Source organism: Balaenoptera musculus, chromosome 2, assembly GCF_009873245.2.
Source record: "Balaenoptera musculus isolate JJ_BM4_2016_0621 chromosome 2, mBalMus1.pri.v3, whole genome shotgun sequence".
Taxonomy (NCBI): domain Eukaryota; kingdom Metazoa; phylum Chordata; class Mammalia; order Artiodactyla; family Balaenopteridae; genus Balaenoptera; species Balaenoptera musculus.
This window is the reverse complement of record NC_045786.1, coordinates 65,393,909-65,537,893: the sequence shown is the minus strand read 5'-3', so window position 1 is coordinate 65,537,893 and position 143,985 is coordinate 65,393,909. Positions and strand designations below refer to the sequence as shown.

At 40.9% G+C, this 143,985-nt stretch overlaps 3 protein-coding genes across 3 annotated transcripts; 2 read left to right on the top strand and 1 right to left on the bottom strand.

Moving 5' to 3' along the window:
* The first annotated feature begins 51,090 nt into the window (after positions 1-51,090).
* Positions 51,091-75,278, top strand: SPESP1 (sperm equatorial segment protein 1). Its single transcript, XM_036844276.1, has 2 exons — positions 51,091-51,265; positions 74,100-75,278. Exons 1-2 carry the CDS (start codon positions 51,193-51,195, stop codon positions 75,110-75,112), a joined length of 1,086 nt encoding a protein of 361 aa, XP_036700171.1. The 5' UTR covers positions 51,091-51,192; the 3' UTR covers positions 75,113-75,278.
* NOX5 (NADPH oxidase 5) lies at positions 51,207-140,700 on the top strand. The gene is given in 12 exon segments (XM_036844275.1): positions 51,207-51,283; positions 118,436-118,559; positions 119,948-120,098; positions 124,748-124,958; positions 129,287-129,454; positions 131,124-131,212; positions 134,521-134,663; positions 136,488-136,682; positions 138,354-138,398; positions 138,793-138,917; positions 139,195-139,279; positions 139,916-140,700. Coding segments are annotated over 11 exon segments (1,572 nt in total). The 5' UTR covers positions 51,207-51,283; positions 118,436-118,439; the 3' UTR covers positions 140,156-140,700.
* Positions 88,324-92,469, bottom strand: LOC118889834 (60S acidic ribosomal protein P1-like). Its single transcript, XM_036841997.1, is given in 2 exon segments — positions 88,324-88,685; positions 92,415-92,469. Coding segments are annotated over 2 exon segments (414 nt in total). The 3' UTR covers positions 88,324-88,326.
* Positions 140,701-143,985: the final 3,285 nt, after the last annotated feature.

Sequence of the window (143,985 nt, the reverse complement as noted above, 5' to 3'; positions counted from 1 at the left end):
CATTCCTGCCCTGGCGGGCTGAATAGGAGGAGTAGGTGATATTTGGTCATATTAAACTGTGAGCTGATCGGCTCAGTGAACAACAAAATACTTTTTTGAGGCCAAATATGAAAGGTGTTAAGATATTTAATGACCTGAGATTTAAGCTGTTCCTAAGCACGTAATTCACCTATCAGATAAATTTGCTTTCTGGGTTTGGAGCCTAAAAAATGCAACAGAATGAATTTCTGTTTCAACTTTGTGAAGGAGGAATTTAAAAATAATTTCTGACTTCTCTTCAAAACAACAATATAATTCTCACCATTGTCATTTTCTGCTCATGGCCTGGCATTGAACAGTGATAAACAACTATACACTTAATTATAAATTATGTGCTAAATGGATGTTCTAAGTAGATTGTTGGACATATAATATCCTCACCAAATTCTGAGAGTTGAGAACAGCCTTTCTTTTGTCTCTTATTGATGAATCAGATGCAAGATACTCAGAACACCCTAGCATTAATTGTCATTCACTATTTCTAAAGTTTTTTTTGTTTTTTGTTTTAAATAGGAAGTCTTCTTAGAAATAAAGTCAGGAAATATTCAGCAACTTGGAGAAACAATCTGTATACAATATCTCATGCACTCTTAAGTCAAACATGATCAAGATTGAATAATTTATAGTTTGCTATTGACATAAAAGATTATTCTGAACTTTTTCTTACAAAAAAAGGAATTTCTCTGATGCCTTTTTATTCTAAATGAACACACACACACACACACATACACACAGAGCTATTGAAATGCCTTGCCTTATAGTGTCATAGCTAATATTTTAAGGCTTAGTGTATACTTGAGGTGATGTTGATAGTTAACAATAGTGTGTACAAGCAATATATCTCTAATAGTTTTCTTGAAAATTCAAGGCTTTTTGGCTGACTGTTTGTCAGACCTGATTATTTGATGGTTGCTGTTTTCAACCTTGTAAACTGGCAGGAGATATATCAGGTTTGCCTCTTTTTTGTTGTTCAATTGTGCTTGCTCTGTTAGTGTTATCTTTGATCCAAGGCCCCTTTGAGGCCCAATTTTACGATATTTCGGGAGGGTTACTTAAGTTAAAAGGAGATAATATAGTCTGTAAATCCATGTAACCCAATACCGGTAAATGTCAGTGCCTTGCCATTGGCTGGAAGAGAGGAAGCTCTCAAGGGCACCGTTGTCAGCTTCTCCAGGTCATGGACCCACCTCTCATCCCTCACCTCCTGGGGTTCCCCTGGAGAACATGTGGATGTCATGGTATCGGTGCGATATGAACTAAGTATTATCACTAATCTAATTCTGTGTATCCGAAATTCGACAGTAAAAGAATTTAGGGCCCAGTGAGGTAGGTGAAATCTGAGGGCGTGGATCTGTCCGCGGCATCTACAGATGGATTCCACTACTTTCTAATGGAGGCGGCAGAGCTTGTGATCTTGGGGACCACGCTCTTCAGCAGCTCTCCTGGACGGGTGCTTTAGGCCAGGGCTATCCCGGAAAGCGCTCAGATTTCGCTGTGTGTCCTGTGTGGGGTAAACTAAGGCAGCTCGGCATCTATCCTGAAAGAGAGAGCCCTTGAGACTGGGTGATGTATAGTCTGCTGCCTGATTGTGTGGGCCAAGCGTCAGCCCCTTGGAGACCGCTGCAGGGGATGCAGTTGGAAGGGGCCTAAAAGACTAGATCTTAAAAGTTCTCACCACACAGAAGAAGAGGGTCTTGCTCGTGGGGCGGCCTCAGCAGGGAAGGAGGTAGAGAGTTGGGTCCGCAGAGGCTGGTAAGGTCCAAGAGCGTGGTCCTCGCATGCAGTCCTCCTCAGAGGGGGTTGTTCTACAGAAGCCCAGAGCCGCTGGAGGGGAGGGGCTCACTTCAGGTGTCAGGAGCCCCACCTGAGAGCCTGTCACTCCTGCACCTGGCAGGTGCTGTGTAGGAGGGATGACCAGGCCCACAGCTGCCTGTTCTGTGGGCAGCAGAGACAGTGATGGTGGCTTCTCCAGCCCGGGGGTCTGGTGGCAGATCAGGAACATTCAATCACTCACTAGGAGAGCTCCCCGCCAACTCGAGCCTGGCAGGGGACCCTCTCTGACTTGCCACCAAACCTAACTGTCATCACCCCCTGAGGCGGCCCTGGCCTAGTGTAGGGGCTGCTGGTTGGATTTGTTAGGTTCAGTTCTGTCCACTGACCTCCTGTGTTCTCTTTGATTTCTGTTTAATTTTATATATTTAAATGTTTATGAATAGGTAATACGATGACATAGTCCAGAATTCGAGAGCAATAAACGGTTATATACAGTGAAAACTCTCTTCTATCCCCCAGTCCGTCCTTCTCTCCAGAGGTAACTGTTGTCAGATCCTTGTGACCATTTGAGGTTTTATATACATATGTGTATGTGTTTCTCAACAAGCATCTATTCTTTTCTATCCCTGGCACACTCATGGTAGAAGACCATGTCCGTGGTCTTATACTTTTTTCATTTAATTTATCTCAGAGGTGTTTTCATATTAGTTCATTAAGAGCTTTGTTATTATTTTTAACAATCACATGACTTTCCTCTGTATGTATGTATGGTACCTTATTTAACCAGTCACCTATTGATGGATATTTAGATGGTTTCCAATCTTTTCATATTACAGTGTTACACAGAATGACCCGGTACAGTGCAATTCCCATGTGTGAAAATATCTGTAAAGATTAATTCTGAGAAGAGGAAAATCCCAAGGCAAAAGGTATGTATACTCATGATTTTGATAGATACTGCCAAATTATCCACCATAAGTGCTGTACTAATTTTCAGTCCCACAAGGACTATGTGAGAGAACTTGTTTATCTGAATCTTTACCATCCTAATGTGTTATCAATGTTTTTGATTTTTGCCAGTCTGCTAGATTAAAAATGATATCTTGGTGGGTTTCTAATTTGTTTTTCCTTAATAAGAGTGAAGTTGAGCATATTTTTATATGTCTAAGATGAATGCATGAATGCATTTTTATTTATCTGTGAACTGGTTGTTCAAATCTTCTATCCATTTTTCTATTGAGTTATTTGTCTACCAGTGATTTGTATGTCCCTTTGGGATGTAGTTTGAGTGTTTCTGGCACTCGCATTTTGATTTTTCTCATGGTATTTTGAGTGTGTGGGTAGCCAGATTTATCATATATGTATATATGTATGTATGTGTATGTATATATTCCCCTCCTGCCCCTTTTTGCATGGCTTCTGGACTTTTGTCTTAGAAAAGGATTCCTCACTTCTTATATTGACATTTTTTCACCTTTATTTATTCTAGTACTTTGATGGTTTCTTCCATTTTTTATACATACATTTTGATCCATTTGTCATTTGTCCTTATGTAAGTTGTAAGACATGGGTGTTCACTTGATTTCTCAGATGGTTACCCAGATGTTGCAATACCATTTATTAAATAATTCATCTTTTCCCCACTGATTAGAACTATCACCTTTATTACCACATTTTTTGTTTGTATTTAGATCTATTTCTGAATCTTCTATTATTTTCCATTGATTTCAGTACCACCTTTTAAATTACTATAGTTTTATGTTTTAATATGTGAAAGGAATGTTGGCCCTTCATTATTTTCATTAGAATTCTTCTAAATATTATTGTTTATTTATTGTCTTATTGTTAAAAAAAATTAGAACCAGCATGTCTAGACATACATATACAGATGAAAAAACCCATGTTAACTTAAGGAAAATTGACATCTTTGACATACTGATTGATCCTTCCCATGCATGTGGTAAATTTATATCTGTTCAAGTAATTTCTTGTGCCCCATAGGAGTAATTTAAAGTTATATCATAGATCTTGCCCTGGAGTTCAAGTCTGCTGTCGTGTGGTCACTGTTAGACCAGTGAGAAGGGTTAACCACCCAAGGCACCAGTGGTATGCATCATTTTTTTTAGAAAATCAACTTTATTGATTTATAGTTTACATACAATAAATTGCATACTATTCATGAATTTTTACTCAAAAAATAAAATGTCAAAAAATTGTTCACTGCAATGAAATACCACTTCACACTTTTCAGAAAGGCTTTCATCAGAAAGACAACAAGTGAAGGAGAGGATGTGGAGAAAAGGGAACCTTCACGCACTGTTCGTAGGAATGTAAATTGGTGCAGCCACTATGGAAAACAGTATGGAGTTTCCTCAAAAAATTAGAAATAGAACTACCGTACAATCTAGCAAATCTATATACTTCTGGGTATTTTTCAAAAAAACCCCAAAACACTAATTTGGAAAGATATATGCACCCCTATGTTCACTGCAGCGTTATTCACAATAGCCAAGATATGGAAGCAAACTATGTGTACATCAATAGATGATGGATAAAGAAGATGTGGTGTATATACATATATACACACACACACACACACACACACACACACACACACACACACAATGGAATACTACTCAGCCATAAAAAAGAATGAAATCTTGCCATTTGTGACCACATGGATGGACCTAGAGTGTATTATGCTAAGTGAAATAAGTCAGATAAAGACAAATACCACATGGTCTCACTTATATGTGGAATCTAAAAAACAAAACAAACCAACAAACAAAACAAAACAAAAACAGACTCATAGATATAGAGGACAAATGGGTGATTGCCAGAGGGGACGAAGTAGGGGGAGCAAAATAGGTGAAGGGGATTAAGAGGTAGAAACCTCCAGTTATAAAATAAATGTCATGGGTGTGTAATATACAGTGTAAGCAATATGGTCAATAATATTGTAATAACTTTGTATGGGGATAGATGGTTACAAGACTTGAGGTAATCATTTCATAATATATGCAAATGTCAATATCACTGTGTAATACACCTGAAACTAACATAATATTGTACATCAACTATATTTCAATTTAAAAAAGGAAAAAATATAGCTAAATTTTTTAGCTATAAAATGACACTAAAAAAGAAGGTGCCAGGAGCTTTTCCCAAACCATGAGTGCATAGTTTAATCAAGGACTGCTTGGTACACTCCCTGCTGCATTTGCCTCCCTCTGGTCCCAGATAGGTCATATTCAACTCCTTTTTGGAGTCTGTGACCCCAAAGCATCATGGGTTCTTGGAGCTGGAAGATGCCCTTTGGAGGCTAATGAGTCCAGCTGACCAGATCAGTGTCATGTAGGAGAAAGAATGATGCATCAAGGCAAAGGAGACCTGGGCATCCTCATGTAGGCCCATCTGGTATCCACCTGACTGGCCAACGCTTTCAGCTTTTCTGAGACTCAATTTCCACAACTGTGACAGAGGGATAAGTAATACCTGCTTGGTCTACTTTTAGGATTGTTATGAGGGTGAAATGAGATAGAGCGTGTGCAAGGTATTAGTAAGTCAAAAGGTAATGAAAATACAAGCGGCTATTATTAAACAGATGGGAAAATAAGATGTGGACATATTAAAATCCCCTGTACCCAAGGTCATCTTTTTTGGCTTGGTGGCACCAATCAAAAGAGCTCTGTATCATTCAACAAACTCTATAGAGCTTACCCTCTGTCCAAGCATTGTGTAAAGGATACAAAACAAGAAAAGAAAGACATGGTTATCCCTGCTCTAAAGAAACTCATCATCTAACGGGGTAATATATTTCTTTTTGAGTGCTGGTAACAAGAGTATGTTTACTTTGTGAAAATCCATTGAGCTGTACAATAACTTGTATACCTTTCTGTATACATGTTAGGTTCAATAGAGTTTACTGAAAAGTAAACTGGATTCATTTTAACTATATGTTTGTAAGATGCATTCATAGATTTGAATGTGGCATCGCTTTTTATTATATGTTCCACTAGAATTTATTTGCCTGTTCTACTGGTGATGGACATTTGGATTGTTTCTGGTATGGGGCGTTTGTGAAAAATGCTTATATGTGTCTCCTGGTGTGCATGAACACAAGCTGCTCGGGGAGGGGGACAGCTGAATCATTGTTTGTGGCCATCTTCAAGTTTACTAGATCGTGCTAAACTGGTGTTTGAAGTGGTTGCTCCAATCCTCCTTCCCACCAGCAGTGTGTGAGATTACTCTAATTGGTTTGACAGTCATTACAATTTTTGCCAGTCTGACCAGTGTCCTGTGGTATCTTATCATGGTGTCACTTTGCATTTTCCTGATGTCGAACCTATGTTTACTGGACTTTTGGATTTCTTTCTTTGAGAACTCCTTCCTCAAGACTTTGCCCATTTCTCTACTGGGTTTTTCTTTTCTTATTGATTTGGATTGAGGATTACTCAAGAATTCTGGGACTCTGAGTGGACAGGTACTTAGAGTCATCCTAATATATCCCACGGGAAGAAGTTATAGCTTCCACATTTCTCAGGTCACCAGCTGTGCTTCTTTTCTCAATGTGTCACTGGGGAGGATGGATTTTCCATTATGTTTTTATTATTGATTCCTATCTTAATTGCATTATAGCTAATGCTTTGAAATTGTTGAGATTTGACTTATGGCCTTACTGTACAGGCAATTTTTGTAAATATTCCAGGTGTGATGTGAAGGATGTATATTTTGCAGATGGTTGTTGCAGACACACCATGTGCGTTACATCGAGTGTGTTACATGTGCTCTTCAAATCTGTACCCCTCGTTGATTTTTTGGTCGCTTGTCCTATTAATTACCGAGATGAGTATAGTAAAATATTCCATTGAAATTACAGATTTGTCTATTTATCCTTGTAATTCTTTCCACTTTTGCTTTACATATTGTAAGACCATTTCTGTCTACTTTTGCTTTACGTGGTACAAGTCCATGTCCTTAGCCCAGCTTGCTGTCATAGGAAAACAAGCCCCTATGTCTGCCTGGTAGTGTGTCTACAACCTCTGTATCATGAAGCTTTTCCTTTCGTCTCCCTTTATAATCCTGCCTCTCTTACTTTACAGAAGGAACGTACCTTACCCATTTCCCTTCTTACTATGCTTCTTTGCCTCCGGAGCACCAAAGGGTACTCTGAAATATTAGTTATTAATATTAATCAAGACACCATAAATTGAAGGCAAGGCTTTGTGTTTTTCATTAGTTAGACATTTATGTGTTAGGGACACAGCATAGCATTAGATGATGATAGGATTTGGGGCATATAACTTAAGAATATTTTAAAAGTTGAATGACATTACATAACAAAATTTCTCCCATTTCCACCCATTGATATATATAAACATATTTTCTAATGATTTACATATATAGAAATGGAAAGAGGAATAGAATTTATGCTGACCCTTGTTTCATTCTAATAATCAGTCATATTTATCACAGCTGTAGAACTAATTGAAAAGCAAAAGCCCCAGTCATTTCATTAAGAAATACATACATACTTTAATATAATTTAAATATGATATATTTAATGTAACTTGAAATTTTATGTTTAAGAAACATAAAAATTTATAATTATGATGTTTTAGCTAAATTTAAATCAATTTTCCCATGTTTTAGTTGCAGATAAGGGTGATAAGGTAATCACTTTTCAAAACTTTGAAATATAAATGTGTATTTTTATGTAAAATTCTGAGTTCAAGGAGAAAAAAGAATTATGTAAAATTTTTGACTGTTAAAGATGAGTTCATTCATAATATGTTTTAAATGGAACAACAATGGGAATCAAATCGCATAGTGTTTATTTTCCATTGAGTGTATTTAAAAGAATGATGTGAAAGTTTTCTTTTAAAATGTCAATTTCTGTAATGTGCAAGAAATAACAAAGGTTTTTGAGATCAACTTTTAAAAAGTGTACAGTTCTTTTACGGGTATGTGAGCAGAACACGGTGAAGACCCTGACCTCATGCTGCCCTAGTCCATCTCCTGTCTCTGGGCATTCAAATCCCGCTGGACACTTGAAGAACTATGAATTTCCTGGGAAGAAGTTTCCTCCCTCGGTAAAAGTGTTTCAGTATCTCAGCACATTTACCATCTGGGAATACTGATGCTTACCTTTCTATCTAATGGAAGGTACATGTGAGAAAGGGCTTTATTGTCCAATCAGGAAAGGAGTGTCACCGTGTAGCAGTGAGTGCCCAGAGCTGGAAGTACTCCAAAGGAGCTGGAATGGTGGACCTCGCTCCGTTTTAGAGCTCACATCTGATTGCCCACCTTACTCCTGCTGGAAAGAATAGGGAGGAAGGGAAAATGAACAGACAGGCTAGTTATGAAGTGCCTACCATGTTTGGGTATCTTACTTGTACTTTCCTGTACGTTGTTTGATTTCTATAACAATTCATCCCTACAGATGAAGAAATGGAACCTCAGGAAGATGACAGGTGTGCCAAGTTTGCACAGCCTGTCAATGGCGAGGCTGGGGTTTGATCCCAGGTCTGTCTGATGTGGCTACATCCATGGCCTCACAATCAGAAGATGCATGTGCCCACAGGCAAATTACTTAGCTTCTCTGAGCTCAAGCTCCCTCATCTGTAAAATGGCATAGTAATAGCTATTTTGCAGGGTGGTATTCACAATCTAGGGAGTTAATGTGTGGACATACTCAAATCTTTAGCATAGGGCCTGGCCCATGGAAGGCCCTGAAGATATGAGAATGAACTATTCAGGCACAAAGCTGGGTATTCTGGTACAATACTTCTGCCAGCAAAGTGATGGCTAGTATTGGGGACACAAACCTTTGGGCATATAGCTGTGTCTTGAAGGCGACAAACTGAGTGGTGACTTGCCTTAAACTTTGAGACCAAGCAGCTAAGACGGAAGGCTGGACTTGGACCTGGGGGTAGCCAAAAGGAAAGATGGCTGTTGCCTCCCAGACCTGTCCATTGCAACCCCTCCTAACCAAGAATTTCCCACCACCCACTATGTTAAGACAAAACAATGTGGTCCACAGAGCCCATTCTTCTGTCTGCAGGAAAATAATAAAACCTCATGTTGCCTCATCCAGGCAAGGCAGCAGCCACAAGGAGACACCCTGCCTCCAAGGTTCCCTTCCAACCTTCTTTTTTTCTTTTGACCTCACCGCACAGCTCCTTGGATCTTAGTTCCACTGCTCCGCCCTCCAACCAGGGATTGAACCTGCGCTTGGCAGTGAAAGCGTGGAGTCCTAACCACTGGACCGCCAGGGAATTCCCTCCCTTCCAGTTTTTTATATGACAAAGCAGTTTCAAGCCCAAGACCCATCCTCAGCCTAGCTGCAGATGATAAGCTTTATCAGAAAATGGCAAGCAGAAAAGCTCTCTTTAGGTATCCTGGACTGAGGCAAATCTCAGAGAGTGAGGGCTATTCTTTATTATTTTTTATTTTTGAATCACTATTCATATAACCAACATGATCTTTGATGCATTTGCTATTCAAAGCGCTAATGTGTGTGTCTAAACTTTCCACTGAAAAGATGAATTTACTGGGACTTCCCTGGTGGCGCAGCAGTTAAGAATCCACCCACCAATGCAGGGGACACGGGTTTGAGCCCTGGTCCAGGAAGATCCCACATGCTGCGGAGCAACTAAGCCCGTGCGCCACAACTACTGAGCCTGTGCTCTAGAGCCCACGAGCCACAACTACTGAGCCCATGTGCCACAACTACTGAAGCCCACGCACCTAGAGCCCATGGTCTGCAACAAGAGAAGCCACCGCAATTAGAAGCCCACGCACTGCAACGAAGAGTAGCCCCTGCTCGCCGCAGCTAGAGAAAGCCCATGCATAGCAACGAAGACCCAATGCAGCCAAAAATAAATAAATTTTAAAAAGATGAGTTTATCAATCTGGGAGAATCCAGCCGTCAAGTTCTAGGAGCCATTGGTGTTGTTTGGGTGCCACCTGGTGGCCAATGACCTTCCCTGTTGGAGAGGTTATTGGCACTGGTCATTAGTTTCTTCACCCTGGCTACCTGTTAAGAATCACCCTGAGATTCCTATGGGACTTCCACTTGCTAGTTCTGCATGTAAGCATCACTCTGCCCTGACAATAAGTAAAAAGCTGAACAGATTGAGAAACCAACAACTGTTTTAGGATCCCTAAGAGAGATAGGACACAGGGTAAACCACTGCCCCCAAGATTAGAGAGACCAACAGGCAGGTACAGAGAATAACAACTTAATGGAGCAGAGATGCACCAGGCAAAATGGCTACAGGAGCCAGTGCTGGGTAGGAAAACCTGAACTGTAGCTGAGGAATTGAGGACCCCGTCACGGGGGGACTGCCACAATATTATGAGATTTACCTCCAGGAGTTTGATCAGGTTCCACAGTAAACAGCAGAGAAAAATCCCCTCAGGCTTCCAGGAGGGGGAGGGGGAAAGCAACCATTTTGAAATATGCCAGAGCACTTTGTTCTTCTTAACACCTACCCTCAGAAGAAACTAGTTAAGTAGAGCATAACTGACCTGGGGGAAGGGAAAACCCAACTCCAGCCCACTCTAGCCAGCCTGTTCCACCTAAAGGGGTGGGAGTGGGGATGAGAAACACTTGTGAAGCTCACAGTCCAGAGGCAGAGGCTTACTAAGAGACCGAGACCTAATCACAGGACACAGGACAACGGAAAGCTTCCCCTCCTCCCCATACTGCCCCCTCCCCCCAACATTACTAAAGGCCCATTTACAGCCGTTCCTTCTACCTGGTACATCACGTCCAGCTATCAAGAAAAAATTACAAGCCACACCGAAAGGCAAAAATTTGAAGAGATGGAGCGAGCATCAGAACCAGACATGGCAGGAATGTTGGCATTATCAGACTGGGAAGTTAAAATAACATGATTAATATGCTAGGGCTCTAACGAGTAAAGTAATCAGCATGCAAGAACAGATGGGCAATGTAAGCAGAGAGATGGAAATCCTAAGAAAGAACCAAAAAGAAATGCTAGAGATAGAAAACACTCTTACAGAAATGAAGAATGTCTCTGATGGGCTCATTAGTAGACTGGACACAGTTGAGGAAAGACTCTCTGAGTTTGAGGATATCTCAATAGAATCCTAAAAAGAAAAAGCAAAGAAAAAGACTGAAAAAAAACCCCAAAACAGAACAGAATATTCAAGGGCTATGGGGCAACTGCAAAGGGTGTAACACACACAATGGAAATACCAGAAGGAGAAGAAAGAAAGGAACAGAAGAAATATTTGAAACCATGATTGGGAATTTCCCCAAATTAATGTCAGACACCAAACCAAAGATTCAGGAAGCTCAGAGAACACCAAGGAAGATAAATGCCAAAAAACACCCTACACCTGGGCACATAATTTTCAAATTACAGAAAATCAAAGATAAAGAAAAAATCCTGAAAGAAACTATAGGGGAAAAAAATATCTTATCTATAGAGAATCAAAGATAAGAATTACACCCAATGTCTCCTCAGAACCCATGCAAGCAAGACAAGAATGGAGTGAAATACTTAAAGTGTTGAGTGAAAAGAAACCACCAACCTAGAATTCTGTACTGTGTGAAATTATCCTTCAAAAATGAAGGAGAAATAAAGGCTTTCTTGGACCAACAGAACTGAGTGAATTTGCTGCCAGTAGATCTGCTTTGCAAGAAATATTAAAAAAGTTCTTTAGAGAGAATGAAAATAATATAGGTCAGAAATATGATCTACATTAAGAAAGGAAGAACATCAAAGAAGGATTAAGTGAAAGTAAAACAAAAACTTTTATTTTTCTTATTCTTTTAAATTTATTATTTATTGTTAAATACTATTATTACATTTTTCTTATTCTTAATTGATTTAATAGTTTGTTCAAAATAATAATGGCAATAATGTATTTGATTATGATGCATGTATATATACATCTACATTTACATATGCTTATAGATAAGTGAAATGGTATATGGGAAATCTCTGTACCTTCCTCTTAATTTTTCTGTGAACCTAAAACTGTTCCAAAAAAATAGAGTCCTTTAAAAAGAAAAAGTCTGTGGTTGGGATGGACATTAGTATTGTTAAAAAAAAAAAAAACCAACTTCATAGGTGATTCTAACGTGCAGCCAGGGCTGAGAACCACTATACAAGGAGAATTTCATTTAAAATTACTGATGGATGTTCTTTCTTTGATTGATTCCCTTCACAAAATATTATTGAGCTCTTACTAGGTGCTTAAGCACTGTGATAAGAGATGATGAACCAAAAAGACCAGTCTCCTGTTCTCATGTAGATTACAGTCTAAATAAAATAAGTATGCAATTCTTTAATAGTTATTACAGCTAAGAACAGGGCAACCTGAACTCATCTAGGAGTTAGCAAAGGTGTACCTAAGGAATTGACTTTTCTTTTTTTTTTAATTAATTAATTTATTTATTTATGGCTGTGTTGGGTCTTCGTTTCTGTGCCTGGGCTTTCTCTAGTTGCGGCGAGCGGGGGCCACTCTTCATCGCGGTGCACGGGCCTCTCATTATCGCGGCCTCTCTTGTTGCAGAGCACAGGCTCCAGATGCGCAGGCTCAGTAATTGTGGCTCACGGGCCCAGATGCTCCGCGGCATGTGGGATCTTCCCAGACCAGGGCTGGAACCTGTGTCCCCTGCATTGACAGGCAGATTCTCAACCACTGCGCCACCAGGGAAGCCCAGGAATTGACTTTTGAAGTGAGTTCTGAAGAGTGAGTTGGAGTTATCTAGGTCAGGGTGATATACTGAACTACCCAAGTAATTGCCCCAGCTGTCCTTGCCCTTTTGGGCAAATGGCCTATGAGGCTGGAGGTAGGTCTTCCTTGATCTGACTCTGATCTCTCCCTAAGTGGACAAGCATGCCCCTGGGTGACTGAAGACGATTACATATTTATTTCACTGGGTTAACGTGAGAAAACATGAAAGGTAGGAAAGTGTTGTCTCTAGGGACAGCTACAGGTGCGTGGCTGAGGAAGGTAGGGGAGGGAGGCAAGATGGAGCACTGAAAAGAAAGAAATGCAACTTAAAACAAAAAGGTGTCATATTTGGTGAAGCCAATTGGCAAAGGTGGATAATACACAGTGCTGGTGAAAATGGAAAATCTCTCTGACCCAGCAAATTCACTGTTAGGAAATTACCCTAGAGAATTATGGGCATGGATATGTGGAGAGTCTAGCAGAGAAAGGGAGCGTGGTTGGGCTTAAATAATAGGATCATAGCCCCGTTGGCGGAGAGGTTTCTTTCTGAGAGAGGAAGAGTATGTACCGTGTAGGAGGTTGTCTCAGAGGCTGAATGACCATTGATCTCTCCATGTGGGATTATGTAAAAGCAGATTCATGTGTAGAAAAATTTCTACATAACAACCTCTCCCATCCTTTTAGTTTCAGTTCAGTTCAACACACTTATTGAGGACCTGCTGAACAAGTCTTTGGCAGGGATAAAGAGCTGCATTACAATGAGAATGGTTAACACCCTGGCTTCCTGTACTTCAGCAACATGGTCTAGAAAGGAAGGCTGACATGTGACAAATCCAAATACAGTAATTATACTGAAATAATTGTTATATTCTGGGTATGAGAATGTGGGTTTAAATGTGTTGTACGAAAGGAAAAGCACAATAAATTGTAATTGAAGAAATGTGAGTGAGGAAGATTCCCAGAAGACATGATATTTGAACAAATTTTGAAGAATTAATTTGACTTCCATAGATTTGGCATAGGAGTAGGGGAGGGGGCAAGGTGCTTCTGCTTTAAAGAAAGAATTGCACGAAGCTTTATTTCTTTGATAAGTCTTTGTTGAGCTCCTGCTGAACATGTTATAGATGCTGTGTGGATACAGAAGGATGAGGACCTTCCATCATGAAAAGAGACAAAAACATCACAAGGAGAAAAAATTATGATGTTAAGTTATGCTGTGTAATTAGGTGTCAATATTGTCAGCAGGACCCAGGGATGGGGCAGAGCCATTGCCCCAAATATTTGCACCATAGTGGAAAAGAGCCTGCTGACGGCAAAGGGAAAGACGAGAGGTACATTGTTACCATCACCTTTCCTCAGGCTTCTGGATTAATATGTATTATATTTCCTAATGTTTTATGAATTATATCTGAAAATATTTTGGCAAAAAATTCAAGCATAAAAGGTAAAAAAAGAAAATCAAAGCCTCCCTTTACCACTCCCAACTCCCTCCAAGCCCACATATCTCTGCAGATATAACTACTATTGCCAGTTTGGTGTGGATCCTCCCAGAACTTTGTCTATGCATTTACATACAAATCTGTGTATACGGAAATATATATAGTTTTTTGGTCTCTGTGTTTTATAGAAATGGTAACATTCTGAACATTTTCAACTTTTTTTTACTCCAGTATATTTAGGGAAATTTACATGTCAGTCCATCTATATATAACTCATTTTTAAAAACTATGGTATGGTGCATCTTATTTAGTTACTTAACTATTCTATCTGATCAACCATAAAATGGGCAACACATTCAGGTTCTTCTTTTTTTAACGTTTTATTTTATATTGGAGTATAGTTAATTAACAGCGTTGGGCTTCCCTGATGGCGCAGTGGTTAAGAATCTGCCTGCCAGTGCAGGGGACACGTTTTCGAGCCCTGGTCCGGGAAGATCCCACATGCCGCGGAGCAACTAAGCCCGTGCGCCACAACTACTGAGCCTGCGCTCTAGAGCCCGTGAGTCACAACTACTGAGACCACACGCCTGGAGCCCGTGCTCTGCAACAAGAGAAGCCACTGCAATGAGAAGCCCGTGCACCGCAACGAAGATTAACCTTCACTCGCCGCAACTAGCGAAGACCTGTGCTCAGCAACGAAGACCCAACGCAGCCAAAAAATAAATTAATTAATTTTTAAAAATCACTGCTTAGTTTGTATTAAAAAAAATAATAAACAATGTTGTGATAGTTTCAGGTGTACAGCAAAGTGATTCAGTTATACATATATATGTATTTATTCTTTTTCAAATTCTTTTCCCATTTAGGTTGTTACATAATATTAAGCAGAGTTCCCTGTGCTATACAGTAGGTCCTTGTTGGTTATCTGTTTTAAATATAGCAGTGTGTAATGTCAATCCCAAACTCCCTAACTATCCTTTCCCCCACGCTTCTCCCCGGTAACCATAAGTTCATTCCCTACGTCTGTGAGTCCTTCAGGTTCTTCTTGATATATACAACAACAACAACAAAACCCAGTCTAGGTTTAGTAACTGGAGGCTTGTCTTAAGCCACCATTCTAGAGAGTCATGGTGCCATTGCTGATTCCTAGATCTGAGTCAATTCACAGATCCAGGAAGGAGGGGAAGCTGGGGAGCCCTGAAGAAGAACCCAGTGATGGCACTAAGAGGGTGAACTGAGAATCTTTCTCCAAGCCTTCCCCAAAGAGACTAGTGGCCATTGCCTAAGTAACTGGGTGCTGAGTAAAGGGCAATACCGAGAGCTTGTCAGCCATCGTTGTCCATCAGTGAGGATGGAGGCTCCTAGTGGGCAAGGGAATAAATGGTGCTTTGATTTGAACCCATCTCACAGTAGGCTGATTGGGGCATGGACCTTAAAGACATTCAAAAGCGTTTGGGGTGGGGTAGGGAGGCCTTGATAGAGCTCTTTTCCTCACTAAAAATTAAGGAAATGAAGATTAAAACACGATCCCCATTTTGCCAAGCTGATTGTTAAGTCAATACATTGTTTATGGGATGGAAATTAGGATTTTCCCTTTGACCCAGTGATCCCACTTTTAGGAATTATCCCTTAGAATTACCTTCACTGATAGGTAGAGAGAAGAGAATGAGAGAATCTGGTAAACTTCTATTTTACTTAAATTATGAAATTAAAAAACCTCTGAGGTAAGGTATTTTGAACCTATTTGGTAATTATTTCCCAAATTCCTGAATGTATAGTTGAAATTGATATACTTAGAAATTAGCAGAATCTTCACACTGGGTCCCTGATCCATGGAGAGAGAGCTATTATAGTAGGAAAACCCAGACCTCCCCCTTTTTACCAAATCAAAGAGTAATACTGCATCCCTGGGAAAATTGCAGCAATTAGTGCCACCATCAAAAACTTGAAAGATGCAGAAGTGATAATTTCTCTCCCATCTGCAATTTACCTGACAGTGTGGCTAATGCACAGCTTAGAAAAACTTGGAGAATGGAATGACAATGACTTTAATAGCATCTGCTTTCACAGATGTTGTCTCTTACATGGCCCCTGATATGTATTATCAATTTGGCAGGTGCTTTTCTCCATCTCAAGAAACAATGACACCAGAAGCAGCTTGCTTTCACATGGCAGGGACTGCAGAATACTTTCAATATCTTGCCTCAGACTTACAGCAGCTCCATGGTTTTGTGCTTCAATTTTGTACTTAGAAACCTTGATCATCTCACCAACCCACAGGACACAGTCCTGGTCCTCTACACTGATGTCATCATGCTAAGTGGGCTTGATGAGTGGGAAGGACTAGGTCCCCTGGCTGCCTTGGAAGACACAGGCATGCTGAAGTTGGTAGATAAATCCCAAGAAAAATCAGGGAACTACCATATCAGTAAAGTTTCTGGGAGTCCAGTAGTCTGAGTTATGATAGATACTTGCTCCAGAATGAAAGACAAGTCTCTTCATCTTGTGCTCCCCCTACAATCTTGACAGATATACTATACTTTATAGGATATTTTTGGAGAAGCAAAAGCTTGCCAGCTTTGAGTGAGGCCTAGAGAAACGGAACACTTCTCAAGGTAACTAGGCTGCAATGAAAGTAATCTGACCCCTAGCCTTTCTGGCCCAGTATATCCAATGATGTTCAAAGTGTCTGTGGAAGATTGGGCTGTGTGGAGCTTGGGGCAAGCAGTATGAAGGCTACTGTATATATGGCCTAATATTTCCATTATTGTAATTTTCCTGTGATGGTACTACATGATTTTTGTTGTTATTGTTAATATTTTAAGAAAATTTTAATTGTGTAAAATATAGATAACATAAAATTGACCATGTTAACCAATTTTAATTGTACAGTTTAGTGCTGTTAATTACATTCACATTATTATGCAACCATCCATCTCCAAAACTTTTTTTCACCTTGCAAAACTGAAACTCTGTATCCATTAAACAATCACTTTCCATTCCCTACTCCCCCAGCCCCTGGCAACCACCATTCTACTTGCTGTGTCTATGAATTTAACTGCTCTAAAGTACCCCAGGATTTTAATTTTGATCTCTGTATAGTATCTTTTGCTCTCTAGAAAGTCAAATTTTTCCTCATTACTCTTTAAAAAATTTTCCTGAACACTCTTGTACATTTGATTTTCCAGTTGAGTTTTTGAGTGAGCTTATCACGTTTCATAAACAATTCAGATGGGATTTTTGATATTACATTGAATTACCATTTCTAACATGTGACAATTCAAACTTCAGAAGCAATTTGTAATTTATTAAAGCAAGTTAAGTCTATTATATAAAGCCATAAGACTCTAATGACTCCAAATGGAGAATTTCTTTTATTTTCAAATAAGTAGTCCTATACTCAGGTTAATTTTATTCAGGTAAGAAAATATTTTGTTTAAATTTAACTAAGTATATTCTCAGGATGTTTTCATTATATCCCTACAGAAGGATAAGACCCTTCCCATGGAATATTAATAACCAGGCTCATGAGACTTTCTGCTCCTCCAACACATGGTGTTAGAAGGGGAAGGACAGGGGCATGGAGGGTGTTGGGGGGAGGAATCTAAAGACTGAGGTTACAACCTCAAATTTTCAAAATAGTTTTGTATCAGATAACCTAACATTCCTAACTAGGTTTTAGCCATCTTGTATCATAAAATGATTTGATTCTCCCCAAATTCCTTCCACCATATGCCAACCAGCCATAGGGTGAGTTTTGTTGACCCTCGCAAATGCTATAATTCAATATGGTGTGTGGAATCTGTGTAGCATGGTAGTCCTAAAGGTATTGTCTCATAATTTTACTTTCTTTGATGATAAATATACATCTTTTTAAAAATAGATTTTTATTGGAGTTTAATTGCTTCACAATACTGTGTTAGTTTCTGTTGTACAACAAAGTAAATCAGCTATATGCATACCTATATCCCCATATCCCCTCCCTCTTGAGCCTCCCTCCCACCCTCCCTATCCCACGTCTCTAAGTCATTGCAAAGCCCTGAGCTGATCTCCCTGTGCTATGCTGCTGCTGCCCACTAGCTATTTTACATTTGGTAGTGTATATATGTCAATGCTACTCTCACTTTGCCCCAGCTTCCCCCTCCCACCCCATGTCCTCAAGTCCATTCTCTATGTCTATGTCTTTATTCCTGCCCTGCCACTAGGTTGATCAGTACCATTTTTTTTCTTTTTAGATTCCATATATGTGTGTTAGCATACGGTATTTGTTTTTCTCTTTCTGACTTACTTCACTCTGTATGACAGACTCTAGGTCCATCCACCTCACTACAAATAACTCTATTTTGTTTCTTTTTATGGCTAATATTCCATTGTATATATGTGCCACACCTTCTTTATCCATTCATCTGTCGATGGAAATTTAGGTTGGTTCCATGTCCTGGCTATTGTAAATTGTGCTGCAATGAACATTGTGGTACATGTCTCTTTTTGAATTATGGTTTTCTCAGGGTATATGCCTAGTAGTGGTATTGCTGGGTCATATGGTAGTTCTATTTTTAGTTTCTTAAGGATCCCCCATACTGTTCTCCATAGTGGTTGTATCAATTTACATTCCCACCAACATTGCAGGGGGGTTCCTTTTTCACCACACCCTTTCCAGCATTTATTGTTTCTAGATTTTTTGATAATGGCCATTCTGACGATAAATATACATCTTTAAGAACACTTTTAAAATCATGCCTAGGACCATGGAGCTTATAATGTGATGTGGGATAGTGCCCCTTTCCCAGAAGAGGAATCCATTAAAACCCTACCAATTCATGTATGGATGTGTCCCATTCAGCTCTTCTAAGCAGAGGCAAACAGCTTATTTCATGTAGTACAAAGATTGGAGAGGGTTACCTAGGAGCCAGAACTCCCATTACAGAGAGTAAATGAGGATAAACGGAATATATGGACAGAGCCCTTCCTTAGTCTGAGTGGTAGAATTTGATATTGGAAAATTCCTGGACTGATAATCAAATCAAAATCCAATGCATTATAGTTAAGTTTTTAGAAACGTCCTGGCTTCACCCATCTTGATGATTATCCTTTCATGTGGTCTAGAACGTTGAAAGAAGACTTCTCTGGATGGCATTCTAATTATACCAAATTTGAATCAATCACTTTGTAAGTTGAAGTATTCAAAAAGTATATATGACTAACCACATGCTTGACATTAAAGAAATTTTTTTTTACAGAATGAAATAATGCTGTTTGCAGCAACATGGACGGACCTAGAGATGATCATACTAAGCAAAGTAAGTCACAAAGAGAAAGAGAAATACCATATGATATCACTTACATGTGGAATCTAAAATACAACACAAATGAACCTATCTATGAAACAGAAATGGACTCACAGACATAGAGAACAGACTTGTGGTTGCCAAAGTGGGGGGAGTGGAGGAGGGAAGTATTGGGAGTTTGGGGTTAGCAGATGCAAACTATTATATATAGGATGGATAAACAACAAGGTCCTACTGTACAGCACAGGGAACTATATTCAATATCCTGTGATAAACCATAATGGAAAAGAATATATATGTATAACTGGATCACTTTGCTGTACAGCAGAAATTAACACAACATTGTAAATCAACTATACTTCAGTAAAATTAAAAAAAAATTTTACACCACACTTTAGAAAAAACACTCCCCTCCATATTTTACAAATAGAAATTATGTTTGTAGTTTCTGAGATAATTTTTATATGACTGATTATTTTACATATGTCAAAAAGAAATAGAGTTACATCCCACATATAAAGGCTGAGTGGTTTACCCGTGCTACATGGCAGTACTGAGAATGGGACAACCAGATGTGCCGTGCGTCCTGAGATGACGAAACATGCAGTGCACAGCAGCACAGAGACAGTGCCCTTGCCTAAGAAAGAAAAATTCCTGAACCCAAGTCTAATCAACCAGTGGATCCAACAACATGTTAAACAACATCACAAGGATACAGTCAGTTTAAAGATACCTTTTCATTAAAGAATATCACCACTTTCCAGATTATTGGTATACACTATTGAACTAGTTCCACAGAATTAAAAATTTACACACCCACCATAATGAACAAGAATTCATCTTACTGAACCTTGACTAGAATTGCTTATTGTATAATTAATTTTAAATACTGTACACTATTTGTATTAGGCAAAATGGCATTTGTTATTACATTAATTTGCATACAGGTGAGGCTAAATGTATTTTTGCCTGTTAGTTTAGTTATTTTTTCTTTTTTTTTTTTTTTAGAATCGTCTATTTATATTTTTTGCCTATTGATCTGTTTGATCCTTGATGGTTTTCTTACTTCTACTGGAGGCCTTTATTTGGTAAAGATATTTACCACTTATCATATTTGTTGCAATCTTTTTCCAGCTTCTAGTTGGTCTTTTAATTTTGTTTATAGTCTCATATAGATTTCAAACATTTTAATGCTGTTAAATATGCTGCTACTTTCCTTTGAGTTTCTGACATTGCTCTTAAAATTAGGAAGTTATTTCTCATTTAGGGAGATATGCTGCTTGATGAATAGAACCTGATAGATATGCAACTTTATTTTTTTCTATTTATGGCTTGATGCTTACATATTTAACTCCTTGATCTACCTACACATTTTTTTGGCATAAGGTAGGAAAATAGGATCTAACTTATTTTTTTCCCCAAATAAAAAAACCTGTGGCTTGAGTACTATATTGAATAATTCCTATTTTCATATAATTATTAGTAAGTGAAGTTACAATGTCATCAAGACCCCATGTTCCTTCTTTATTGCTGATCTAGAAAGACCAATTTTGCCAAGACCTGAATTGCTTTGGTCTGGATATATTTTGCTCTATTTTATTGTTTCTGTGAGGTAAAAATGGAGGCTAGCTTTTTCCTCCCTTATATTACTGAATAACAAACAGGAGATCAACTCATTTGCATTTTATATTAGTGAATATTTTGCCTGTTTCACATTTTGTAATTTAATATCATTTAATTTTCACTGGTAGCAATACATTTTGATTTCTGTTTGCATGCACTAGCTAAAACTAGGAAAGTCAATGTCTTAAATTACTAAAGGTGAAATCCTGACTGATTCTGGCTTTAAAATATACTCCTAAAGGGAAGTTCAAAATTTAAAAAAATCAATTCACAAACAGAGAAAATAAATAACAGCCAGCATGTCTATTGAATTAAAGGACCACAGGAAGTAAAGAGAAGATGAATTTTGTCATGGGAGGAGGGGACAAGAGGGCTGCCTGCCCGAGGACAGAGCCAGAGTGGGGGATGGCCCAGACATTCCAGAGTCGCTGTGAGATCCAGGGAGAACCCAGCAGGGCTGCATTCTGGTATGCTGCTGGAAGATATCTTTTAATATATTGAAAACCCCATGGTGAAAACATTGTCTGCCTCGGGATACAACACTGTGTTTAAATATACTAAATGATGCCAAAGAAGGAGCATATGCCAAGTGTATACGAGCCTTCCACGGCCATTCCTGCATGTCAGAATTGAGCACAGGTGCTGGGATTGAGTAGAAAAATCATCCAGTGAAGAAAAAGTTGTGTTATCCATTGAATTATTAATACACTGTTAAAATATTTCACTCTTCACACAGCTGACATTTTGAGTTCATTCTTTTACAAATTAGTAAAGAAGCAAGCCAAATTGCTCAAGCTAAGTTATACAAGCTTTGCAAAGGTAAGAGCAGAAAATGTTCAGAAACTGTTCAGTGAGGGCCCACACTAGCTAGACCAGAATGTCTCAATAAATTAAAGCTAAAGGTAAACATGCAGCTTAGTTTACTATGCTTTTGTAATAAATATAAAGTGTTCGTATTGACGTATTTTATGTTCCCTCCCCACAGGGGAGGAAAAAACCCATAAATGTCTGTCCTTAGAAGCAAAGAGTATCATGGTATCGATATGACCCATCACTAAAGGGTAGAGCTAGCCTGGGAAGAAAATGGAAAAGTTTGGAACAACCTATGCCTTCATTGGACATGTAAAACATCTCCACCTGATGGTGTCATTACCAGCATAATGGAACACTCTTTGCCTAGGGTCTATTTAAATATTGGACCAAGGTGGAGCTGGCCATGCAGATGTGCAATACAGTACATCTTCAAGTGTCTGCTATGGGTCTGTCACCAACCACTGCAATTAACTGTTGGGACCCTGTGTGGGTCTCACCTCGTCCATGAGCCTGCAGGGATGGGGCACTAACCCCTGAATATTACTGCTTCTGGTCTAGCTCCCAACAAGCTCTCCTGTGTACTCACTGAAGAGCATTCCAGAGGGGCCCACAGTTTATAGAGACGCTGTCTGGAAGGTCTCACAGACATTAATTTATATTTGAAAAAAAGAAAAAATACATTTGGGAGAACCATGGCTGCTTTTGTGTACAAAATAAAATTTTTTTTTATTGTTTTGCACTTTAAACAATAGATTCTTTTGCAGCTGAACTTCTAGACCCAAATCTTTTCGACCTTGAATTACACTTGAAAAATGAGCACAAACAGATTGTGAAAGATGATTGCGAGGTTGTGGAAAGTACTGACGTCAGAATCAAAAGAACAGAGTTTAAGTTTCTGCTCGTTTAGTTTCTGAATGTGTGATCTTGAGCAAGCCACTTGACCCATATACAAAAGACGTAAACAAAATAGAGGAAAAAGTTAATGTTAAAGAAGATACATGCAAACTTTGGGCTGGCCAAAAAGTTCATTCGGCTTTTTTCCATTGGATGGCTCTAGTAGCACTTAGTTGTCTTTAACTTCATTTGAAACAATTTTGTTAGATTGTATGTGACAGCTGTCATATCAGCGTGCATTTAAAAAAACATCAAAATTGGTGAATTTTTGTGTAGCCATTTTAATATTGAAGATTGAAGAAAAAAGCAACATTTTTGGCATATTATGCTTTAATATTTCAAGAAAAGTAAAAACACAACTGAAATGCAAAAGATTTGTGCAGTGTATGGAGAAGGTGCTGTGACTGACTGAACATGTCAAAAGTGGTTTGAGAAGTTTCATGCTGGAGATTTCTCACTGGAGGATGTTCCACAGAGTTGGGTAGACCAGTTGAAGTTGATAGCGATCAAATCGAGACATTAATTGAGAACAATCAATGTTATACCACATGGGAGATAGCTGACATACTCAGAATATGCAGATCAAGCTTTGAAAATCATTTGCACCAGCTTGATTATGTCAGTTGCCTTGATGTTTGCGTTCCACATAAGTTAAGTGAAAACAACCTTCTTGACCGTATTTCCTCATGCGATTCTCTACTTAAACATAACGAAAACGTTCTGTTTTTAAAACCAATTGTGATGGGCAATGAGAAGTGGATACTGTACAATAATGTGGAATGGAAGAGATCGTGGGGCAAGCGAGATGAACCACCACCAACCACACCAAAGGCCGGTCTTCATCCAAAGAAGGTGATGTTGTGTATATGGTGGGATTGGAAGGGAGTCTTCTATTATGAACTCCTTTCAGAAAACCAAACAATTAATTCCAACAAGTACTGCTCCCAATTAGATCAACTGAAAGCAGCCCTCGACAAAAAGCGTCCAGAATTAGTCAACAGAAAATGCATAATCTTCCATCAGGATAATGCAAGACTGCATGTTTCTTTGACAACGAGGCAAAAACTGTTACAGCTTGGCTGGAAATTTCTGATTCATCTGCTGTACTCACCAGACATGGCACCTTCAGATTTCTATTTATTTCGGTCTTTACAAAATTCTCTTAATGGAAAAAATGGCAATTCCCTGAAAGACTGTAAAAGGCACCTGGAACAGTTCTTTGCTCAAAAAGGTGAAAAGTTTTGGGAAGATGGAATTATGAAGTTGCCTGAAAAAATGGCAAAAGGTAGTGGAACAAAAAGGGTAAATACGTTGTTCAATAAAGTTCCTGGTGGAAATGAAAAATGTGTCTTTTATCTTTACTTATGGGCTTCCCTGGTGGCGCAGTGGTTGAGAATCTGCCTGCTAATGCAGGGGACACGGGTTCGAGCCCTGGTCTGGGAAGATCCCACATGCCGCGGAGCAACTGGGCCCGTGAGCCACAGCTGCTGAGCCTGCACGTCTGGAGCCTGTGCCATGCAACGGGAGGGGCCGCGACAGTGAAAGGCCCACGCACCGCGATGAAGAGTGGCCCCCACTTGCCCCAACTAGAGAAAGCCCTCGCACGAAACGAAGACCCAACACAACCAAAATAAATAAAGTGAAAAGAAAAAAAAAAAAAAAAACCGAGGGATAGGGACTTCCCTGGAGGTCCAGTGGTTAAGACTTCGCCTTCCAGGCTCAATCCCTGGTCGGGAGCTAAGATCCTACATGCCTTGCAGCCAAAAAACCAAAACATAAAACAGAAGCAATACTGTAACAAATTCAATAAAGACTTGAAAAATGGTCCACATTAAAAAAAAAAAAAAAAAAAAAAAAACCCCCCAAAAATGAAGGAGCTTTTTGGCCAACCCAATACTAATGTATTTAACATCCCATATCCTCTAAATAATCTTTACAAGATTATTTTCTGTAATAATCAGTAATAATAATTTTCTTGATTTGTTCTTTAGTTTTTTATAACAACTAACTATTTAAAAATAATTGATATAGGGCTTCCCTGGTGGTGCAGTGGTTAAGAATCGCCCTGCCAATGCAGGGCACACGGGTTCGAGCCCTGGTCCGGGAAGATCCCACATGCCGTGGAGCAACTAAGCCCGTGCGCCACAACTACTGAGCCTGCACTCTAGAGCCCGCGAGCACAGCTACTGAAGCCACGCGCCTAGAGCCCGTGCTCCGCCAAAAAGAGAAGCCACTGTGATGAGAAGCCCGCGCACTGCAACAAAGAGTAGCCCCCGCTCACCACAACTAGAGAAAGTCCACGCACAGCAACGAAGACCCAACGCAGCCAAAACAAAAAAGAATTGATATAAATTTTAAAGATATTTCACATGTGAAGTAAAATTTGCACTTACCAATAAAAAATGTATTTCACAATTGGCACGCTATTTCAGTTTTCAGTAAAAACTCCAAGAGGTCGCAAAGAGTGATGGAATTGAAGTAACTCAGGCTCTGCTTCTTCCCTCATGCTTAATGTCAAGTTTACCATCTAAAGGCATCTAAATGCACCTAAAGTCGTATCACAAGCTCTGGAGGCACACACGCTAAACCAAAGAAAGCTTGATCGATCCTGAATGGTTTGAACTTAATCTCAAAACAAAAGTGCATAGCTGAGTGTGTTGGGGTCAACGGTATAACTGGGAGTTTTCCAAATTAGTCTCCACATAAAGCATAATGCTTACCAAAGTATAAGTGATAAACAAATGTGCTAATTCAAAGCTTACATATGTTCTTAAAACTCAACAATAACTACTATTGTTTAGAACATAGACCAATAACCTTTTTTTTCAGGGAAGAGTATTTTAAAAAAAATGTTATTGAAGTATAGTTGATTTACAATGTTGTGTTAATTTCTGCTGTACAGCAAAGTGACTCAGTTACACATGTGTATATATATATATATATATATATATATTCTTTTTCATATTCTTTTCCATTATGGTTTATCACAGGATATTAACTATAGCTCCCTGTGCTATAAAGTAGGACCTTGTCGTTTATCTGTCCTATATGTAATAGTTTGCATCTGCTAATCCCAAACTCCTAGTACTTTCCTCCCCCCAGGGAAGAGATGTTTTTTTTGGGGGGGAGGGAAGAGTATTTTATCATTGACATGTTTTAGAATTGTCAGAAGTAGTGATAACAAAAAGCAGATCAGCTTTCAGTCAGTTTTATTATTATTTCTAAATTCTCTTCAGTGTTCCCCTGTTGCCTGCTTACCTTGCCCTTGGTAATCCACCCTCCCAAGTCTCTGCATTTTGCCCACTTAATGGTGAGATAACCACTGACTCACACCCGCCAGCCCACCTCCCCCAGCAGCCTATCATGGTCCAGGGCTCATATTCACAGAGGGTTTTACATTTAGATGTGTCATCTATATGAATCTATTTTTTTAAATATATGAAACGGTATTTATTCTATGGCCCCTGGTAGTTTTGGGACCAAACCCATAACTTGCTATTCACTGAGTGCACAATCCTGTTTTGCGCCAGCATTGTATTCTGCATGTATTACTCTAATATGTTGTTTCAGATGAAAGATATTATGCTATCCTAATTCCCATACAACATACCACATTTCTAATTCAAATCTTTGGTCAAGGATCATATTTTTTATGAAGACCATAACATTCTTACTTGCTGTCTTTTTTGAGGCCCTGTAAACCTTCCTACCTAATTATTAATTATACTACTCAGTAGTCATGGTAATTACTTCTGGCTGCCTGTATTCTACATTTAGAATGTGAACTCTTCAGGAAAATGACCTATTTCTTCTTCACCTTTCTATCTGCAGTGCTTAATTCTGTGTCTTATGTATTCTAGGTTCTCAAAATTTTATGCTTAGTGAATGAATATTAAATTAATGAACTGAAATTCTGGATATATGATTTTAGTTTCCATGTAAACTCTAATTGTGGTGGATTGAGAAAAAATACACAATTATCTTTGTCTGTATATGTTGAAGGTTTGTATACATCCTCCACAAGTGGATATGGATTTAAGAGGTGAGATTGTGAATGTGGATTTGAGGAATCTTGTTAATATTTAACAATGAGAATTTCCTTTTCTGTTCAAACTTATTTGACTGTGCCCTTATTTTCTTCAGTAAAAAGTATAAACTCTTAAGCATCGTAGTCAAGGTCCTTCCTGATGTGCTGTTTCCTTATTGTTAGTTCACGGTTCAGCTTTTCCCTATGACGCTTCTTTCACTTAGAATATTATTATGTAGTTGATTTCTTTCAACCTTATTGAAGCTGTTTCTTGTGGTCACAGAGACAGACCAACAAGAATGAAGGAAGATGTTCACCTTACAATTTTTAACTTGTGTCACTACTGGACTGCTACACGTACATTAATATTGTTTAAAATTCTGAGATTATCTTGTGACTAGCACAAGCCATAATGTATTGTACATTTGGGGTGTTTTTTAAAGTAGGTTATTTTGTTGTTATATGTAAATGTTAAAATGTGCCACAATTTTTAATGACCATTTTGTCACTTCTACAAAATGACAAAGTAATAGATGTAGCTGAGCCTGTTTGGCACCACTAGGGTGACCAATCCTATGAGTTTTCCAGGAACTAAAGGGGGTTCTCTGGGTTACAGGACTTTCAGTGCTAAAACTGGGGACAGTTCAGGCAAACCAGAGATGGTTAGCCATCCTACCTGAGCCCCTCAGAGAACAGCAACACTCTGATCTTATAGGATGGCTGGTTTCTCGCGTGCTGAGTCTGGCAGTCTTTTCTGAAGAGAAGCAGAAGCCAGCCGTTTCCGCTTCAGGCTGAAACAGGCGCTCAGACTAGGAGCCTTCAGCCTAGAAGCACGACTGCCTCCATACACCGCTTGTCCTCTCCTCCCTGAACTGATGACCTCTCTCTACCTCAAACAGAGCATTTCTTTGATGACAAACGACAACAAATGCTATTTAGGTAATGTCCTTTATATAAGTCACAGTAGAGTGTTTTACAACGAATGCGAGAAGAATGTAGAAATTTTGCAAATTTTAAAGAGCGTAGAGGTTTAGCTTTCTGGAGATCATGCGAGGCTGCTGCCGCACCTGTGTGATGTAATCAGAAAGCCCGGATTTGGGGTTTCAGAGCGATGAATTTGAAGTGTCCAAGATAGTTGAGGGATCCAGACTTTGAATATGTAATGAAATAAGAGGCTTGGACAGTATATGGTTCTGCTAAAGCTGTACCCCATGTGAGGGTAAATAACTAAAAAATCAATTACCCAGTGTTACTGACAACCAACCAGTCTTGTGGCGATTTTGTGCTGAAAACAGTTAGCAGTAAAAGAGACTGGTGGAGTTTTTCACGCATCATATGTTTGCCCTCCAACCAAAGGCATGATCTGGGGCAATCCATAAATGATGATTTATGGCAGGACTCAATTGTTGAAATAAGTCATTTGTGATCAAGTTTGATGAAATCTTTGCCTGTTTTTACTTTAAAACAATATAAAATAAAGGCATCTAGGTCTGAAAGATAATCATCAACATATAAGGAGAATAGCTTACAGAAACTTCATTAACTGAACACTTAAAACTTGGTCTTTTGCAGCACCCGTAAGATTTAAGCTGCAAGGTCAGTCAAAACAAAGGCAATTGTCGTTGATGAATGATTGAACATGCATTAGCTTTATGAAAGTGGAGAGCCAAATAGAAGGTCCCAGAGCAAGGGTATGATTTGAACACTCACATCTGTGTTGTTGGAAGGTATATTGGTACAAATTTTTTGGGAGGTCATTGGCCTTATATACAAAAATTTTAAATACAATGTCCTCTGATTGAGCAAGGCCATGTCTAAGAATTTGGTTGCATTGACATATTGGCATGGATTCTGCAAAAATATATGAACAAGGAAAGCTTATTGCTGAATATTTATAATATCTGTGATAGTGAAAAGTGGACAACCTGTATGTCTCATAGTAGAGTTAAAAACTTTATTGTAGATCCATACTGAAGAATGCTATGCAACCATCAGAACGAAGGAGGTTAGCTTTATGTGCTTTGGCTTGGAAATAAGACTGGGATATATTGGTGGGGAAGATGGCAAGTTGCAGGGCAGCATGCATAGTATGATTTTATTTTGTAAAATAAATTAAGAAAACAATCTGAATACACATTTAATGTGCGCTTCTAAATAATTCAGGAAATACTATATTTGCAGCAAACTGTTAAGAGTGGTTAATGCTTGGGAGTGGAAGTGGGGTGCTTCATTTGAATTTTTAGGATGTACTTCCCTTACTTTTTGTTGTTTTAAGACAAAATTCTTTTTTCTTTCTTTTGAGAACGCTGGTGAGCATGTTGTCAGTTAGGTCCTGACCGAAAATCATTGTACTTTTCCCTTGCACTGACCACATCCGAGACAAAAGACAGTGGTGATTGGATATAAAAAGACACCATTGACACTGTAAGTTAAAATCAGACCTCGCCCCATCAAAAGAGAGAGCTGCTCTATCCTATGGTATTTTGGCAAAAGAGTTCAGCGGGTAATGTACTAAAGTCACTTATCAAATAGAGATCATATATTTATTAAGGAATTAAAGTTATATATTTGTTGCCTATTTATATTGCTCTATTTTAAGTTTGGAGGTTGGAGAATGCTTTTTCGTCTTCCCCTAAGTTATTTCTCATTTCCTGGGTCTTCCCAGCCTACATCTGTCTCTCTCTAGACACCATTCAATAAAGTAAAATTTTTAAGATATTTTTAAAACAGGAAGCAGAAAGCTTGTCTTGTGAGTGGCTCTAAAGAAGTGTATTTCTGGAAGTTTCCAAATGGGCTAAGGGAATGGAGGTGGGTCAGGACATACTTGTGGGATCCAACAAGTAATACAACAATTATTAAGAGACTGAAGAGCAACTACCCAAAGACCAAGAGTTCTCACCACTATGGCAATTCTGTCTCCACCTGTGAATAATGCCTATCAATCAACTTAGTACCTGTGAAAGCAACCAAAGAACTAACAGAGAGTATGAACAATATATTATTCAATTGCTTTGAATAATAGCAGTTTAATCTTGCAAAACATCATTTGAACTCTATAAAGGGATTAAAAAAACTTTAATTGAAGTATAGTCTACAAACACAAAAGTACACGTATAGTAAATGTACAGCTTGTTAAATTCTCATAAACTCAACACTTCCATGTAAGTAGCATCCAGATTAAGAAATAGTACATTATCAATACCCCAGGAACGCCTTATTGTTCTTAATGTCAGATGACAGTATATGTGTGGGCCTCTTTCTGGGCTCTCCTGGGAAGGATCAACGTTTGTCACAATATTGAGTTCTCCAGTTTATCAACATGGTTTATCTCTTACAAAGGGAAGCTTTATGATTCAACAGCCCTTCCTGGGAAATGCAGGAAGAAAATCAGGAAAAAGTGACTAAGTTCATCAGTTTCTCTGGGGCTTCTGAGGGTCCTGCAGGGAGATGTCCTGCTTCACCACTTCCTCCAGGAAGAAGGTGGATACGCCCCCTTGGTTCATGGAGTGGGTAGACTTGCCAGGTGGAGCCTCCAGTTTTCTAGCCATCACCCCCATTTCACCTTCCCAGTCACTGCAGGTATTCAGTGGCTTCCTCCCTCTGTAGGACGTACTCCATCATCTTATGCCACTTTTTTTCTCCAGTTCCTCTGCTGAGAATTTTTAGGATGGCCAGAGCAAAGCACTTTGGTGGCCTTCCATCTAGCGCAGGGATCTTGGTCCAGCCTCCTTCCTTTCTGGTCACTTCTAGTGGTGCTGCTAGTTGTTCCTTGTGGATTTTTGACCTCCTATCCTGGAACTTTCCTAAATTTATTCTTCACGCTTGTGTGTCTTAAGGGCAAACAGGGATACTTTCTTATTTTTTATTGAAGTATACTTGATGTACAATATAAGTTACAGGTATACAACATAGAATGCACCATTTTTAAAGGTTATACTCCATTTATAGTCTTATAAAATATTGGTTATATTCCCTGTGTTGTATAATATATCCTTGTAGCCTACTTTATACCTACCCCTGTATTTCCCCTCCGTATTCTCTCTCCCTACTGGTAACCACTAGTAGAACCTCTATAGAACCACTTGTTCTCTATATCTGTCAGTCTGCTTTTTTTGTCATTGTATCACCAGTTTGTTGTATTTTTTTTTAGATTTCACATATAAGTGATATCATACAGTATTTGTCTTTCTCTGTCTGACTTATTTTCACTTAGCATAATGCCCTCCAAGTCCATCCATGTTGCTGCAAATGGCAAAATTTTATTCTTTTTTATGGCTGAGTAGTATTCCATTCCATATATATATATATATCTATATATATATATACATACACACACACACACATATATATATATGTATATATATACACACCACATATTCTTTATCCATTTAGCTGTTGATGGGCACTTAGGTTGCTTTCCATATCTTGGAATATATACATTCTTTTTCTATATTCTTTTCCATTATGATTTATCCAGGAGATTGGATATAGTTCCCTGTGCTATACAGGTAGAGCCTTGTTGTTTATCTATTCTAAATGTAATAGTTTGCATCTTCCAACCCCAAATCCCAGGCAATCCCTCTCCCTCCCCCTCCCCGTGGCAAACACAAGTCTGTTCTCTATGTCTGTGAGTCTGTTTCTGGTTTTGTAGATAGGTTCATTTGTGCCATATTTTAGATTCCACATATAAGTGATATCATATGGTATTTGTCTTTCTCTTCTGACTTACTTTACTTAGTATGATAATTTCTAGTTGTATCCATGTTGCTGCAAGTGGGCAATTATTTTGTTCTTTTTTTATGGCTGAGTAGTATTCCATTGTATATATGTACCACATCTTCATCCATTTCATCCGTCGATGAACATTTAGGTTGTTTCCATGGTTTGGCTATTGTGAATAGTGCTGCTATAAACATAGGGGTGCATGTATCTTTTTGAATTACAGTTTTGTCCAGGTATGTGTCCAATTGTGGGATTGCTGGATCGTATGGTAATTCTATTTTTAGTTTTCTGAGCAACCTTCATACTGTTTTCCATAGTGGCTGCACCAACTTAACATTCCCACCAACAGTGTAGAAGGGTTCCAAAAGGGATCCATTTTAACCTGAAATGCTTCACCCTAATTTCCGTGATAAAATTTTTAACATAAAGAAAGAAAGAACAAATTGAAGAGTTCATACAAATCAACTAGAGTTAACAATTGTTAACATTTGCCATATTTGCCACACTGATCTTGTTAAAGTGTTGTGAAGTAAATACAGATGTTATCATATTTCACCCTAAACATCAGAAAGAATCTCTAAAAATTAGTACCTTTTCCTACATGACTAGAATAACAATATCATCTCTAACAATATTAACGATAATTCCATTATATAATCGAATATCTAGAAGTTATTCAAGGTTTTCCAACTGTTCCCCAAATATCTTTACAGCTGCATTATTCATGTGTTGTTTTGTTGTATGTTTCTTCATCTCGGACTACCCTACCATTCACTTGTTGAAGCCCCACCATCTGGATTTGTCTGCTTGCTTCCTCAGAGCAGTGTGAGTTGTTTCTTCATCTCATCCAATTCCTTTCACCTAGGAGTTAAATATTTTTTGGCAAAAAAATACTTTATAGGTGGTGATGTATATTTCATATTTCATCATATTGGAAGGCACATGAATCTAATTCTCTCAATATTGCAATGCTAAGATTGATCCTTGGGTGAAGACGATACCAGCCTGATCCTAGGATTATAAAATTACATTTTCCTGCTTGTGCTTAGCAAGTAATCTGTGAAGTGAAATTTTGCAAACATGCAAAACACTGGTTCCCCATCGATCTTTCATAAAATGCATTTAACATCTTTTGTTGATCCTTACCTGAATCAACTCTCTCACTAAGGGGCTGTAAATTCATTTCCTAATTCTATTATTTCTTTTACATTTATTATCTGGCATTCTTGTATAACTAAGACTCTCCCTCTCAGCAAGGTTTATTTGATTATCCTGATAATAATTCCTAATGAAAAACCAGAATAAATGCCTAATTACTTTCCTTTAAAAAACTGTTTTCAAAGTAAGAAAGTAATTACCAATTTTCAAAGTTAATGTTTAGCCACCACCACTGATAACAAATGAGTTTGTTGTTTTATTCTTATTTGAATATCATTATGGATTTTTAATATGACTATCATTATGAATTCTAAATATGTTCAAATATTTTTATGTTTACATTGTTATACATTTGGCCAGTAGAACCCCTTCAAGCTGGCTTATTCCTCTGACAAACTTTTATAAGCCTTTGAAAGTTTCACAAGTTTCTTAACTCTCTAAGCTCCAGCGTCTTCACTTACAAGATACAAATAGTGGTACCTACTTCATAGGATAATAATAAGAATAAATGGGATAGTGTTAATTGGCATGGTAACTGACATTCAGTAGGCAGGTAATGAGGCATAGTTTTATTATTATTGGTCCAAGCTTTGCATTTAACAACCCTAGTAACCTTGGATAAGACATTTGTCTTCTCTGGGCCTCAGCTTCTCTATCTGTACAATGGGAGATTTAAACTTTGAGGTCCTTTCCACTTTCAACATTCAGTAATTTTTTTTGGTAACCAGACCAGTGGTTTTGTATGGGCTTAACAAGAAAACAAAAACAAAACAAGAGAAAAACCCCAAGAAGGGCATTTATGAAAGTCCCATAGCTAACATCATATTCAGTGGTGAAAGACTGAAAGTTTTCTCCTTAAGATCAGAAACAAGATAAGAATGTCTTCTTTCATCACTGCTATTCAACATTACACTGGAAGTTCTAGCCAGAACAATTAGGAGATGAAACATGTTGAAGGAGCACTGAAGTAGTGCCGTAGGACTGAGCCACTGTGCAAGGGCTGGGAGAGGTTTTTTCTCTCCGTGTCTGTCTCTCTCTCTCTCTCTGCATTCAATTCCTGGTATCCAAGGAAATCTGTCAAAATGCCAGCTGAATATAAGCTAAAGGAAAAGAGACGTCAGAGACCACATATAACAAAGATTGCAGACTTTACAAAATAATTTAGAAAAGTAATTCAGCAAACAAACAGCCAAAGCTTACAGCAAGCAACAAAACAAACACTGAAGGAAGGAACAAGCTGATCTCCAGAGCTGCTACATTATAATATTCAAAATGCTCAGTTTTCAAAATAAAATTATGAACCATGAAAAGCAACAAGAAAGTATGGCACATTCACAGAAGGTATTACAGAAAACTGTCCCTAAGGAAGTTATTGAACTTACTGGAAAAAGACTTTAGTGCCACCCCCAGCCCTGCCCACAGCCGCACCACTGCCTCGCTCAGGAGGGACCCAACAGCCGAAAGCCCTATTTGCCCTCGGGGCCAACCGCGAGGTTCAGTGCCTGGAACCCAGAAGTGAAACTGAGAAAAGCAGACTAACAAGAGAACAAAAAAGTTTAAATGACGTATGTACAGAGAAACCAAGATGGCAGAGGAGTAGGAGGATGTGGAGTTTCATCTCTCTCCACAGATGCATCAAGAATACATCTGCAGATGGAACAACTCTCACAGAACACCAGCTGAACACTAGCAGAAGACCTTGGGCACTGGAAAGGACAAGAAAGATCCCGGCATAACATGTAGGATGAAAGAAAGAAGGGAAAAGAAGAGAAGAGGAAGCAGGGTGGGATCTGTGCCCCTGGGGAGGAGCTAAAACAGTGGAGAGGTTCCCACATCTGGGGGAGCCCCCTCACCAACGGGGAAATCAGTTGGGACAGAAGGGGAGCATCTGAGGCTGTCGGAGGAGGGTGAAACGGCCAGTCTGTGGCAGACGGGACAGAGTGAGACCTACACAGACAGTCCATGCCACAGCCCTGCATGCCCCAGACTGGGACATGTGTCCGCTAATGCACGTGGGGGCTGATAGCTGGAATGTGGGGACTGCAGAGCAAACCCAGGAGGAAGAGTGCTGTTGGCTTCAAGCAGACAGCATGAGGGGATGGGAGGGAGGAAATCCACAACCAGGAATGCTTGCGGAGGAAACCCAGACTGCCATTGAAGCAAGGTGCCACTGATGAGTGATGCACAGGGGGTGGAGCCATCATTGCAGCCTCTCTTTCCCCATGCGCTGGCCCCCTGCCCCACCAGGCACTGGGAAAAGCCCCCACCGGGGCTGACCTTTTCACATTGGCCAGCAGGCACTAGGAAAGGCTCCCACTAGGGCCGGATCTCTCACGCCCATGGCCACCAGCTTTCCCGTGTACCTGTTGCCACCAGAGCCCCCGCGACCCAGGCATTCATGCTACCTCCATGCCTTGTCCTCACTGGGGCAGACCCGAGTGCTCCAGGGCAGCCTTGGGAGCAGACCCCTGTGGGTGGCCCACATGCAGAGGTGGGGCTAAAACCACAGCCGAGCCCCAGGGGCGGGGTAACCAAGGAAGAGGAACAAAAATCTTTCATGCAGCTGCACAAACTGCAGATTAAATCCCCGTGACTGGCTTGGTAACCCTGTATCTATGGAATATCTGAATGGACAATGAGTGTTCCCACAACTGAAAACCGGCTTAGCTCTAGCAGCTGTGGACTTTGGGGACTAGAACACGTGGGAGCTGGGCCAAGTCAAAGTCTGAGCTGCCCTCACAGTGCCCACAGAGGAACCAGACACCTACCTAGAGGTTGTGGAGGGCCTCCTGGGGAGGCAGAGGGTTGGCTGTGACTCACAGTGGGGGCAAGGACACTGACGGCTGAGACCCCAGGAAAATATAATTATTACTATTTTTTAATGTTTTGTTCTGTTGTTTTTTATTATTATTTGTTTTTATTTTTTTTAGTTAAAAATTTTAAAATATATTTTTTATTTTTAAAGTATTTCTATTTCTACATTACTTTTTTGTTGTTCTGTGTTTTTTTCCTTTTTTTTCTTTCCTTTATTCTATTTTGTTTTTATCTTTTTTCCCTTTATTCTATTCATTCTTATCTTTTTCTTAACTTAAAAAAAATCATTTTGTGTGTTTGTTTTGTTTTCTTGCTTTTTCCTTCAGTTTGCCTTCTGCATTCATTTTGTTTTTTATTTTTTGTTTTTGTTGTTTTTAATTGATTTCATTTTGGGATTCTTTTGTTTGTCTGGTTGTTCTCTCTGTTTTCTGTTTTCTCTGTTTTTGTTTTTGTTTCTTATTTTGTAGGTGTGTGTTTTTCTTTGGTTTTTTGTTTTGTTTTTGTTTGGTTTTGCTTTTACCATTAGTCTGGGGTTTTGTTGTCATTTGTTTGTTTGTTTTAAATTATTGTTGCTGCTGTTTGCTTGTTTTTGTCTTTGCTATTTGTCTTGGGCTTTGTTTGTCTGTTTGTTTTCATTTGTTTTCATCCCACCCTTCTTTTTTTCTTTTTTTTCATTTCTTTTTTTTCCGCCTTTTTCCTAAGCCTGTGGCTTGTAGGGTCTTGTTTCCCAGGCTGGGTGTCAGGCCTGAGCCTCTGGGGTGGGAGTGCTGAGTCCAGGATGCTGGAATGCCAGAGAATTCCTGGCCCCAGGGAATATTAATCGCAAGAGCTCTTTGGAGCTCCCCATCTCAACTCCACAGACCTGGCTCCACCCAACTGCCTGCAGGTTCCAATGCTGAATGCCCCATGCCAAACACAGCAAGACGGGAACACAAACCCACCTATCAGCAGACAGGCTGCCTAAATTCACACTAAGCCCACGACACCCCAAAACACACCACCTGAAGTGGCTCTGCCATCAGAAGGAAAAGATCCAGCTCCACCCACCAGAATGCAGGCAACCAGTCCCTCCCACCAGGAAGCCTACATAAGCCACTAGACCACCCTCACCTACTGGGGGCAGACATCAGAAGCAAGAGGAACTATGACCCTGCAGCCCTGCAGAAAGACCTTCAAATACAGAGAGTTAGACAAAATGAGAAGACAGAGAAATATGTTGCAGACAAAGGAGCAAGGTAAAAACCCACCAAGACCAAATCAAAGAAGAATTCAGTGTAATGATAGTAAAGATGATCCAAGATGTCAGAAAAATAATGGATGTATGGATCAAGAAGGTACAAGAAATGTTTATCAAAGACCAAGAAGAAATAAAGAACAAAAAAATAGTGATGAACAATAAAATAACTGAAATGAAAAATACACTAGAAAGAATCAATAGCAGAATAACTAAGGCAGAAGAAAGGATGAGTAAGCTGGAAGATAGAATGGTGGAAATAATTGATGTGAAACAGAATAAAGAAAAAAGACTGAAAACAAATGAGGACAGCCTCAGAGACCACTGGGACTACATAAAACACAGGAACATTTGAATTATAGGGGTCACAGAAGAAGAAGAGAAAAATAAAATGTCTGTGAAAATATTTGAAGAGATTATAGTTGAAAACTTCCCTAACACGGGAGAGGAAGTAGTCAAGTCCAGGAAATGCAGACATTCCCATACACCATGATCAACTGGGATTTATCCCAGGGATGCAAGAATTCTTCAATATACACATATCAATCAATGTGATACACCACATTAACAAATTGAAGAAGAAAAACCATATGATTATCTCAATAGATGCAGAAAAATCTTTTGACAAAATTCAACACCCATTTATGATAAAAACTCTCCAGAAAGTGGGCATAGAAGGAACCTATCTCAACATAATAAAGCCATATATGACAAACCTACATCAACATTATTCTCAATGGTGAAAAACTGAAAGCATTTCCTCTAAAATCAGGAACAAGACAAGGGTGCCCACTCTCGCCACTCATTCACTACTAGTTTTGGAAGTCCTAGCCATGACAATCAGAGAAGAAAAAGAAATAAAAGGAATACAAATTGGAAAAGAAGAAGTAAAACTGTCACTGTTTGCAGATGACATGATACTATGCATAGAAAATCCTAAAGATGCCACCAGAAAACTACTATAGCTAATCAATGAATTTGTAAAGTTGTTGGATACAAAATTAATACACAGAAATCTCTTGCATTTCTATACACTAACAACAAAAGAGAAATTAAGGAAACAATCCCATGCACCCACTGCAACAAAAAGAATAAAATACTTAGGAAGAAACCTACCTAAGTAGGCAAAAGACCTGTACGCAGAAAACGTAAGATACTGATGAAAAAATCAAAGACAACACAAACAGATGGAGAGGTATACAATGTTCTTGGATTGGAAGAATCAACATTGTGAAAATGACTATATTAACCAAAGCAATCTACAGATTCAACAAAATCCCTATCAAATTACCAATAGCATTTTTTACAGAACTAGAACAAAAAATCTTAAAATTTTGTATGGAGACACAAAAGACCTCAAATAACAAAAGCAATCTTGAGAAAAAACAAAAACAAAAAAATGGAGCTGGAGGAATCAGGCTCCCTGACTTCAAACTATACTACAAAGCTACAGTAATCAAGACAGTATGACACTGGCACAAAAACAGAAATATAGATCATTAAAACAGGATAGAAAGCCCAGAGATAAACTGACGCACCTATGGCCACCTAATCTATGACAAAGGAGGCCAGAATATACAATGGAGCAAAAACAGCCTCTTCAAAAAGTGGTGCTGGGAAAACTGGATAGCTACATGTAAAAGAATGAAATTAGAACACTCCCTAACACCATACACAAAAATAAACTCAAAATGGATTAAAGATCTAAATGTAAGGCCAGGCACTATAAAAACTCTTAGAGGAAAACATAGGCAGAACACTCTTTGACATAAATCACAGCAAGATCTTTTTGACCCAGCTCCTAGAGTAATGGAAATAAAAACAAAAATAAATAAATTGGACCTAATGAAACTTAAAAGCTTTTGCACAGCAAAGGAAACCATAAACAAGACAAAAAGACAACCTTCAGAATGGGAGAAAATATTTGCAAATAAAGGAACTGAGAAAGGATTAATCTCCAAAATATACAAGCAGCTCATACAGCTCAATATCACAAAAACAAACAACCCAATCAAGAAATGGGGGGAAGACCTAAATAGACATTTCTCCAAAGAAGACATACAGATGGCCAACAACACATGAAAAGATGCTCAACATCATTAATCATTAGAGAAATGCAAATCAAAACTACAATGAGGTATCACCTCACACTGGTTAGAATGGGCATCATCAGAAAATCTACAAACAATAAATGCTGGAGAGGGTGTGGAGAAAAGGGAAACCCTCTGCACTATTGGCGAGAATGTAAATTGATATAGCCACTATGGAGAACAGTATGGAGGGTCCTTAACAAACTAAAAATAGAACTACCATGTGACCCAGCAATCCACTATTGGGCATATAACCAGAGAAAACCATAATTCAAAAGACACATGCACCCCTATGTCCATTGCAGCATCTAGTTACAATAGCCAGGACATGGAAACAACCTAAATGTCCATCACAGAGGAATGGATAAAGAAGATGTGGTACATATATACAATGGAATATTACTCAGCCATAAAAGGAACGAAATTGGGTCATTTGTAGAGAAGTGAATGGACCTAGAGACTATCATACAGAGTGAAGTAAGTCAGAAAGAGAAAAATAAATATCGTATATTAACGCATATATGTGGAATCGGAAAAATTGGTATAGACAATCTTATTTACAAAGAAGAAATAGAGACACAGACGTAGAGAACAAACGTATGGATACCAAGGGGGAAAGGGGGTGTGGGATGAATTGGCAGATTGGGATTGACATATATACACTATTGATACTATGTATAAAATAGATAACTAATGAGAACCTACTGTATAGCACAAGGAACTCTACTCAATGCTATGTGGTCACCTAAATGGGAAGGAAATCCAAAAAAGAGGGGACATATGTATACATATAGCTGATTCACTTTGCTGTACAGTAGAAACTAACACAACATTGCAAAGCAACGATATTCTAATAAAAATTTTTAAAAAGAGAAAGAGAAAAAGACTTTAAATCAATTGTCTTTAATATTCTCAACGAGCTAAAGGGAAACCATGAACAAATAGATAAGGAGATCTGGAGAACAATATGAAAAATTATGAAATAGTAACACAGAAATATAAATGATAAAAAGAGCCAAAAAGAAGTTCTGGCGCTGAAAATTACCATAATTGAAATGAAAACTCACTAGAAGCTTTCAAGAGCAGATTTGAGCAAGAAGAAGAAAAAATTGGTGACCTTGAAAACAGACCAATTGAAAATGCCCAGTTTAGGGACAGAAAGAAAAAAGAATGAATAAAATTTAACAGAGCCTAAGAGACCTGTAGGACACCATCTGTCATACCAACATATGTATAATGAGGATCCCAGAAGGTGAGAAGAGAGAGAAAGGTACACAGAGAATATCTGAAGAAATAATGATCCAAAACTCCCCAAATTTTATATACAACATGAATCTATACATTCAAGAAACTCAACAAATTCCAAGAAGGATAAACACAAAGAAATCCACACTGAGACACATAAATAAAAGGCCAACAGCCAAGGACAAAAAGAAAGCACCAAGAGTTAAGTGAGTCTGTATGTAAAAGTATCCTTGATAAGATCAACAGCAGATTTCTCACCAGACACATGGAGGCCAGAAGGGAGTGGGATGGCATTTTTGAACGTTCTGAAAGAAGAAACCTAGCAGCTGAGAATTGTGTAGGAGTGAAGGAAAAATTAGGACATCCCTAGATGATACAAGCTAAGAGAATTTATTGATAATAGAACTGCCGTACAAGAAACACTAAAGGTGTTCTTTAGGTTGAAATAAAAGGGCACTAACAGTATCCCAAAGCCATATGAAAAAAATATAGATCTCCTATAAAAGTGACTACATAGGTAAATATAAAAGCTGGTATTATTGTATTTTGGCTTCTAACTCCACTTTTTATTGATACATCCTACATGATTAAAGGACAAATGCATAAAACAATTATAAATTTGTCTCAGTGGGTGCAAACATATAAAGATATATTTTGTGAAAAGAACAACCTAAAGGGGGAAATGGAACTGTCTAGGAGCAGAGTTTTGTATGCTATTGAAATTAAGTTGGAATAAATTCAAACTAGATTGCTATAAATTTAGAATGTTAATTGTAATCCCCACGGTAACTACTAAGAAAAATATCTAAAAATTATACACAAAAGGAAATGAGAAGGCAATCAAAATGGCACACAAAAAAAGTTAAATAAGCACAAAAGAAGGCAGTAATGGAGAAAATGAGGAACAAAAAGGTATAAGACATACAGAAAATAAGTAGCAAAGGGCAGAAATAAGTCCTTCCTATCAGTAGTTACCTTAAATGTAAATGGATGAAACGACTCTAACAAAAAGCAGAGATTGGCAGAGCAGATGTTTTTAAAAGAATGATCCAGCTATATGTTGTCTACAACAGAGGCACATTAGATCTGAGGACATGCATGGGTTGAAAGTGAAAGGATGGAAAAATATATTCCAGGCAAATACTAACCAAAGAGAACTGGAGTGACCATACTGAAATCAGAGGAAATAGACTTTAAGTCAAACACTATTATAGGAGACAAAGAAGAACAGTATATATTAGTAAAAGGGTTGATTCATAAAAGAAGTTATAACAGTTATAAACATATGACAGAGCCCCAAAATATATGAACAGCGACAGAATAGAGAAATAGACAGTTCTACAATAGTAGTTGGAGACTTCAATATCCCACATTCAGTAATGAATAGAATATCTAAAAAGATCATAGGAAAATAGACTGATAATATAATAATAGGACAACACTATACACCGACTAGATTTAACAGACATATATTGGACATTCTACCCAATAGCAGCAGATACACATCCCACTCAAGTGCACATGGAACAGTCTTCAGGTTAGGCCATATATTAGGCCACAGAAAAACCTCAATACATTTAAAAAGATTGAAATCCTACAAAGCATCTTCTCCAAACATAATGGAATTTGAATAACATAAGGAAAGCTGGAAAGTTTTAAAATATGTGTAAATTAAACAACATACTCTTAAACAATCAATGGGTCAAAGAAGAAATCACAAGTGAAATTGCAAAACATTTAGAGATGAATGAAAATGAAAACACAACATATCAAAACTTACGGGATGCAATGAAAGCAGTGCTAGGAGGAAAAATCTATCGATGTAAATGCCTACATTAAAAAGAACAAAGATCTCAAATCAACAACCTAAATTTACAACTAAGGAACTAGAAAAAAATATAGAAAGTTAAACCTACAGCAAGCAGAATAAAGTAAGTAATAAAGATTAGAAAAGGAGACAAGCAAAATAGAAAATAGAATTATCTATTCTTTTCATAGGGATTATCAATGAAATCAAAAGTTGGTTCTTAGAAAAGATCAAAATTTACAAACTTTTAGCTAGAATTACTAAGAAAAAAAAGAGAGAAGACTTAAACAACTAAAATCAGAAATGGAAGTGGGGACATAAAGACTGACCTTACGTGAATAAAAAAGATTGTAAGAGAATACTGTGAACAACTGCATGCCAACAAATGGGATAACCTAGATGAAATGGAAAACTCCTAGAAATATACAAATGACCAAAACTGGCTTAAGAGGAAATAGAAGATCTCAGCAGACCATCAACAAGTAAAAGGATTGTGTGAGTAATTAAAAAAAATTCCCAATAAAGAAAAAGCCCCAAACAAGATGTTTTCAATAGTGAATTCTATGAAACTCTAAAGAAGAATTAGTACCAATTCTCAAACTCTTCCAAGAAATAAAAGAGGAGGGAACACTTCCTCACTCATTCTACAGAGCCAGTATTACCTTGATGCCAAATCCAGACAAAGACATCACAGGAAAGAAACTACAGACCAGTATATAAATATAGATATAAAAACTCTCAACAAAATAGTAGCAAACTGAATTCAACAGCATATTAATAAGGACTACACACCATGGCCAAGTGGGGATTGGCTTTTCTCACTCAGCATAATTCCTTGGAGATTAATCCCAGTTGTCAAATCGGTAACTCTTTCCTTTTTATTGCTGAGTAGTATTCTGTGGCATCGATGTACCACAGTTTGTTTAACCATTTATCCATTGAATGACAGTTGTTTCTAATTTTTTGAGTTATTATGAACAAAGTTGTTATGAATATTCATGTTCAGTTTTTGTACATTTTTCAATTCTCTTGGATAAGTGCCGAAAATTGGCAATTCCTGAGTCATATAGGTGTTCATGTTTATTATTATTATTATTTTTTTGGCCGCACCGCACAGCATGTGAGATCTTATTCCCCTGACCAGGGATTGAACCTGCACCCCCTGCACTGGAAGTGCAGAGTCTTAACTACTGGACCACCAGGGAAGTCCCTTCATGTTTAGTTTTATAAGAAAATGACAAACTGTCTTCTAGAATGGCTACATCATTTTACATCCCACCAGCAATTTATGAGTGATCCTGTTTTCTCTGAATCCTCAGCAACATTTGATGTTGTCACTCTTTTTATTTTAGCTATTCTGATATGTGTGTATCTTGTAGTGATTTTAATTTGCAGTTCTCTAAAGACCAATAATGGTGAACATCTTTTCATGTGTATTATTTGCCACCTCTGTATCCTCTTCAGTGACGTGTCTTTGGTGTCTTTTTGCTCATTTTCTAATTGAATTTTTTCTTTTACTCTTGAGTTTTGAGAACTCTTTATATATTCTAGATACTAGTTCTTTGTCAGATTTGTGGCTTGAAGATATTTTCTCTAAATTGGTAGCTTGTGTTTTCATCATTTCTTGGAGCAAATGTTATTAATTTTGATGAGGTCTAACTTATCAAATTTTTTTCTTATAGAGATCACGTTTTTAGTGTCAAGTCTAAGAATTTTTCACTTAGTCCTAGATCCTGAAGATTTTCTCCTGTTTTTTTTTTTTTTCTTAAAGTTTTATACTTACATCTGTGATTCATCTGAAGTTAATTTTTGTATAAGGTGTGATGTTTGGGTCGAGTTTCATTTTTAATACTGTGACCGTCCAATTGATCCAGCACCGTTGCTCGAAAAGGTTATCCTTTCTCCATTGTTTTGTGTTTGCATTTTGGAAGAAATCAGTTGGGCAGATATGTCTGGGTCTATTTCTGGATTTTCTGTTCTGTTCCAGTGATCTATGTGTCTATCCCTCTGCCAATACCACATAGTCTTGATTACTGGTTAATATTTTTTAAAGCTCTGCACTAATTATAAAGTACAGTAAGGACTGAGACCCACTGCTGGAGCTAGAAAAAAAGCTTCCAAGAGGTCTAATAGTCAGTGAAAAGTTTGCTGTACTTAGAGTCAAAAGACCTGGGTTTTGTAGTCTTATTGCATCAGGATATGACTGGGTGACCTGGCCAGATCTTTTAGCTTGAGCCTCATTTTTCTTCTCATCCACAGAACTGGGATGCTAATACCTGTGTAGCTCACCCTCCCAGTAGGCTTGTGGGTATAAAAGGAATACAGAGGCTATAAGCTTTAGACTAAAGCCAGTATTCAAATATAAAAGGTTATTATTTGAGGGATAAGGAAAATGAGATCCATAGAGATCAAGGTCCGTCTTACCAAAGGTCACCTTCTACTTGATTTGGTAGCATCTGCCAGAAAGTTTCACATGTTATTCAACAAATACTTACACATTCTTCCAGGTACTGTGAAAATTCCCTGGGACATAGATACAAAAAGACATGGTCCTGTCCTTATGAATCTTCCTTTTTAGTGGGAATGTATTCCATTTTTCAAAAATTAAGTGAATTCAAATTGAATGTATATCGAGCACTCCGTTTTAAAAAAATTGTATAGTTATCTTAACTACTCTCCATTTTATTGAAACACTTTATTTTTATTTTTTTATTTTTTTGGCTACACCATGTGGCATGTGGGATCTTAGTTCCCTGACCAGGGATCAAACCGGTGCCCCTGCAGTGGAAGCGCAGAGTCCTAACCACTAGACTGCCAGGGAATTCCCTGAGCACTCCTTTAGAATTCCAGGACCCTTCTAGATGGATGGATCCATGGAGCAATAAATCATTGTTCTGACTTCTCTGTAAGACACCAGCTATATCCTCAGACTTTCACGGGGCTGCACACTGACTTCAGCAGAGCCAAAAGGAAAGGGGGAGGGTTTTCCTGGACAAAAGTAAAAACACTCTGAGGCTCACATTCTTGTCAACCCTTCCCAGCTAGCCCCATCTCCAGTCCAGGATTTCTTTGCCATGTATTTATTAAAACAAAACAAAGACAATCCCATGGAGCCAATTCAAGAGTCCTGTAACTGTGAATAAAAAACACATTTTTGCCTGCTTCAAATAGGGCAGAACCTGTTGAAAGGGTCAGCCTGCGTCATCTGTATTTTCCCAGGTCTCATTTTACAAAGTGATTTCAGTCCAGGTTTGTCTGGACTGAAATCAATTTGTAAGATGAAGTAGTTTTAACAGTCAGAGAAAGACTGGATATTCATCATTCCTCTTGAGAGCCTGCAATGAAGAAAATCTCACTTGGAAGATAAAGGCTATTATTATTTAATCATTTAAAGTATTTTTACATCTATCTGTACATTTACAAAGCAAAGCATTAGAGTAAAACAAAACCACAGTAGCAAAACATGCTCCAGCGCAACAAAATCAGAATCCTGTTCCTAGGCTCACAGCTGGAGGAATATTTGGAAGTAATTCCAAGTACCATCCCAGCCATTGGTGGGGCTCTGCTGCCCCCAGGTGGCTGAAGCCCTTCTCTGACAATGCTGGTGCTCTAGTGCTGATATTAGGGTGATTTTCAGAAGGGCAGAGTGGATGAATGGATAGGGAGGGAGATGGGTAGATTCATTCGTTTACTCATTCATTTAATAAATATAGAATTTCAACTATTTTTGCCAGGCACTGTGCCAAGTGCTGTTAGGAAGTGGCATTTGAGATCTGAGATCTGAAAACCGCCTCGGCATTAAGAAGGCAAGGGCCATGGTCAGAGCTGCCCTGTGCGTTGGTCCCAGGAGAATAGTAGGAGCAGTGCAAGGACTGGAGAAGTAACCTATGATAATGGAGGCAGGATTTCCCAATATGCTTCTTTCCCCCAGGGGCACAGACATATCTCATAGCCTATTAGTTGAAATCCACTGGGTTAACAAGAGAAAGAATAGAGAGTAGGTAAACGTGAGCTTTGGATACACACTAGAAAGTATACAGGGAAAGTTTGAGGTGGGGACAGGAAGAGAGAGTAAGCAAATCCCTTTGCTTCACTGAAAAAAATAAGTGAAACAGATTAAAACAACAGGATACCATATTTAACATGGCTTAGCCTCAAAGATTATGACACCCAGTATTAGTAAGTCACTATAGTATTGATGGGTATGGAAACTGGTGCATTCCGTTTGACATAGCAATTCCACCATTAGGAATTCATTGCCCAGAACTACTTGCAGAGGTGTGTAGAGAAAAGAGCATGTGCCATTAGTTTCACCTGGGCTTAAATGATGGCATCACAGATGCTTAGAGCTGAGGGGTTCCTTCTTGAGATTGAAAATTGTGCTGGCAGTTGCCTCTGTGGCTGGTTACTATTCTTATCTCCTTTTAAGATTCTGTAAAAGCCTTTATAAAATTCCCAACCTTTTAATTTCAATTGAACTCAAACATTCATTTATTGAGCACCTGGTGAATGCAAGACTTTGGCTCCGTGGGAAGAGTACAATAAAGGAACGACTAGATTTGGTTTCCTGCGCTCAAGGACCTTGGTCTAGAGAAGATTGACTTGTAAAAACATGAAATACAGTATTCAATAAAATAATGCCTATAACATAGCATTATGGAAATATGGTATAGGGAAGATACAGTACATTCTATTTAGAGGGATAAGGGAGGGGTGGATTCCTAGCAAATGTGATATTTGAGCCTTGGAACACAACAGGATTTTCATATGTCCGGGAGGTTGGGCATGGGGGAAAGGACACCGTATCTTTAGGTTGGAAGAGCATGAGCTGTTATTTGTTTAGTCAGTCTTCACTAAGCACTGAAAGGTGCTATGTGAAATAGAGGAGCATGAGTGAGAACCACTATAAAGGGGAGATAAAAATACATCCCTGAAAAAAAAAGTCATGTAATACTAAATGATCCGGAGGTGAAGCAGAAATGCAGGCTAAATACTTTTTTTCTGGTAGTGAATTAGCCACTTTAAAAATATTTCAGTGAAGTCAGCAGGAGAAAGCATAAAGCGTAAGATACATATTTATAACCACTTCCCCCCTTCTCCAAGCTTCCAGATTTTGTAAAAATTTATTGTTTTTATTTTCTATTACATGAGCAATGCATGTTTGGAAAAAATGCAAGGGATAAGAAAAATATTTAGAGTAAAATTTCTTCCTTTAAATCTCCTGTTCTCTGCCCAATCTCATTTCTTTTCCTAAAAGCAAGCAATGCTCTCAGCTTGGTGTGTTTTTCTTCCAGAATGATTTCTAGTGTAGGTATGTTAATATATAACTCTGCCGTGATTTCACATAATGGATATATGTGTTTTTCTGCATTCTTTCTTTAAAACTCAATACCATATTTTGGAGATTTTTCTATGTTAGTACATAGAGTTAAAACTCATTCTTCTTAACTAGAATTCCACAGTAAGACTATACCTCAGCTATTTCACCATGTCCATTTTGATGGTCCATAATGTGAGAGCCACTAAGGTCTTATCTGATTTATATAACAAGCAGCAAAAAACAATCCCAACTCTGGACCTAACAAACAGACATCTTTTTTTTCTTATTTATTTATTTATTATTGAAGTATAGTTGATTTACAGTGTTGTCTTAGTTTCTGGTGTACAGCACAGTGATTCAGTTATATATATACACTTTTTCATATTCTTTTTCATTATAGTTTATTATAAGATATTGAACATAGCTCCCTGTGCTATACAGTAGGACCTTGTGGTTTATCTACTTTATATATAGTAGTTTGTATCTGCTAATCCCAAACTCCTAATTTATCCCTCCCCCCGAACTTTCCCCTTTGGTAACCATAAGTTTGTTTTCTATGTCTGTGAGTCCATTTCTGTTTTGTAAATAAGTTTCATTTGGATCATATTTTAGATTCCACATACAAATGATATCATATGATATTTGTCTTTCTCTGCCTGATTTACTTCACTTAGTGTGATAATCTCTAGGCCCATCCATGTTGCTGGCAAATGGCATTATTTCATTATTTTTTTATGGCTGAGTAGTATTCCATTGTATTTATATATAATATACCACATCTTTTTATCCATTTATCTCAAACGGATATCTTATTTGAAACTCTCACTTAAAGCTCCTCACCCAATTCCCTTGAACTCTACCCTGGAAAGGGAGACCAAACAATCTTTGCAACCCCCAAACCTGTCCAGGCTTCTGTCTGCAAACTACAAACTCCCTTCTCTGCTCCCAGAAATTTTACCCTGCATGGGGGAAGCAGACCTTCCATCTCCTGAATCCACATCCAATCTATGGTTTTTGCTCTCCCGCTGTCCAGTTTCCTTGACCTTTGATATCCAAAGCCAAGCATGTCCACTAAAAACACCAACAAAACAAATTAACAAAACTTTTTACCCAAGCAGCAGCTCCTACAGAAGTGCTTTGACTTTCAAACCCCACCATGAACTGAAAAAAAAATCAGCCCCTCTTTTAATTCTCTTGAGATTCTAGCTTGTTTCCCTGAGGCAAGTGGACTAATATCTCAATGGTGGAATGAAAGGTAACAGGACAAGGAAGCCCAGGGAGGGTGAGACCCTGCGTTAATACCTCAAATATGATCTACTACAACTTGAACATTTTCCCAAATTAGGTATACTTTATAAGCATCATTTTAATGGTTGCCCAGTAGTCTAACCATCAATATAATTTACAATTCTCCTTACTTTTAAAATTATATTATAAATGATCCATTATGGTTATCTTAGGACATACTCCCCCACCCCACCCCACCCCACCCCAAATCTGTATTATACAATTTACATAATAGTATTTATATTATGTTAAGGCTTTTGTTGCTTATTCCAAATTGCTTTCCAAATATTTTGTAACTGTTTGAGTCTAGAAGGCTGTCGTACTTGCATTAAGCACTGGTAGAGAGCGCATAAAGACTCTTGCCCCAATCTTGAAAAAGCTGTCTGTATTAGCTGTCACCGCATCCTCACCTCTTACTCATTCCTCAACTCACTGTGGGTCTGGCTTCTGCCCAAATCACTCCACTGAATCTGCTTCTGCCAAAGATCTTGTTGCTAAATCTAAGTCCGTCTCTTGTTTGACTTCCAAAAGCATTTGAGAAGTTTCTATGCTCTCCTAGGTTTCTTCTCCCCATAGTCAGTCTCCTTTGCAGGTCTGTCCTCCTTTCTCTAGCCTGCCCATATTTCCCAGGGATCTGTCTTAGGCCTAATCACCTCTCACCTAAAAACTCTCTGATACCTGAAAACTGGGTTCACCTCATGGTGGGTGTTGAGCCAAAAGACACAACCAGCCAAAGATCAGGAGAAAGGAAGGATTTATTATTACTTGCAGCAAGTAAAAGGAACACCGGAGATCTCTCCCCGCTAAGAGGTGTCTCCCCCAAACACCAAAACTGGGGAAGTTTTAAGCTAAGGGTATATGCATATTCATGAAGGAGCTTGAACAGAGGAAAATTCAGTATAGAATTGGGGCAAAGGTCGACAGAGTCCAAGCTTTAGTTGAATGAAATTAGGAGGGTCAACATCATCATTCTGTCCTCCACCTGGATAGGGGCCTTAGTTCCTGCAGAAACTCAAAGACTATCTCACATTGTCATGTACATCCCTTGAGGAGGACCTAGGACTCTATTTTATTCCTGAATAAAATTTATTTATTTCTTGACTGCTTTTCCTTTGTTCCTGCATTTCCTTACTTTTCTTAAGATCATTATTACTGAGACCTGCTTAAGGGCAAGCATTGTGGCCAGGCTTAGATCACAAAGTGGTTTTAGGCCAAAATGACTTCTTTTATGTCGAAGCCATTCCTGGTTCTCCTTCTCCTGGGACCCCCTAACCTACCTGCTTACATCTCCTCAGGCAATCTCATACATGCCTGCTTCTAAATGTTGATGCCTCCTAAACCTCCAGCTCCATTCTCAGCTCCCTCCAGAGCCCTATGTCCATCTGCTCACTGGACAGGCCACTCCAGTAGGAAGTCCCAAGCCCATCTCAATAGAACAATGTTGAAACTAAACTTACCTTCTTCCTCCACCCTTGCCACCCCTGTATCCCCCATTTCACACCACATGTGAGGTGACCAAGCTAGAGACATGAGCATTCATGTCTCTCATTCCTCACTTTCAATTAATTTCCCAGTCTTGTTGATTCTAGCTCTAAACGTCTCTCAAATCAGTCCACATGTCCCATGTCCTCTGTCACTATGAGTTCAGGTCTGTATCAATGAATGGTGCCTGGATTACTGGATCAGGCTCCTAACTTGGTTACCTGCCTCTAGTTTTGCTTCCCTCGAACCCACTTTTGTTTTTGTTTTTCGCCATGCTTCATGGCTTGCAGGATCTTAGTTCCCTGACCAGGGATCGAACCCAGGCAACAGCAGTGAAAGCCCTGAGTCCTAACTATGGGACCAACAGGGAATTCCCCCTCCAACCCACTCTTGACACTGCAAGGATAGTAAGCTTTCTGAAGTGCAAATCGAATTACACCTTTCCCAGCTCATAACCTTGCAGTCTTTCCCCACTGCCTCAGAATAAACTCCAAGCCCCTTGCTTCCTGAGGCAGAGGTATGGGTGTCTGTAAATTTAAAAAATTACCATACAGTAAAATTGATTCTACAGTTCTGTGACTTTTAACACACGTATAGATTCTGAGGCCACCACAACAATCCATCACCCTCCCCCCCAAACCCCTCATGTTATCCCTTTATAGTCAAGCCCTTCCCCATCCCTAACCCCTGAAGACCACTGATCTATTCTCTACAGCTATAGTTTTGTCTTTTCCAAAAAATGTAATGCAATCTTTTGAAAAAAAGCACCTTAAGGCGGCTTTAATGCTTCTACCTAGCTCTCCTCCCTCACCTCCAACAACTGCCCCTCCCCCGCCCTTGCAATTAGACTGAACTATTTTCAGTTCTTGGGGAGCTCCAAGCTTTCCTCCATCTAGGCAACCTCCCCGATCCCTGCCCTTTGGAATAGGGGGCCCCTCCTCTGTTCTGCACAGTGCCTAGGGTTTCCCCATTACGGCACTTCCACGCTGTTGTAATGGCCAGGTTATTTATCGTCTCTTCCATCAGACACTTCCTTCTTCGCAGAGGCCTTGTTTTAGGCACAGCTACAAGTCCAGTTTCCCGCATGGGCCGACACCACCACACACCCACCCTTAAAGCCCCAGTATTCCCCGGGGTGTCAAGACTTTCGGAGGCCCGCGAAGCCTCAGCAAGCATGTGCACGGGGGAGGGGCGAGGCGCCGCGACCCCGCCCCCTCTGCGCGGCGCTAAGAGCGGGCGGGGCCACGGCCGTTCGCGCTCCCCTCATCCACCGTTTCTGCGCTTGCGCGCTGGAGGCAACCGTTGCCTGGCGCCCGCGGCCCTGAGGTAGGAGCGCCGGCCACCGACGCCCTCCGCTTTCGGCCTGAGGTAACCGGCCTGGCGGCCCCAGGACGTTCCCGACGCATGGCGGAGTGCTGCGGATGATGCCCATGAAGTTCGTAGTCCTTCTAGTTGCGCTGTTGCTATGGCCTTCGTCCGTGCCGTCGTATCGGAGTGAGTGACCGGCCCGAGGTAGCAGCCACCCCAGGGGACATTGCTGGGGGAACTTCCCGGGTTTCAGGGCCCGTCCGAGACCCGGCTCTTCTTTTTCTTGGTCTTGCGTGCCTCCCCAGCCCCACTGTCCAGGGGCCCTACCTCTGGTACTGAGGTGTGTCCCTGTCCTACTCCGACCCCACCTGCGCGCGACCAGGCAGTGATCCAGGCAGTGGATCCCAAACGTGACCGGGCTGCGCCGGGCTGGGTCCCTGGGGCTGCGGGGGTGACCTCTTCACCCCGGCGGAGACGGTCCTTGCTCCCCTGGCCCCGTTTACCGGAGAGTCGCTGCAGCTGTGATAAAGCGGGGTGGGCCACCTGCGGCCAGAGGGCCCGGGCGGCCGGCTTTGGTTCGGCTGGCTGGCTGGCTGGGCATGGTTTTCACATTTTTAGCCGTGAATGTGAAATGTGATCTTTCGTGACTTGCGCAAAAGTACGAAATTCCAGTTTCATTGTTCGTTAAGTTTTCCTGGAACACAGCCAGCTCATTCTTTTGTGTATTGTCCAGGCTGCTTTCCCGCCTTTTAACAGCAGAGTCCAGTAGTTGCCACGGAGACAGGATGGGCTGCAAAGCCTGAACTATTTGCTCTCTGGCCCTTTACAGAAAGAGCTTGAGCCTGTGGTTAAACGGGGGGAGCGTGTGGATTGCGGGCAGCTGTCTGGGACGCTCGCTGACCTCCTATGCACTTCCACAGAGCATCGTCGGGTGCACAGGATGCAAAACCCTAGCTGAGCAGAATTACAGCTTCCCACTGCCCCTCCCCGATGGCTGAAAACTAATAAGGTCATATTCAGGGGTGCTGAGACTATTAACATCACACGGACACCTCGAGGTGTTTGTGTCTGATAGCTGATATTCCAGATGGGACCATGAGGCCTGTTCATCTAGTCTAACGGTAGTTTATTGTAGCATCTAGTAATGTTGGGGTTTCATTAACTATCTAACTAAATAAAATTTAACTGGTAGGTGTGAAAAAAGTACTAAGGGTACACGCTAGCTATGCAGAGCTGTATTTCAGACTTGTTAGAAAGTCTTAGTTAAAAATTGGATTTCAAAAATGAAAACACAGCACAACCTAAGTCATAAATAGTAGTGGATAAAGTTTCTGAATAAGTGCCCTAGATAACTAAGTTAACCCTTTCAATACTAGCCCTTATGATAGTTGATTTAAACAAAAGTCTTCATAAAATTTTTCTTTTTTGTGGTAAAGGAACAGAACATACTGAGAGGGATAATTGTCTTTTCTTGCTGTCTAGTGGTCATATTACTAACACCAGCTATTGCCTTTTGGTAGTTTGTAGAGCAGTAGGTCACAACTGACTACATATATGCAGACTTTTAGTTGAAGTGACATTAATACTGTCACACAGTACGCTCTGAGATGCTGGTTAGGCAATACCGGGATTCTCAACTCAGCACAATCTCCGGCCTAACTCCATAATTTCATGGCCTGTGCTTTTTCTTTGTTACCCTCTTAACCTAAACGTTCTATAAGGCTTGTAGGAAATGAAAGATACTTCTCAGAAAAGGAATGATTTTGTGTTGAAGATATAGATGATACAAGACATAAGGAAAATAATATACAGATCACAGATCATAGAAGATACCTTAGAAAATGTACTTTACCCATCTTTTCCATGGAAGGGCTTAAGGGTATGTAGGGCCATGCTAACATGGCTACTTTCTCTGTGAAACTAGGCTTATCATTGTGTTGATTTAAGTCAGTTATGTACTCTTTATTTTGTATGTCCAGTATTCCAACAGTGTTGGCAAAGAGTCATATAAAAGAAATGCTCTCATGCCAGAATAAAGGCATATATAGGTTTTCATAATGAAAAGTGCATCTTTAACAATTTTTTTTTTTAGAATACAAGACAGTTTTGAGGTTATCTTATACAAACATCACAGGTATTGTATAAGTAATTACAGTTGTTGAAAACATCAGTACTTCTTGTAATTACTCATACCTTTTTAGTTACAAGTACTTCTTTTTTTTAATTTTTTTTTTATTTTTGAATGTGTTGGTCTTCGTTTCTGTGCTAGGGCTTTCTCTAGTGCGGCAAGTGGGGGCCACTCTTCATCGCGGTGCGCGGGCCTCTCACTATCGCAGCCTCTCTTGTTGCGGAGCACAGGCTCCAGACGCGCAGGCTCAGTAGTTGTGGCTCACGGGCCTAGTTGCTCCGCGGCATGTGGGATCTTCCCTAGACCAGGGCTTGAACCCGTGTCCCCTGCATTGGCAGGCAGATTCTCAACCACTGCGCCACCAGGAAGCCCACAAGTACTTCTTGTACTACTCATACCTTTTAAGTATACCTTATACTCTTTTTGAGAGTTGGGTGTACAGCAGTCTACACTCGGCTACATACACATAGATCCTTGATGATGCAGGATAAACATCTTTTTCTATGTACGTAAATTTATATATTTAATTAATTTCCTTAGTATTTGATTTTTCCTTAGTTTTAGTTGTATTTTTTCAGCTTTAAAAATCATGCCTCGTTAATGCATTGCATTGTACAACTTGCTTTTTTTCTTTTAAAGAGAATACTTTTTGCTTTTTTAAAAAAGTGTAACTTCTAAAGTAATATTAACATAATAGTATATATTTAAGTACTATGAACTACTATTAAAATAAATTATATAATTTGCCTTTTATAATTTTAAGTCACTAGATATTCATGGGCCTGAAGCTATAAACGCAAGAATGTGAAATATTAGTTTTAGGGCCTTTTTTTTGGTACTCTCTGAATAACTTGTTTTTCCTAGTCATCTCTTTGGATAAATCAGCAAGAGTAGAGGTAATGATAGAGTATTGTTTTAATAGGGTAACAAAAACTCTTAACTTGGTTCTCTAGGTTTGTGTTAAGAAGGCTCAATATGTGAGTCTTTTTTGTCTTTAGGACGGCTTTTGTCCTAATGGACCAAGAAGGCAAGGGAAGTAGTAGTAAGGCAATAATTATTCAATCTATTGGCAATTGATGGAGTTGAAAAGGAAAAATTGGAAGGAAAAGCAGATTCCTTTTATTTCAAGAACATTAAAAAGGTAAGTTCGCTTGGTTCTGGTGCTGCAAGTTCACTTTCACTGTTTCAAGGACCAAGGCCATGGCACTTGGGAGAGTCTTTCAAACCTGGAACGGAAATGTCATGACACACTTCATTAATGTTTTAGATAATGAGGAGCATGTCTTCTAATGCGAAGGTCCAGAGGGTGGCCTTTGGAGGTATAGTAGTTCAGTTAGCCTGTCTATTAATATTTTATGGGGAAAAAGTTCTGTTTTCTGTTCTTTTGAGCTGTCTTCTGTTGTTCTTTTGATAGGATCGCATGTATTTTTTTTTAAAATAAATTTATTTTATTTATTATTTATTTTTGACCGTGTTGGGTCTTCGTTTCTGTGCGAGGGCTTTCTCTAGTTGCGGCAAGCGGGGCCACTCTTCATCGCGGTGCGCGGGCCTCTCACTATCGCGGCCTCTCTTGTTGCGGAGCACAGGCTCCAGACGCGCAGGGCTAAGTAGTTGTTGCTCACGGGCCTAGTTTGCTCCGCGGCATGTGGGATCTTCCCAGACCAGGGCTTGAACCCGTGTCTCCTGCATTGGCAAGCAGATTCTCAACCACTGCACCACCAGGGAAGCCCAGGATCTCATGTATTTTTAAGACTTCTTGTTTCCTGACATTAACCCAGTTGTGTCAAGACCACTTCGTATATTCTGTGTTCTGAATGGGATTAGCCATCCTTTTGAGGAGACAAAGTAGAACATGGTATTAGAGACCAAAGTACCTGGGATGCATATCAGTGCTGGGTGATATTATTATTTAGGTTATTTTACTCAACAGAACTAGAAGAGAGAGATATTTCAAGGTCATGAATTTGTTTTGGTTCTGATTAAATTTAACATTACTCATTGGATAACTTTCTGATTTTTAACTCTGTACCTAAACTAAATTTGTATTCCTTTTTCAAAATATAATTTAGTGAAGCTGTTTTGGTTTATCTGTTGCAGCATAAAAGACCATCCCCAAATTTTATTATTTCTCACGATTCTATGGGTTGTCCTGGACTCAGCTGGGCAGTTCTGCTTTCTATGGTAGAGCTGAGGAAGCTCAACTTGGATGAGAACATCCAACATGGCTGCCTCATATTCCAGGGGTCTTCTCTACATGACTTCTCATCTTTGAGTAGTCTAGCCCAAGTGTCTTTATACCATGGCAGCTTGCTTCCAAGAGGGAGCTTTATAAGCCCCCTGTACGCAAGCTCTTCTAAAGCCTATGCAGTGTCAGATTTGCTAATGTCCTATAACAGGCCAAGACAATCACATAGGGAGAGCCTGTATTCAGTGGGGGGAAGAAGACACTACCCAAAACATAAATACCAAGAAGTGCAAAGCCATCAAGTTATATATTTTCTTTTTTTTTCAGCTTCATTGAGGCATAATTGACTAATAAAATTATAATATATTTGAAGTGTACAATGTGATAATTTGACATATGTGTATGTTGTGAAAGAATTCCCACCATTGAGTTAATTAACAATATCACCTCACATCTTTACATTTATTTTTTATTTTTTATTTTTTAAGCTTGATGGTATTCACATTGCTTAATTTGTGTCATGCTTTATTTATTTATTTATTTATTTATTTATTTATTTATTTATTTATTTATTTATTTATTTATGGCTGTGTTGGGTCTTCGTTTCTGTGCGAGGGCTTTCTCTAGTTGTGGCAAGTGGGGGCCACTCTACATCGCGGGTGCGCGGGCCTCTCACTATCGCAGCCTCTCTTGCTGCGGAGCACAGGCTCCAGACGCGCAGGCTCAGTAATTGTGGCTCACGGGCCCAGCTGCTCCGCGGCATGTGGGATCCTCCCAGACCAGGGCTCAAACCCGCGTCCCCTGCATTGGCAGGCAGATTCCCAACCACTGCGCCACCAGGGAAGCCCCATCTTTACATTTTTGTGTGTATCATCAACTGTTGTCACCATATTATACATTAGATCCTCAGGCTTTATTTTTCTTATAACTGAAAGTTTGTACCCTTTTACCAGCCTCTCTCTCTATTGCCCCTATCCCCAACCCTAACATTACATTTCTTAACAAGGACATTTTAATTAATATAAACATAATTACTTGTTTGTTTTACCTGCCAGCAAAAATTAAAATTTGCGTTAACAAATTATAGGAAAACTGCTGGAAGAATAACAAGATGCAATGTTTCTTTTTGTGATCATTTTTTGAGTGCACACCACTAATGAAGCATAGTTATTACAAACTTTGATTTGAGTTGGAAGTACTTCAGCTCAGTATTCAAGTTCATTTAATTTGAAAGTGTTGTGTTTTAGCTGGCAGTTCTTACATGATGACAGCTTTCAGGTATTAATTCTTACTTGCAACACTTAACTTCTGTAGAGTATGGGAAGTCTATTCTTTGTGAGCTCATTTCATGACATGGACGGAAAATACAAGCAATTTGTTCTCCAAAGTTAAGACATTCAGCCAGAGTCTGGCCCACCTATAAATGATTCAGTGTGTGTGTGTATGCTAAGCTTTATATACATGAGTTCTTTATTGATAAAGCCATTCTGGTTTTCACTCTTGTGGTAATAAAAATCCTAGTTATATTTGAATCTTTTAAAAGATTAGCATCCATGATTTTGGTTAAATTTTGGGTGCAATCACCAGTTGCTGTATCAAGATTACAGGCCAAGGGCAAAGTAAAAACATATGAGTTCTTAAAGCACAATGACCAGACATATTCCACTGAACTTTAATTTTTTTTTGTCATTATGTGAAAAGTTTAAAAATTGATCTTTCCTTCTTTACTGAGCTACTAGGTTTCCCCCAGTTGTATGGAACATTTTGCTACTACTTTTAACTTACCAGGTATTTAATGTTATACCAATTTTTTTGTTTAAATTAACAATATTATTGGGCTTTAAGGCCTTAGTTTTTTAAAACATAAATTGCATTTAAGCACATGATCAGATAGCCAGCCATCTTATATTGAGAGATATAGATTTTTTTAGAATTCCATCTTGACTTGTAGTGTTTTTGAGTGTGTTTCTTTGTACTGCCCTAGGTATTACATTATGTATACATAACATCACAATCTATTGGTATCAGCATTTTACCAGTTTCAGTGAAATGTAGAAACCTTACCTGCCTTTTATGTTCTTATTTAACCCTCTCCCATTCATAATATAATTGTCATATATATTTCTTTTACATACCTTGAGAACCATATCAGATAGTATTATAGTTGTTTGCTTCAACTTTCAAACTTAATTTGGAAAACTCAAGAGGAAAGGAAAAGCTCACTGAATTTACCCATATTTTTTCCTCCTTCCGTTATTCTTCTTTCTTCCTTCTCAACGTTCAGGATTCCTTCTTTTATCATTTCCTTTCTGTTTAATGAGCTTCATTTAGTCATTCTTTTAGGGTAGGTCTTCTGGCCACAACTTATCTTAATTTTCCTTCATCTGAGAGGTCTTGATTATCCTTTCATTCCTGAAGGATATTTTCCCTTGATAAAGAATTCCTAGGTTGACAGTCCTTTTCCTTTTAAACACTTGAGAAATATTATGCCATCTCCTTCTGACCTTCATGATTTCTCATGAGAATTCAAATTGTCATTTAACCTTGCTTCTTTCAAGATTTTTTTTCTTTGTCTTTAGAGTTTTCAGAAGTTTGACCATGATATGTATTGACATGGATTTCTTTGGGTTTATTCTGTTTGAGATTCACTCAGCTTCTTGAATCTGTAAATTCATGTCTTTTGCCAAATTTGGGAAATTTTCAGCCATTATTATGTCTTTGAATGCTTTTTCAGACTTATCCTTTTTCTTTTTCCTTTCAAGGCTCAGATGACATGAATGTTAGATCTTTTCATTGTAGTCTCACAAGACCCTGAGGCTCTGTTCAATTTTTTTTTTTTTCATTTTTTCTCTGTTATTCAGATTGGGTAATTGCTATTGTTTCTGTCTTCCACTTCACTGCTTCTTTCCTCTTTTCTGCTGTTGAGTCTACCCATTGAGTTTTTCATTGCAGTTATTGTGTTATTCAGTTCTAAAATTGAATTCATCCTTATATATTCTATTTCTTTGCTGAGATTTTCTATTTATTTGCTAAGACTTTCTATTTTTCATTTGTTTCAGACATGTCCATAATTGCTTGTTGAAGCATTTTTATGATGGCTACTTCTAAATCCCTGTCAGATAATTCAAACATCTGTATCATCTCTTACATCTCTTAGCTCTTCTGCTACAGATTTAAATAGACCTCTGACACCACTTCAGTGGTGGATGGGGAGTGTTGCGTTGTTACCGCAGGGTGGAGAAGAAAGTCCTACCTCCTTACTTAGTCTTCTCTACTTGAAGAGAAGAGGTATTCACACTTTCAGTGGCATTTCTGTGGGATAAGGGCAGAGGGGTCGGGGCAGCTCAGTGAAGCTTGATGAGGGTGAAAGTCTATGTTCTCCACTCAGCCTTTGCTGGTGGAGGGGTAGGATTGCAGTGTTTTCTGTGGTTTTTGGCTTCTTAAAAAATTTTCTGTCTTGCTCGGCTATTCTTTTCCTGGTCCTTTGGCTATGCAGAGAGCAGTCTTTTCTTGGAGCCTTTTTTGTCTGTGTCCATTGGTGCTTCTGGATTGCCAGCATCTCCAGTCCCCAGTCTAGGGTATATGTGGCAAAAAGAAAACCCAGGGAATTCACTGCTGTATCATTACTCAGGTCCTGAAGTCCCTAGTTGGTCTCTCTTCCTCTCTCCACCTTTCCAAGTCTTCTTATCTCATGCTTGTCTTGCATATAATGTTCAGGGGTTTTAACTGTGCTTAGTAGTAAGGATATGGGGAAAAATACATGTTTTCTATCTTTTTGGAAGTGGAAGTCCAGATATATTGTTTTAAAACATTTTATTTGGGGCTTATGGAAGAGGCAGTGTGTTTTACAAGTAAACAAGAGTACCTAAGTAGGACATGCATGGGAATTATGTGATGACCTGTTTTTATTTTGGTCAAAATATGTTGGAATTAAGCTTACAGTGCTTTTGTCTATATTATTTTCCAGTTTGTGTATAAGGTACTAGTTGTTGGAAAGGAGAGAGAAGTCCTAATTGACTATCAGATATCTATTTAAGTTATTTAGATAGAATTTTATCTGAGTAGTGATTCATAGTACTCTAAATAATTTAGAGAGACTGTAAATAAATTCAATATTTTGAGAGTTTATCTAAAATTGTCCTTTAATTTTTAATTATTATAGGCAATTAACCATTGTACATTATTTTACTAGCAACATTCTTTTACTTTAAAATCAGTTTGATGCCAAACCTCAAGTTTTTTTCTTTTAAAAATCTTTAGATAAATACCTATGCTATTAATCTAAAATTGTTTTAGTTTGCAGGTTCATAATTAAGAATGTCAGTAATTATAACCAAGTTAATGTCAAAGTAAAATACAATTCATATTAAGTATTATCAGAGAACTATAAAAGGTAAAGACTCTACACAGAACATTTTAATGGAAGAATTCTGTTGGTCCTTGTGACTTTACAGTATTGTCTAAGTTTTATAATAACCAGTTTTTAAGATACCAAGTGTTTGGTTTATAACACATTTCAAGTGAAATCCCATATTCACATTTTATTTATGTGTTGTTCAATACAGTTCTTGAAAAGTTTAGCTATATGGACCTCAAGTGCAAAAACCCAAATTCTGCATAGATTTGGATGTGCCCTATTTGCTTTCCAGTTTTGTATTCTGTGATAACTACACAATCACCATACAAGTAAAACTCATAAAAATACTTTTTTAAGAGTAAAAGTTTTAAAAAGACCTAAAATTGACCAATATTCTTCTGAAATTTTAAATTGTTACATTAAATAAGGAACTTCCCAAAGATATATTAAAATTACCTACCTACTTTTATTATAACCCTATATTTTATTACCCTTTGAAGTAAAGATTTTTCATATTAAAGCTCCCAAATTTGAGGTTATATATCTTTTAAAAGAAATCAACCCCCCCCTGCCCTTTTTTAACCAAAGAAGAAGTGGGAGTGGTTTAGTTTTCCTCTTTATTCGGCTTAGAAACTATTGGTTCTTTGGCCAAGATTTAGGGTGACATGTTTTTTCCTTTTTTAAAATTTTAGTCTCAAAGGAACTAGGTGTGTTTTCTAAATAAGCTTTTAATGTTAGCATTTTATTGCTGTCATTACGTTTTATTGTAATTTTTGGCATGCTGTCACTTTTTAGGAGCATAAAAACGCTCCCCCCACCCCTTTTTTGAGAGTAAGGTTTTTCTGGAAAAAATTGTTAGTTAAAACACTTAGTGCATTTTAGCTTTACTGATTAGAAAATCTCTCCAGAAACAGATAAAGGTGTAGCCTTCAGGATGTTTACAAAAAATACATTTATATATTTCCATTCTTTTAAATAGATGTTGTAGAAGAAATTTTTTTTCACACCTATTACCAAGTGAAGTTTTATTCAGTTAGATATATTCATGCAATTAGATATTTTAATTGGTGCTTAATGGTGCATTTTTAAGAACTTGGGACTTCCCAATATCATTTTCAAAACTTGATTAGTGTACAGTATATTTGCACAGATAACAGAGCACTAAGTTTTCTTGGAGTGGTTTTTTATGCAGTTTCTTGAGCAAATAAAATAAGCCAGTTAATTTACATATGTTAAAACCATTATTTATAGCTTAAAATGAGTAACTAAACCTAAAAATCATATTTTTTAATTAAAAAAAATTTACAATATCTTTGGTCACATAAACCATAGTTTCTTAGCTGTGATGGGGAACCAAACCACTCCTAACTCTTTGGTAGAAGAAGAAAAATCTTATGAGTTCTATTTTCATATTCATAATCTTAAATTTAAGAAATTTTATATTAACTTCCTCTTTAAAGTAATAAAAGTTATGGCATAATGAAACTGGTAAATATAACTCTTGGTTTATATATGTCTTCAGTTAGCTCTCCTAACTAAAATGAAAATAACATCTTTGATAAAATTAAATTTTATAAATTCTGGTTCTTTAAAAATGATTTTTTTAAAATCGGTGTTAATGTCTAGTAACTATAATGCAAAACAGTTACAAAAATGAGATTTTAAATATATAATATATGTAGAGTAAAGTGCACAATCACAATGTATGGCTTAATGAATTTTTATAGTTAATGCTCCTGTGTAACCAGTGCCTAAACCAAGAAACAAAATATTACCAACTAGTTTACAAGCATTATATTTTAATGTATGCAAATATATAAAATCTTGCATAGAAATTTAAATGACTGGAATTTTCTAAATTTCTTGCACATACAAAACTGGGTTTACCAGAAAGAACTTGTATAAAAAAGAAAGGTTTGTAGTACATGCATAACCTTGTATAGAAAGGTTATGCACATAACCACATGAGTCATTAGGTTAAATCAAATAAAATTCTTGACAGTGACAGATCAAACTGCTTATATTTTTCATCCATCTGATAAAGTATACTAATAAAAAACAGCCTTCCCTTAAACTCTAGTATTGTAATGCTGCTACCAAGAAAGAATTGTCAGTTAAAACATCAACAATCTCAAATTAAAATTAAAGAATTAGAATAGAGAATACATCAGATAACTGTATATTTAACAACAAAACAATTTGAAAAATTACAAGTAACCCCAAACAAGATAATTTGACTGTTCATTAATTGGAGTAGAATGTAGTCAAAGTATACAAAGGCAATTGTAATATTTAACCTTGTTATTGTGTAAATACTTTTATGCTAAGTTTTAACATTAATAAGTTGTTATTGACAGAACCAATAATTATACCAGTTTTAATCAAGATTTTCAGCTAAAGTAATAGTTGTATGGTTTATCATGTTACAAAAAGGAATGCAGTTATAATTTAGATAAGGGGTTTAAAATTAAAGTAAGTATGCCTTAATGTTAAAATTCAGTTGGAAAAGAACAGTAAAAATTAATGTCTTTACATATATATTTTCTAGTTCTGTTGACTAAAATGGCCTAAGAACAATGTCAGTCCATAAAGCCAATCTTGAAATGCACCTCTAGCCCACAGACTTTTGTCTCTAATATTGTGTTCCACTAAAAGAAACCAGAACTTCTTGAAAGCATACCTGATTTTCTTAGGCAGATTACACTTAGGCAGATAAAGTACAGATTGGAGGGGTAAGGGTAGAAGTGGGGTAGGAGATGGGAGGGAGGCAGGCAGCAGTAACTGCCAGATAGCAAGCAAGGATGTTTTGAAAATTCAGAGGCTCCCTCAAAAGGACACAAGAGGCAGCTTACAGTGGCTCCAACTGACTAAATTGTGACCATTTGAACATAAAAAAAGAAAAGATAATATTATAAGTTAAGACTGTAAAAAGCCTATGAGTCATAATGAAACTCAAAAATATAAGAACTATTTTTCAAATAATGAATACTCAGGTGAATTTGATTCTAATATTTAAAGATATTATTTACATTTAATTTTATTTATGTTCCTAAGGTAAGCAAAAGTGTTTCCATACACAAAAACGAATACAAATCAATGCTTACAAAAAGACCATACTTTCTTCCTGTAGAGTATTTATAGACAGGCTCATGATTCTTTTGCTGCTATCCCAGAGGCTCCCCTGCCAACAGGATTCACATATTAGAAGATAAGCTACCATATTGTTTCAGAAGTCAATGAAATGTGTCAAGATGGTCCATTCACACTAAGGAGCCCTCCCAACTGATCCTGATGGCTATACCACACAGGATAAAGAGAACTTGATGCTCCAAAGCCAAGTGAATTTAACCTTTTATATGTGCTTAATATATATATAGAATTATACTTTTTCCTTAAATTTATTTGCTTATTGGTAGGTTTACCAGTTGTTGCTGGTTGCTACCTTAAATTCTCTTCTTGCCCTATGTGGTTCTTGAAAAGAATGGAGTAGATAAAAACATTCCCAAAGACAATGTTAGAAGCCAAGGACTTACACACCAGGTCTTCTGCTTTCCTGGTCCAAAATAATCTTACTTTGTAAATTTCATTTGCAACATTTAGTCTTAGGAGGTAAAATGAAAAATAATTTATTTGTGTTGCTTACTCTTCAGATGAAAAATAATGTTCCAGATTCTTGGATTTGTGGCTTCAAGGCCAAGAAAATTTAATGACTTAAAAATGTATGAGGCATATCTTAATAAAAAAATTTTTTAAACACTGATCAAGTATAGTAGTATGTATAGTATGATTGTAGTTATGTAAATATACATAACTTGAAAGATGTTATAAAATGTATATAGCATGGCAATACTCCTCAAATTGATCTACACATTCAACACAGTCCCTATCAAAATCCTAGCCTGCTTTTTTTGTAGAAATTAACAAACTGATACTAAAATTGCTATGGAGTTGCAAGAGACCCAGATACCCGTAACAATCCTGAAAAAGAACAAAGTTCAAGGAGATTTCGAAATTTAGTATTACAGCTGCAATAATCAAGACCGTGTAGTACTGGCATAAGATTAGACATATACATATAGGAATTTGGGATTAACATATACACACTACTATATATAAAATAGATAATCGACAAGGACCTACTGTATAGCACAGGGAACTCTACTCAATATTCTGTAATGACTTATATGGGAAAAGAATCTGAAAAAGAATAGAGGTGTATATATACATATAACTGAATCACTTTGCTGTATACCGGAAACTAACACAGTATTGTAAATCAAGTATACTCCAATATAAAATAAAAATTAAATTTAAAAAGAAAGAAGAGAATAGAAAATATAAAAGTGTGCCACACATAAAAAAAAAAAAAAAAAAGAATAGACATATATATTAATGGGATTGAATTGAGAGTCCAGAAAGGAACTCTTACACTTATGGTCAATTGATTTTCAACAAGGATGCCAAGACAATTCAGTGGGGAAAAGAATAGTCTTTTCAGCAAATGGTGCTCGGACACGAGGAAAAGAAAATGAAGTTAGACCCTTACCTCAAACCACATACAAAAATTAACTCAAGCTGGATCATAGATCTAATGTAAGAGCTAAAACTATAAAACTCTTAGATGAAAATGTAGGTGTAGATCTTTGTGTCCTTGGATTTGGCAGTGGTTTCTTAGATATGACACCAGAAGCATAAGCAACAAAAGAAAAAAAAAAAGATAAATTGAACTATATCAAAATTTAAAACTTCTGTGCTACAAATGATAACTTTAAGAAAGTAAAAAGACAACTTACAGGGGCTTCCGTGGTGGCGCAGTGGTTGAGAATCTGCCTGCCAATGCAGGGGACACAGGTTCGAGCCCTGGTCTGGGAAGATCCCACATGCCGCGGAGCAACTAAGCCCGTGCCCCACAACTACTGAGCCTGCGCGTCTGGAGCCTGTGCTCCGCAACAAGAGAGGCCGCGATAGTGAGAGGCCCGCGCACTACAATGAAGAGTGGCCCCTGCTTGCTGCAAGTAGAGAAAGCCCTCGCACAGAAACGAAGACCCAACGCAGCCATAAGTAAATAAATAAATAAATAAATAAAAGAGAACTCACAGAGTAGGAGAAAATATTTTCAGATCATATAAATGATAAGGGACTGGTCTCCAGAATATATAAAGAATTCTTACGACTCAATAATAATAAAGCAACTCAATTAAAAGCTGGGGAAACTATCAGAATAGACATTTCTCTAAAACAGATATACAAATGGTCAACAGGCTCATGGAAAGATGCTTAATATCATTAGCTGTTAGAGAAATGCGAGTCAAAACCACAATGAGATAGGACTTCACACCCACAGAGATGGCCATATCAAAAGGACAGACAATAACAAGTATTGGAATCATATGGAGAAATTAGAACCCTCATATACTGCTGGCGAGAATGCAACTGCTTTGGTAGTTCTTGAAAGGATTAAACATAGTGTCAGTTCCACTCCTAGGCATGTACTCAAGAGAAATGAAAATGTATTAATAATACATCCACACAAAAACTTGTACATGAATGTTCATAGCAGCATCACTTATAATCACTAAAAAGTAGAAATGACCCAAATGTCCATCAACTGATGAATGAATAAACAAAATGCGTTACAGCCGTACAATGGTCTATTATTTGGCCATAAAAATGAATGACATACTGATATATGCTACAACATGGATGACCTTGAAAATATTATGCTAAGTGAAAAAAGCTAGTCACAAAAGAACACATATTGTATGATTTCATTTATATGAAATGTCTTGAATAGGCATTTCATAGAGAGACAGAAAGTAGATTAGTGGTTGCCTAGGGCTGAGGGATAGGGGTGGGCTTCTTTTTGGGGTGATGTTTTAAATTTAGATTGTGGTAATGGTTCCACAACTGTGGCTATACTAAAAACCGTTCAATTGTATACTTTAAAATATGTAATAGAGAAACCATGAAGATATTTTAACATTGCCTAAGATTATAGTTTTCTTAAAGTTATGTTAATGTGATGTTATTTTAGAGATTGATAAAATCCAATAAAAGAAAATTAATAGAACATAAACAAATTTAGTTAAATTTATGTGATCTCAACTTATATTATGCCCTTTAGTAAGAACCAGTTAGAAGTTCGGGGGCTTCCTGAAAATTGGAGCTGTTTAACGACAATGTTTATGATGTTGTTTTAGATAAACTTCAGATTTAGAAATTTAGAAAAATATGGCTAAAGCAGTATCTTTTATTATAAAAAAAACTGTCTGCTTTGCCTAAAATAAGAACTGTTTTTACTTGTCCAGATTTTCTCCCTAATTATTTTTGGACTATTAGCCAAAAGCAAACAAACAAAAAGCAAACTTAAACCAAACCAAAACAAAGAAACAATAAAAAACAGTCTTTAGACCAGCAGATTTATCTTAAACATAACATGGAGTTTAGTTTTCCTCTACAGCATTCTTCTTTAGAAATTTTTTTGCGTGTGATTATTTCCTTAAGGTAAATTATGGGAAGTACAATTAATTTACATACTTGCCAGCATTTGGTCCATTCATTTAATCATTCAATTAACAGATGCCTTTTGACTGTCTACTATGGTGCTAGGCACTGGTTAGAACAGGGGAAACAGAAAACAAAGCAGACATGGTCACAGCTCTCAAAGAGCTTATAATATGTAGCAGTTAGCAAACATTAAATATATACATAGTCAAAATTATCCCAAGTTTTATAAAGAAAAGACCAGCATGCTAGAGAGAGACTAATGAAAGATCTGGGGATCAGAAAGTAAGGAAGTTACTTCTTTTACTAAAGAAGTAACATACGCACATGACAATCCTAGGTTTTATTGTTTAAAAATTTTTTTTGCCTAATTGGTAAAAGAAAAATTGTTTTTAACTTGACGTTTGTTTATGGATAGTGAATTTTAGCAAGTTTTCATGCTAATTGACTTTTATGTTATTCCTTAACCCTCTTCTTCCTCCTTTAATTGACTATTCTATGAGGAGGAAGTGTGTATTTTGAATGTATTGTTTGTTGATTGAAGTTTTATATTTCATTACTCATTTTAAATCATGATTTTATTATTTTCCTCAGAATAAACTCAAAATTAATTAATTTGCTTTTTTACCTCTGTGTGAAGTGAATGTATTCCTTTGTAAGTCATTGACTGTCAGTTCCTACCCATACTTTGTGTTAAGAAAACGTTAGGGACTTCTCTGGTGGTCCACTGGTTAAGACTGTGCTTTCACTGCAGGGGGCACAGGTTTGATCCCTGGTCAGGGAAGTAAGATCCCACAGCGTGGTGTGGGAAGGAGAGAGAGAGAGAGAGAGAAGGAAAGAGAGAAAGAAAGAAAACATGTTAAATTTGGATCAGTTATTTTTAATATTGCCAATACATCTTAATACATGAAAGGGATATATTTTGGTCCAGTTGACAGTAGAGCAAAATTTTGTATATTTTACCTATTTATTTATGATATTTTAGTATTCACGTGTATTTAAAAATAGAGCTGTATTCCTTCAGAACAATTTTATTATCATACTTTTACTATTTTGCCAGCATCCTAGTGTCATCTTTTTATGACAACATTGTGTAGTTGTTATGTGTACCTGCTTGAAGTAAGGCAGCCTGTGTTTGAATCCCTTATTACCACTTATAAATTAAATATAATATCAGGCAAATTACTTATCCTTTCTAGGTGTCCTCCTTTTCCTCTTTATAAAAACACTTCACTGGACTTCTCTGGTGGCGCAGTGGTTAAGAATCCGCCTGCCAATGCAGGGGACACGGGTTCGAGCCCTGGTCTGGGAAGATCCCACATGCTGCGGAGCACCTAAGCCCGTGTGCCACAACTACTGAGCCTGCACTCTAGAGCCCGCGAGCCACAACTACTGAAGCCCGTGAGCCACAACTACTGAAGCCCGCGCGCCTAGAGCCCGTGTTCCACAACAAGAGAAGCCACTGCAATGAGAAGCCCGTACACTGCAACGAAGAGTAACCCCCGCTCGCTGCAACTAGAGAAAGACCGCTCGCAGCAGCAAAGAGCCAACACAGCCATAAATAAATAAATAAATTAATTAATTAATTTAAAAAAACATTACACATCCAAAGCCTTTAGTATAGTGCCTGGCACATAGTAATCGCTCAGTCAGTCAGAGCTGTTATGGTCTTTTCAATCACTGTTTTCCAATTTCCCCTTCAGATTTCATGCTACTTTTGTTCCTACAGTTTTACTATTTTGTTTACTTTTCTGTTATTTCTGTCATGTGACTAATTCTCCCTGTACTATTTCAAGAAGAAAAGTGCAGACAGTCCCAAGCTCAGCTATTGATATAATCTCCATATCTGTGATTCCTGTTAAACCTCAAGCCTGCATTAGCAGGTAGCCATCCTACTTAGTTGAGGCACTTTCCAGGCAGCATTATGGCTTCTCAGGGTGGAAGAGATTCTTACTTTAGCCACATTCTAAGACATTGCAGTGTTTGGTTGGATCACTAACTGGTGAACATAGAGGGAATATTATAAAGTACACCAGTGTAGACAGCAAATATCCAAAGTATAATAACCAAACTTCTAGCAGAGTAGTCTGGTCTTTGTAAGAATTTGAATTTTGTTCATCTTTCTAGCACCTCCTGAAGAATGGGGAATAGCAGATTTTCACAGCGGCCAGGGCCATTTGTAGGGATATTTGAGCCTTGATTATCTTTTACTACCTTGCTTTGTGAACATTTAAAAAAATTTTTTATTTTATATTGGAGTATAGTTGATTTACAGTGTTGTGTTAGTTTCAGGTATACAGCAAAGTGATTCAGTTATACATATACATATATCTATTCTTTTTCAGATGCTTTGTGAACAGTTTTATAATGATCAAATTGACTGGCAAGACCAGTCAATATGAAATATGTAGATGTTTTTGGAGGAAAAAAGCAGGAGGTGGGAAGTGTGTGCGGAGAGGATGGATTTAACAATAGAACAGTGTATAGACAAAGAGTACATGAAGAGGGGAGGAAAAGCAAGGTAGAAGGTAAGGTGCTCTGTTTTTAGGCAGCCATGAACAGGATTTTTAGTGTTGCCTGAGTTTCAGTATGAAGGGATTATGAGTACTTCAGTTCTTTTAGGAATCAACTAGCAGTAAGTATCACCTATTTCTGTCCTTTGACAGTCTAATTTGCCTAATAGTAACCTGGGTATCCTATTTACTACTTTGAGAAGAGACAAGTTAATTAAAAATTGAATGTTTAGCAGACTGTAATCTAATAGCAATGTCTTTTAAGAAGCATTTAAACCACTGTTGGTTGCAGACTTTAGATTTGCTTGTGAATAGTTGCCCAGAATTGAAATTTTTCCAAAACAGGTTTTTAAAAACATTTTATCATGGAGAAGTTTAAATATATACACAAGTAGAAAGAATGGTATAATCTTCATATATCTATAACCAGTTTCAACTATTATTAACCTATAATTAATCTTGTTTCATTGATATTTCCACCCACATTCCTTTCCACCATACCTCCTTGATCCCTCTCCCCAAGGCTTGGTCCCTCTCCCCAACTCCTAAGACTTGGATTATTTAGAAGCAAATTCCAGACATCACATAATTTTATCAGTAAATATTTCAATATAAAGCACTAAAATATAAGTACCTTAAAAAACTACAAAATGTGAATTTCACACCTAAAAAGATAATAATTTCTTAATATTATCAAATATCTGGTCAGTGTTCAAACTTTCCTGATTCTCTCTTTTCCAGTTTAATTGAATTCAGATTCAAATAAGATTCATGCATGTAATTCATTGATATGTCTGTTAATTCTCTTTTAATCTGTAGTTCCTCCTTCATCTCTATTTTTCCCCTTGCAGTTGTTGAGGAAATTGGATCATATGTCCTATAGTTTCCCATTGTCTAGATTTTGCTGAGTATATGCCCATGGTGTACTTTATATTTTCTTTTGTTGTCTCTTGTACTTTCCATACATTGTTAGTTAGATCTAGAGAAACTTGTTAGATTCAGGTTTGACCTTTTTTGCAAGACCACTTCATAGGTGGTACTGTGTTCTTTTATCAGGAAGCATATGTCTGATTGTGTCTTTTGTGATGTAAATAATCATTGATACATTGCAAAATAATTATATTCTAATTATAAATGGCTTCTTCATTTATTAGCTGGAATAATTCATAAATTGAAACCTTCCCTCACCTTTAGCTGTATTTCAATATGCAGTTGCATCTATTTCTGTATTTTCTGTTCCATTCATCTGTCTATTCATGTACAATGCTATACTATTTTTATAATAGAGGCTTTGTAATATATTTTAATATATAATAGGGCTAGCCTCTTGTCTTTCTGGCTATTCTTACTCTGTTCAAATGAACTTTATAATCTATTTTTATAACTTCATTAATATTATTAACATATTAATGATATTTTACTAGGAGCATATTAAGTGTAAAATTAACAGAGAATCTGACATCTGAGCATCTTTATTTTGAATCTTCTGGTCTTAGAACATGGTATGTCTATTTGTTGAAGTTTTCATTATGTCTTTCAGAAGATTTTACTATATTCCTGGATCAGTTTTCTGTGACTGCTATAACAAATTACCACAAACTTGGTGTCTCAAAACAACAGAAATTTATTCTCTCACAGTTCTAGAGGCTAGAAATCTAAAATCAGCTTTACTGAGCCAATATTAAGGTGTAGGGCAGAGTTGTGGTCCCTCTGCAAGCTCTAGGAGAAACTATTTTCCTTGTCTCTCATTCTTTACCTTATGGCTGCTTCACTCTAATCTCTGCCTCCTCTTCTGTGTTACTTTCTCCTCTTCTGTGTGTGTTTCAAATATCGCTCTGTCTCTCTCTTATAAAAACACTGGATTTAGATCCCTCCCAGCTAATCCAGGTTAATCTCCTTTGTCAAGATCCCTAACTTAATCACATCTGCACGGACCCTTTTTTCTTTTCTTTTAAAAAATTTTTGTTTATCTACCTCTCTGTTCCCCCCACCACCAGTTTTATTGAGTTATAATTGACATACAGCACTGTATAAGTTTAAGGTATACAGAATAGTGATTTGACTTACATACATCATGAAATGATTACCACAGTAAGTTTAGTGAACATCTGTCATCTCATATAGATACCAAATTAAAGAAATAGAGAAAAAAAATTTTTCCTTGTGAAGAGAACTCTTAGGATTTACTCTCTTAACAACTTTCATATATAATGTACGTCAGCGTTATATTTAGCGTATTGTACATTACATCCCTAGTCCTTATCTTATAACTGGAAATTTGTACCTTTTGACTGCCTTCATCCAATTCCCCCTCCCACCCACCCCCACCTCTGGTAACCATAGATCTAATCTCTTTTTTCTGTGAGTTTGTTTGTTTGTTTTTGAAGTATAATTGACCTACAGCACTATGTTAGTTCCTGTTACATAGTACAGTGATTGGATATTTCTGTACATTTCAAAATGATCACCACCATGAGTCTAGTCACCATACAAAGATATTACATAATTATAACTATATATTATAACTATATTCCCCATACTGTATATTTCATACCTGTGACTCGTTTATTTGTAAGGTAACATTTACAGGTTCCAGGGATTAGGACCTGATCTCTGGATGTCTATATTCAGCCTAGTATAATTCCTTATATAAATTTTGGACATGTCTTTTTAAATTTATGATTTGATATTTTCTTTCATTTTTTGTTATCATAATAGCATCTTCTTTCTCATTTTATCTTCTAACTGGTTTATATTTGTATATTGATTTTTGTGTGTTGATTTTATAACGTGCTACTTTACTAAATTCTCTTACTCCATGTAATAGCTTTTCAATGGATTCTTTTGTGTTGTCTCGATGTATAATTATATCATCTGCATATAAAGATAGTTTTATCTTTTTCTTCCCAATTCTCATGCTTCCAGTTATCTTATCTAATTACATTGACTGATACCTCCAACATGATGTTAAATAGTAATGGAGATATTAGTATTCTGATCTTGTTCCTTATCTTTAGCAGGAGAGCTTCTAGTGTCTTTTTACTAAATAGAATCCAAAACCTATTTCTTTTTAGGGATTTAAATTTATATTTTAAAATGAGAAATGTAACCAGTTTTGCCTTCATAGAGAATAATATTATCTTATATAGTGCTCTGTAGCTTTTCAAGTGTTTTCAAATAACTAATTTATTTAGTTCTGTGAGATAAAAGGGCAGATATAGTATCTTAATTTCATAGTTAAGTACATGTTCAGAGAAATTAGGTAGTTACCTAAGGTCATGATGCTAGAAACTGGTAGAACCAGGACCAGAATGAAAGGTTTTTTTTGACTGCACTAGGCTACAAATTCATTTTACTTAATATTTTCCTTCAGGAAAACTCTAGATTCAGGACAATGCATTTTATAAATATAAGAATACATAAATAAGTTATTTTCCTTTTTAAAATGTGACTAATGGTTTACTATGTTAAGTGATTGTGTGTATGTGCTTAGAGAGTAAAACATTATAGATAAGTCTAATGACCCCTTTAATAACCAACTTCAGTCCCATTCCCTCTCCTCTGGGGCAAATGCCCACATGAATTTGGTATGTCATGCTTCTAATCCATTAAAAAAGTTCTCAATTCACAGACAAATGTATGATGCTATGTCACTGATTCATAAAAATTATAAGGATAATATATAAATCTACCTTATGTTCTATATCTTTCTTTTTTCACCCATCATCATCAAATGGACCTCGGGGTATGCAAGACTTTTCTGAACATGACATAATACGCAGAGTCTCCTTTTAGAATCTAGATCTCTAGTAGACAAGTCTAGTGTCTTTCCACTATCACTTTGACTCACTAAACTGTTCTGGTTAAGATTTTTAAAATTTAGAAATATAATTTCAATTTTGATTAAAGTTCCATCTGGTCTTTCTAAGTTGTAACAGATGAGTTAAAGAAGAGAGGAGGTAAATCGTTTTTGGACTATTTTGTGCTTGCCAAAGAGCTGAATAAAAGTGCCTCCTGAGCAGAAAGTTTGTTATTTCATTTTGCCTGCAGAGGGAGGGTTCAGATAGAAGTTATTCATTAGTGTTTGGGAAAAAGTGACTTACTTCCTTGAATTAAATCAGTTTGTATCCATGATAGTGGCGAAGTCAATTCAAAATTACTTGTAACACAAAATCCTAGCACTTAAAATTAAAAACTTCTGACTCTGGAGTTGGGGAGTTGAGCAGAATTTCAGAATATATTATTCAATAATCTTTTCCATTTTCCACATTGGAAATGAGAGGCTTCACCACTCAGATACTGCAAAATACCAGTATAAATAGAACTGCCATTTTGTTGTAAGAGTAAAATGTTGATGATTTAAACCAGGAATCAGTAAACTTTTTCTGTAAAGGGCCAGGTAGTATTTTCAGCTTTGTAGGCCATATCGTCTCTGTTCCAACTATTCAACTCTACTGCTGCAGCCAAAAGCAGCCATACACAATACATAAACAAAGGGGCAAGACTGACTGAGTTCCAAAAAAACTTTATTTATGAAAATATTTGAGTGGATGTGACCCACAGGCTGTAGTTAGATTTTTGCTGGGTTGAAGGCAGTGGTATACCGGTAAATGTTTAAAAACTGGCTTTTCCGAGAGGTGGGTACACCCTGACTTACATCCTTTGCCCATTTACGTGAGGCAGATACTCTCACCATGGTTGATTTCAAATTACCTACTTGACATCACTCATCAGGGAGGGGAAAGAGATAAACAGTGGCATACCATTATATAGCATTTATAACATACTAGATGTAAATAACCTCAAGAGCATAAATAATAGTAAAATGAAATAAAATAAAAGTGATAAGTTTTGAATATTACCTTGTTTTGAATACATTTACTTAATTGTAAATTCAGATAATTTAATTTTTAACAATGTCTGTGTTTACCATCTGGCTCACAAAATTCCTAAAAATTTAATAATTGGCTCTGGTGAGCCACTGTAAGCCTACTACAGCACACCACTGTGTTAGAGAACATAACCAAGAATTTTGTTTTAATAAGTTGCCTACTGAATCATAAGCTATATGGGAGAGTAAAAGCAAAGAGATACAGAGAATTGTGTTAATATGTAACTTTTGCACTAATTTTGCTCATCTGTTTTAATAAGAATCTGAAAAAATAATTTTGTTCCTGTAAATGAGAGTTGACTGTGTCAAAGGTGCTTTATTTCTTGGTTCTTTATCTCAACTTTTAAGTGATGGCATATGAAGTAAACTTAGGTGAGTAGATTCTGTCAATATGACATACATAATAATAAATGTTACTTATTGTTTGGTTTTTTGCCTTAAGGAATAACTGTGACGCCTGACGAAGAACAAAACTTGAATCATTACGTACAAGTTTTGCAGAACCTAGTACTAAGTGTTCCCACTAAGGAGCCAGGTCGTCAGAAAAAGTCAAAGTCTCCAAATAATGCTGATTCTGTAGGATCGAGGGTATCAAAATTTAAGGAGGTAAAGTTTACACGTGATGAAGCTCCAGCTGAGAATGATGTTTTAATCAATCCTGTCAGTGAAGAAACTACAGCTTTCCCTACTAGGGGCTTAACAGTGGAAATAGAGAAGAAAAAACATACTAAAAGTACAGCTTTCTGGTCAATTAAACCAAATAACATTTCTGTTGTTTTACATGCAAAAGAACCTTATATTGAGAAAGAAGAGCCAGAGCCAGAGCCAACTGTACGTCAAACTGAGGCACCAAAGCAATTGCCAAGTGTTACTGAATCATTTACAAGTCAAGGTGTCACCTCTTTAAGTAGGAACACTGACTTGGATACTGCCACAGAAGAAGATGTTCCTCAGCTCTCAGGCGACTATGAAATGGAAAATCCTGAACCACACCATTTGTATAATGAAGACATTTTGAAAAAAATTGCAGATATTGGTTCACAGGTGCAACAGGTACCTCTTCCTGAGAGCTTCAAGCCAGAATATAGAGCAGACATTCGAGCCTCTAAAGAACACCTAAAACGAAGCCTTGCTCTAGCAGCAGCAGCAGAACATAAATTAGAAAAAATGTATAAATCCCAGATGTTACCACTAGGACAAAGCAGTGATGGAGTTGATGACATTGAAACTGTTATTAACATGCTGTATAATTCTAGATCTAAATTACCTGAATATTTAGATATTAAATATGTTCCACCAGAGATGAGAGGAAAAGCTACTGCAGTATTCAATATATTAAAAAAAATATTATGTGTAAGTCAAGGAGAAACTCAAAACCTCATTAGGAAGTTATTAAACAATAACATAAAACTTTTAAAACTACTTGATATTCATGACAAAGTTGATCTAAGCTAACTGTGCATTCATTCACAGGGGAAATAAGCATATTAGTGATACAAAAGTTGTATAAAAATATTTTCTATTGTAGTTCAATGTGCTAACATCTTTATATGTCATGTATTATGAAAAGTTTTCATATACACTAAAACCTAACAATTTAAAATAAAATTTTGGTTCAGGAGTTTGTAGTTTTTTCTCATTAATTTTAAAAGTTATAAAGATCTAATCCATAAAATGTTTAAGCTTTGATTTTACTTGAATAGGTTAGTAAATTCATCCATTTTATAAGACTTAAGAGACTTATGCAGTCTGTATATGTAGCTGGTTTTAAATAATTGCATATAAATGTAAAATTTTAGGATATGTGGTCTTTATTACTCTTTCAGAGGATCTGAGTTTTCTATCTGAATAGCATAGTTGGAGTATGTATCAGAACTACTTTTATTTGAATATATATGTGCCTCCTTTGAAAGGTGGATGATACATTAAGATACATCCTTGTTCCTTTGTTGTTAAATACTTTTGGAGTATCAGTGAGGGACTGTAAACGGGATTTGTAATGAAATCATTCTCACTTATTTTCTCTTTTTGTTTGTTTATATACATATACACTGAAGCTTTGCAAATCTTTTATTTGGGAGTATGGCTAACACCATTTAGGTTAACTGTAATATTATAATTATGGTACAGGTAATTCTGTTTCATGATTTGACCGGTATTATATTTAAATTCATTTATTTATTCATTTATCAAGTCAGTCATTTATAGTTTAATAAATATTTATTGACCTTTTACTATGTGCAGGACAAAATGCTGGATTTGGGGATACTTAGTTCCTTCTCTCTTTGAAATCGTATTATAGCAGCAAAGACAGACATAACTTCAACAATTTTTAAATTTCAGTTGTTATAAAAGTATGAGAAATTTGACCTCACCAAGACCAAGAATAATGGGAAAGCTATCCTGAGGAAGTAGCATTTAAAGTGAGATCTGAAGGATGAGGGTGTGTGTAAGGGAGAAGGGAGCATTCCAGAAAGAGAGAACAGCACGTGTGAATGCTCTGAGTTGAGAATGAGTATGGCAAGTTCAAGAAGTAGCTGGAGTATAGAAGGGCAATGGAGAGCATCTTAAGGTGGAGCTGGTAAGGTACACAGGGTTGGAATAGATCTTGCAAGGCCTCAAATTGCATATTAAAGATTTTAGCCTTTATCTCATGATCAATGAGAAGCCATTAGTAGATTTTAAGCAAAGGCTAGGTATGATCAAATTTGTGTTAAAAAAAAAAAAAACCCACTCTGGCTACGGTTTTGAAAGTAGGCAAAAGTTGAAGTGTACTGTGTGCAGGCCAAATTTAGCTTGGACTAAGATGGAAAGAAGTGGCAGTTAAGAGGTAGAATCAACAAGATTTGGTGATTGAATGGATATGGTGACTGAGGGAGTAGCAGGGATCAAAAATAATTCACACACAATTAGCTATACTACAAAAAGGACTACAAAGGTTTTGTTTCATAATAACACTTTTACTGTTTACTACTGTTGCTAATTTTTAAAAAATAATTTTACTATGGAAAATTTCAAACATGTGCAAAATAAACAGATTAATAAACCCATGTACCCATCATCCAGTTTCAACAATTATCTACTAATGACCAGTCTTATTTCACCTAAACCGCTTTCCCTCTTTTCTATTTTATGTTGGATTAAATGCCAGATACTTTTTCATTTCATCTGTAAGTATAACAGTGTGAAGCTCTATAAGCTTTTTGAAAAAACCACTACCACAATATCACACATAAAAATTTAATAATTCTTTAAATCATCAAATCTAGTCAATGTTCACATTTCTGATTGTCTAATAATTTAAAAAATTTAGTTTGTTTGAATGAAACAAACTAAATCCAAATAAAGTTTACACGTTGAGATTGGTTGATTTGACTTGTTAAGTCTCTTTTAAACTACACCTCTTTTTTTCACCTTGAAATTTATTTGTCAAAGAAATTGGTCACTGGACCTATGGTTTTACACAGCACAGATTTTGCTGATTATATCCCCATAGTGCCATTTAGTATGTTTTCGGTAAGTTGGTAGTTGACTCTAGAGAGGCTTTATCAGACTCAGGTTGGTTTTTTTGTTTGTTTTTGTTTTTTGTTAAGATATTGATGTATTCTTCAATCTGGTATGTTTCTTTTGTATTTTTAGCAGTCTTTGATGATTATTACGTAGATAAATTGATCAAGTGTTACAAGAAGGGGATATCATTCCTTCCTTTATTAGCTGGAATATGTCTATAAAGAGAAAGTTCCTCCCATATATTGTTTGAGTGCCCAGTGGTCCAGTGTGTATTGGAAAGGTATCAAATGCTTGAATCTTTCTCTGTGTTTAACAGTTTTCAAAACAATTTGTTCATAGAATCCTCCAATGGTGCCCAGTTTTTAAAAATTAGATCTTTATTCTGTTAGAGCAGTTGTAGGCTTGCAGAAAAATTAAAAAGTACAGAGTTCCCACATACCTCCCTCTCTTCCCCCATAGTTTCCCCTATTATTTATATCTTGTGTTAGTGTGGTACATTTGTTACAATTGGTGAACCAATGTTGATACATTATCATTACTGAAGTCCATAGTTTACATTAAGTTTTACTCTTTGTGTTGTACATTCTATCAGTTTTGACAAATGTAAAATGACATGTATTCACCATTATAATATCATACACAATGGTTTCACTGTCCTTAAAATGCCCTGTGCTCCACTTATTCATCTCTCTCTCTCCCACCCCTCCAGCCCACGGCAACACGGATATTTTTACTGTCTCTATACTTTTGCCTTTTCCAGAATGTCAGATAGTTAGAATCATATGGTATATAACCATTTCAGATTGGCTTCTTTCACTTAGCAATATGCATTTAAGATCCCTCCGTGTCTTTTTGTTGCTTGACAACTCATGTCTTTTAGTACTAGATAGCATTCCATTGTACGGATGTACCAATAGTTTATCCATTCACCTATTGAAGGACATCGTGGTTGCTTCCAAGATTTGACAGTTATGAATAAAGCTGCTATAAACATCTGTGTGCATGTTTTTTTAAAAATGATTTATTTATTTATTTATTCATTTATGGCTGTGTTGGGTCTTCGTTTCTGTGCAAGGGCTTTCTCTAGTTGCGGCGAGCAGGGTCCACTCTTCATCGCGGTGCGCGGGCCTCACTGTCGCGGCCTCTCTTGTTGCGGAGTACAGGCTCCAAACGCGCAGGCTCAGTAGTTGTGGCTCACGGGTCCAGTTGCTCCGCGGCATGTGGGATCTTCCCAGACCCGGGCTCGAACCCGTGTCCCCCTGCGTTGGCAGGCAGATTCTCAACCACTGCGCCACCAGGGAAGCCCCCTGTGTGCATGTTTTTGTGTGGACATACGTTTTCAGTTGTGCCAGTTTTTTCACACTTTGAAAGTGAGATACTTTACCAAACTTTTACATTTGGCCAATCTGATTGATGAAAAATGCTAGCTAGTTGTTTTAGTGTATATTTCTTAATTATGAGTTGGACATCTTTTCATATTTATATTTTTATCTGTAGAAATGATCTATTCATTTCTATTTCTCTACTGGTTTGCTCTTTCTTACTGATGCATACAACCTGTTTATATAATAAGGAAATCAGAATTTTGTGTCATAGTTTTACAGATATTTTGTCTAGTTTATTATTTGTATTTTGGTTTTTCCATGTAGAAATTTAAAACATTTATAAGTCAAATTTACACATTTTTTCTTTGGGTGTCCTTATGTTTTGTGTCTTGCCTTTCCCACTCTGAGATTTTACAAAATTCCCCTGTTCTATTATAGTGTTTTAATGGTTTTACCTTTTGAAAATCAGACTATTTTTCAGAGCAGTTTTAGGCAAAATTAAACAGAAGATAGAGATTTCCCTTGTATCACCTATGCCCATACATGCGTAGCCTCCTCCATATCAACGTCCCCCACCAGAGTGGGACATTTGTTAGAATTGATGAGCCTACTTTGACACATCATTATAACCCAAAATCCATAGTTGACATTTGAGTTCACTCTTGGTATTGTGCATTCTCTGTGTTTGGGTAAGTGTATAGTATCATAAAGAGTAGTTTCAGTGCCCTAAATATCCTCTGTGTTCTGCCTATTCATCCCTCCCCCTAATCCCTGGCAACCATTGATCTTTTTTACCTTCTCCATAGTTTTGCCTTTTCCAGGATGTCATATAGTTGGAATCATATAGCTTGCAGGCTTTTCAGATTGGCTTCTGTCACTTAGTAATATGCATTTAAGGTTCTTCCATGTCTTTTCATGGCTTGATAGCTCATTTACATTTAGCTCTGTATAATATTCCATTGTCTGAATGTATCCCAGTTTATTCATTTGCCTGTTGAACATTTTGGTTGCCTCCAAGTTTTGGCAATTAAGAATGAAGTTTATGTAAACATCCACGTGCAGGTGTTTGTGTGGACACAAGTTTTCAGTTCCTTTGGGTAAATACCAGGGAGCACAACTGCTGGATCATATGGTAAGAGTATGTTTAGTTCTATGGAAACTAACAAACTGTCTTCCAAAGTGGCTGTACCATTTTGCATTCCCACCAGCAGTGAATGAGAGTTTCTGTTTCTCCACATCCTCACCAACATTTGGTGTTGTCAGTGTTCTAGATTTTTACCATTCTAATAGGTGTGTGTAGTAGTCTCATTGTTGTGACCTATTATTTTTTAATTAAACTTCTTATTTTTTGATAAATATAAATAAATACGCAGTTGTAAGAAATAATACAAAGAAATCTAGTTAATGTATTCCTTACTCATATCACTTATGGTAATATCTTTAAAAACTATAGTACAATATCACAACTAAGATACAAATATTGATACAAGATACAGAATATTTCCATCAACACAATGATCCCTCATATTGCCCATACAGTCACTTTATAGCCACACCCACTTTCGTCCTGCCTTCACCTTTCCCTAACCACTGATAACCACTATTCTGTTCTCCATTTTGATAATTTTGTCGTTTTAAGAATGTTATATAAATAGAATCAAACAGTACATAATCTTTTCGGATTGACTTTTTTCACTCAACTTAATTCTCCAGAGACTTATCAAGGTTGTTGCATGTATCATTAATTCCTTTTTATTGCTGAGTAGCACTCCACAGTTTGTTTAACCATTCACCTGTTTAAGAACCTCTTGTTCTTAAATAGGTCAAGCACCTCTCCAGTTTTTGGCTATTACAAACAAAGCTCCTATAAACATTCATTAGTAGGTTTTTGTTTGAACATAAGTTTTCATTTCTCTGGCATAAATGCCCAGGAATGAAACTGCTGTGTTGTATTCAGTTTTATCAGAAACTCCCCACTGTTTTCCAGAGTGGCTGTATATAGCCACCAGAAATATATGAGTTTCTCTGAAAGCTTGCAGGCATTTTGTGTTATCACTATTATTTAATGTTTATTTTAAAGTGTACAAATCAGTGGTTTTAGTATATTCATAAAGTCTTACAACCATCACGCTATCTAGTTCTGGAATTTCATTACCCCAGAAGGAAACCCTATGTCTCTCCCCTAACCTCTAGTAAGCACTAATCTGTGTCATGTCTCTATGGATTTTTCTATTCTGGATACTTGATATAATCATACAATATGTATTCTTTCATTTAACATAATGTTTTCAAAGTTCATCCATATTGAAGCATGTACCAGTACGTTATTACTGCTTATGGCTGAATAATATTCCATTACGTGGATATACCACATTTTGTTTATACATTCATCAGTTGATGGGCATTTGGGTTGTTTTCACTTTTTGGCTATTAGAAATAATGCTGTTATATATGTACATGTAGACATATGTTTTAAATTCTCTTGGGTGTATACCTAGGAGCAGAATTGCTGGGTCATATGGTAACTTTATGTATAACTTTTTGAGGGACTTCCAAACTGTTCTCCAAAGGAGTGAACCATTTTACTTTCCCACTAGCAATTTATGAGGTTTCAATTTTTCCATGTCTTTCCTAACAGTTGTCAAAGTCTGCTTTTTTTATTATAGCCATCCTTGTGGGAGTGAAATGGGTATATCATTGTGGTTTTGACTTGAATTTCTCTAATGTCTAATGATGTCAAGCACCTTTTCATGTGCCTATTTGCCATTTGTATATCATCTTTGAAGGAAAGTCTGTTTAGATCCTTTACAATTTTAAAATTAGGTTATTTGCCTTTTTATTATTGAGTTGTAAGAATTCTTTATATATTTTGGATACTAGTTCCTTATTAGATACATAATTTGAAAATATTTTCTTCCATTTTATCAGTTGTATTTTCACTTTTTAATTGGTATTGTTTGCAGCACAAAAGTTTTAAATTTTGATATAGTCAAATTTATATTTCCTTTTGCTACTTGTGCTTTGGTGTTATATCTAAGGAACAACTGCCAAATGCAAGGTCCCCCATTCAGTATGACTGGTGTCCTGTTACAAAAAGATAAGAATGCCATGTGAAAACAGAGACACAGAGAGAACACCATGTGATGACAGAGGCAGAGATTAGAATGCCAAGGATCAACAGGCACCACTGGAGGCAAGGAAGAAGAAAGGAAAGAGTCTACCCAGAGTGTCAGAGGGAGAATAGCCCTGCTAACACCTTGATTTTGGAATTGTAACCTCCAAAACCATGAGAGAATAAATTTCTGTTGTTTAAAACCATCCAATTTGTGATACTTTAATACGGCAGCCCTAGGAAACTAAAATAGCCAAGGTGTTTAATTTTTTTTTTTTGGCTGTGCTGCAGGGCATGTGGGATCTTAGGTCCCCCGACCAGGGATTGAACCTGCACCCCCTGCAGTGGAAGTGTGGAATCTTAACCACTGGACCACCAGGGAAGTCCCTAATTTAAAAAAAATAATATATTTATTTATTTATTTTTGGCCGCGTTGGGTCTTCATTTCTGCGCACAGGCTTTCTCTAGTTATGGCGAGCAGGGGCTGCTTTTTCGTTGCAGTGCGCGGGCTTCTCATTGTGGTGGCTTATCTTGTTGCAGAGCATGGGCTCTAGGAGCGTGGGCTTCAGTAGTTGTGGCACGTGAGCTCAGTAGTCGTGACCCGCGGGCTCTAGAGCACAGGCTCAGTAGTTGTGGCGCACGGGCTTAGTTGCTCTGCGGCATGTGGGATCTTCCTGGACCAGGGCTTGAACCTGTGTCCCCTGCATTGGCAGGCGGATTCTTAACCACTGCACCACCAGAGAAGCCCCCTAATTTTTTTTTTAACATATTGCTTAATTCTATATGCTAATAATATTCATTAAGGATTTCTGCATCTATATTAATGAAAACTATTGGCCTGTAGTTTTCTTCTTTGTGTGTGTGTGTGTGTGTGTGTGTGTGTGTGTGTGTGTGTACTGTCCTTGTCTGCAAGTTTTGGTATCAGGGTAATATTAGCTTCATCAAATGAGTTGGGAGTGTTTCTCTCCTATTTTCTGGAAAAGATTACATAAATTGGTGTTAATTCTTTCAACATTTGGTAGAATTCTCTAGTGTACCCTTAGTTTTCCATTGTCTGAAAATATCTTCATTTCTCCTTCCTTTCTTTTTTTTAAAATTTATTTATTATTTTTATTTATTTATTTGTTTTTATGTTTGGCTGTGTTGGGTCTTCGTTGCTGTGCGCAGGCTCTCTCTCATTGCAGCGAGTGGGGGCTACTCTTCCCTGCAGTGTGTGGGCTTCTCATTGTCATGGCTTCCCCTGTTGTGAAGCACAGGCTATAGGCACACGGGCTCAGTAGTTGTGGGCTCCACAGCATATGGGATCTTCCTGGGCCTGGGATCAAACCTGTGTCCCCTACATTGGCAGGCGGATTCCTAACCACTGCGCCACCAGGGAAGCCTCCCCTTCATTTCTGAAGGATATTTTTGCTGGATATAGGCTTCTGGATTGATAGTTTTTTTTCTCTCATCACTTTAAAAATGTACTGCTTTTTTCCTGCCTCCATGGTTTTTGATGAGAAATCCACTGTCATTTGTTTTGTCTTTTCTTAGGGTAAGATGTCACTTCTTTCTCACTGCTTTCAAGGGTTTTTCTTTGACTTTAATTTTGAGAGGTTTGCCTATAATATGTCTTTGTGTGGATTATTTTGGATTTATCCTATTTGGAATTTGTTCAGATTCTTGAATCTATAGGTTTATGGGTTTTGCCAAATTTGAGAACTTTTCATTCATTATTTCTTTGAGTACTTTTTCAACTCTGCCTTCTTCTCTCTTTCTAGGTCTCCAATGACAGGCATGCTAGATCTTCTATTATAGTACCATGGGTCCTGGGGCTCTCTTCATTTATTTTTTCAGTTTACTGTCTCATTCAGATTTGGATAATTTCTATTACTCTGCCTTCAAGTTTACTTTTTCTTTCCTCTGTTCCCCACCCCCCACCCCACATTCTTCTGTTGAGACCATTCGCAGAACTTTTTGTTTCAGTTATTTTCCAGTTCTAAAATTTTCATTTGGTACTCCTTTATATCTTCTAATTCTTTGCTAAGACACTCTATTTCTTTGGGGAGATTTGATACTTTTTCATTTATATCAATCATGTTTATAATGTTCATTGAAGTATTTTTATGATGACTGCTTTAACATCTTTATAATATAATTCTAACATCTCTTTTATCTTGGTGTTGACATCAGTTGATTATCATTCCTGCTGGGTTAGTGGTGAAAGTTCTGACTCTCCACTAGGCCTCCTCTTACACCACTGTAGTGGTGAGCAAGAAGGATGACTTATTATTGCTGAATGGAGATGGAAGTCCAGGCTCTCCACATGGTCTCCACTAACATGTAGTGGGGGATTCAGTACACCCAACAGGGATGAAAGTTCTGGCTTCTTACTCAGCCTTCTCTGACACCATGCTGGTGAGGGCAGCATCCCTACTTGGCTTTTGCTGGTGGAGATGGTTGGATTGGAGGTCACAGTTTTTCTGTACTATTTGGCTGGAATAGAGTGGTTACTGGCTAAAAGTTTTCTGCATTGCTAGCCTGCCCCTTCCAGATCCTTTGGCTAAAGAGAGTGGCTTTTATGGGACTTTTATGTATGTGCCTTCTCCTGTTTCTGGGTTGTCAGCTTCTTTAGCTCCAAGTCTGGGATATATGAGGCAAAGAAAGAAATCTGGAGAATGCACTACCATGTCATTTCTTGGGTTCAGAGGTCTTCAGCCAGTATACCTTTTTTATGGTCCACCTTTTAGAGTCTACTTATGTCTGTTTTATATATGATGTCCAGGGATTTTAGTTGTGTTTAAGAGTTGGTACTTTATCCTAAAGACAATAAGAATATTTTAAAAGATTTTAAGCATTTTTAACAAATCATTCTATTTGGCTGCAGTGTAGATAAAGGATAGGAAGGAACAAGACTGGAAGTAGAGGCCAGTTAGGAGACTTCTAGGAATCTGGTGAAAGATGATGATGTTCTGGATTTGGATGGTAACAGAGGAAATAGAAATAAGTAGTTGAATTTGAGAGATATTTAGGAATTAGGAATCAATAGAATTTGGTGATTGATGTACAAGACAAAGAAAGGAGTCAGGAATGATTTCTATGTTTCTGACTTGAGCCATTGGGTACATGTTAGTGTACTTTGTTTTTTTTAATGGCATTTATCATAATTATAATTTTATAGTTATTTGTATAATTATTTGTTTAATGTTTGTCTCCCCTCACCAGACTAAGTCTAGGAGAGCAGGGGCCATGAGAGTTTTGTTCACTGCTGTAATCCTAGCACTTAGCACAATGCCTGGCCCATAATTATATGTTCAGTAAGTATTAACATATTACAGTATATTTAAGAAGAAGCATGTTTATGGGTGAGATGATTTTGGAAATGTTATTTTTGAATATATTAAATTTAAGATGCCTATGAGACATGTCCCAGTTAGATATATTGGTCTAGAGCTTAAGAAATAGCTGTAAATAAGTATTTGGGAGCTATCTGCATATAAATGAAAATTTAAGCCATTGAAGTGGGGGGATTCTCTATATAGTATATAGGGGAGAGAAGAAGACCTAGAACTAAGGTTTAAGGAACTCTAATTTAAAGAGACAAATAAGGAAAAGGAGCTCCTAAAGCAACTGGGGGTAAGAATAGAGAAGTAGAAGGTATACTAGGAAAAGTATAGTTAAATAGAAGCCAAAGGAAAAATATTTAAAGAAAGAAGGAGGAGTTAACACTGTTGTAACTGAGAAATTGAGCCAGATAAAGACTGAAAATCACCTACTCAATTAGTGCAAAAATGGTTGTGGTAGAAGTGTTGATAAGGAAGGCATATTGGAAGAGTAAGTTGAGATAAGAAAATGGAAATAGAAAATGTAGACAATTCATGAAGTATTTAACTGACTAGCATGAGAGGAAAAGATGATATCTGGAGGGGAAAGTAAAACCCAGGGAAACTATTAGTTTGTTTGTTATTTTCAGATAGGTGAGACTAAATCATGTTTAGGAGCTGATGAGAAGGAGCCAGTAGAAAAGGAGAGGTTGAAGATAGTTAATGGAGCAAATGAGATCCAGAGCATTGGTAGAGGATTTTTACTTTAGATGAAAAGATTTAACATCTCCTTTATTGAAATAGGAGGGAAGGAGAAAGAATGGGTTGAGATAAAGGTGGGCTTATAGGTTCGGTAGCAAAAAACTGAGGGAATTCCAGATTGTAGCTTCTATTTTTTTTTAGTGTAGCTTCTATTTTTTTTTTAGTGATGTAGAATACCTGTTGATATTGAGTGAGTTAGAAGGTTTAAAAGGAATAGCATATGTGAAGGGACTAGTACATACTAAGTGCTTAATAAATGATAGCTTTGTGTTACTTGCAGCTTTAAAGAGGTTTTCTATGGTTATAAAGGGCCAGTGCCATATAGCGTGATTTGAAAACATTCAAAATATCTCCTTTATATTCTGGCAAAGTGCTTGAAACTCTATTTTGAGAAAATGTTTACATTGGATTAAGGCATTTTAAGATACTGTTTTATGTGTTCATATTTTGGTTAAATATATATATATATTTTTTCTTTTTTTTTTTCTTTTTTTGCCACACCACATGGCATGTGGGATCTTAGTTCCCTGACCAGGGATAGAACCTGTGCCCCCTGCAGTGGAAGCTTGGAGCTTGGAGTCTTAACCACTGGACCACCAGGGAAGTCCCAGTGTTAGCTCTTTTTGTTTGTTCATTTGAAAATTCTTTCTTTAGTCCTTGCTTTCCAAGGTGCATATGATAGTGTAAATTTTATTAAGAGTTTTGTAGTATGAGCTCTTATATTTAGGTCACTGATCCATTTTGAGTTAATTTTTGTATGTGGTGTGGGGTAGGAGTTGAACTTTATTCTTTTGCACGTGGATATCCAGTTGTCCCAGCACCATTTGTTGAAGAGACTATTTTTCCCCAATGAATGGTCTTGCACCAATGTTGAAAATCAACTGGCAATAGATAAATGAGTTTATTTCTGGGCTCTCAGTTCTATTCCATTGATCTATATGTTTATTCCTATGCTATTATGACACTGTTTTGGTTACTGTAGATTTGTAGTGAGTTTTGAAATGGGAAATGTGAGTCCCCCAACTTTGTTTTTCTTTTTTAAGATTGTTTTTGCTATTCAGGGCACCTTGTAATTCCATATGAATTTGAGAACTGGCTTTTCCATTCCTGAAAAAAAAAGGCTGTTTGAATTTTAAAAGGGATTGCATTGAATCTGTAGATATCTTTGGGTAGTATTTCTGTCTTAAAATAGCAATATTCCATCAACAAAGGATGATTTTTTTAATTTAGGTCTTCTTTAATGCCTTTTAACAATGTTTTGTATTTTCTAGTGTAAAAGCCTTTCACCTCTTTGGATAAATTTGTTCCCAGGTACTTCATTCTTTTGAATGCTATTGTAAATGGATTTGTTTTCAACTTGTTCATTGCTGATGTATAGAAACACGACTGATTTTGTTGGTGTTGATCTTCTACTGTGCAACTTTTCTGAATTTATTTGTTAGTTATAGTAGCTCTTTTGTGGATTATTTGAGATTTCTATATATAGGATCATGTCGTCTGCAAATACAGATAGGTTGACTTCTTTTCCTTCTGGGTGCATTTAATTTCCTTTTCTTGCTTAATTACTCTGACTAGAACTTCCAGTAAATGTTGAATAGCAATGGTGATGATGATGATGATGAAGTGATCATCTTTATCTACTCCCTGATCTTAGGGGGAAAGCTTTCGGTGTTTCACCATTGAGTATGATGCTAGTTGTGGGGTTTTTATAAATGCCCCTTATCATGTTGAGAAAGTTCCAATCAATTCTAGTTTTTGAGTGTTTTTATCATGAAAGGGTGTTTGAGTTTTGTCAAATGCTTTTTCTGCATCAGTTGAGATGATAATATGGTTTTTTCATTTATTTTATTAATGTGGTGTATCACACTGATTGATTTTTTTATGTTGATCCACACTTGCATTCTTGGGATATATCCAGCTTGGACATGGTGTCTAATCTTTTTAATATGCTGCTGGGTTCTGTTTGCTAGTATTTTGTTAAGGATTTTTGCGCCTACATTCATAAAGGATATTGAGCCATGATTTCTTTTCTTGTAATGTGTTTATCTGACCTCATAGAATGAATTAGGAGGTATTCCCTCCTTTTTTTTGGAAGAGTTGTGAAGGATTGTCATTAATTTTTCTTTAAATCTTTGGTAGATTCACTCGTGAAGCCATCTGGTCCTGAACTTTTCTTTCCTGGGAGGTTTTTGATTACTGATTAAATCTGTATTGGTTATAGGTCTGTCAAGATTTTCTATTTCTTCTTGAGTCTGTTTTTGGTACCTGTGTTTCTAGGAACTTGTCCATTTCATCTAGGTCTAATTTGTTGGCATACAATGGTTCATAGTATTCTCTTATAATTACTTTTATTTCTGTAAAGTAGGTAGTAATGTCCTCATTTTCATTTCTGATTTTAGTTATTTGAATCTTCTCATTCTCTTTCTGTGTCATTCTAGCTAAAGGTTTGTCAATTTTGTTGATTTTTTCAAAGGACTAACTTTATTTTCATTGATTCTATTTTCCTATTCTCTAAGTCTGTTATCTTCACTCTAATATTTATTATTTCCTTCCTCCTTTTAGCTTTATGTTGACTGTGTTCTCCTTTTTCTAGTTCTTTAAGGTGTAATTTTTTTTTTTAAGAGCTCAGCTTTTTATTGAACATGTTACTAAAGAGGTTTAGTCAAAAAGACCAAAGCCCATGTCATCATCAGACTCTTCAGATTATTCTTTCTTTTCTTCCACTTACTTCTCCTCAGCTGCGGCAGCAGTGGTGGAGGGGGCAGGACCTCCTGCTAGTGCAGCACCAGCTGCTGGGGCAGGTCCACCCGCCCCCACATTGCAGATGAGGCTCCCGATGTTGACATTGACCAAAGCCTTTGCAAACAAGCCTGGCCAGAAAGGTTCAACATTTACACCAGCTGCTTTAATGAGGGCATTGATCTTATCCTCTGTGACCGTCACCTCATAGTCGTGCAGGATGAGGGCTGAGTAGATGCAGGCGAGCTCCGAGACGGAGGCCCTGGTGCGGGCCAGTGCTAGGAAGGGGATGCCAGGCGCAGTGCTAGTCGCCGGATGAAGTGAGGGCCTCACCCCAATGCAGCCTTAGCTTCCTTGGAAGGACCAAGCACCTTAGTGGCAGCTGAGGAAAGGGCTAAGGTGTATTGTTAAATAATTATTATTATTTTTTATTTTTTGGCTGCATCACGTGGCATGTGGGATCCTAGTTCCCCAACCAGGGGTGGAACCCACGTCCCCTGCATTGGAAGCACGGGCACCAGGGAAGTCCCTAAATTATTTATTTAAGATGTTTCTTCTTTTTTTTTTTTTAATTAATTAATTAATTAATTAATTTTTATTTTTGGCCGCGTTGGGTCTTTGTTGCTGCACACGGGCTTTGTCTAGTTGTGGCGAGCAGGAGCTACTCTTTGTTGCAGTGTGCAGGCTTCTCATTGCGGTAGCTTCTCTTTGTTGCGGAGCATGGGCTCTAGGTGTGCGGGCTTCAGTAGTTGTGGCACACGGACTCAGTAGTTGTGGCTCGCAGGATTTAGAGCGCAGACTCAGTAGCCATGGTGCATGGGTCAGTTGCTCCACAGCATGTGGGATCCGTCCGGACCAGGGCTCAAACCCATGTTCCCTGCACTGGCAGGTGGACCCTCAACCACTGCGCCACCAGGGAAGTCCTCTTCTTTTTAATGTAGGCATTTACTGCTATAAATTTCCCTCTCAGCACTGCTTTCATGGCATCCAAGACATTTTGGTATATTGTATGTTCATTTTCATTTGTCTCTAAGTATTTAATTTCCCCTGTCATTTCTTCTTTGATCCATTGGTTGTTTGAAAGTGCATAGTATAATTTCCCCATATTGGTGAATTTTCCAGTTTTACTTCTGTTATTGATTTCTTGTTCTTTTCTATTGTGTTTGGAGATAATATTTTGAATGATTTCAATCTTTTAAAATTTACTGAGACTTTTTTTTTGTGGACTGATATATTGTCTAGTTTGGTGAGTGTTCTATGTGCACTTGAGAAGAACAGGTATTTTGCTGTTGTTGGGTGGAATATCCTATATATGTCTGTTAGGTCTAGTTTGATTATAGTGTTGTTCAATTTTCTTTCTGTTCTATTTCCGTATTAATCTTCTATTTAGATGCTGAATACATTATTGAAAGTGGGATATTGAAGTCTCTATTATTATTCCTTCTATTCCTTCAACGTTTTCACCATATATTTGGGAGCTCTGGTATTTGGTATGTGTATATTTATAATTGTTATATCTTCTTGACGAATTGACCCTTTTGTGAATATATGTTCTGCTTTTTCTCTTGTAACAGTTTTTCAATTAAAGTCTATTTTATCTTATAGCAGATAGCCACCCACATCTCTTTTGGTTACTCTTTGCATGGAATATCTTTTTATATTTTTTTACTTTCAACATATGTATGCCTTTAGATCTAAAGTGAATCTTTTTTGACAGCATATAATTGGATCCTGTTTGTTTGTTTTCGCTCATTCTACCAATCTCTGCCTTTTGGTTGGAGAATATAATCCACTTACATTTAAAGCAATTACTGATAAGGAAGGACTTACTTCTGCTATTTTGCTATTTTCTGTATGTCTAATATCTTTTTGTCTCTCATTCCCTCTACTACTCTTTTCTTTTGTGTTTAGTTGATTTTTGTAGTGAACTTATTTTGATTCACTTCTAATTTCCCTTTGTGTATAATTTTTAGATATTTTCTTAGTAGTTATAAAAGGGATTACATATAACATATTAAATTTATAATGATATAGTTTGAATTGATACCAACTTCAACAGCATACAAAAACTCTGCTTTTATAGAGCTCTGTCTTCACCCCTTTATGTTAATGTTGTTACAAATCACATCTTTATACACTGTGTGCTCAATAATAGATTTATAGTTTTTAAAATGCATTTTCTTTTAATCATGTAGGAAATAAAATGTGGAGTTAGAAACTAAAACTACAGTCATGCTGGCTTTCATGTTTACCCATGTAGTTACTTATACTGGAGACCTATATTTCTTCATACAGCTTTGTGTTACTACCAACTGTCCTTTTATTTCAACTTGAAAGACTCCCTTGCATTTCTTGTTGGTCACATCTACTGATAAGGAACTCCCTCAGCTTTTATCTGTGAATGCCTTAATTTCTCCCTCATTTTTGAAGGATAATTTTGCCACATGTAGAATTCTCGATTGACGGCTCTTTTTCTTTCAGCAATTAATTATGTCATCCCACTGCCTTTGGCTCCATGGCTTCTTACAAGAAATAGGCTGCTAATCTTATTCAGGATCCGTTGTACATAATAAGTCACTTCTCTCTTGCTGCTTTTAAGATTCTCTCTTTGTCTTTCAACAGTTTGATTATGTCTTAGTGTCTTAATCTGTTGGGCTGCTATAGCAGAATGCCATAGATTACATGACTTAAAAACAACAGAAATTTATTTCTCACAGTTCTGGAGGCTGGGAAGTCCAAGATCACGGTGCTGGCAGATTCACTCTCTGGTGAGAGTCTGCTTCCGGTTCATAGACAGCCACCTTCTCACTGTGTCCTCACATGGCAGAAGAGGCAAGGGAGTTCTCAGAGTTCTCTTTTATAAGGGCATTAATCCCATTCATGAGGGAAAAGCTCTCATGACCTAATCACCTACCATAGGCCCCACCTCCTAATACCATCACATTGGGGGTTAGGATTTCAACATGAATTTGGAGAAGGTGGGGACACAAACATTCAATCTATAGCACTTAGTATGGATCTCTTTGAGTTTATCATACCTGGAGGTCATTGAACTTCTTGGATATGAAGATCCATGTCTTTAATAAAATTTGGCGAGTATTCAGCCATTATTTCTTCAAATATTCTTTCTATTTCTTTCTTTTTCTCACATCCTACTAGGACTCCCAAAGTGTGTGTGTTGGTACATTTGATGGTGTCCCATGGGTCCATTAGGCTTTGTTCACTTTCCTTTATACTTTTTATTTCTGTTTTCAGACTTTTATAATTTTAATAATCTTATCTTCAGGTTCATTGATTCTTCTGCCTGTTCAGATCTGTTGAACCCCTCTAGTGAATTTCTCATTTAAGTATCGTACCTTTCAGCTCCAGAATTTCTATTTGGTTCCTTTTCATAATTTGTATCTCTTTATTGGTATTCTCATTTTGTTCTTTATTTTCCTACTTTCTTTTAGTTCTTTGACCATGGTTTCCTTTAGCTCTCTGATCATATTAAAGATAATTGATATAAAGTCTATGTCTTTTTGTCCAATGCCTGGATTTACTGCTTCTTTGTATGTCTTGTGACTTTTGTTGAAAACTGAACATTTGAATATTACAATGTGGAAACTTTGGAAATTAAATCTCCTCTTCCCCAGGATTTGCCATTTTTGATTGTCTCTTTGAAGCTTCAGTCACCTATGGTTTAGTGACTTTTCCAAATTATTTTTTCAAAGATTATATTCCTTGCCATGTTTTGTTGTTGAAGTCTACATTCCTTTAGCTTATGGTTAGCTAGTGTTTTGACAGAGATTTCCTTGAATGTTAGGAGCTAAAGACAAACAAACAAACAAACAAGCAAACCACCTCTCCTAGTCTTCACAGATTAGCTCTGTACTGGGGCAAGCTGTTTAGCCTTAGCCTTCGCTTCTTGCTTGTACCAAGTCTAGAGATTAGCCAGAAGTTGAGGCTTAGGATCTTCTAAGGTCTTTTCTGAGTATGTGTGTGATTTTCTAAATTCCCCAACATACTTAGAAACTTCCCTTCTTTGGCCAGCTTGCCACCAGCATCTTGGATCCTCCACATCTACTCCACAACTCTTTTGTTTTTAGCTGCCTACTTCAACCCAAAATTCCAGCACCTTCCAGCTCTCCAACCCAATTCTACATCAAGCTCTGAGTCCTTCACAGGTCAAAATGCATAAAGAGACCCTGATAAATATTTGTCAGTCTCCTCAGGGTCTGTGTTTAGCAGCACAAAGAACTGGCAGTAGCTTTGGCTCTGTAGATTTTGGGGGGGTTTTGGTTTTTAATATAATTCTTTTAGGCAGAGTACCTCTCCCACTATGGAAAGAGAATTTTCCTTCTCTGTGGAGCGTGTTCCATGAGTCATGGGAAGGGCCTGGTTTCCCATTTGCATCACTAACTGTAGCAGGGGTCAGCGACTTTACCATTTCAACATTGGCTGGAAAACTAACACTAAATTAGCCCACTCAGGAGCAAAGGCAGAGTTTACTGCCAAATACCTCGGCTGCTCTGGACATCTCTGTGTTCTTACTTTGAAGGAATGACTAGGAGTCTGGAGGCAGGCTTCTGGATTTGTCTCTACTAGAGTGGGTTGGGGTTCTTTACATCCTTATTCAGCTCTGCAGGAGTGAGCTGAGCAGGCAACTAACCCTGGGTGGCCAGTTCCATTGACTGGGCTTCCTCAATCCTGGGTACTTTGTCCCTGTGTAGGTGGCAGGAGATGGGGATAGGGCCAAACTTCTTACAAACTTCCCAGCGGTCACTGACATTTCTTGAAGGAGGCAGGGGTTGTCAGATGAGTTTTCTGGTCTGGGTCACCAAGATGGGGTCTGGAGGATGTGTCAACCAGTAGCCTTTGGGCTTCACTTTCAGTCACAAAACCGCCTCCCCTGCCCAGGTTTCATAGATCTGTGCCCGTGTGGTGTTGAAAATCAACGTGGCCTTCAGAAAGCCTAAAATATTACAACTTGTGTACACAGGAGGATGCCCTAACCCACCAGCACACAAGAGCATTTTTAAAAAACATTAAGATCAAGCCTCTTAGATAGCCTCAACCACCAGAGGGCAGACAACAGAAGCAAGAAAAACTACAATCCTGCAGCCTGTGGAACAAAAACCACAGTTACAGAAAGATAGAGAAGATGAAAAGGCAGAGGGCTATGTACCAGATGAAGGAACAAGAAAAAACCCCAGAAAAACAACTAAATGAAGTGGAGATAGGCAACCTTCCAGAAAAAGAATTCAGAATAATGATAGTGAAGATGATCCAGGACCTCGGAATAAGAATGGAGGCAAAGATTGAGAAGATGCAAGAAATGATTAACAAAGACCTAGAAGAATTAAAGAACAAACAAACAGAGATCACCAATACAATAACTGAAATGAAAACTACACTAGAAGGAATCAATAGCAGAATAACTGAGGCAGAAGAACGGATAAGTGACCTGGAAGACAGAATGGGGGAATTCACTGCTGCAGAACAGACTAAAGAAAAAAGAATGAAAAGAAATGAAGACAGCCTAAGAGACCTCTGGGACAACATTAAACGCAACAACATTCGCATTATAGGGGTCCCAGAAGGAGAAGAGAGAGAGAAAGGACCAGAGAAAATATTTGAAGAGATTATAGTCGAAAACTTCCCTAACATGGGAAAGGAAATAGCCACCCAAGTCCAGGAAGCGCAGAGAGTCCCATACAGAATAAACCCAAGGAGAAACACGCCGAGACACATAGTAATCAAAGTGGCAAAAATTAAAGACAAAGAAAAATTATTGAAAGCAGCAAGGGAAAAACGACAAATAACATACAAGGGAACTCCCATAAGGTTAACAGCTGATTTCTCAGCAGAAACTCTGCAAGCCAGAAGGGAGTGGCATGATATACTTAAAGTGATGAAAGGGAAGAACCTACAACCAAGATTACTCTACCCGGCAAGGATCTCATTTAGATTTGATGGAGAAATCAAAAGCTTTGCAGACAAGCAAAAGCTAAGAGAATTCAGCACCACCAAACCAGCTCTACAACAAATGCTAAAGGAACTTCTCTAAGTGGGAAACACAAGAGAAGAAAAGGACCTACAAAAACAAACCCAAAACAATTAAGAAAATGGTCATAGGAACATACATATCGATAATTACCTTAAATGTGAATGGATTAAATGCCCCAACCAAAAGACATAGACTGGCTGAATGGATACAAAAACAAGACCCATATATATGCTGTCTACAAGAGACCCACATTAGACCTAGGGACACATACAGACTGAAAGTGAGGGGATGGAAAAAGATATTCCATGCAAATGGAAATCAAAAGAAAGCTGGAGTAGCTATACTCATATCAGATAAAATAGACTTTAAAATAAAGAATGTTACAAGAGACAAGGAAGGACACTACATAATGATCCAGGGATCAATCCAAGAAGAAGATATAACAATTATAAATATATATGCACCCAACATAGGAGCACCTCAATACATAAGGCAACTGCTAACAGCTATAAAAGAGGAAATCGACAGTAACACAATAATAGTGGGGGACTTTAACACCTCACTTACACCAATGGACAGATCATCCAAAATGAAAATAAATAAGGAAACAGAAGCTTTAAATGACACAATAGACCAGATAGATTTAATTGATATATATAGGACATTCCATCCAAAAACAGCAGATTACACGTTCTTCTCAAGTGCGCACGGAACATTCTCCAGGATAGATCACATCTTGGGTCACAAATCAAGCCTCAGTAAATTTAAGAAAATTGAAATCATATCAAGCATCTTTTCTGACCACAACGCTATGAGATTAGAAATGAATTACAGGGAAAAAAACGTAAAAAGGACAAACACATGGAGGCTAAACAATACGTTACTAAATAACCAAGAGATCACTGAAGAAATCAAAGAGGAAATCAAAAAATACCTAGAGACAAATGACAATGAAAACACGACGACCCAAAACCTATGGGATGCAGCAAAAGCGGTTCTAAGAGGGAAGTTTATAGCTATACAAGCCTACCTAAAGAAACAAGAAAAATCTCAAGTAAACAATCTAACCTTACACCTAAAGAAACTAGAGAAAGAAGAACAAACAAAACCCAAAGTTAGCAGAAGGAAAGAAATCATAAAGATTAGAGCAGAAATAAATGAAATAGAAACAAAGAAAACAATAGCAAAGATCAATAAAAAAACATTAAAATGTTTTAAACTGTGAAATTTCCTAGACTCTCAGTGTGTTAAAATTGGAGATCTATGAGCTAGGCTGACCCCAGCCCCTCACTTTACAGATGATGAGACAGAGGTCATGAGAGGGGAGGCCTTGCTCAGGGTCACCCTGCAAGCCAGTGGCATGACCAGGACTGCCCCAAGTCCACCCACTGCCCTCACCACAAGTTTGGGGATGAAGGTCAACACATTCTCCTTATTCTTGCTTCTCCTCAGAGCTCATATTTTGAATTCTGTGCCCATGTTCCTTCTTATCTAGTCCTACTACCACTGCCTTAGTTAAAGCCTCTTGTCCTCTTGCCAGGATGGTGATGACGGTAATAATAATATTAATGATAGCAGCAGCTGACACTGATTGAGCCCTTACTGCTCACCAGGCCCTGTTCTAAACTTTACGAGTATGAACACTTTAAAATCTAACAGCCCTTTGAGGGAGATACTAGTATCACTGTCATCTTATAGATGAAGAAACTGAGGCACAGAAAAGCACAAGGTCATAGAGCTGGTAAGTGGTGGAGCCAGATTTGAATTTGGGCAGTTTGACTCTGGAGTTCATGCTCTCAACCATTTTATTAAACTGCCTTTAGGGGATATTAGCATAATGGGTAACAATTACTACCCCATTTTACAGACCAAGAAACTGTCTTGGTGAGATTAAGCAAGGTCACAAGGCTAGTAAGGAGCAGAGTTGGTTCTCAGACCAAAGCCCTGGCTCTTAAACACCAGTTATACCTCTTCTTGTCATCATGACCACCCTGCCCCCATCAAACTGACAAAATCTAAACCTCCAACAGGAAGGCCAAGAAACAGTATTTTTAACAAACAAATTTAAGAACAACTGGTGTCAGGAGTTTGGGATTGACATGTACACATTGCTGTATTTAATATGGATAACCAACAAGGACCTGCTGTATAGCACAGGGAACTCTGCTCAATATTATGTAACAACCTAAATGGGAAAAGAATTTGAAAAAGAACAGATACATATATATGTATCACTGAATCACTTTGCCGTATACCTGAAACTATCACAACGTTGTTAATCAACTATGCTCCAATATAAAATAAAAAGTTAAAAAAAAAAAAAAAGAACCCCTGGTATCAATGGTATCAAGATTAAGGGACTTTGGAATCAAACAGTACAGAGCATGGGATCCTGGGCCTATCACTTTAACCCCTTTAAGCTTCATTTCTCTCTTCTCTAAAACAGGAATATTAGTTCTTTTAAACCATAGCTAGTATTTATCACCTGCTCACTGTTGCCCAGGCCCAGCGCCTCACATGCAGTTTCAACTGAACACAGTGCCGTCCCACCAGGTTGTGGTGGCAGTTAAATGAGATAACACCAAGTGTTGACCCGGCATGGGCTCACGCTCAGCAGATAATAGCTATAATCTTAGCCACGATGATAGCTCTTCGTCCATTTTGCGTCTTCTCCCCTGCTCCTGGTTAGGAAGATTCTCACGGTTACAATGTGTGTCTTACTCATTTCTGTGTCTGACCAGGGTCTGGCTCGTAGCCGGTGTCCAGTCAATCTGTAGAAATCTGTTGACACAAAGGCCGAGAGCATGTCCTCTGCTTGCTTCCAAGCCCTTAATGATTTTTTGGCTGAAATGAGCCTCTTGCTTTTCATTTTGTTCCAACTGTTCCCAGTTCTTCCATGAACCTGAGCTATATATGCTTCAGTGATTGTGTTTTTGCTTTAGGGATCAGGGACAGCGTAGGGTGGATTTTTGAAGATTTTGCAGACGAGGATGGAAAACCCGGGCAGCTTGGACCAGCCACCGTCACAGTGTAATGGAAGATGTGAGCTGACACACTGATGGCCAAGGTGGGTGGTGATCTCTCCAGACTTTTCCATCTGCATTTGAAGTCTCATGAGGCTCATCACTGCGGCTATGGGAGTGTTTCTCTTGATGTCACCCATAAAGTGGGGTGACCACTGCCTTCCTACATCACAGGGTCACCGTGAAGATCAAATCAAATGACCACATGCTTGTGGAGGCTTTTGCTAACTGTAAAGCTCTGTACTGGGGCTAGGCCTTGGTCAGGTGGGCGTTTGGTTCTCAGTGAGTTGCCCCTCCCCTCGGTGGAGACATCCCTCTCCCAGGACCCAGGGCCTTACCTTCTCATTGTTCTCTCCTCCTACGCCTCTGTTCATTCAGCTCAAGCCAGGCTGGGCTTTCCTGACTTGCTTCTGGATTCTTTCAGACCCACCTTCCTTATCTTTGCCCCCTTGCTTTCAAATTCTTAGCTGACATTTTAATTTTTCTACAGAAACCAGAGTCTTTGCAGCATTTCCATCTTACTTTAGTAGTGCACTGTGTCTGCTGGTAAGTCTTATTTGGCAGTCCTGGCTCATGGACCACTGCCTGAGCATGCAGCTGTCTGATAAGCTCTTAGCCATGTGGGGGAGGTCGTCTGTTCCTGTCTTCATCACACACATGCAAGCCTCCTTTCTCCCGGAGCATCCTGTCACATTGCTTGTCCCAAGCCAAGATCTCGCCTTTCAACAGAACCTCATTCAATCTGTTTCCTTACTGACCTCATGTCATTTCATCAGCATGATCTTCTGGTCCCTTAGTGGCCCTCTGAGTCACTCCAGCTGATGGGATCTAACCCAGAGTTCTGAGAAATTGAACCTGCTGCTGGTGCCAAGAGCTAACAGGCAGGGAGCTGTGAGTGGGACTTGTGCCTGGGACACCTCGGTATAGACACAGCAGGTCCCAAAGGAGGATCTGTTCCCTGCCAGTTGCCCTCAGAAGTCCTGGGCAAAGGCTTGAAGGGCAAGGATCACTAGTGTCCAAGTAGGGGGACCAACTGTCCCAGCTAGCCTGGGTCCAGGAGTTTTGCAGGGCACAGGCCGTTCAGTGCTAAACAGAGAAAGTCCTGGTCTCCCCGTGTCTGGGACAGTTCAGCCTCAAGAGGACAAAAGGGGGTCCTTTCACTTCCGATTTGGATTTGAGGCCCCTCCATTGATTTTTCTCAACTGATGAGGGTGTGAGCAGTGGTTTTGCCTGAGCCTGAAAACTATGTCCCTGTCCAGGTGAATGATGACAAGAGGCAGGCCCAGGCAAGCCCTTGCTGGCCCTCAGCAACCTGCCTGATGGTGTGGGGAAGTGAGACTCATACACGGGGAGAACGGAGAAAGAGCATGTCTGTTTTAGCTAAGGTGGCAAGGCTCCATCAAGACAAGGGAAACCCCAGGAAATAATGATACAGCCCATTATCAGGTAAGTTTGCTGTTGACCAACGATGCCCATATATGGGGTCCTGCAGAATGTACAAATCAGACCTTTTCTTCAGGTGAACACGGCGGGGGAAGGATTTGGAAATGCGTCCTCGATTTAATGCATCTGCTTCCGAGGCCCCTTGCTCACCCGCCACCACTCAATGCATACACGCATATGCACGCACACACGGCCAGCCTCTCCTCCCCTCCTGCACATCCCCGCAGGTCCTTGACCCTTGCTGCTCCTGTGTCCAGACCATGACCGCCACTGGGCTTCCAGATCCCCAAAGGGAGCTGAGTCTCTTGGACGATGACTTTCAGCCCTAACAGCCTCGCTGGCCTCACAGATGTCCTCATGTAGCCCTTTGGCGGCTGAGGGATTGCTGTATCTATCCCCCTGCCCTAGTCATTCCAGGAGCAAGTACCAGATAGCTAGGGACAGCCCCTGTGCCCCAGAGCCCGCTAGACTTATTCAAACGGGCCAGTCCTAAGCCTGCTTACCCTGCCTCACCCATCCTTCCCATGGAAACTGCAATAAAGGCTCTTGCCCAGTTTCCTCTGCTGGCTCTGTCCTGACTGGCCCTGGTGTTACCCCATGTGGCCCTGCAAGGCGTGGGGTGCCTCCTGTTTCTAGGGATCTGTGAGTATAACACTCTTCTTCCTTTGTGATAGTTTTTTCTATGTCTGCATGTCTTATCCTTCCTGACAAAACAAATATCAGGTAGCTTTATCATAGTCAGGCACACACCTAAGCACTCACTGTACATGGATCATCTCATTAAATCTCAGCACAGTCTGTGAAGTGGGTGCTATTATATTTTCAGATGAGGAAACAGAGACCTGAGTACATGCAATTAAAATAACAGAGCCAGGATTAAGAATTCAGGCATGCCAATCTGAAAGACTGCACTCCCAACCTCCACTCTGATTTGCCTCAATTATTATTGAGTAGTTGCCTTATTATTATTATTACATTAGCAGGCAGGGGCAGGGCAGTCTGGTGTCCCCATAAGCTCCCATGTGAGGGCAGAGGTCATGTGGGAGAGCTGAGCCATGTCTCTGGTCCTGGTCCTAAGCAGCCCCACTTGAGAGCTATAAAGGGCCCACGGAGGAGCTGGACCCTAGGTGGGAGGCAACTTTCTGGAGCAACCTGTCTTGATGGATTTGAAGGGCCCTGGGGCAGCCCCTGCCTAGAACTCTCTGTCCAGTGATCTGTTTACAATCACCCTCTACCCCCACCAACTGTCAGTCAAGGTTTTAGGTTATGAGCAACAGACACCAGCTCTGGGTAACTTAAGCAACACTGATTAGAAGACTACTGGTACAGTAACAGAATTGATAGAGAACTTAGAAAGCCGGCGTAAGAATCATTACACACCAAGAGAAAACTGGTGGCTAGGAACACAGCAAATTCACCTTCAGGAACAGTGTGATCAGGAGGCAACCTGGCACCCCGTCCCTGGACTCTCACTGTTGTTACTCTCATGTTGCTGTGTCTTTCTGACGCTGACTCAAGATTCAAAGCCAGTGGGCACTTTTGGGGGTGATGGATATGTTCAGTCTTCATTGTGGTGACGGTTTCATGGATCTCTACATGTGTCAAAGCATATCAAATTGCACATTTGAAATATTTGTAGTTCATTATATGTATTCTTACCTTAATAGCACTATTTAAATAATATAGTCTGGAGAGAGCCCTGGTGCCTAAAGCTGGGAGGCGGCAGGGAGGGGAGTGGAAGATGAAACAGAGAGTGGGGGGCAGAGGTCAACAGACCAGATTCATGTAGAGGCCAGACTGGCCAAGAGAGGCAAACCAAGGCTCCTCTCCCCAGCTCTTCTGGAGGGTCCTAGACCTCTTGCTGGGTCGTGGTTTGTCAATAGCAAGTTAAACTTGTAGCTGATGTTAGCTTTGATGGAGAAACTACTTCTTCTTCCTCTTTAGGCCTAGCTCTCTGCTCCTCTAACCATCTTTTACTTACTGAGCCTCAGTATGGGAGGAGCAAACTCCCTTCCTTTAGGAGTGGCATTGAGAAAAGTCTCAATGTCTAGAACTGTTGAGGGATAGCATTGCTCAAATGGGTTGCCCTGAAGCAGATAGTGAGGCATGAATTTGTAGCAAGTCATTTATTTAGCTCTTAGGGGACATAGGTAAGGGGATAGGGAAGCAGGACAAAGCCTGGGGCCCCTCAGACAAAGGCCTATGAGGGCAGCTTCTGCCGATCCCTCAGGGAAGTCTGGAGTGGGAAGAACACCTCAGATGTCCCAAGCTGAGCTGGGCTCACATACTGTGGCCCACCACCCCACCCGCTGGGAGAGGAGGAGGATGCCTACTTCCAGGCACTCCCTGCATTCTTCACTCCAGCAGCCAAGGGCAGCTCCCCCAGAAGAGGTGCGAGTGCTGCTGTGGGAGGTGGACAGGGGCCCAGAAATGATGAAAGGTGCTCTGGATGCAGCACCAACACTGTCCATGACAAGCCAGTGTCTCCTTCAAATCCCAGCAAGTCCAGGGCTTGGTCGACAGAGGTAATGGAAAGGCAGCCTCATTTGGAGGAAGGTGAGCCTTGGCGCCCAGAGACCCCAGACTTAATTATCACATGATTCTTTTACTTGGCTGTGTGCTTTCAGCCTATAGGGCAAACCAGGCTTAGTTACACACATCTGACACATTCTTCCACTGCTCCCGTCAGAGGTATGCAGAAAGATCAGTTTTCAAAAAGTGCTACACCTTCGATTTTAGTCTGACTACTAATTTTGTCACACTACTATTATATTCTGCTGGAGACATGTGGGGTATCCGCCTATCGGGCCGGTGGGGTGGGAGGGAGGGCAGGGAGAGTGTGAGGGGTCAGTGCTCAAAGTCAGCTGACTGGTTTCACAGGCAGGACCCCGTGCCGCTGCACAGAACAGAACGTGGGGACTGGAAATGCGAAGACTATTTAGTCCACAGGGCTCATTGTACAGATGGGGAAACTGAGGCCCAGAAAGGAGAGACTCTCCACTCCTTTAGCTTATATTTACCCAGCACCTCTCTGTGCCAGGGCTTGCACCAGAGCCTGGGAACAGAATGCCAGGATGCCACAGATTCCGACCTTTTAGCTTTTCACCTTGAAATAATTATAGATTCACAAGAAGCTGTAAATATGGTACAGAAAGGTCCCAAGTGCCCTTCACACAGTTTTCCCCAGTGGCAACATCTGGAATAAAATTACAGTGTAATATTAAAACCAGGAAACTGACATTGGTACAAGCACACAGTGTTTACATGTACTAATTAATGTGTGTACAGGGGGGTGTGTGTGTGTGTGTGTGTGTAGTTCTAGGTACTGCTATCACAGGTATAGATTTGTGTGCCCATCATACAATCGAGACATGGAGCTTTTCTGTCACTGCAAAGGAGCTCCCTCTGTGTTCCCTTCATAGTTGTCCACACCCGCCCCCCCCACCCCCATTCCTCGGCCACTGCTAAACTACTTTCCATCTCAGACCTTGCTTTTAGGGGGCTCACCTTTTAGGAGGGAGAGAGATGCAGATACAAATCTTGGCAATACGAGGAATAGTAAATGCCTATATATGTATAGGAATGAAATAATACCATGACATTTGGGTGCAGTTAATGTCACACTCCTGAGGGTGTCTAAGTCAGATTGAATCCATTGAAAGGGGACCAGAAATGGGGTAGTTTCAGCCATTAAAAAGAATGAGGTCGCACTGAGTTAGCTGACGTAGAACAATCTTCAAAGCAGACGACGGAAGGCAAAGGACAGAACGGTACATTCTGGCTTGTGTGTGTGTGTGTGTGTGTGTGTGTGTGTGGCAGCTCTGTAATCAAATGTCATGTGTACATACACAAACAAACACCACTAATGGTATCACCTGTGGAAAGTGAGACCAGCGGCTGAGGAGGGAGGGATACTCGCTCCTTGTCTACTCTCTTGTGCTATTTCAGTTTTCACTGTGTGCGTGACTTGCTTTTATTAAAAGGAAATGGAATCATTTTGGATCCTCCTTAAGCAAGGAGGAACGTATCCTGTTTATTCGTATCTTCAGATCGCCACATCCTTGCTTTCTCCTCTCCCTTGGGTTTGCAAAAGGCCCTCTAGGGACTTAGCAGTCTAAAAAGGGGGTTGTGCAGCCTCTAGTTGCCATGGTAGCTGTTGCTCCTGGTGACACAAGATGCAGGCCTGGCCCTCCCAGCCCTGTGAGCAGGGGGCTTGGAACCTCCACACCACCCTGGGTACCGGATGTTAAAAAAGATGTCTCTACCAGTGCTAGCGTGGGATGAGTCGGCTGTGTGATTTCAGGAAGACACTGTGTTCAGTGGTCTGCACTGCATGGTGTACGCTTTCTAAAGACAAATGTTCTTTACCTAAAAACATCTTTACGACTGCCTCGGAGCACCAAGCCCCATTCTCCTCCCCGCTGGGATAATCTGGTTTAACTGCCTCTACTGGTTTCTAAACACAGAGTCTGGTTTAGCGGTTGTCTTGGGGGCAGCCCATTCTCACACCAGGGTCCCCTCCCAGCCCATTCAGCTTCCTCTCTCAGACCCAGAAACAGGGAGAATTGTTTATTGCTTCTTAAGGGGCTGGAGAACCCTTATTGACCACAAGAAGAAAATCGAGCTACCTTCCAGTGGGTGGGGCTCATGTCAAGATAGCTTTTGTTCTTTTCTGGTGAGTCAACAAGAGCAATAAATGACATAAATTAATTTCTTAATAAACTATTGTGATACATTAAATTCCCAATAGGTTCTTCTGCTTCAGTTCAAGTGTGTGTTGATAGAATAAAAGTAAAATGCAGTGAGAACTAGAGGAGAGAAGTAAATTAGCTCTCTTGGGGAGGAGTGGGCTGGGGAAGGGAATTTTTGTGGTGGCCCTTGAAGGTTGGGTAGGAGTTCACCAGGTGAAGAAATGAGAAGGTGAGCTATCATATGCTTGGTGCTAAAACCAGGGGCCTGACTCTGACCAGAGATTTTCAGAAATATACCATGCTTCCATGGCCCCGACCCGTCTCCATCTCCAGGACTGAAGGCATATGTTCAGGTGAACTCAGAGCCTGGAGAGAGGCGATGCTGTCTTGTCAGCTGGCCAGGACATGTTCAGTCCAGATGGAGCCTGTAATACGCCGATGTGGACCAAATTGCCAGATACTCCACTTCTCTTGTGGAACCAGTGTCCTGGGAACAGGCTGGGGCTGCTGCCCTAAAGTAAGGCCTTACCATTCATGCTGTGATTTCTGTGGGTGCAGACTAGACAGGGTTAAAAGACTGGGGAGAAAAGAAAGGCAAGGCAAGGTGGAGAAAGCAGGAAAGGCCAGGCAAGTTTGCTTTGGTGAAGGTCTCAGGCCACGACTCACAGGGGTAACATGATTCACAGACATCCTCCAAGGCCTGATTATTCGAGGCTCACATTTACTTCCTCTGGGACTCCCAAAGCCTGGTGGTTCTTGGCCCCTCTCAAAAACAAAAGGCAAAAATAATATTTTAATTTTCTCCAACAGAAAGTCTGTGTTATAGCTACTAGCCTTATTCCAAGAACCAATTCTTAGGAAATTGGATTAGGACATAAATTTACAGAGTTCCTGGATCAGCCCAGGATTCTTTTTCCACTTACGCCACATGTGCTCCACCCTGCCTTCTTCCTCTTTGCGTCTGAGATGCAGAGCCCAGCCTCGGGTTTTGCAGTCACCCCCTCAGTGTGGAGGCTGGTGGAAAGAGCCGCATTAGGGAACCAGGGCTCTAGTCCCAACTCCACCAACTCCTGAGATACCTCCAGGAGACCACATCCACTCCATGGGCCTCAGCTTCCCCATCTAGAAAGGAAAGGTTGCACTAGATCTTTCATAGAAAAAAATCTGCATACCCATTTTTTAGGGAGGGGAGTCAGTTAAAATTTTACCCACATAACTGAAAATTAAAGTGTTTGGAAGCCACTGGAATAAATCATCTTCAAGGCTGTACCCAGACCTAATTTCTGTAAGTCTCTAGACTTCTCCATGCTCAAAAGTGGAGGTAGAGTGGGGAGGAGGGAGGTGGATTGGCTTCAGCCAGGTCCCTGCGGCAACCCTCCCACCGTTGCCCTCTTTTTTTTTTCTTATTTATTTATTTATTTATGGCTGTGTTGGGTCTTCGTTTCTGTGCTAGGGCTTTCTCTAGTTGCGGCGAGCAGGGTCCACTCTTCATCGCGGTGCGCGGGCCTCTCACTGTCGCGGCCTCTCTTGTTGCGGAGTACAGGCTCCAAACGCGCAGGCTCAGTAGTTGTGGCTCACGGGTCCAGTTGCTCCGCGGCATGTGGGATCTTCCCAGACCAGGGCTCGAACCCGTGTCCCCTGCATTGGCAGGCGGATTCTTAACCACTGCGCCACCAAGGAAGCCCCCGTTGCCCTCTTTTAATAAAGGAGTGTGTGTCACACATGTCACCTGTCTCCTGGGCTGAATGGTGGTGGCACTGGCAGCGGGCTCTTGCTGCACATGTTTCTGATGGCTGGAGCAGTGAGGGGGTCTCCTGTGCTAAGGATGCAGAAGGGGGTGGGAGGGGAGTTGGGTGGCTGAGGAGGAGAGGCTCTTGCCCAGCCACCAAGCCCTGCCCCACCCTCTCTGGAGAACAGACCACTCCAGGAAGGAGAAGGGAAGGGGCCTGAGATCATGTATCCAGTATGACCCACTGGAGTGTGTACTTGCGGTGTCTCAGTGGAGTCACACAGCCTCATGGGGGTAAGTCTGAGCGTTACTGAGTCCAAGCTCATACCGCTCGCTGCACGACAGGCCAGTCAATCGAGAGGTGAGGCGTTGTGGCAAGGAACAGCGATTTTATTCAGAAAGCCAGCAAACGAGAAGACAGTGGACTCGTGTCCCAAAGAACCATCTTGCCCAGGTTTGGACGCTAGTTCCTTTTATAGAACAAAGAGAGGGAGGTGAGGAGGTAAAGTAAAAAGAAGGCAATCGGTTGTTGGAAATATTTCCTGGTTCCGGCCAGACTCCAGAGGGGATGTGTTAATTTCTTCCTTCCTGCAGCCATTCACAGGCGGGCCTGTTGGTGGTGGTGGGGGGGTTCCTGTGAGCTAAACAAAGGTATTTTAACTTAACACTCAGGCATGGGAGGCAGAGTTCCTGGAGAATGGGCCATTATGTATACTTTAAGCTCTAGGCAACATCCCTTTAGTGATTAACTTGTAGCAGAAGGAATACAGTACAAAGGTTAAAGTGAAAGCACCATCCCAATATGGAGTCAGATTTGTTCTTCCCTGTTTCAGGAGCAGTCCCTTTCTACAGGTAAGCAAAGTGAGGAACAGGGAGAGGAAGCACACTGGCCTCAGGCAACAAGTGGTGAGCCCAAAGTGCTGATTCTGGGGGCGGTGGGGTGGGCAGGACCATCAGGGTCATGACCCCTGGGTAAGCAAGTGGGGCCACATGAACTCACCTATTTCTGCTTCAAGAAGACTAGTCAGGATTCTTTTTCTGGGACTTGGGAAACAAAGCAGGTGGTTGAGAATAATCAAAACGGCCTTCTGAATGAGTGAAAATGAACTGAGTGTCTCTTCTGGGTCAGGTGCTTCCTCATGGGGTGTTTCATTGAATCCTCACAACCATGTGCTTTGGTATTCGGGGCAGACACCCCTCACCCCCCACAGAGAACTCAGAGAGGGTGAGGGGGCTGCCAGGGAGGGCAGAGCTCCAGCCAAGGCCAGCCCTTCTCACTCACAGGTCTTGTTCCCATCAGGGGGCCCGCTGGCCACACTTGCCAAACAGCTGATTGTCCCACGTGAGTTCCATGAGTACAGCCCCTCCCTCCTGTCCCTGACCCAGTGCTGGGTACGGAGGAGATGCTCAGAACCAGAGCATGAGTGTTTTCCAGCCTATTTTAAAGTATTTGAAGCCACTGTTGTGAACTGCTCTCCCCCACCCCTTCTTCCACCTGTGTGCTCCTGTGTGCCAGAAAGCCTTCCAACAGCTAAAGGGAAAACAAGTCTTTCCCTTTAGCAGGAAACTATACCTTAGTGGGGTCCTAGGAAAGGAGCACTGTGCTGGGAGTCTAGTACTGGAGCAACCGCAAGCCCACTGCATGCTTCAGTTTCCCCATCTATGCCATGAAGGTGCCTTTGGTGAGCCTTAAGCCCTCTTCAGGGCCCATGACCCCTGACCCTTTATGGGTGGAGCTTCCAATCTCTCCCAGGAGCAGGGCCAAGAAGGAATCCCTGTCTAGGTTTGCCATCCAGAGGCAGCCACACAGAGATCCCATCTCTGTGGTCCTTGCTGCTTTTCTACTTAAAAATAGTCCTCACTCAGCTTTGGCTAGATCAAAGGGACACACTGCTGGAACTTGCTGGCCAGAGGCTGTCACTGTTAACTCTTGCCCGCTGGTTACAGGTGGATTATAGCAAGTCCTGTGGGGACATAAAGAAGAAATAAGGAATATAAGTTCTGTGAGGGCAGGAACCATTGATCGTCTATTTATCTCTTGGATGGCATAGAATATTTCTATGCCATAAAGAAGAAATGAGGAATATAAGTTCTGTGAGGGCAGGAACCATTGATCATCTATTTATCTCTTGGATGGTATAGAATATTTCTTGAAGGAATGTTTGAATGAAATAGTGAATGAGCAGAGGTGATTCCTACCTAGAGCTGATAGACTCGTTGGGGAGAGAAGAGATATATACACAAAAAGTTAAATAATGATCTAAGGACCGAGTAACCGTGCAAAGCAATGGTATGACATGTTGCAAGACAGCATTGGTGGTGCAGGAACACAGTGTAACTAATTCTGGGCTGAGGAGAGCAGGAAGAGCCTCCAGAAGAAGTTGGACTTTGGGCTGGACCTTGAGGGATGAGTCCGGTTTGAGGGGTGTGGAGCCCCCAGATGCTTGCCCTGAAGAGGCAGTTCCTGCAAAGCTTCCGTGTTGGAAATGAGCAAAACATGCTCAAGCTCTCCAACAGAGGATGTGTCTCTGCTATGGAGAGAAGGGAGACTGGACAGGACTGGCGGGGCTCAGAGTGTTCTGGCCCAGGCTCTGCCCCTCAGTTTGTCTGTCTGACAGATGGAGGTCAGAATGTCTACCCCCCTGGGATCTTGTTGGGATTTCCTGGGATGTGTTTGCACAAGCATTTTGCGGTCTGAGCAATGTTTTGCAAATACTCACTGTAATCCCAAGATGAAACCTGTTGCTCAAGGCAGGCACAGTGTTTGCTCTCTCTGTGTTTTCCTCAAGCTGAGGGACGGCGACTCAAGGCCCAGGAAACAAACACTGACCAAATCAGTAACCGTTTATGGAGGTGCTACTGTGGGTGGAGCCCCACAGGGGATACAAGAGGAGGAAGATGGGTCCCAGCCATCCAGGGCTTAAAAAGGAGATAAGAAAAGCAGGTGAAAACTTAATATCCCCTGAGATTTTGTGTATCAGTTGAAAATGATAATAGAACTTGCTGGAATGATATTAGGTCAACTTAACTGCCCTGTTTTCCATGAGAAGGTCATTTCAACCCCAAAGGTGTGAGACTGGGGTGGGGTGATAGGCCATATTCCATCTCATTAGCATGAGCCCTAGTGACATCAGCAGGAAAACAGAGCCTCTGCTTACTTTTCTTGGCCCCAGGGAACAGCTCCTTGTGAGCCTCTCTCCCAGACACAAGGTGCATAATGTGGGTGAGGTCAACTTTGATGGTTCTAAAAATGTATACCCCTGTGTCTGCTCTTACACTGTGTGCCAAGGCAGGGAGAACAGGAGAAAATCTCCATTGAGCAGAGGAGGGACTGGATCCTGAACAGGGGAGGTGACTTTCCCAGGCCAGACAGTGAGTTAGCCTGGGCATAGAAGCCCCCTCTCCTGATTAATGCCTGGAGCTGCTTTGGTTCCTGCTGACCCTGCTTAGAACTGGAGTTGGGCATTGGGAATGGTTGACTGGAGTGGGGAGATTCCTCTGTGGGATGCTGATGTGGCTAGTCTACTACAGTCATTCACTAAATATCGATGGAGTAACTTTTATAATCCAGGCACTGCTCTAGTGTTGAGATTCATTCAAGAATAAAACAGACACAAGTCCCCGCCCTCATGGAGCTTACATTCTAGTGGGAGAGGAGGCAGACAAAAAACAATAAGGAAGCACATTATATAGCACATTAGAAGATGATACATGCTGTGGAAAGAAGGGAGTAGAGCCGGATAATGGGGATCAGTAGTTTGGGGTGGGTGAGAGCCACCTTTAAGACAGGGTGCTCAGGGTAGACTTCATTAAGAAGGTGTGAGATGAGCAAAAGCTTGAAGGAGGGGAGGGAGTTAGCCAGGTAGATCTCTGGAAGAAGAATGTTCCAGGCAGAGGGAGTGGTCAGTGCAAAGGCCCTGGGGCAGAAGTGTGCCCGGTATGTTCAAGAAATACTGAGGAGGCCAGTGTGGCTGGAGCTGAGTGAGCAAGGGGAGAGCCCAAGATGAGGGCACACAGGTCATGGGGCCATGTCATGGGGAGGAATACGGAGGGCTTTGTAGTTATTCTCAGTGGGATGAGAAACCATCTAAAGGTTTTAAGCAGGGGAGTGACTCATGTAACTTACATTTGAACAGCATCTCCAGGGCAGCTGAATAGAGAACAGACTATAAGGGGATGAGGGTGGAACAGAGGGTGAGTTAGGAGGCTGTCCAGGTGAGCGGTGATGGTCCCTCTGGCTCAGGTGGGACCTGCAGAGGGGCAGTCAGATTCTATATCTATTTCTAATGTAGAAGTAGAAGCAGCAAGATTTGCTTGTGGGTTGGATGTCAGACATGTGGGAAAGAAAGGAATAGATGAGTACTCCATAGTTCTGAGGTGAATGGGGAAGGGGTCGTTTACTGAGATGGGAACAGCAGGTGGCTCAGAGTTAGGGATACCGTGAGTCCAGTTTTGGACGTGTTAAGTTTGAGATGCATATTGACATCCAAGTGGAGATGTTAACTGGCCGTTGGAATTACTGGACCACAGTTCAGGGCCAAGATTGGGGATGGAGACATGCATTGTTGATGAGCTAGCTGACAAGGACTTTAGTTTAGATAGAAAAGATAGGCTGAGCCCAACTTATAAAGGCCAGATAAAAGAATGGGATCTATCCATAAGTCAGGACACTGAGAAGGAGACAGTGAGTTAGAAGGAAACCAGGAGAGGGTGGGATTCTGGAAGTCAAGAGAAGACAGAGGTTCAAGAAAGAAAGAGAATTCACCTTCGTCAGACACTGCTAAGGGCTGAGAATGACCCCTTGGCTTGGCCATGAGGACATTGTTGTTCATCTTATTAAGAAAGGTTTCCTTGGGCGATAGAAGTCCGATTGGAGTGGGTTCCAAAAAAAAAAAGGGAAATGACGAAGTGGAGACTGAATATAAGCAACTCTTTCAGAAGGTTTTGCTATTAAGGAGAAACTGGGCAATAGCTAGAGGAAAGAGAAGAGGAAAATGATGCAGAAAGCAAGGAGATAATTGCAAGTCACAGTCCTTGAGTGGGTGAGGGGATGAGGACTCCAGGGCACAGGGGGCGAGGCAGCCGCAGGGAGGAGCACATGCAGGTGAGCCATCGTTTTCCCTTTGGCTTGTCCACATCTCAGCTGCCTTTCCGGACTCATCCTGGCAGAGGAAAGTGGCCGTAGCAGTGTTCCCACCCTACAGCAAGCAGAGCAAATCCACGGGCTACAGACTCAGGTCTTAAAATCAGCCCAAAGAATCAACAAATAATATGTTGTAGGGCTGGAGGGAAGACATCATGCTTTTGACAAAAAAAATGTAGAAGAAAAGTGCTTTAAGCCAAAAAACAACCAGTTGGGAGTATGTCATGTAACGAAGCTCTGTGTCCCCTCTACAGTAAAATATGTCCTACTTTACCCAAGAAATGAGGAAAAGAGGTTTTCGCTATTTTTCCTTCCATGATGATGTTTCATTTTGTTACTAATCAGACTAAGGCAAATAAAAATTGAAAATATCATTTTTTGCCAAATGGACAAATATTTTAAGGGATAATTCTTAGTATTCAAAAATGTTCTGTTAAACAGGCATTTCTTAAAATGTGGGTGGGAGTGAAAAATTGGTTCAAGATCTTTGAGAAGCAGTTTGGCTATTGGCTGTAACCAAAATACTTAGGAAATTTCATACTTCTTGGGCCCAGTAATTCCTCTTTTGGGAATCCAGCCTAGAGAAACCATTGGAAACTTGGACAAAGATTTAATAACAAGATTTCTCAAAAACTTGTTTATGGTAATGGAATAAATATAAGAAACTTAACTGTCCAAACATAGAAGACTAGTTTACAACATTTTGACACATTCATATTTAATAATATGGAGAAATGTTTAACATATGTTGGTAAGTGAAAAAAAGTTACAAAATTATTCCAAGTGAATTATTCAATCCCATCTTAGGGATTGTACATCCACTCTTTAATTATGTCTAGACTAAAAATTATGTATTGAATTATTTAAAATTTTAATAACCATATGTTTCTCCATATTTCTAGTTGCATTTTCTTCATACCAACTGGGCTGGTTTCATTTCTGCCCATTTTTATTTAAGTTCTTATTCTTTTTTTATGAATATTTTTCTTTCCTTTCCTTCTTTGAGAATTCTTAATATGCTTAATGTCTATTATTTTCACTTCTTACAAAATGAATTCCCCCTATTATTGGTTTGATTGGCTGTCTTCTTTGCAGTCATTCTTTTGAGGTCTTTTGGAATACCAGCTTGTTGACTCATCTTGAATGGTGTGTGTGTGTGTGTGTTGTGTTGTGTGTTCAGCCCTTCTCTAGAAGTTCTGCGTTGCTTCCACCCAGCTTCCTGGCCCCCTCAGTTCAATATTAGCCTTACCTCGGTGGCCTGGGGCTCCCATCCAGGGAGAGCTGAGGATACCATGGGTCCAGTCACCAAGCAGCAGTTGTTGTGGTCCAGCTCTTGGCTAGGAGGCTAAGTACAAAATATAAATCACAGTCCCAGGCAATGGTCAGACACAGCTTTTTCCAGCCCTCTCCCATAAGCAGGGGCATGGCATGTTTCTGCTTCATCTCTGGTCAACAGAGATGTTTATCTTATTTGAGATCAGTTGGTCTTTTAAACTAAAAAAAATTTTTTTATCTATCATTGCTTTGTGTGTGGTACAGATGAGGGGGCCTCAAAGAGTGAATGTAATACCATCTTAACCAGAAGTCCCAAGTCTCAGCTTCTTTTCTGACTCTGGCTTGTGGCTATGAAGAAGTGTCATTAGCATTTATGCCCACCTTTTGCTAACTGCTTCGCTTACTCTACTCCCAATTTTCCCCAGGTACTTGGGTGTCTCACATGTGCTCACGAGCCAGCCTGATCAAATTCCACCAATCTGGTGCTCCTGGAGCTGTCTACTACCTGGCAGCCCTCCTACTGGCTGTACTGTCCTAGCACCTCCCAGTACAGGGGTGATCTCCTGGACTTCCAAACATTCAAGACCCCCGAGTCCAAACAGTACCGGAGTCTCCTGCAGTCCCTGCAAAGAATTCCCTGCATTCCCTATCTCTTCAGAGAACTCAGACCAGAGTTCAAGGGCAGAGTTGAAGAACGGACCCGTGCTTTCCTCTCCTTCTTTCCAGATTTCACCCCCAAGCCCTCCACTTAACAATGTTCTCCTCAGTGGCCCCTTTCACACAGGTGACACTGATTTCTAGGAGACAGCAGTGAGTAGTCCTGAGAGAGATCTTAGTTCCCCTGCCCAGGAATTGAACCTGGGTAGCCTGGATGAAAACCAGGAATCCAAGCCGTTAGTCCACCAGGGGCTACAGGCTAGAAGCAAAGTGCCTCTGGCTCTTTCCCCCATTGAAAGCAAGAATGTTTCAAGGAGGCAAAAACTGCAAAATAGGTACAAAGTTTATTATTAGAGACACAGACCAATGTATGGGAGAGCACACAGAGAAAGAGTTTATTTATTTGTCAGAAGCAAGGCAGAAATACACACCCAGAGAGAAAGGGTATGGCCGTCCTTCCTAATGAGGAGGAGCGCAGGAAAGAGGTGATTTAAATCACTTACATAGGACAGTTCTTCCGGGTCTTTGTTTACCTTTGGCCAATTATCTGGTTTCTTTTTCCACACCTGACCTGCCCTAGGACCCTCCCCAACATGCCTGCCAACTTTTTGCTAAGATGGATCCCACCGCAGAGGACTGTGGTGGTATGTCCCACACCTATTATGGGGTGGCGCCCCCTCCCTTTCTGACCCCCAAGGAGCCTTCCGGCCCATGTGCACAGGGAAGTTTTCCTTGACCTCAGGAGTGGTCATCTTATCTCTTTACTGCAGCAGAGCTCAGCTTCTGCCACTAGCTTTGTCCTTGGAGCATCTGGGTGAGAGCAAAGCTTCAGTTTTGCTCCACTTGACACATACCAGCTGTCCAGCCCAGGGGCCCATCTATCTCCTACCTCAAAACCAGCTCATGTGAATGAGTCCATCAATCACAACCCCCCTCTGAATCCCAGGCTGGGCTACCTTCTGCATGTGACTAGAAATAAATGCCCAACATTAGCAGTGATTTTATTTGGGTAGGTAGATTATAGTGATTTTTTAAAAATCTTTTTTAAAGTGTGTGTGTTTGCTTTTAGGTATTTTTCTAATTCTCTACACTTAATGTTTACAATTTTGTAATCACGCAACTATATTATTGGGGACATTTAGGCTTCTTCCCTGTCCTGGCTATTGTAAATAGTGCTGCAATGAACATTGTGGTATGTGTATCTTTTTGAATTATGGTTTTCTCAGGGTATATGCCCAGTAGTGGGATTGCTGGGTCATATGGTAGTTCTATTTTTAGTTTTTTAAGGAATCTCCATACTGTTCTCCATAGTGGCTGTATCAATTTACATTCCCACCAACAGTGCAGGAAGGTTCCCTTTTCTCCACACCCTCTCCAGCATGTATTGTTTGTAGATTTTTTGATGATGGCCGTTCTGACCTGTGTGAGGTGATATCTCACTGTAGTTTTGATTTGCATTTCTCTAATAATTAGTGATGTTGAGCAGCTTTTCATGTGCTTCGTGCCCATCTGTATGTCTTCTATGGAGAAATGTCTATCTAGGTCTTCTGCCCATTTTTGGATTGGGTTATTTGCTTTTTCAATATTGAGCTGCATGAGCTGTTTATATATTTTGGAGATTAATCCTTTGTCCGATGATTCATTTGCAAATATTTTCTCCCATTCTGAGTGTTGTCTTTTCATCTTGTTTATGGTTTCCTTTGCTGTGCAAAAGCTTTTAAGTTTCATTAGGTCCCATTTGTTTATTTTTGTTTTTATTTCCATTACTCTAGGAGGTGGATCAAAAAAGATCTTGCTATGATTTATGTCAAAGAGTGTTCTTCCTATGTTTTCCTCTAAGATTTTTATAGTGTCCAGTCTTACATTTAGGTCTCTAATCCATTTTGAGTTTATTTTTGTGTATGGTGTTAGAGAGTGTTCTAATTTCATTCTTTTACATGTAGTTGTCCAGTTTTCCCAGCACCACTTATTGAAGAGGCTGTCTTTTCTCCATTGTATATCCTTGCCTCCTTTGTCATAGATTAGTTGACCATAGGTGTGTGGGTTTATCTCTGGGCTTTCTATCCTGTTCCATTGATCTATATTTCTGTTTTTGTGCCAATACCATATTGTCTTGATGACTGTAGATTTGTAGTATAGTCTGAAGTCAGGGAGTTTGATTCCTCCAGCTCCTTTTTTTTTCCCTCAACACTGCATTGGCTATTCGGGGTCTTTTATGTCTCCATACAAATTTTAAGATTTTTTGTTCTAGTTCTGTAAAAAATGCCATTGGTAATTTGATAGGGATTGCATTGAATCTGTAGACTGCTTTGGAGAGTATAGTCATTTTCACAATATTGATTCTTCCAATCCAAGAATATGGTATATCTCTCCATCTGTTGGTATCATCTTTAATTTCTTTCATCAGTGTCTTATAGTTTTCTGCATACAGGTCTTTTGTCTCCCTAAGTATTTTATTATTTTGTTGCAGTGGTAACTGGGAGTGTTTCCTTAATTTCTCTTTCAGATTTTTCATCATTAGTGTATAGGAATGCAAGAGATTTCTGTGCATGAATTTTGTATCCTGCAACTTTACCAAATTCATTGATTAGCTCTAGTAGTTTTCTGGTGGCATCTTTAGGATTTTCTATGTATAGTATCATGTCATCTGTGAACAGTGAGAGTTTTACTTCTTCTTTTCCAATTCGTATTCCTTTTATTTCTTTTCCTTCTCTGATTGCCATGGCTAGGACTTCCAAAACTATGTTGAATAATAGTGATGAGAGTGGACATCCTTGTCTTGTTCCTGATTTTAGAGGAAATGCTTTCAGTTTTTCACCATTGAGAATGATGTTTGCTGTGGGTTTGTCATATATGGCCTTTATTATGTTGAACTAGGTTCCCTCTATGCCCAGTTTCTGGAGAGTTTTTATCATAAATGGGTGTTGAATTTTGTCAAAAGCTTTTTCTACATCTATTGAGATGATCATATGGTTTTTACTCTTCAATTTGTTAGTATGGTGTATCACATTGATTGATTTGCGTATATTGAAGAATCCTTGCATCTCTGGGATAAATCCCACTTGATCATGGTGTATGATCCTTTTAATGTGTTGTTGGATTCTGTTTGCTAGTATTTTGCTGAGGATTTTTGCATTTATATTCATCAGTGATATCGGTCTGTAATTTTCTTTTTTTGTAGTATCTTTGTCTGGTTTTGGTATCAGGGTGATGGTGGCCTCATAGAATGAGTTTGGGAGTTTTCCTTCCTCCACAATTTTTTGGAAGAGTTTGAGAAGGACGGGTGTTAGCTCTTCTCTAAATGTTTGATAGAATTCACCTGTGAAGCCATCTGGTCCAGGACTTTTGTTTGTTAGAAGATTTTTAATCACAGTTTCAATTTCATTCCTTGTGATTGGTCTGTTCATATTTTCTATTTCTTCCTGGTTCAGTCGTGGAAGGTTATACCTTTCTAAGAATTTGTCCATTTCTTCCAGGTCGTCCATATTATTGGCATAGAGTTGCTTGTAGTAGTCTCTTAGGATGCTTTATATTTCTGCAGTGTCTGTTGTAACTTCTTCTTTTTCATTTCTAATTTTATTGATTTGAGTCCTCTCCCTCTTTTTCTTGATGAGTCTGGCTAATGGTTTATCAATTTTGTTTATCTTCTCAAAGAACCAGCTTTTAGTTTTATTGATCTTTGCTATTGTTTTCTTTGTTTCTATTTCATTTATTTCTGCTCTGATCTTTAGATTTCTTTCCTTCTGCTAACTTTGGGTTCTGTTTGTTCTTCTTTCTCTAGTTCCTTTAGGTGTAACGTTAGATTGTTTATTTGAGATTTTTTTGTTTCTTGGGGTAGGCTTGTATAGCTATAAACTTTCCTCTTAGAACTGCTTTTGATGCATCCGATAAGTTTTGGATCGTCGTGTTTTTCTTTGTCATTTGTCTCTAGGTATGTTTTGATTTCTTTAGTGATCTCTTGGTTATTTAGTAATGTATTGTTTAGCCTCCATGTGTTTGTTTTTTCCTTTTTTTCCCTGTAATTGATTTCTAATCTCATAGCGTTGTGGTCAGAAAAGATGCTTGGTATGATTTCAATTTTCTTAAATTTACTGAGGCTTGATTTGTGACCCAAGATGTGATCTATCCTGGAGAATGTTCCATGCACACTTGAGAAGAAAGTGTAATCTGCTGTTTTTGGTTGGAATGTCCTATAAATATCAATTAAATCTATCTGGTCTATTGTGTCATTTAAAGCTTGTGTTTCCTTATTAATTTTCTGTCTGGATGATCTGTCCATTGGTGTAAGTGAGGTGTTAAAGTCCCCCACTATTATTGTGTTACTGTTGATTTCCTCTTTTAGAGCTGTTAGCAGTTGCCTTATGTATTGAGGTGCTCTTATGTTGAGTGCATATATATTTATAATTGTTATATCTTCTTCTTGGATTGATCCCTTGATCATTACGTAGTGTCCTTCCTTGTCTCTTGTAACATTCTTTATTTTAACGTCTATTTTATCTGCGTATTGCTACTCCAGCTTTCTTTTGATTTCCATTGGCATGGAATATCTTTTTCCATCCCCTCACTTTCAGTCTGTATGTGTCCCTAGGTCTGAAGTGGGTCTCTTGTAGACAGCATGTATATGGGTCTTGTTTTTGTATCCATTCAGCAAGCCTGTGTCTTTTGGTTGGAGCATTTAATCCATTCACGTTTAAGGTAATTATTGATATGTATGTTCCTATTACCATTTTCTTAATTTTGGAGGGTTTGTTTTTGTAGGTCCTTTTCTTCTCTTGTGTTTCCCACTTAGAGAAGTTCCTTTAGCATTTGTTGTAGAGCTGGTTTGGTGGTGCTGAGTTCTCTTAGCTTTTGCTTAGGAACACTAGACAGTACTTCAACATTACTCCTGGGGGCCATTTTAAAGAGCAAAACACCAACGAAGAGCACAGGAATGTGAAACACACAGCACTAAATAGATGGTGGGAAGGACATTTGTTTACAGTCTGAGAGCTGAGACAAGTAGGCAGATCATCGCTTTGTCTGACCTCCGCTGGGAACATGCACATCAGGAGACTCAAATGTATTCCCACTTTACCCATGTCCACAATGACTTCAAAAATGCTGCAAGTATTGATTTGAGGGTTACAAATAAATTTTAGCAAGTAGGTGAATTCACAAATGTGGAATCTGCAAATAATGAAGATTGATTGTAGCTAAATCATTTAAGGTTATATTAAACTCATGGGATTCAGACAAAAGCCATTCCCACAGAGGAAATTTATAGAATAAGATGCTACACATTCTCACTTATGGACTCAATTCTGTATTGCTGGGTCCTGATGCCACAGAAAGTGCTATCCTCATTTCATCACTAACCTCTGTTCCGATCACAGTATAGCTAGCCCATCTGTGAGGGTTTTAGATGGCTGATGCCCTTGTGACATTGTAGAATACGCCCTGGACCTGGAGAGTCAAGCCCTGAGGTCTCAGTCCTGGCATGGCTTGTACTTGAAGTGTTCAGGCAGAGGGTGGAGGCTCTGGGGTGTGATGGAAAAAGCACTGGCCTCAGAGTTGAACTCTGTCTCTAACCTGCTGAATAAATTCTGCTAAATAACTCAAGTGCTCTGAGCCTGTTTCCTCTCTGTAAAATATCATAGGGAGGAAATAGCCTCAGAAAAGTTGAGTATTTTACATTTGGTAACAGAGACCAGAGGAAATAGTGCGTGGGAAGGATTTTGAAAACAGTAAAGAGCCATGAAAATGTGAGGTGGGACAGTCACTGTCATCGTGTTAATAACACCCCTGGAGTGGGCCATTCTCTGACCACAGTCTGGGGTCCATCTCACTGGGGCCCTGTCATTCTAGAAGCTAAAGAGACTTAAGCCTGGGCCGGCCAGTGCCAGATGGAAGGAAGAAATGGGGACTTAGAGACGTAACGAAGCAGCTGTGGGAAAGCACTGCTCCCTCCCTGAAGCTGGTTCAACCCCATGGGAGGCCCGTGGCCCTAACTGGGGGAAGACAGAAGTCCTGGGGCCACCATGAGTCCTCCTGAGTCCTTGGCCACCCCAAACTGACAAACCTGTCTCCTTTGTCTGCCAGCACCATGAGTGCCGAGGAGGACGCCAAGTGGCTTCAGTGGGTGACACACCATTTTGAGACCATTGCGGGAGAAGACAGGGAAATCAACCTGCAAGAGCTCAAAAGAGCCCTGAACGTGAAAGAGGTAAGTGTCCACTCCAGAAGTGGGGACCCCGCACTCATATTTTGTAGAGGAAGAGTAATCTGCTTTGCAGCACACAGTACCTCACAAGGAGGGAAAAGTTGCTCCCCGGGTTTCTCCGGGCTTGAGGCTGCACTTCTAAGCAGGGCCAGAGGATGTTTCTGTCTCTGCTACTGGGGTCCTTCCATCCCTCATGGTAGCCATGGCCTCCTGGGGTCTTCCAAACAACACATGAAGTTGGAAATCAGTAGCTTGTCAAACCTTAAGAAACATTATTGACCTCACAATTACTGCTAGCCTCATGGGCAAAGGTGATGCTATGACTTAAGCCTCCTGCCACAAAATAAGCTTTTCTATGATTTGTATCTATTAAAGGCCATTTGCACTTCCACACCATCCCCAGTCCTCTCTCTTGGTTTCATAGGTCCTCTGCCCATCCCCATAACAGCCTGCATGCCCAACAAACAGCGGAGACGTTAGCAGAGAGGTGGAAGGAGTGAGCCTCGCCCCAGGTGTCCTCTGGGCTGGCATCTCATGGTGGCCTGTGTCCTCGATGGGCGCGAGAAGCCAAGGCAGGGTTGGACTGCCCATAGTAGACTTCCTGCTTGTGAACTGAGGTCAGACACTAAAGCCCTTAGGTTCCTCTCGCTGCCTCAAGGGGAGCCTCCGGGCCTGGCATATCTGTGACACTGACCCAGTGCCTAACACCAGGCCTGGCAAGCAGAGGCTGCACAGACATGATTGTTGAATGAATGAATGGATGAATGATGAATGGAGTGAGTAAATCGGCATTGAGAACAGGTGCTGTTCAGAACAAGTCTACGTTAAGAACACTTAAATGTAGGCTGTAGGCAGCCCAAACAACAGGTAAAGGCAAAGACACAGGTACTCAGGTGGCATCTATTTTCTAAGTCCTTCCTGGCTTCACTATCCCTCGGGGTGACCCCAAGGGGAATGAGACAGGACCTGGGAGGAGCCTTCGAGGGACCCTCGATCTGACCCTTTTCCCATGTTGAGTAAGGGGCCACCAGAGGTCTGGACTGCAAGGCTGATGGGGGCGATGGACTGTGGGGACGGAGAGCCTATGCAAATGACCAGGCCCGGGGGCCAGAAGGGGGCCAGAGGCCCAGACACAAGCCCATCCTCGCTACAGCTGAACAGTTCTCTCACCAGACCCCAAACTTGCTCTCAGCTGGCCAGATGGGCCATGGACACTGCCTGCTGCTGTGGCCTCGTGGGCAGATCACACACTGTGTTCAGGCACCTGGGTCCTGCCTGATTCCCACCACCCCACGGTGTGTACACACACACATGCAGATGCAGTGAATGAATTCGAAGCCTGGGCCCTGTGGCCATACTTGTGCCCATCTCCCGCCCCCTTCTGGTCACAGTCCTTCTTCGCCAAGAGATTCTTCATTCTGTTTGACTCGGATGGAAGTGGCACCATCATGCTTCAGGAGCTGCAGGAGGCGTGGACCCTGCTCATCCACGGCAGCCCCACAGACAAACTCCAATTCCTCTTCCAGGTGCATGATGTTGACGGTAAGGGCCCTTTGTGAGGTGGGGGGCAGGACTCAGTAGGGGGGACAAAGGGAATCAGCCTATCTCAGTGACTACCCAGCATGGGGCTGTTTTCTCCAGGTGAGGCTGACAGCTCTCTCTCTCTGTCTCTCTGTGGGTTCCCTGCCCTCTCTCTGGTCTCTGCTTCCCTTTTGTTGTGGGAGAAGGTGGGTCCCTGGCAGGGAGACAAATGCCCTTGATTCAACTCAGCAGAAGCCAGAACTTTCCTTTGTTCTTTTCTATGTTTAAAAAAAGAAATTGTTTTGTTGCTTTTTAATAATCATCATAATAGCCCACGATGACAAAAATCACCCATAACATTTTTCTATACTGTCTTCTGATAGCATACACTCACCATCCACTTTTTTTAAAAAACAAAATGGGATTATACTATACACACTGCTTTTTTTCACTAAACAATATAAACAATTGTTCATGTAAGACTGTATTGCTTTGTAATATCATTTTTATTGTAGTAAAATATACATAATATTAAATTTACCACTTTAACCAATTTTTAAGTGTATAGTTCAGAAGCATCAAGTAAATTCACATTGTTGGGCAACCATCACCACTATCCATCTCCAGAACTTTTTTCATTTTTCCAAACTGACACTGTACCAACTAATCATAACTCCCTATTCCCCCTCCTCCAAGAATTTGACTACTGTAGGTAAATAATATAAGTGAAATTATATAATAGTTGTCCTTTTGTAACTGGCTTATTTCACTTAGCATAATGTTCTCAAGGTTCACCCATGTTGTACCATCTGACAGGCTTTCAGTCTTTTTTAAGACTGAATATTATCCATTTATGTATATTACACATTTTGTTTATCCATTCATTTTTCAGTGGACACTTGGGTTGCTTCCATCTCTCGGCTATTATGAATAATGCTGCTATAAATATGGATGTACAAATATCTCTTCAAGACCCTGCTTTCAATTCTTTTGGGCATATACCCAGAAGTGGAATTACTGTATCACAGGGCAATTCTTTTTTTTGAGGAACTGCCATACTCTTTTTCCACAGTGGTTATACCATTTTACATTCACACCAGCAATGCATAAGGGTTCCAATTCCTCCAACACTTGTTATTTTCTGTTTTTTTGATAATAGCCATCCCAATGGGTGTGAAGTGGTAACTCCATGTTGTTATAGCCTCATCTGTAGTGGCTGCATCATATTCCACTGTATGTCTGTGTCCTATGTTCCATGCAGCACAGCCTAATAGTTAAGATCTCTGATTCTTTTCTTTTTTTTTTTTTTGTAAAATTAACTTTATTGAAATATTTAATACAATATTTTAAGAGTGGAGTTCAATGAGCTTTGACAAATTCATACATCTGTATAAACCACAACCACTGCAATCAAGAAAGAAAACATATTTATTAGCCTAAAATGTTCCCTCCCCTTTTGCTATCAATGCCTCCCACTCCACCACTTTCTATGACCATACCATTTCTAGAATTTCAAATAAATAGAATCATCTAGTATATACTCTAAGGTCTCTGATTCTGAGGCCAGGTTACCTAGGTTCAAATCTCAGCTCCACCAGTTATTAATCATGTGACCCTGGGCAAGTTACTTAACTTCTCCCTGCTTTAATTTCTTCACCTGTCACATAAAAATAATGACCATCATAATAGTACATACTCATGAGGTTGCTAGGAGGATTAAATTAGTTAACTTATGTAAACTCAGGACAGTGCCTAGTTCGGGGTACCACCTTTACAGGTGTCAGCTGTTATTTATTACTATTTACTCAAACCCCATTTCCAAAAGGGAGAATTTCATTGTTCCCCCCTCCGTTTTTTGGCGTTGTAAGTGACACTGCAATGACCTTCATTCTTTGGCAACTTTGTGGCTTAAAGGGTGTCTAAAGACCCAGAATCATCAAAGGAAGGGAGGCTGAAGTGGGAAAAAGGCACCCAATGAGACTGGGGTGGTTGGTGAGGCCAGACAGGGCAGGCCCCAGGGGCCATGGTTTGGAGTCTCAGTACGACGAGCAATGGGGAGCTATTGGAGAGCACTGAGCAGGGGAGTCACAGGGCTGGATTTGCATCCTGAAAACTCAGCCCAGCTGCAGATCTGCTCCAGGGCAAGGCCCTCTGGCCTATGGGGCTTCTCTACCTCCCATTCCCGCCTGACAGTCTAGCCAGACCTCATTCTTGGAACCCACCTCCCAAGTTGACCCACACCACCACCACTACATGGGCAGTTGACTGTACCTGCTTCCTGAGCATCTTCCTCAGACCCCACCCCAATCTGCATGGGACCCTCTTCACTGACTGCTTCCTGACCGCCAAGCTTGGCCCACACCTGGGGCTTATCAACAACCTCCGATGGAGAGGTTGGCCTGTGACAGGAGGAAGCGGCACACTCACCTCCTTGCAGACAGAGGTGGGGAAGAGGGCAGCAGGTGAGAGGAGGTTTGTAGTTTCAAGGCAGGAACTAGAGGGCACTCGCTTCCAGGGGTTCCAGTTTTCTCCGAGAGCCAGGCAGGGACTAGATGGGCATGGAGGTGAGAAGTGGTCTCGGCAGACAGCGGGACCGTGACCTTGCTAGAGAAGCATGAGAGGACTGCGGGCAAGTTGAAGGCCTTGCCATGGCTGGGATCAGACACTTCCTGCTCTCTTGGGTGCTTTTCTTCAGCAATGTTCACTTAGCTGCCCTGGTGCAGGAAAGGAGAAAACAGGTAGTTGGATTCACCTAGGGATGAGATATTTTTAGGGTCAGTGCAATAGAAGGACAGAGGGATAAGGAATAAAAATGTGCACAAGAATAATTGTGAAGGAGAACCCTGGATTGGAAATTGGCTAAGGAGAGTATAAAGCTGAATGGATGAGAGGGTGTGAAGGGGGCGGGGAGGGATGGGAGCTCTGGATGTGGTCAGAGCACCCACAGGCCGTTGTGAACCCCTGTGTGATTTTGGCTATAAAAAGAGGGCCCGTTATCACTCTGCAGGGACTTTGGAAGTCCAAACCGAGGAAGTATTTCTTTTAAAAGGGACTTAAAGACTTCCATAGCCCTTTCAGATCGGGTGGCGAAGGCTTCAACCCATCCTGTGCAATAGTTGGTCTTGGGGGGACCCCCTCTTTCCAGGTTTTAAGAAGAACTTGATCCCCGGGGTTTATTTGTGAAGGAACTGCTCTTTCCTCTGTATTTTTAGTGGGAGCTGGCAGTGTCTTGTGGGCATAGTCCTGGATTGCCTTCTGAACTTGTCCTAGATTAATAGTCTATCTCAGGACCTGGTTCACGTCCTCATCCAGTAGAATGTCAGTAGTAAGAAAAGGCCTCCCATAGGTCATTTCAAATGGGCTAAGTCTCAGACCACTCCTGGGGGCTACACGGACCCTGAAGAGTGCAATAGGAAGCAAGCTGGTCCAGGGTGCATGAGTTTCTTGGCAGAGCTTTGCTAAGGTTTTCTTTAAAGTATGCTTCATGCTGGCTCTTGACTAGGAAAACTGAAGGACGGGAGGTGTGGCTGGAGAGTGGCATGTTAGACTCTGTACGTGATTACAGACTTTGACTTTGGCCCAAGTGATGATCACAATACCAATAAGACTCTCCATTTATATGCAACTACCGTCTTCCATATACTGCATTAAGTGCTTTATAATTAATTATCTATTATCCTGAACCAATTCTGAAAGGGAGGAATAATTAGCCCCATTTTAGAGATGAGCAAAGTAAGGTGCAATACTCTAAAGGACTTATAGCCCACCATCACACAGTAAGGGGCAGAAGCATGTTGCTACCTCAGGTGTGTCTATATCCAAAACAGGCCACGAAATCACTAATCACGAGTCCTACGGCTCATGAAGAATGAAAATATATACAGGAAAAAAAAGTGCCCCAGATCCCATCTCAGTTGATACAGTAGTTTCTCTGATTGGTTCCAGGACCCCAGTGGATACCAAAATCCGTGTATGCTCAAGTCCCTTAGATAAAATGGAGTCATACAGTCGGCCCTCGGTATCCGTGGGTTCCACATCTGACGATTCCACCAACCGCGGGTGGAATCCCCGGATGCAGAACCCAACCTTTCGGAGGGTCGACAGTACTTCTGGCTTCCTTTTCACATCACTCTTAGCCACTCATGTTCACATAAGGCCACAAGGCTGGACTTGAGGGCCCAGCTGCAGCCTCTCAGGACAACATGGATGAGCAAATTTTGCTACAAGTTGGGGAACAACAGGGAACCTCTTCACCACCACCTCATATACAATTCGCCTCTGGATAATTGAAGCTCTGGGCACATAGCTCGTTATAGATTAAGTAAGCAAGTGTATCTTCTGGGCAGATGGTCTTGGAAGTTGAGTGGTACTTAGAGAGGAGGCTGCAGATTCTGGAGGAAGGCATGCGCTGAGGCCAAAGATTCTCCATGCTTGGGGAGATGTTCATCTCTGTTGAGCTCGGCAATAGGGAGCCATGGAAGGTTTGTGAGCGGAAGGTGCCATATGTCCTTCGATTGCCTGGTCTATGCTCCTAAAGAGAGTTGGTTGGCAGAAAGATGAAGATGAACGAACCATTGATGCAATGGTTGTGCAAGGCAGGGCGAGTCTGCAAGTACAGAGCGAGGTCTGGGGGGCAGGCGCCCACTCGGCTTCATCCTCACTTGGGCCAGGGAGCGGCTCCATCAACGTGGACGAGCTGCGCATCGTGCTGCAGTCGTGCCTGCGTGAGAGCGCCATCTCGCTGCCCGAGGAGAAGCAGGACCAGCTGACGCTGGCGCTCTTCAAGTTGGCAGACAAGGACTGCAGCGGCGTCATCACCTTCGATGAGCTTCGAGACGAGCTGCAGCGCTTCCCCGGGGTCATGGAGAACCTGACCATCAGGTACCGCCCTGTCTCGTGCAGGGGCACTGCCAGTGCTGGGATTAGGCACCAGGTGCGAAGTGTGGCCTGAACTCAGGAAGGATCCCTCAGCCTGGCCCCGCCCCGGATAAGCCCCGCCCAGCCCCTCCCCTCTTTGCCTGCTTTCTCTTGGGGACAAAGGTCTGTAGTGCAGGGCAGCTGTTGTCATGTGTCCATTTTCTACAGTGTTTCTTTAGAATCAACTCACAATAGTAAGCGCTGGGCATTTTTACCAATATACCAGTGCATAGCATGGAAAAGGAAATTAAAGTTACAAAAGGAATGAAGTTACAAAATGACATTAAAGTTACTTCACCTGAGGTAACACGCCTAGGATCACACAGATAGTTAGCAAAGACAGTTATTTATTCAACTTGGTTGAGCAGCTACTATGTACCAAGCCTTGTTCTCAGTAATGGCAGAGCTCTGCTGGGGCTACCTTCCAGACTGAGGGACAGGTAATTGATACCAATAAACAAGTACATAAACTAGATAAGTACAAATTTGATAAGCGCTGTGAAGAAAATAATATAAAAAGGGTGTAACAACAGACCCAAGTTTGTCTGACTCCAAGCTCTGAATAGTGCCGGTTTTGTAGTTCATTCTTTTTGTGTACTAACTTTCTTGTGGGTTATCACAAAATGTCTCAGATTCTTCCATCCTTTTCGATTACCTCCCCCGCCCCGCCCCCAGTTGGGAAGTAAGGAGAGGTAGTTAAAAAAAAAAAAAAGTCGTGCGTGTGGCATCCGAAAGACCAGAGATTCATCCCAGTTCCATCTAGCTGTGTGACTGTAAGCAAGTCACTTGACCTCTCTGTTTCCTGGTGTAAAAGAAAGCCGGCCTGTTTGCCACGAGGCTCCCCGAGAGTTAGTGGGCTGCAGAGGGAATGGGGTCTCTAGGTTCAGACTCTGGTGGTCCCCGCCACACCGCGGCCTTCTGAGTGGGGCCCTCTCTCACAGTGCTGCCCACTGGCTGACTCCTTCCACTGCCAGGCCGCCCCGACACCGTCCTCACCAGCTGACCTCTGCCTACTGGCACAACCATCACAGCCACCTGCCCTGCCTGGCCGCCTACGTGGACCTCCATGTGCTGCTCTTTGCCCTGGCAGCTAGTGCGCGTCAGGCCCTCGGCGCCAGTGTCATGGTGGCCAAGGGCTGCGGCCAATGCCTCAACTTTGACTGCAGCTTCATCAAGGTGGGTTCTGTGGGCACAACGCAGGGAAGCGGGTAGGGGGACTGATGTAGGCTCCTCTTAGACAAAATGACCCACATGTGGACACCTGCAGTGTCAGGGTAGGATGGCACCTTAGAACTCAACTGGGCCAACACTCACTGGTGGGGACTAAGGCTCAGAGGGGGCAGTGAGCTGTCCATAGTCACACAGCAGGTAAATAACATAGCTGGCATTTTTGTGTGCTACTATGTACAAGTCACAGCGCTAAGCACTTTCCAACTGATCCTCACAATAACCCTATGGTGGACCCAGAGGAGGTGGGCTGGCTCCTGTGCAGAGCTCCAATCAGAAAGAGAATACTTCCAGAGGTCTTGAATGCCAGAACGTGATCCTGGGGACCAGAGACTGAGGTCTCCAAGTGTATTTGATGACACACTTCAGCAACTGGAATGAAATAAAACACAACAAAAATAAACAGAAAACAAAAACCCCTCCCAATTACCCAGTATATGCTCACTTACTTATAATTATATGCATGCCCTATTATCATTAGCCAATAGGTTTATGGCACAATATAACTATAAGGCAAGCTTCATCCTTTTCTTTCTTTTTTTAAGATTTTCCTGATGTGGACCATTTTTTAAAGTCTTTACTGAATTTTTTACAAGATTGCTTCTGTTTTATGTTTTGGTTTTTTGGCCGCAGGGCATGTGGGTTCTTAGCTCCAGGGATTGAACCCGCACCCCTTGCATTGGAAGGCGAAGTCTTAACCACTGGACCGCCAAGGAAGTCCCAAGGTTCATTCTTAATGATCAGGGATGTACATCTCTAGTCCAAATACTCCTCCTGACAATATCAGCTTCTTATTAGAGTGGGTTTTATTTATAACCTCATTACTGGCTACAAAGAATTCACACCAGGGGTGGGAGACATGTGACTCATTTTTGTGATCACTTGCTCTTGCCTTATTAACACTATTTGCAATCTGCATTTTCTCTGTAGGGAATCTTTTTAAGCTACTTGTCCCTTCTGAGGGGTGGTTAGCTTACTTAAGTTAAAAGCAGTTAATGTAATCTGCAAATGCACGTATCAGGGCATGCATAAATACATTGAAGTAAACGAGCAAGTGAGGGGACCTTCATCATAAACCCCTTGAAAAGCCCCAACTGCCCCCAGGACATCTCGAGAACCACATGTGACATGGTGCCAGTCTGACATATGACTAAATGAGGGCACCATGTCTACACAGATACTAAACATTAGTAAAAGCTTATGTGCTTCCCACGTGTTGAGATAAAAGTGATACCAGCAGACATTCTGTAACATTTTTTCTTCACCAATTCTGGAGATCCTACTTTGCAGACCCCCAGCTTTGGACCTAGGGGAACAGCGGAGGCTTGGGGGCAGGGGAGGTGGTGACAGGGCCCCGTTTAGGGAGCACAACAGGCTCAGGGTAGGGGAACAGCTGCTGGGGAGCAGAGGACAGGGCGGAGAGCGAGCCAGGTGGGGCTCGCTACCGCTTTGCCCGGCCAGGTGCTGATGCTTAGGCGCTGCCTCACGTGGCTGCGGGCCACGTGGCTGGCTCAGGTCCTGCCGCTGCACCACAACCTCCAGTTCCACCAGCTTATGGGCTACGTGGTGGTCGGGCTCTCCCTCGTCCACACCGTGGCCCATGTGGTGAACTTCGGTGAGTAGCCTGGGGCTGGGGGTGGGGACCTGGGCTTTCCCCAAACAACTCGGTTATCCTGCCCCTGTGTGTCCTGCCGGCCCGATGGGCAGAGAAGGGGGAGGGGTGGGAACCCCAAAGGGAAAGTGCAGTGGGCAGAGCTTGTCTTGTGCTCGTCTCCAGCACTCCGGGCTCAGTCCAAGGCCAGCCCCTTCCAGTTTTGGGAACTGCTGCTCACCACGAGGCCTGGCATTGGCTAGGTCCGCGGCTTGGCCTCCCTGGCCGGTGTGGCCCTGCTGCTACTGCTGCTTCTCATGTCCGCCTGCTCCAGCTCCTGTGTCCGCAGGAGCGGCCACTTTGAGGTGCCCCAGCCCTTGCCCCTTTGCCTGTCCCATGCTGGGCTCCCAACTTCATTTCAGACTGTGTTCCCTCTAAATTACTCCAGAGCCCAGGAAGCTCCAGACGGTCTACATACTATGGACATGTGATTTGGGGTTCTGCCATTGGGCTGTAGTTTATGTCTGCTGAGTGAAAATGTTCTGCTCTAGAAGATTCTCCTGGCTTTTTTGCTGGCTTATCCCCTTGCTCTAATTGGATTAAACTGGGCACAGGGAGGGGAAGGAACACAGGCTTTCGGGATCCTAATCCCCACCCCACTACTTGCGGGTCACTCACTGTCCTCATCTGTAAAACAGAGCTATAATTCTCTACCTTTGAAGTTATTAATATTTTAGGAAGTAAGTGAGATAATACATGTGAAGCCAATAACTACACACACCTGGCACATGGTCAGTCCAAAAGTATTAGGTCTAGCTTTGCTTTCCTCTCTCTAGCCTCCTCGAGATACAAGAGGTCACAGAGGATTTGGTTGGGAGACCGGAACTGTCCCTTGGACTGATCTGGTCACATCAGAAATAGACATATATATATATATATATATATACACGGCACCTACTTGGGGCCAGCAATGATCCTTTGAAGTCAGAATCAGCATCCTCATTTGACCCATGAGGAATCTGACTCTCAGAAAAGTAACTTACCAGGCCGAGGTCCCACAGCTAGTAGCAGAGCAGGCATTAAAACTCAGGGCTTTGCTTTCTCCTCCACTCCCAGAACACCATTGCTGTCTTTCCTTCCTTCCCCCTGAGAAAGGGTCCGTGGGCTGGGACATTGATGCTCATGAGCCCATCGGAGTGGGCAGTTCACTCTGCCCAGAACACCCCCAGGCAAATGTTCCAGATGTTTGCCACTAGCACCAAGAATCTTCCCTTACAGACTTTCTGGGCCAAGCCCCCAGAACAGAGAGGCAACGAAGCTTCCCACCCCCAACCTCCTACCCAAGCCTGTTCCCAGGAGAGGGTGTGTGTGGCCAAGGCTCTGGGCACAGTCCTGGCTTTAAGGATGGCCATGAACCTTGGCTCTGTTCCACCCCCAGGCCTTGACTCTGGCAACTTACTCCCCACCCCCACAGCTGTTCTATTGGACCCACCTGTCCTACCTCCCATGTCTGCACGGGCCCAACTTCTGGAAGTGGCTGCTGGTCCCTGGCACCTTGTTCTTCCTGGAGAAGGCCGTCGGCCTGGCCGCATCCCGCATGGAGGCCCTGTGCATCGTGGAAGTCAATCTCCTCCCTTCCAAGGTGCAAAGGGGGCCTGAGGAGCCAAGGGGAGTCACAGGTGGTGGGGTGCAGCAGCTGAGTACTCTGTTAGACCCCCGCCCCCAAGGAAATGGGGAGCCCCATCACAGTGGAGAAGATAAGCAAAGTGCAAGACTCGATCCAGCCCTCCGGGAGTGACACTTCTGGAAGGGGTATGACAGGTAGGCAGGGTACCACTAAAGGCCAGTGTGCACAGAATACCTTCAGTAAGTATATATTAGTGTCTACAAGGTGGCAGGCCCTGTGCTAGGTGACAGAGATGCAGAGAAGGCTCAGGCACTGTCCCACTCTCCACGGGCACACAGGCTAATAGGAGAGTCAGCCCTTCCGTTACAATGCAGGGCTGTGCTGGTAAGAGAAGAAGAATCCCAGGAGGTGTTAAAACTCTTTGTCTTTGAGAGATCAGAGAAGCTTCAGAATGAGAGGGGAGCTGCCTTTTCAGGGTTTTGAAAGATGAATAGGAGTTTGTTGGATAGATAAGATAGGGAAGGGTTTGCTTGGATAAGGAACAGCATGGGCAAAGGCACAGAGTCATGAAAGGGCATACTGTGCTTGGGGGATTACAGGTAATTTGGCACAGCTGGAGCCAAGGTGCCAGGGAGAAGCTGGAGGGGTGGGCAGGGCCTAAGGGTGAGTGGCCTCACTCTGCAGGCCACAGGGAACCCTTGAGCAGAGTGGGGGCGGGCGGGCGGGCGGTGGTACTGAGCTGCTTTATACTCCAGCTGCATTTCTTTAGTCGCTCTGTAGAAGATGGCTTGGAGGGGACCACTGGGGAGGCTGTCGCACACAGGTAGATGAGTGCTCACGAGATCCTTGACCTTGAACTGGGTGGGGAGGGGGCATGTCACAGAAAGACTCAAGAGGTAACTGGCTGCATTTGCGGTTGAGGTGGGGAAGGCGTCTAGGCTGTCTTGCAGGTGCCTGAGTAACTGGGGCCATTTTTGGAGAAAGGGAAGGCAGTTCTGGGTGGGTTTGACTCTGGACAGCTTGAGAGTGAGGACACGGAAGCTGACTAAGAGGCCGAGGTTTCTGTCTAGACCCTGGCATCAGACAGAGTGGTTGGATTCAAATCCCGTGGTTTCTTAGCTGGTGGCCTTGAGCAAGTCATTTAACCTCTCTGAGCCTCAGCCTCTCCTGCGTAAAGTGGAGAAAGAATGACACGCATCTCAGAGAGTCTCTGTGAGGACCAGAGATAGCACTAGAAGAGCTCCACACAGCTCTGGCACCAAGTAAGTGCTCAATAAACTGAAGCTACTATCCGGGAGGCTGTTATATCCGGGAGAGATGCCCGTTCACGGTTGGAATACCACCCAAGTGCCACAGAAGTTCCAAGAAAGGGGCTGGAGCAGTCAGGGGCTTCACAGAGGTGGAGGGCCACTGAGAAGCAGTATTTATACCACAAGAAGTGGGATCACACCATGAGCCCCACTTCAGACACAGCCTGACTTCCCTTCTCTGATCACTGCCACCTCCTGGTTCACAGAGGTGCTGCAGGGGTGAGACCCCACTCACAGGCACAGAAGAGTCTCATGTCCGGGGCCGGCCTGGCTTATGGTGGAGAAAGACGGCCCAGCCTCCATCCTCTGGCACTGGGGCCCCTGGCAGCTCTGGGCCTGCACAGATGACCCTGGTCTCTTTCTTCTCTCCCCAGGTCACTCACTCACTTGTATCTGAACATCCCCACCATCGCGCACCACGCGTGGCACCCCTTCACCATCAGCAGCGCTCCTGAGCAGAAAGGTAGGCCTGCGCCAGCCCCACCGGTCACTCAGCAGGTATTACTGAGTCCTTGCCGTGTGCCAAGCAAGGCTGGGAACCAGGAACACAGAGGTGAACAAGACCAGACACACAAAGTCAACCTCCCAAAGCTCCCTCTGGAACACAGAGGCAGACGTGCAGATGCTGACTGAATGGGGTGTTTGGGGCTGTACCGGCTGCCGTGAGGGTCACAGGGGAGGGCCTGGCCTGGTGGGGGAAGTGGGCAGGGTGGCATTTCAGCTGAACTTTGAAGGGTTCGTAGGAGTTTCCTAGGTAGGGAAGGACGAGGGGGTGGAGGCGGAGGGAGAAGCATGAAAACGTGGAAACGTAGAAGGGTCTGATGTAGTTTGGGCTGAGGGTTAGGTGGAGTAGGGAGGAAGGAAGTAGGGGCAGGGGGGACGGGAGAGAGGGTCAGAGAAGGGACTGAAGGCAGACAACAGTGGCTGGCAAAGTCGACGGGAACCAGGGTGGGACTGGAAAGACTTCGAACGCAGAGTGGAACGCAGGATGGCGCAGGCGGTTGGGAGCCCGCAGGGGTCTTAAGCAGAGGAACAGCGGCTCAGAGGAGAGGGGACCAGGACGTTTCCCAGGGGGCTGTGACAGGAAGCCAGGCTTCCGCACTCCATGTGGCCATGAGCCCTGTGGGGAGCCAAGGCAGCAGAAGCCCTCGCACCCTTCTCCCCCATCCCTGGACCACCCCTATTCCCTCTGGATACCCAGCACCCATAGGACCGCTCAGCTGACCCTCCCTTTGCCCAGCTGTCCTCTGACTCGCAACCATGCGTGGGCCTGCCTTCTGGTCCTGAGCTGTTGGTCGGGCCACAAGCTGGACCTCTGACCTCCTGGCCGGGCATTGGCCTTCCCACCTCAAGCGGTGCTTCTGACAGAGGAGGCCTTGCGTGGCCTGTTACAGCGAGACCCTTGCTCAGCTTCATGAGGAGTAAAGGCTTCTGGTTGCCAGGGTTCTCTGACCCACCCCCACTAAAAGCTGTAGCTTCACTCAGGATGCCTCCCACCCCCTGGCCCAGCTCCCTCAGCTCAGGGCGCAGACCCAGGTCCAGGGTTCCCCACCCGAAGCTGCACAACACCTGCCCTGGAATCATGTGAGTGGTGGCCTGGATGTACAATGGGGTGAGGGTGTGGGTTAGAGAGGGTGGGTTATTTTCTTCCTATTTTTCTCTCCTTTGCTGTTTTGTAAAGAACAGAGATGCTTCCAGAAAATTCAGACAGTATAGAAACATGTCCCGAAGAAAATTAAAATCCCTCAAGTAATTCCACCCAAAGAAATCCATTGTCCCAAGGGGGAAAGGGGCGATGGGATGAATTGGGAGATTGGGATTGATATATATACACTCTTGATACTATGTATAAAATACATTCCATAATGAGAACCTACTGTATAGCACAGGGAACTCTACTCAATGCTCTGTGGTGACCTAAATGGGAAGGAAATCCAAAAAAGAGGGGATATATGTATACGTATAGTGATTCACTTTGCTGTACAGTAGAAACTAACACAACATTGTAAAGCAACTATACTCCAATAAAATTTTAAAAAGAAAAAAAAATAAAACCATTGCCTTCCAGATCTCAGTACATCTCCATGGATAATCAGAAGCAGAGATAATTCTGCATGCAAGGGATCACTGTTCACACTGTTTTAAAGCCCACTTTTTCTCCGTGAATAGTGTGTCATGAAAATCTTTGCATGTCAGTTCTTTTAAAAGAAGAACTTTTCCTTTTTGTGGCTGCATACTATTCCAGTGTATCAATACTAATATGATTATAATGACCATGTTTATTTTATGGATATGTTATTTATTTGACTAATTCTTGAAGGGGTTTCTTCAGGGTCTCAGCTTGGAATCTGCCCATCTCTTGGGCCCGAGTCCTCTACAGTGAGCTGAGTGAGTCCATACGGGGGCTGGTAAATCCTCCAACTTTGTTTGCAGAGCTGGCTTACAGGATTAGGAGTGGGACTCAGGCTGGCAAGTGCGGCTGATTGAATTCAGCTGACATGTAAGAGGCCTTCTCCATATGAGTCACTGTGTGAGGCAGTTCAGGGAGCATCTGTGCGACAGGGCATAGCCCAGCCCTCCTGCCTCTTTGTACCCTGAAGGGTGAGAAAGCGCCAGGAAGGCGCATGGGAGTAGGGATCCAAGCACCTGACTTTTCAGTCCCCTCCTCACAAAGCTGTGAGAGCGTGCCTCACCTCTCTGTAAACACAGGGTCCAACCAGTTTATTTAGGAACTTAGGTGGGCAAAAAAATGTGACATCTTTGTTTTTACTAACCGCTAACTAAAATTTAGCCTTTTCTTCAGGTATGAATGCAGGTAACAAACCATAGTAGCATTACCAATCCCTGTGCCTTTTTCGAAATGAAAACCATGGATTCTTCTTCATATCACGTTACGCTTGCTGTCCATACTTTGGGATATCATTCATGCTTATTGCTAATTCATGTTTCCAGTGGCCATGTGACTCCTGCTGCATCTCGTTATTTCATGTATTAACAAAAATGCACATGTATTCTTAAATCAAAATTTTAAAAAATATATTTTGATAACTGTCTCATTATCATTGGTTTCATCTGTAATTTCTACATATGTTATTCAATGTATTTAAAAACCTTACTCTGAGAAGGAGTCTATCCATTTCCTTCATAGGACTGCCAAAAGAGTCCGTGGTTTAAAATAAAAGAAAAAGGATGAGAACCCCAGACCAGGAGATCTCCTAGGGGCCTCCTTACTCTCATGTGGGTTCTTTCTGGTACCCCTCAATAGAGGGGTAGCCCCCCCAGGCTTGTCCATCAGTCATCCACTCAACAGGGAACCTTAGTAAGCACCCCCTGCATCCCAGACACTGGGGGCAATGCAAGCTGTTGTTCCCACCATTGATTGAGCACCTACTGTGTGCAGAGCCGTTGACAGACACCCGGTTGAATGTGGGAGGGAGAGGGTCCCCACCTTGGTGAGACCCTGGCTTGATGGAGGAGGCCTGGCCCCCACCCCTAGGGAGCTCCCAGTGTGCTCAGGGCCACTCTGACCCCTGCCTTGGCAAAGGAGACTGAACCCTTAGGTTGACCTCACCGAGCAAGATTGCCAGGTCTGCACAGAGAGCTCGGCTCTCCAAGTCCCATGACTGTGACTGCTAGTTTGGGCCTGAGGAAGGACATTCAAAGGAGGACTTAAGGGGCGGACGCCCAGTCCCAATCCCTCCAAGTGAGACGGGCCTGTCCCTGCTGGAGAACAGTGCTGAACCCTTTCCTCCCTCCCTGTCTCTTGCTCAGACACCATCTGGCTACACATCCAGTCCCAGGGCCAGTGGACAAACAGGCTGTATGAGTCCTTCAAGAAATCAGACCCAGTGGGCTGTGGTTCCGAGAGGCTCTCGAGGAGTTTGAAGATGAGAAGGAGTCAGAGGAAGCCGCAGGTAAGTAACTGCAGGGAAGTAAGGCTCCACCATGGTGACAAACCCATGGGGACCAAGTTGCCTTCTTAGTTGGCAACCACTGAGCAGCTGTCGTGTACACCGGCTGGACGGTGGCGCACAGGGCGAGGCAACTCCAGACGGTGTGGTCCAAGAGCCTCCTCGAAGCCTGACCACTCCAGACCCTCCCCGCTCCAATGTGCTCCGTTAGAAAGGAGGGGACAATGCAAAGAGGGGGAAATCGAGATGAGAAAAACCCACCCCCACCTCTCTGCTCTAACGCTTTCTAACTGTATGGCCTTGGCCACATCTTTTAGCCTTGCTGAGCCTCAAGTTGTTCATCTACGAACTGGACGTGCTTCCCACCGTTGGCTTTCCTTTTACACGTGATTCTTTTACGGACCAATGGAATGAATGCATGTCAAGTACTGAGTGAACTGAGCAACATGGTCCAGAGGGATCATTCATTATCACCATCACCATCATCACCGCCACCATCATTAGCATCATCACGTCACCATCATCATCACCGTCACCATCACTCTCACCATCATCATCACCATCACCATCAGCATTGTTCTCTTTTAAGCCCTGATGAACTGCACAAAATTGACAATCCGCCAGCGCCTGGAGTGAATACAGGTTCTGGGAGGTTTGGGAGGAATACAGAGAGATCAGAGCAGCACCTGAGGAAGCAGGGATAGATGTAGGAGGCTGAGGGTGCCTGAACACTTAGTAGGCTGTACCACTAAGCCGGGAGACTGGTTAATATGTGGGAACCCTGTTGAAGGTCAAAGGAAGAATCATGTCATGTGGAATCCTGCCTGGTCAGACCAGAGGGACCTTCTTGAACAGTGCCAAGAGCAAAGCTCTGGGAAATGGAGAGGTAGGTAGAAACAAGCGGAGTGTTCTCTCCTATTAATCAGGGGAAATCTCCCAAAGCAGAAAGCTGATTTTCAAAACTGGGTGAGTCTTGGCACCCTGAGATTGGTGGGTAGATACACTAAAAGTGGTGTTTCCTTGGGGTCTTAAGCACCGCTGCCAAAGAATAAATTGGCACAATCTTTCTGGTGGGCAGTCTGGCTATATGTGTCAGCATTTTAATATCTATACCCAATGGCCCAGCAATGCCATTTTTAGGGATTTAGCCTAAAAAGCTAATTGGACACGTACACAAGAAGTGCATTAACCACCTTGTTTATTCATTTAGCAAATATTTATTGAGCATAGGATCTACTGTTTTCCAGGTACTGTTTTAGATGCTAGAGATATGTCAATAAGCAAAATAGCCATTGGCACTGCTTCCCTTCTGGAGGGGGAGATAGACAGTAAATGCACAAATAGATATAAAATGTGTCACGTGGTAATAAATGCTATGAAGAAAATAAGTTAGGGTAAAGGGAAAGAGCTAATTTATATAATATACCGTAGTTGTTAACAAGAATGAGAAAAAGAGGATAACCAAAATGCCCAACAGTAGGGAAGCAGTTAAATAAATTACTAACCTCCCTTCTAATAGAATAGTAAGTTGCCTAAAAAAGACTATGTGAATGTATATGCATTAGCACGTAAAGCTGCTCAAGATGTAGTAAGTGGAAAAGGCAAGTTACAAAGCAGTACGTTCCATTTATGTAAAAGAGTGTGTGTGTGTGTGAAAAAGGTCTGGAAGGATAGAGAAAATGTTTAGGGAAGTTGTGTCTTCCAATTCAGGGTACTTTTTGACATTATTCTTTAAAGTTCTGTAGTTTCTGAATCTTTAAAAAAAACGAACACGTACTGATCTTGTGGTTTAAATCATAAAGCACTGTTTTTTTGGAAACCAAACAGGGTTTGCAGCCCCAGCCCATCCACACTGGAGCCTCGGCACAGGGCGCAATGGCCTCCAACAAGGATGTCTCTGTGGAGCTGATGTCCTACAGGCCCAAGGGAACTCCACAGCAGGGGGATGAAGGCCTGGTGTACGTGGGGACAAAGGACGGGGTTCAGGCACAGTGGGAAGCTGCAGCCGAGGACCTGGGCCGGGTAAGGCTGAGGAAGCTGGGGCTGGAGCCTGGAGAGCCAATGATTTTTCTTCCCAGGAACGGTGGGTGGGTCCTTGGAACTTGGAAGAGAAGGCCTCAAGGGCAGGCCACACTCAGGAAGGACCACACGCCATGTGGTGTTTCTGTAGCCAGTCACCTGCATGGCACCTTCATAACTTTTGCCATATTTACTTCCCACAGGTAATACTTCCTACTGAATCTCTCTCCTTACATCCCAACATTACTGTCAACTTAATCGTATTTTAAAAGGACTCTTTAGATTGCCATGTTTAATGAAGAACCAGTTATCCCGTGCCATAAACAGAAGGTAACTCTGAAAGCAAAAACAATGTAATTAAATTCTTGCCAGATGTTGCTGCCTGCTAAGTGAGGCTCGGAGCCTGAGCTGCAGCCACTGCTTGTTCCCTCTCTCTCTCTGTCATGCTCTCCATCTCTTTCTTTCTCAGCTTGTTAAAAGAAAAAAAGGAGGAGGGATTAGTAAGTGTTAGAGAGATGTTAAAGATCTAATAACCATGATGTAAGGCTTTCTCCTTGCAATCAGAAGGATTTTAAAAAATTGTAAGAGAAGTATCCCTCTCACAGTGTACTTCCTAAAATAATCCTCACAAGTAGTTCACATCCAGCACTGTGGAGGACACAGAATTCAGTTGCCCCCAAAGAAGCAACGTGGTGTGACGCGGTGAGTGCAGGAGGGGCAGCTGGAGACCCGGGCTCCACCCCGAGCTCTATGGGAACTTGGGCGAGTCATTTCCACACTCTCGGGTGCGGCTTCTCTCTGTGAAATAAGGGATTTGCCTGGATGGTCGTGAAGGTCACTCCTCACCAGAGAGAAACGATCACAGGCCCCTGCAGCCCTTTCGGTGGGGGGGGGGGGCTCTGTTTCCTTCATCTTCAGGAAGGAAGCACTTTGAACTCAGGGAATCTGGTCTGCCTGTCCTCGGGGCTGGAGGAGTTAGGCAGAGCAGAGGAGACCTGCTCCCTGCCCTCAGGCAGCTCCCTGTCAGCAAGCCCAGAGCAGGGTCCCAAGGGCAGGGGCGAACTCTGAGCCAGGCCCATGCGTGGCTTTTCTGCCTGGAGCAGCCGGGCAAAGCTTCCAGGAGGGGCAGCCGCTCCAAGTGAGCCGCACCCTGAAGGATGCACAGGAATTTGCCAGCTGCGCGAGAGGAGAGCGTGCTCTAGGCACAGGGAAAGAACGTTCAAGGCCGGGGCTGTGTCTAGAAACATGAAAGCTATCGGGAGCGGCTGAGCCCAAGAGGCGGCTGGGGAGAGTCTTCTCCCATCACACCCTGAAGCTGACTTGTGTTGGACCTCTAGAGCGATTGTTACATTTTCAGGAATTTTGAGAGCCAGTTGTTAAGCACGGTCATTGGTGGGAGCCATGATGGCAGTGTTTACACCGGAAATCTAGACACTGACAATCAGGAGTTGGTCGTTGCTGGTGGTGGTGCTTTCTTTTTCTGAAGAGTCCGTGTACCGGCACACCACTGATGTTCTCCGTGAAAAGTGCCCCATGCTCCCTGGAATGGTTGGGGCAGAAAAGGCAATTCCCTTTTGGTAAGGTTGCTCCGACTGGCAAGGGCGGGGAAGCCTCTGAGAAATGCCTGGCCCGCCCACTCCCAGAGACCCACCTTCTCTGCTCTACTCCCTGCAGGTCTCCGAGGTGTCCTCTGAGAACCACCGGTTCTGTAACATCAAGGTGAGAGGCTCAAGGGGGTGGCCCCAAGCAGAGGAATCGAAGCCTCTGCCCACGGGGAGGGCTTGCTGTGGCTCTTGGTACCCGGGTTCCACAGTCCCCACGGTCTGACTCCCAGGTCTCCAGATAATGGAACCAAACCCCTGCCCTCACAGGGCACACGGGGCGTGCTGGCTGGGCCCTGCTCTCACCAGCTCTGCACGCGAACATACTAGGGCTCTCCCAGACTCGGGCTCAGAGCACAGCGTGTAGAATGTGCTCTGAGTGGGAGCCACTTACTCCTGGGTTCCAACCCAGGAGATGACTGCCTGCATATAAAGGGAGGTCCTGAAGCGTCGGGGTCTGCTTCTCCCTCACCCACCGACCCTCTCTTTCCTCTAACCCCTCCTGCATGCAGTGCTACATCGATGGCCCTTCCGGGACCCCCAACCGCAGGATCTTCGCCTCCGAGCATGCCGTGCTCATCGGGGCGGGCGTCGGCATCACCCCCTTTGCTTCTATCCTGCAGAGCATCTTGTACAGGTGGGTGGACAGGCTGTGGCCCTGCCTGCATCCCGGGTCAGAGTCCTGAGAGACGGCCTCCCCTCCCCGCCCTGCCTTCTCCCTCCTGTCACCTGTCTCCCTCTCCCCTTTTCCCTCTTTCCTCTCCTGCTCTTTTTTGGGTCTCATCCCTCCCCCTCCTCATGGGGTGGGCCCTGCCACCCCACCTCCCTCCCTGTGCCCTGCACTGTTCTCTGGGGTCCTGAGAAATCTCATACTCACCCCAAACTCAAAAGCCCCTCCTCTCTTCTCCCCTCAGGCACCAGAAGAGAACGCACATCTGCCCCAACTGCCAGCACTCGGGGAGGGAGGGTGTGCCGGATGCTGACAGGAAGCTCCTCAAGGTGAGTGAGCACCGCCTCCTGCAGGAAGGACTGGGGAGCTCCCCAGACACCAGAGCTAGGCGCCCCCTGTGCAGAGGCAGGGGAAGGATAGATGACCTCTCCCCAGCTTGGATCCGCTGGTCTCTGTGTTCAGGGCTCCCCCAGAGAGACATTCTGGGCCCTAAAGGCGGGCATCTCGTTAAAGAACACGGAGTCTGAAAGTCAGGCAGCCGGGATTCAGTTACAGCCATGATGCTTGCTAGCCATGACCTGATGGTGGTTTTAAAAACGAAAACGTTTGCCGTTTCAAAATTCATTATTCTGTGTAGGCCACTTCAAAGTGTTTCTAAAAAAAAAATAATGAAGTAATGTTTTTCTGGCTGTCCTAAACTTAAGATCTCAGAATACTGCTTGCTGTAAACAATAGATTATTAGAGAAAATCCTGCCCTGGTTGTCAGGACCCCGAGTTCTGATCCCATGCTGCTCTGTGGCCTGGGCAACGTTCCTCACCTCTGCGAGCCTCGGTCTCCCCATCCCTTAAATGGGGGCGATAATGTGTGCCCTGCTAACAGCAGGGTGGTTACACCAGGGCCCTGGGGATCACAGATATGCGTGAATGAGGTAGGCCCCCCTCTGAACTGGGCCCTTCTCCATAGGTGGACTTCATCTGGGTAAACCGAGGCTAGCGGTCTTTCGAGTGGTTTGTGAGCCTGCTGACCAGACTGGAGATGGACCAGGCCGAGGAGACTCAGGAGGGTAGGAGAGGGGCGGGGCCTGAGGAGGATGGAGGTGCGGCCGCGGGGTTCAGGGGCTCTTTAAGAAAGTGTTTAGATTATTCTATTTCTATCAAAAATGTGGGGGAGAGGGGGCTGCTTTTTTCCCCCAACAAAATGTAAAATTTTGTGAAACTTAGAAGAGAGAAGAGAAAAAAAATTCATAATCCCATCTAGGTATCCAGGCATTTTAAAGGATTTCCTTCTGATATTTTTTCTTATTCACATTTTATAAAAATGTATAGCCTCCCCCACCCCATTTCTCTTTTTTATGACATTTCTTTTTATTCAAAATGAGCACTTAAAAAGTTAGATTACCAGACCTCATTCCAGACCTTCCAAGTCAGATTATCTGGGAGTAGGGCCCGGGAAGGTACATTTTTTTTTTTTTTTTTGATTTGTATGTGTGTGTGTTTTATTATATATTAGTCTCTTAAATCAAACAGAGAACAAAAAGTGGAGCTACAAACCAAAGTTACAATAGTACTAGCTTTTCTCATCGCCCGTCTATCTACTTTTACCAGAGGTCTTTATTTCTTCATAAGGCTTTGAGTTACTGCCTAGGGTCCTTGACTCCAACCTGAAGAACTCCCTGTGGCAGGCAGGTCTGGTGGTTAAGAACTCTCTCGACTCTTGATTAACTGGGAATGTCTTCATTTCTCCCTCATTTTCGAAGGAAAGTTTTGCTAGGTCTAGGATTCTTGGTTGACGGTTTCTTTCCTTCAACACTTCAAGTACATTGAGCCATGCCATCTGGCCTCCGAGGCTCCTGATGAGAAATCTGCTCATGACCTACCTTCCTGGGAAATCTTCTCTCAGCTTCACAGACTTTCATAATGTACCTTATCGTGTCTTACGCAACAGAACATTTTGTATAGTATCATGAAGTCAGTTAAGTTGTAACATTATTTTGAGACCAGAATTTAAGGAAAAGGAATTGAATATTTCAAGTGTAGACATTATGAGGTCTTTAAAATTATTACACATTTTCAAACTAGAAATAAAAAGGCCACTGAAGTATCCTATAGATTTTAATTTATAACAAAGTGAATACCAATATCTAATAACACACGTAAAGAAAAATTTCTTTGGGATCCTTTTTCCTAAGTGTAAAGGGGCCTTGAACTCAAAAAGTGAGAAAACCACTGTGGTTTATCCCCAGCTGTGATGGGTCCATTTCTTGCTCTGACCTCATAGTGCACCACTGTGATGTACTTCACAAAGCCCTATAAAAGAGAAAGCTGGGCCCAGGTTTTTGGTCCTTAGAGCCCAGGAAGCTGCTTTTGGTGACCTGACGGCCTTGGACCTACAGTTAGCTTGTTTTTGCCATTTTGTTGATTTTTTTTTTCTCTTTTCTCTACTCTTTTTTATTTGTCTCATTTTTCTCTCTACAGTTAGCATAGTCAGTATTGTTGGTATAGTTAGCACAGCTGGTATAGTTAATAGTTTATTAGCATAGTTAGTGTAGTTAGTACTAGTTAGCGCTGTTGGCATAGTGAGTATTGTTGGTATAGTTAATAGTTTATTAGCATAGTTAGTGTAGTTAGTACTAGTTAGCGCTGTTGGTACAGTTAGCATTGTTAGTTAGTGTTGCTAGGTAGTGCTGTCAGTCAGTGTAGTTAGCAGATCACCATGATGCCGGGCCTCACAGCCAACTCTGCTGACGAGGAGATTCATATTGATGACTTCGAGATCCTCCGCACCATTGGTGAAGGCACCTTTGGTAAAGTGAAGTTGGCCTGGCACATTCTGACCGGGACAGAGGTGGCTCTCAAGGTCGTTAAAAAAAGGTATCAGAGCTTCTCAAGTGCCCAGGCACTTTTCCGGGACGTGTGCGGTCTGAAGGCTCTCGATCACCCCAATATTGTCAAACTGCTGGGGGTGATTGACACAGAGAAGACATTTTTCGTGGTGATGGAGTACCTCAGTGGGGGGAACATGTACCGCTATTTGAAGACCCATGGCCGTATGACAGAGTTGGAGGCCCGAGGCCTGTTCCGGCAGCTGCTCTCCGCCCTGCAGCACTGCCACCAGAGGGGCATCGTGCACCGGGACCTGAAGCCAATGAACCTCCTCTTTGATTCCCACATGAATATCAAACTTACAGACTTTGGCCTCAGCAGCAAGTGTGATGACACTGGCCAACTGGACATGCGCTGCGGCACAGCCCCTTATGCTGCCCCGGAACTCTTGCAGGGGCAGAGGCACAGCGGCCCTGCGATGGACGTGTGGAGCCTGGGAGTAGTGCTCTACGCCATGGTAACTGGGTCCCAGCCCTTTGTGGGAAAAGACTTCCAGGAGCTGCTGAAGCAAATGCTACGAGGGCGATACCCCATCCCACCTTATCTGTCTTTGGAGATAAGGGATCTATTACAAAAAATGATTGTCCTCAACCCCAGTGACAGAGGCACCTTACCTGACCTCATGAGGCATCCATGGGTCAACATGGGCCAGAAGGAGCCACTCCAGCCACCCTGTGCAGAGGACCGGGAGGTGACAACGGTGAGGACTCCGGGCTTGACTTGCGACCAGATCCAGGACACTGGGACAGGCAGTGTGAGCTCCAAGAAACCCAAGGTGGAGGTCTCCATCATAACTCTGAAGGCCTTCTCTTGCGGGAACCTCTGTGGCAGTGAACGTGAGCCTTCTCCAAGCCCTGTGGTGTCCTCCCTGCAAACCAGGTGGCTCTACCAGAGAAAAAATGTGCAGCTGCAGGAAGACCAGCAGGCAGGGCAGAAGACCGGTGAGTCTGCCTGTCCCCCACCCAGCCTGGAGTCGAGGACTGCCACCCCCAGCCCAGCCCCCCAGTGTGGCACTGGGACATCCACCTCCAGCAGCAGCAGGATTGGAGCCCCAGAGGGAACCAGCTGCCCCCTGGGTGTGTCCAACACTGGAAGGTCCTCCCACACTGGGCAGCCTGAGAGTGTGTCCTCATCCACTCTCTCTGGCCACAGCCAGAAAAAGCAAGGGGTGGCTGGGAGAATCTGGAACTTTATTTTGAAACATCTTTGTTGCAAGCTGCCCAGCATGAGGCGTCATAATAAAGTGAGCCCATGTGAACCCCATGGATGACCGAGGCAGGAAGGTCAGGCCGCCGCGCTCCCTGGGGCCCAGTCCAGTGGAAGATGAGTGTGTTCTCTGCACGGCCTTCAGAAGCATCGTATCCAAGACCCTGGCCAGCTCAGAGGATGGATGGTCCGGAGCAGCCCGGGCGACCGAAAGCGAGGCCGCCGTGGCTGCAGGTCTGCCCCTTAACCCCCACCTGGGTGAAACTTCAGAGACTGGGCTGTCATTCCCGGGGCACGTCTCCCCTCCCCTACTCTTCTGTCTTCCGTGTTGGTGGGGGAGGGGGATAGTTCTTGTTCCAAGAACTCCTTGGTTCTTCCAATTCTAGTTAATAAATTTGATGCTCCAGAAAGATGTATCACACTCTGCTTTGCGTCGTCCCTGCACAGAATTGGGGCTGTGCATTTTCCAGTTAGACAAGTGTGTAGCCATGTAGTGCCTGGAGTTAATCAGAACAACTGGTTCCCTGGTTCAATAAGCCCCTGAACACACGGGTGACGTAGGGCCCGGGAAGGTACATTTTAACCTGATTCTAAGATGATTTGTAGTCACACTTTTTTTTTTTTAAGTTTTTTTGAGGGATAATTTACATACAATAAAATTCATCAATTTAAGTGTCCAATAAATACAATGGCATTTTGACAAGTGTGTCCAGTTGTATAACCATCACCATAATCAAAACATGGGACATTTCTATTACCCCCAAAATCTCCCTCATCTCACTTTGCATCAATACCCTCTCTCCACTTGCAGCTCCTGGCAACCACTGATCTGCTTTCGATCACTATAGTTTTTCCTTTTCTAGAATTTCATAAAAATGGAATCATAGAATATGTATGTAGTCTTTTCTAACTTCTTTTACTAAACATAATACCTTTGAGATTTAT

What these genes read in the sequence shown, in the direction of transcription:
- SPESP1 (XM_036844276.1), top strand. Translation starts at nt 51,193, where the DNA reads ATGATGCCCATGAAGTTCGTAGTCCTTCTAGTTGCGCTGTTGCTATGG. An exon ending in GTCCGTGCCGTCGTATCGGA is followed by an intron (nt 51,266 to 74,099) that starts GTGAGTGACCGG and finishes TTTTGCCTTAAG; the next exon opens with GAATAACTGTGACGCCTGAC.